The 130,967-nt window shown below is 36.2% G+C and overlaps 1 protein-coding gene and 1 long non-coding RNA gene across 9 annotated transcripts; one reads left to right on the top strand and one right to left on the bottom strand.

The window, feature by feature from the left end:
- Positions 1-16,364: 16,364 nt before the first annotated feature.
- LOC137228926 (platelet glycoprotein 4) lies at positions 16,365-98,999 on the bottom strand. 8 transcript variants are annotated; one of them, XM_067746064.1, is made up of 16 exons: positions 63,023-63,276; positions 61,785-61,933; positions 48,299-48,387; positions 47,606-47,814; positions 36,766-36,926; positions 32,508-32,655; positions 31,563-31,742; positions 30,029-30,120; positions 27,891-27,937; positions 24,681-24,750; positions 23,620-23,807; positions 22,479-22,597; positions 21,444-21,517; positions 20,816-20,870; positions 19,836-20,000; positions 16,365-17,294 (listed from the first exon to the last, which is right to left on the bottom strand). In XM_067746064.1, exons 4-15 carry the CDS (start codon positions 47,723-47,725, stop codon positions 19,836-19,838), a joined length of 1,419 nt encoding a protein of 472 aa, XP_067602165.1. In that variant the 5' UTR covers positions 47,726-47,814; positions 48,299-48,387; positions 61,785-61,933; positions 63,023-63,276; the 3' UTR covers positions 16,365-17,294. The 8 variants fall into 8 exon arrangements, with proteins under 8 accessions (XP_067602165.1, XP_067602164.1, XP_067602167.1 ...); XM_067746063.1 differs by lacking the exon at positions 61,785-61,933 and adding an exon at positions 53,204-53,335; XM_067746066.1 differs by lacking the exons at positions 61,785-61,933; positions 63,023-63,276 and adding an exon at positions 98,841-98,999.
- LOC137228928 (uncharacterized) lies at positions 97,730-103,702 on the top strand. Its single transcript, XR_010945410.1, has 2 exons — positions 97,730-97,914; positions 103,148-103,702. It is a non-coding gene; the product is annotated as an uncharacterized lncRNA (long non-coding RNA).
- Positions 103,703-130,967: the final 27,265 nt, after the last annotated feature.

The following is a 130,967-nucleotide window of genomic DNA, read 5'->3' as shown; positions in this document are numbered from 1 at the left end:
CTGCTTCAAAATTTTATATGTAACAGGAAATTTTTGTCATGACTGAGAAGTTAAGGTTCGGGTACTTTAGGGACCCACACAAATAATCTATTTGCATTTGGAGCTTGACGGCTGCCTGCTGAAGTTGAGGGTTGTCCTCATTTATTTCCATCCAAGCACTTTCTTAGGAGTAAAGAGGCTTCTTTTTTGAGCTAACATATGTCTTCTTTATCTTCCCTATATTGCACCCATTTATCTGGAGCTCTTGAACTATATAAAATATACATAATCCCTCCATCACTTAGCAGTCCTATTGAAAAGAAGTACTAAACATTTATTTATGTTGGCTTTCCCACATTGGAATTCTGTAAGTTACTACCCCATATATTTAATGGAAAAAACTGTGTTCCATTCTTATGTTTAGAAAATTGGATTAAAGGAATATTGGTGTCTTGGAACATATATCATGCTTATATGTTTAGTGACTCTCCAAGAGGGCTATTTAGTTTGCCATATTTCCCAAATATTTCCCCAGAGGACCAAATTTTCCCATATAGTATGTATTATTATATTCCAGAATTAGTGTTCTAAGGGATACCATTTAGTTAACATTACTACAGGATATCTCAATTCTCAAATACAAGGATCTTCAAGGTTTCCATATTATCAAACAGGTAGTATATAGGCTGTTGGTGGCTTCGAAGAGAACTCGAAAAACTTCCAGCTTTTGGGGGATCTTTTATTATTCAAAACTGGTTTTGTTTTCATGATAATATAACTTAACAAAATCTGCATGGCTTAACACAGGAACAGTTGATTTCTTTCTCATAACACATGCCTCACACTTGAGAGCTGGTGAGACTGTGCTCTACACAGTCACCCAGGAAGTCAAGCTGATGGGAGTCCACCATCTCATCTGCACGTGGTCAGGTGTAGCAGCAGCTGATAAGAACCTGAATGCTCTGCAGTGCTTCTGAGGAAGTATTCTGTGGCGCTTCCATCCATGGACAGTCAGCCAGAATTTATTGCATAACTGCTCCTAATTGTAGGGGTCTGACAGATGCAGGGGAGTGGACAAAATATTTGGGGCTACCACTGTATCTGCCACAGCTAATAGCACTCCTTAACTTCTTTTTATGAGCAAAATTGCCATGGTGTTAACCGATTGATGTCTCCTGAATGTCATGATAGAGTAATCTAAATATTGTACAATGGTGAATAGAGTTTGCCACAGAGTGACAATGTGTTGAAGGTAAAGGAAGAATAATCATTAGTAAGATATCCCACATGTAAGAGCAAGAGAAGAATTTCAGAAAGTTACAGCAGGGAATTAAAGGAATGTTTAGCATTCACTTAAAAATGGTAGCTGTGTAGTCCAGGAATGTGTTATATGGTACAAAAAGTTAATAAAACAATGCAGTTACTACCATGATCAGATGCTTAAGGTTAGCATGCCAGTGAAAGCCACAGAAGAGGGAGGGCAACTATTTCAAATACTGAGCACTTTATATGTACCTCTTTCTGCCCTAGGTGCTTTATATTCCTGCACAGATTAAGGGTATTATAGTGATTTTTCTTAAACGACCAGGAAATAAATTGTGTGAAGCAAGCAACATAGCAACATCCAGCAGTACTTTTGAAAAATACACTTTGTATTTGTAAGTAATTATTCTTAAGTGAAAGGAATCCATGGTCATAAAACTTTGGGAAACAGTGTTCAGTAAATTTTACCTCCTGGAATCTGAAAATTCAGATTTTTTTTTACCTCCTGGAATCTGAAAATTCAGATTTTTTTTTTACCTCCTGGAATCTGAAAATTCAGATAATATATGTGTATAACTGAATCACTTTGCTATACACATGAAACTAACATAACATTATAAGTCAACCATAAGTCAATTAAAAAGAACTTAAAAAATTTTTTTTCCTCTTGGAGATTTACAGCACATTAATCACTCTGAAAAGCCTCCCCAGAAGAAGTTAGTTTAATGTTATTAAACCCAAGTTTACCAAATTTTTTTATCATAGAGCTAAAAAGAGTAAAGAAAAATTAACCTATCACACACTGCTGGGCCTGGTGTAGAACTGAAAGAAGTAGTAGCCATGGGGCTTCTTGTTTTCCTACGTGTCTTGCTGGGTATGCCAAGAAGGAAAGGCGCTAACTGCTCGTTACATGAGCCTTTACTTGGGCTTATGTTTGCAGTGGTGAACCTGGAGGAATGATGTAATGTCTCGCTCCTGCCCCCAAACCATAAGAGGCCTTGCTTACTGCTTGCTCTCAAAGTGGTGGATCCCTGAACCTCAGTCTTCCTGAGCTGCAGTACAATCTCACGATGTGCACAGCATCCCTTTGACCTTGTTGCATCTCCCCTGTGAGACTTGAGGTCCAGGGGAACTGACGCGTGCTTTTTACTGAACTGTAATAAAGTCTTTTGCCAACATCTATGAACAATTTAGGCTAATTTATTAGCTTGTAAGTAGGATAACTTCAAATCCAGGATGTAACAGTACAAAGTGGTAATAATAAACTTTCAGCTCTTTCCATAAATTGATTAATTTGAATAATCTTTCCAGGGCTACTAATTTTGAAAGAGGAGAAGTATGAGTTACGAGATAATCAACTCACAGATGCTATGATCTACCAAAGTTACAAGGTCTTAATTAACATTTGAGTGCTTACTCTTTTATTCACTGTGGAAAGAACTTTATATGCATTAACTTGTTTAATCCTCTAAGCCACTGTATGATGGAGGTATCAGTACCTTCATTTTACAGATGAGGAAACTAAGACACAGAGGGCTTAATTATTTCATAAGGTCACACAGTAAGTTGTGGGCCTGGAATTCAAACCCCAGGCACCAGAACCAAATTTCTATCCATCACATTTAGAGAGAGGAGATATAGGAATTTTAAATTTATTCACAATAGAAACAAAGAACAATTGTCACAAAAAATAATAAAAACCCAATTAAAGAAGGATTTTTTTAAATATTAAAAACCTGAGTTTGCAAATGTCTACCCATAAAAAAAGCAAATCAAGATTTTATTGTCCAACAAGTGTAAAGAACACATGCGAAGAGAGCAAGTGAGTTTTGAGCTAGAAGGGAGGGCCTCACAAGTCAAGATACGGTTAATACTCCTTATTTAATCATTCAGATCGTATCAAGCAGAACAGCCCCATTCAGATGGTAACATGGGCCTCTAATCTCCAAAGTCCAGAGTTCATTGTTGGTGTGGCAAAGCAGTTCAGTCAGTTGAAGAATATCTATTTTGTGTAGCTCCAATTTTGCATAACATATACTTTACATAGCTGTGATAGCTTAGTATAATTGTAGTGTTATAGGAAACTCTCAGGTTAACCAAGCCACTCAAAATGATTACTCATGATACCAAGATTAAGCACCTTCAGCTACAGGGATGAACAAACTGTGGCACGTGGGCCAACTGTAGTCCACCCTCTGTTTTGTAAATTGATGTTCTTTGGAACACAGTCATACCCATTTGTTGGGTACCGTCTACGACTGCTTTGTGCTGCAACGACAGAGCTGAGTAGGGGCAACTGCTACAGAGGCCCTGTGAGCTGCAAAGCCTGCAATATTTCCTATCTGGTCCTTTACAGAAAAAGTTTGCTGATTTCTGTTTTAGTACCTTAAGCACATTTTCATCAGTGGTAAATATCTTTGTTTTGTTTTTAATTTTTATTGGAGTATAGTTGATTTACCATGTTGTGTTAGTTTCAGGTGTACAGCATAGTGAATCAGTTATACACATACTACATATATCCACTCTTTTTTAGATTCTTTCCCCAAATAGGCCAGTACAGAGAATTGAGTAGAGTTCCCTGTGCTATACAGTAGGTCGTTATTAGTTATCTATTTTATATATAGTAGTGTTTATGTGTTAATCCCAACCTCCTAATTTATCTCTCCCCAACCCTCTTAACTCCTGGTAACCGTAAGTTTGTTTTCTTCATCTGTAACTCTATTTCTGTTTTGTAGATAAGTTCATTTGTACCCTTTTTTTTAGATTCCACATATTAGCAATATCATATGATATTTAAATACCTTATTCAGCATGTATATCAAAGTGAGTGAAACATGGAGCTTTAATGTTTCGAAGTGAACCCTACTATCAATATACTCTGAACTTTGAGTGTTTTTGTTTGTATTTCTACAATGTGACAGTGAATTAAACTAGTTGACCATAAATATTTATTCCATTTAACAATGTTAGTGGTTAAAGCCAGACATCAAGTTGCCCATTTCATAGTTACCTTTAGGGATATTTTCCTTCCCCTAGGGATCCATGAATTTTCTCACTTAACTTTCTCATAATAGACCTTACTAAGTGTTCATGGCCTTTGGTCTACACAGATCTGGGCTGTTTAACTTTCTCAACCAGTTTCAGTCTTTCTCCACCAAATGATTTCAGGTAACTACTATCAAATAGATGTTGAAAGAAACTTATTTGCCATCTGTGCCTTATACTGCATACACTATTTGTAACTTTTTGTTTATTTAGCAAGCCTGTTGAACATTTTCTTCACATTTTGCATGCTAAATTATTCCAAATAAACAGACACTTGTTTTTGATCCCAACGTAAGAACTATAGAGTTGTGTAGAAAATTACCTTGAGGCAATAGTGTCCTCCAAGTACACGTCCCGGCACTCTCCCAGAGGTCTTAGAACAAAAAAATCTCAGAGAACTTTAGATGCTCGAATTCTATAATTTTAAAATCAATTTAAAATACACAGTGAGAAGTTAGGAGAGAGAGGTGGGGTAGGTTTACAAATGTAGGACAGGTTGCAAGCGGGGTGAAAGCCTCACTGTACCTGAATCCTGAGGTACATGATTCAGGAGCAAGGGAGTCCAAAATACAGAAGGTGCTTGGTGTCAAATGCTACCCTTGTTGTATTGGAGAGACACAAGGACAAGTATAGCCCCAGCTCTAGACAATTAGTGACCTGATGGACAGCATAGTTTTTGTTTCTGTTTTTTACTTGCTACTGACAGGGGACAAATGGGATATCTTTATGCCTCCTATAAATGTAATGTCTTACACATTGACTGACTCATGTATATTTGGTATTTCCACCCTTCTGTTTTCAGCAAATGCTCTACTTTATATCTAATGAGTCACACTAGCTTTTACACTTAGTTTCATCTGTCCTTGTTATTTGTTCTCTGATTAGCAGAGCTGAGTACACTTTTTAAAAAATTGTATAATTGACACACAGTCATCTCTCCATATCCAGGGGTTCCCCATCCACAGATTCAACCAAACTTGGAGTTTAGTCTGTGGTTGGTTGAATCTGGGAATGTGGATGGTCGACATGGAGGACCGATGGCCCTATGCCACTTTATATAAGGGACTTGAGCATCCCTGGATGTTGGTATCCGAGGAGGTCCTGGACCAATCCCCTGCAGATACCTAGGGATGACTGTGTCACATTACCTTAGTTTCAGGTGTACAACATAATGATTCGATGTTTTTATACACTGCACTGATCACCACAATAAGTAGAGTGAACAACTATCACTGTAAATAGTTACAATTTATTTCTTGTTATAAAGACTCTTGAGATGTACTGTCTCAGCAGCTTTCAAATGTGCAATAGAGTGTTACTAACTAGAGTCATCATGCTGTACAATACATGCCCAAGACTTACTTACTTTATAACTGGAGGTTTGTACTTTTTGATTCCCCTACTGACTTCACCTACCTCCACCCCTTGCCGCTGGCAACACCAATCTATTTTCTGTATTTATGACCTTGATTTTTCTTTTTTCTTTTGGATTCTGTGTATAAATGAGATCATACTGTGTTTGTATTTCTCTGTTTGACTTATTTCACTTAGCATAATGCCCTCAAGATTCGTTCATGTTGTCACAAATGGCAAGAATTCACTTTTCATGGTTGAATAATATTCCATTGTATGTCTGCTTGTCTATCTATCACAATTTCTCTATCCATCCATTTCTTAATCAACACTTAGGTTGTTTCGAGATCTTGGCTATTGTCAGTAATGCTGCAGCAATATGGGGAATGTATATATCTTTCAAAATTAGTGTTTTTGTTTTCTTCAAAAAATGCCCAGAAGTGTAATTGCTGGATCTTAAGGCATTTTTATTTTTAATTTTTTGAGGAACCTCCAGCTGTTTTTCCATGGTGGATGTTCCAATTTACATTTCCAACAACAGTGCACAATGGTTTCCTTTTCTCCATATCCTAGCCAAAACTTGTTATTTCTTGTCTTTTTGATAACAGCCATTCTAACAGGTGTGGTAAGATCTCAATGTGGTTTTGATTTGCATTTTCCTGATGATTAGTGATGTTGAGCATCTCTGAATGTACCTATTAGGCCATTTGTATCTCTTCTTTTGAAAAATATCTATTCAGATCTTCTGCCACTTTTGTAATAAGATTTTTTTTTCTTTTTTTTTTGCTATTCAGTGTTATGAGTTTTTTATTCTTTACATATTTCACATATTAACCCATTATCACATATATGATTTGCAAATATTTTCTCTTATTCCATAATTTGCCTTTTTATTTTATTGGTTTCCTTTGCTGTGCAGAAACTTTTGAGTTTGATGTAGTTCTATTTGCTCATTTTTACTTTTGTTGTAAAATTTGAAAAATTATCACCAAGATTGATGTCAAAGAGTTTACTGCATATCTTTGCTTCCAAGAGTTTTATGGTTTCAGGCCTAACATTCAAGTCTTTAATGCATGTTGAGTTAATTTTTGTGTATGGTGTAAGATAGTGGTCTAGTTTCATTCATTTGCATGTGGCTGTCCAGTTTTTGTAGCAACATTTGTTGTAGAGACTGTTCTTTCCCAATTGTATATTCTGAGCTACTTTCTTGTAAATTAATTGATCATATATGCATAGGTTTATTGCTGCACTCTCTTATTCTGTTCCATTAATATGTGTCTGTTTTACACTAATAACATCCTGTTTTGCTTTATATTACTTTGTAATATAGTTTGAAATCAGGGTGCATGATGCCTCCAGCTTTGCTCTTATTTCTCAAAATTGCTTTCGGTATTCAGGGTCTTTTATGGTTCAATAGAAATTTTAGGACGATTTGCTCTATTTCTGTGAAAAATACCTTTGGAAGAATCTGTAATTTGCTTGGGGTAGTATGGACATTTTTACAATATTAATTCTTCCAACTCATGAGCATGGAAGTTCTTTTTTTGTGACGTCTTCAATTTATTTCATCAGTGTCTCATATTTTTCAGTGTACAGGTCTTTCACCTCCTTGGTTAAATTATTCCTAGGTATTTGGTTCATCTTGATGGAATTGCAAATAGGATTGTTTTCTTAATTTCTCTTTCTGAGAGTTCTTTATTAGCATGCAGAAACACAACATTTTTGTATTTTGATTTTGTATCATGCCACTTTACTGAATTTATTTATTAGTTCCAACAGCTTTTTTAATAAAAGTCTTTAGGGTTTTTATACATAATATCATGTCATCTACAAACAGTGACAGTTTTACTTCTTAATTTCCAACTTAGATATCTTTCATTTCTTTTTCTTTTATGACTGCTATGGCCAGTGCTTCCAATACTATGTTGAATAAAAGTGGAGAGAGTAGACACTCTTGATCTTGGAGGAAATGCATTCAGCTTTTCACCATTGAGTATGATGATAGCTGTGGGTTTGTCATAAATGGCCTTTATTATATTGAGATACATTCCCTCTAACTTTGTTGAGAGTTTTTATCATAAATGGATGTTGAATTTTAAAATACTTTTTCTGTATCTATTGAGATGATCACATGATTTTTTAATCTTTCATTTTGTTAATTTGCTGTCTAACATGGATTGATTTGCACATGTTGAACCATCCTTGTGTCCTTGGAATAAATTCCACTTGATCATGGTGTATGATCCTTTTAAAGTGTTGTTGAATTTCATTTGCTAATATTTTGTTGAGATTTTTGTGTCTATGTTCACCAGGGATATTGACCTGTAATTTTTTTTCCTGTGACTTCCTTGTCTACTGTTGGTATCATGGTTTTACAGGCCTCATAAAGTGAGTTTGAAGTGTTTCCTCCTCTTCTGTTTTTTGAAAGAGTTCGAGAAGCATTGGTTTCAATTCTCTTTGAATGTTTAGTGGAAAACAACAATGAAGTTGTCAGGTCCTGAACTTCTGTTTGGTGAGAGGTTTTAGATCACTAATTCAATCTCTTTACAAGTAATTGATTTATTCAGGTTTTCTGTTTCTTCATGATTCAGTCTTGGTAGGTTGTATGTTTCCAGGAATTTATCCTTTTCTTCTAGGTTGTCAAATTTGTTGATGTGTATTTGTCAATAGTAGTCTCTTATGAACCTTAAACCTTTGTACTTCTGTGGTATCAGTTCTAATGTTTTCTCTTTCTCTTGTGATTTTATTTATTTGAGTCCTCTTTTTTCTTGGTGCATGTAGCTAGAAGTTTGTCAATTTTATTTCTCTTTTCAAAGAATCAGCGCTTAGTTTCGCTGATCTTTTCTACTGTCTTCTAGCCTCCATTTATTTCTGCTCTGTTTTTATTTCCTTCCTTCTGCTAACTTTAGACCTCATTTTTTTTTTCTTTTTCTAGTTCCTTGAAGTGTGAAGGTAGGTTGTTTGAGATTTTTCTTGTTTCTTGAGGTGGAATTTATCATTATGAACTCCCTCTTAAAACTGCTTTTGCTGCATCCAATAACTTTTGGTATTTTGTATTTCCATTCTCATTTGTCTCAAAATGTCTTTTGATTTCTCTTTTGTTTTACTTTCTGACCCATTGGCTATTCAGTAGCACAGTAGCATGTTGTGAAATTGGCACATATTTGTGAATTTTCCAGTTTTCTTCTTGAAATTGACCTCTAGATTCAGAGCATTGTGGTTGTAATAGTTGCTTGATATGATTTTAGTCTTTGTAAAGCTATTAAAACTTGTTATTTGGTTTAACATATAATCTATTCTGGAGATCCATGTGCACTTCAAAAGAATGTGAATTCTGTCGCTTTGGGATGGAATGGTGTATATATATCTCTTAAGTCCATCTGGCCTAATTTATCATTTAAGGCCAAAGTTTCCCTATTGATTTTCTGTCTGGATGATATATCCATTGATATAACTGGGGCATTAAAGTCTTCTTGTAGTATTGTATTCCTATTTCTCCCTTTAGGTCTGTTAATATTTGCTTTATATATTTTGTGCTCCTGTGTTGGGTACATAAATATGTACAAATGTTACATCCTTTTATTAGATTGACTCTTACCATTTTGCAATGCTCTCCTCTTTCTCTTATTACAGTCTTTGTTTAAAGTCTTTTTGTCTGATGTAAGTATAGCTACCCCAGCTTTCTTTTGGTTTCCATTTCCATGAAATATAATTTTCTATCCCTTAACTTTCAGTGTGTATGCGTTCTTACATCTGAAATGAGTCTTTTGTTGGCAGCAGATAGAGGCATCTTTAAAAAAAAGTCCATTCAGCCAATCTTTGTCTTTTGATTGGAGAATTTAATCCATTTACATTTAATGTAGTTATTGACATATGTGTTCTTATTACCATTTTGTTAATTGTTATTTGTCTGTTTTATAGTTTCTCTCTGTTCCTTTCTTCTCTTCCTTTTTGGTTTCATAACATTTTTTGTGGTGTGCTTAGATTCCTTTCTCTCTATCTTTTGTGCATCTATTACAGGTTTCTGCTTTGTGGTTCTCATGAATCTTATATATAATAATATTATAACATGCACATAAAGGCTTACATATAACAGCGCATTTATAACAGTCTATTAGTTCATAACTACTTAAGTTTGAATACATTTTAAAGCTCTACATTTTTACTCTCCCACATGTTTTATGTTTTTGATGTCAAATTTACATGTTTTTATGTTGTAAATCCCTTAAGTAATTATTGTAGTTAGTTGTTTTTACTACATTTTTTTTTTTTTTTTTTGGCAGTATGCGGGCCTCTCACTGTTGTGGCCTCTCCCATTGTGGACCACAGGCTCCGGACACGCAGGCTCAGCGGCCATGGCTCACGGGCCTAGCTGCTTCATGGCATGCGGGATCCTCCTGGACCGGGGCAGGAACCCATGTCCCCTGCATCGGCAGGCGGACTCTCAACCACTGCACCACCAGGTAAGCCCGTTTTTACTACTTTTGACTTTTAACCTTCATACTACCTTTAGTATATTTCGTTTTACCAGTGAGATTTATATTTTCTTATTTTTTTTGTTACTAATTAGAACCCTTTTTTCATTTTATAAAAAAACCCTTTAACGTTTCTTGTAAGGCTGGTTTAGTGGTAATTTATTCTTTTAGCTTTTTTAGCATCTATTTTCTTTTTTTCTGATTTTTACTTATTTTTTTATTGAAGTATAGTTGATTTACAATGTTTCAGGTGTACAGCAAAGTGATTTAATTATACACACACACACATATATTATTTTTTCAGATGCTTTGCCATTATAGTTTATTACAAGATATTGAATATAGTTCCCTGTGCTATAAACTAGGACCTTGTTGTTTATTTTATATATAGTAGTGCGTATCTGTTAATCCCAAATTCCCAGTTATTCCTCCGCCCTTTCCCCTTTGGTAATCATAAATTTGTTTTCTATGTCTGTGAGTCTATTTCTCTTTTGTAAATAAGTTCATTTGTATCTTTTTTTTAGATTCCCCATATAAGTAATATTGTATGACATTTGTTTTTGTCTGACTTACTTCTCTTAGTATGATAATCTCTAGGTCCATCCATTTTCCTTCAAATAGAATTATTTCATTCTTTTTGTATGGCTGAGTAATACTCCATTATAAATATATATATATATATATATATATATATATATATATATATATATTTCTGTAACATCTTACAGAAAAATCAAAATGAACTTTTTGGCCAACACAATACATATATATATACACACACACCACATCTTCTTTATCCATTCATCTGGCAATGGACATTTAGGTTGCTTCCATGCCTTGGCTATAGTAAATAGAACTGCTATGAACACTGGGGTGCATATATCTTTTCTAATTAGAGTTTTCATCTTTTCTTGATATATGTCCAAGAGTGGGAATGGTAACTCTAGTTTTAGTTTTAAAAGCAACCTCCAGACAGCTTTTCCATAGTGGCTGCACCAATTTACATTCCTACCAACAGTGTAGGATGGTTCCCTTTTCTCCACACCCTCTCCAATATTTCTTATTTGTAGACTTTTTGATGATGGCCATTCTACCTGGTGTGAGGTGGTGCCTCATTGTAGTTTTGATTTGCATTTCTCCAATAATTAATGATGTTTAACATCTTTTCATGTGGCTGTTGGTCATCTGTATGTCTTCTTTGGAGGAATGTCTATTTAGATCTCCCGCCCATTTTTAATTGGGTTATTTGTCTTTTAGATGTTAAACTGTATAAGTTATTTGTATAATTTGGAAATTAAGAGCTTGTCGGTTGCATCATTTGCATATTTTCTCCCAGTTCCTAGGTTTTTTCTTTTTATTTATGGTTTCTTTTGCTGTGCAAAAGCTTTTAAGTTTAATTAGGTCCCATTTGTTTATTTTTGCTTTTGTTTCCACTACTCTAGGAGACAGATCCAAAAACATATTGCTGCAATTTATGTGAAAGCATGTTGTGCCTATGTTTTCCTCTAGGCGCTTTATATTTTCCAGTCTTACATTTAGGTCTTTAATCCATTTTGAGTTTATTTTTGTATATGGTGTTAGAGAATGATGTAATTTCATTCTTTTACATGTAGCTGTTCAGTTTTCCTAGCACCACTTATTGAAGAGACTGTCTTTTCTCCATTGCATATTCTTGCCTCTGTTGTTGTAGATTATTTGACCATTTGGGGGTGGGTTTATTTCTGGGCTTCCTATCCTGTTCCATTGAGCTATGTGTCTGTTTTTGTGCCAGCACTATACTCTTTTGATTACTGTAGCTTCATATTACAGTGTAAAGTCAGGGCTTGTGATTCCCCAGCTCCATTCTTCTTAAGATTGTTTTGACTATTTGGGGTCTTTGGTTTTTCCATACAAATTTCAAAATTTTTGTTCCACTTCTGTGAAAAAGGCCACTGGTAATTTGATAGGGATTGCAATGAACCTGTAGATTGCCTTGGGTAGTATGATCATTTTAACAATACTGATTCTTCCAATCAAAAAACATGATATATCTTTGCATCTGTTTGTGTGGTATTCAGTTTCTTTCATCAGTGTTTATATTTTCTGAGTGCAGCTCTTTTGCCTCATTACGAAGTTTTATTCGTAGGTAGGTCACTCTTTTTGATGTGATGGTAAATGGGATTGTTTCTTTAATTTTTCTTCCTGATATTTCATTGTTAGTGTACAGAAATGCAACAGATTCCTATACATTAATTTTTATCCTGAAACTTTACTGAATTCATTGATGAGCTCTAGTAGTTTTCCAGTTGCATCGTTAGGATTTTCAAAGATGACTTTTCCAGGTAGAATATTCTTGGTTGAAAGTATTTTGTTTTCATTTCTGTTTTTGTTTTTTTCCAGCATTTTGAATGTATCATGCCTCCCCCTTCAGGCCTGCAAAATTTCTGCTGCAAATTCTGCTGGTAGTCATATGGAGTTTCTTCGTATAGACCAAGTTATTTCTCTCTTGCTGCTTTTAAGATTCTGTCCTCTTTTACTTTTGATTTTTTAATTATAATATCTCTTGATGTGGAAATCTTTGGGTTCGTCTTATTTTGCACTCTCTGTACTCCTGGAGCTGGATGTCTGTGTGCTTCCCCAAGTTAGGGAAGTTTTCAGCCATTATTCCTTTGAATAAGTTCTCTTTTCCTTCCTTTCTCTCTTCTCCTTCTAGGACCACTGTAATGAGAATGTTACTCCACTTGATGTTGTCTCATAATTCCGTTAAATTATCTTCACTTTTTCTCATTCTTTTTGATGTTCTGGTTGGGTGAGTTCTACTGCCTTGTCTTTGAGTTCATTGACTTTTTCTTTTGCTTCATCTGCTCTGATGTTAAACCCCTCTTAGTGTATTTTTCAGTCCAATTATTGTATTCTTCAGCTCTGTGACTTTTTTTCTACAAAGTATTTAATTTATTTTTTGGGAAGGGGCCTTCATTTTATTTTATTTTATTTATTTTTAACACCTTTATTGGGGTATAATTGCTTTACAATGGTGTGTTAGTTTCTGCTTTATAACAAAGTTAATCAGCTAAACATATATCCCCATATCTCCACCCTCTTGTGTCTCCCTCCCCCCCTCCCTATCCCACCCCTCTACATGGTCACAAAGCACCAAGCTGATCTCCCTGTGCTATGCAGCTGCTTCCCACTAGCTATCTATTTTACATTTGGTAGTATATATAAGTCCATGCCAATCTCTCACTTTGTCCCATCTTACCCTTCCCAGTCCCCGTGTCCTCAAGTGCATTCTCTGCATCTGCATCTTTATTCCTGTCCTGCCCCTAGGTTCTTCATAACCAACTTTTTTCTTTAGATTCCGTAAATATATATGTGTGTTAGCATATGGTATTTGTTTTCTTCTTTCTGACTTACTTCACTCTTTATGACAGACTCTGGGTCCATCCACCTCACTACAAATAACTCAATTTTGTTTCTATTTATGGCTGAGTAATATTCCATTATATATATGTGCCACATCTTCTTTATCCATTCATCTGTAGATGGACACTTAGGTTGCTTCCATGTCCCGGCTATTGTTAGTAGTGCTGAAATGAACATTATGGTACATGACTCTTTTTAAATTACGGTTTTCTCAGGGTATATGCCCAGTAGTGGGATTGCTGGGTCATGTGGTAGTTCTATTTTTAGTTTTTTAAGGAACCTCCATACTGTTCTCCATAGTGGCTGTATCAATTTACATTCCCACGAACACTGCAAGAGGGTTCCCTTGTCTCCACACCCTCTCCAGCATTTATTGTTTCTAGATTTTTTGATGATGGCCATTCTGACTGGTGTGAGGTGATACATCATTGTAGTTTTGATTTGCATTTCTCTAATGATTAGTGATGTTGAGCATCCTTTCATGTGTTTGTTGGCAATCTGTATATCTTCTTTGAAGAAATGTCTATTTAGGTCTTCTGCCCATTTTTGGATTGGGTTGTTTGTTTCTTTAATATTGAGCTGCATGAGCTGCTTGTAAATTTTGGAGATTAATCCTTTGTCAGTTGCTTCATTTGCAAATATTTTCTCCCATTCTGAGGGTTGTCTTTTGGTCTTGTTTATGGTTTCCTTTGTTGTGCAAAAAGTTTCATTAGGTCCCATTTGTTTATTTTTGTTTTTATTTCCATTTTTCTAGGTGGTGGGTCCAAAAGGATCTTGCTGTGATTGATGACATAGCGTGTTCGGCCTATGTTTTCCTCTAACAGTTTTACAGTGTCTGGTCTTACATTTAGGTCTTTAATCCATTTTGAGGTTTTTTTTGTGTATGGTGTTAGGGAGTGTTCTAATTTAATTCTTTTACATGTAGCTGTCCAGTTTTCCCAGCATCAATTATTGAAGAGACTGTCTTTTCTCCATTGTATATTCTTGCCTCCTTTATCAAAAATAAGGTGACCATATATACCCGGGTTTGTCTCTGGGCTTTCTGTCCTGTTCCATTGATCTATATTTCTGTTTTTGTGCCAGTACCATACTGTCTTGATTACTGTAGCTTTGTAGTATAGTCTGAAGTCCAGTGATTCTTTAAGTGGAGTTGTAGACGGGCCAGAAAAGGCAGATGAAGAGAGAGCAGCCACCGTGTCTCTAATACATAGAACTTCAACCAGAAACACTGAAGTAAGAGGTGGAACACACCTGCAACAAATTCCAGCTCCAAAGATAATTATTGTGTAGCTCAGACATTGATAATGGGTTAAGATTGACAGATTATTGCATATGTAAAAATCTAATGTATAGCTAGGTTTTTTTTTCCTGAAATGATACCCCCTTTACCTCTTTCTGAGAACTAAAAGCTTTATAGATTGTTCTCTTTCTTCATGTACTTGTCAGCAACAATAAGCCTCAACCCATTTTAAGATGCTGTAGACTCTCTAATTTATGTTAACCCGTTTGTAGATGCTATACATTTTCAAACTTAAGTTTTGAACACCAATAGTTTTGTGGTGATTAAACAATTTTGAATGAATATATGCCTGTCTAAAATATGGGGTAGTTTTTCTACAAAACAAATTCATCCTTGTGTACAATTACACTTTCTCTGGGGCAATCAGCAGGTCAACGTTTAATGCATTCCCAAAAAGTGCTCCACTCCCACCTCAGCATGTGCACATGGGCACACACACACATATCCAAACCCATTTTTCACATAAATAAATCTATCTCCCATTTTTTTAAAGCAAGTATTATACTTTCTACTGGGCATTTTTAATGTGTTTCACTTATCTCTGTGTATGGATTTTTTTCCTCTGCATAATTTATAGAATTCAGGGAAAATACGGTGAGGAATGATAATGATTAGAATATACATGTATTTAGTTGAACGGTACTAAAGACATATAAGTCAAAACTTTTTTACTGATACCCAAATACTATGGAGGTGCATTCCTTTATGAAGAGTTAAAATCTGAGTCACTGACTGGTTATGCAATTCTACCATGAGGTGGATATGTAATTTCTCAACCAATTCTTTTGAACAGTTTCTACTTTACATCGTTCAGCCCTACTTAGTTTAAGATTTAAAGAAGTATCCTTTATATTCCTCCTTGATCAACATGTCCACAAATACCCTAATGCAGCAAGAGTAGTCTCAAGTATCAGAAGAGGATGTTTAGGATCTCATCTGTCTATATCTTAGGGGGATACTTTTTTCTGTTGCCAATAAATGAGAGGACATTATTACATCAGTATGTTTTGAGTCGCTTCAGATTTTCAAAAGACCCTTCGGAACTGGTGGTATCTTGGTTTGGGGTTTTCAGTATTTACCCTGGCAGCTAACATGAGGAGATTAATTATTTTTGATTTTAGTATCTCAACAAACGAGTTACTAATAATTTATCCTAGAAACCTCTGTGTATAAAACACAAACAGAATGTGGTCCACCTTTCCTTTCTATGGGGAGCCTTTTTTAGGGGGCCTAGTGCTCTCTGCCATAAGTGAACCCCTGCTAACGAAAGGGGTTACGTAACATATCTTCTAATAAAAAGGAAAGATCCTTCATAGTCTAGACTTTAAGTACTACAACTCTAAAGCATGACCAAGTATCTTTTTATTTCCTTTTCCCCCAACTAGCTCAAAAAATTACCTAAGGAAAAAGTAGTCAAGGTTGAATTTAGAAATGTTTCAGAAGGAAATGTAGATGCATAAAGAATTAAAAATTCAGATAGAATGCATCAGTCAGAAAACTAGAGTAAATATTTTGTGACACAACAGGAACTAGGCAAAGCACAGGAATTTAAGGAAGAACATCTTTTAATGTTTGAAACCAGTCTTTCTGTGGTGACTATAAAAGCAAGAAATACTACAACAAATAACTATGAATGGACATTCTACTCTTTGTAATCTCCCACACAATAATTTCTTTATTATCATTTACATCTCTTAATACTAGCACAGCATTCTGAAGTTGCCAAGCATAAGTTGTATACAACTGAGTGAAAAGATCAAAATCTACTCAGATTTCCAAAAGAACTGCAGAACATGGAAAATGACAGTCCCAAAAATGTCCATTTGTATGATCATTGATAAAAATATACGCCCATATTGTTATAAACAGCATGGTTATAGTGCCTACTGATGCTGTACAAAGGATTCCATAGAGAAAGAAACTTAAGTAATGTATAATAAATGGCTCATAGGCCAGTCATTTAGTTTCCATTTTTAAACGTCTTTCAAAATGGCTCATGCTCATGAAATGCAATGTCCTGGCAGTCCTGGGGTCTGTGTATTGCAGGGACACTGATGAGGGTAGTGATGTTTTTCCCTTTGATGAGGACGACAAGAGTTCAGGGTCCAGGATTTGTTTAGAACATCCACCCCTTTTCTGAATTTAGCAAAAGGGAACCAATCAGTGAATCAGTACCAAATAAAAATAACTGGATCATGCTGAAGCCACATCTGTAGAAACTGAAATCCATTCCATTGTGAACATGTTGAATTTTAAAAGTTACTGCTTTTTGTTCAAAGTGTGGATTTTAATGACATCTTAATAATCCTTTAGAAACGTGCTGCTGCTCAGTGCAGAGAACAAAAGTGCCGCCAGTTCTTCAACTGTAAGATAAGGTGTGTTTTGCAAACATAAAGCATATTAAATCTTCATTTTGTAGGTCGATATTAAGAAAGGTCCTCATGTAGTTGGTGCATAAATGTCGACTCATTTGCTTCCTGGAAAGCAGAAGAAAGGTAAGTAAGTACTTACCAGAAAGTCGTGGAAAAATAAAACAGGTAATATTCAAATTCTAAATACTGAGGATGTCATGTTTTCTAGTAATTAGCCCAATTTCTCAAGCTGCAGAGAAAAATTCTCTGATGAACTTCATGGATAAGGCAATTATTTTCCCATTCCAGGATACATGGAAGGCTGCTTCCCAGTTCTCAAGAGCTGCGCGTGGCCAGATAAGGAGGGGTAGCTCGTTAAATCTGCTCTGGATGAGCATTTCCACTCTTTGCTGTCCCTTCAGACCATCCTCCATTTAGCGGTGTATATACTGCTACTTTCGAAAGGACTATTGGCTTACTCTCTTTGTGATGCATTGAGCAAAATCACACCTTAGCTCCACCATCTTTGCTTTACTCCCTCTTGTACATCCATCTCCTTATTTTTCAATTGTTTATAAATCTTCCCAGAGGCATAATTATTATAATATTCGAAACTGAAGCTTGTTTAAGGAAATCTATATCTGTGATTCTTCTAAACCTAGTAAATCAGGTAATCTACAGAGAACAGTGTTCTTCTCTATTTGTATAGAAAAGAAAACAGACATATCATTGTGTAAAGAGCAGTAACTTTTCCTTGTAACAGTCAAATGTTTAAGCCAAGTCAATATACTTGTTGATCAAGACACTCTAGAAAGTTTTCAATCTTTCACCTTAATTTAGCCACATAGAGACCCAAGATATTGGACATTGAGGGCTCATTAAGCACTGATGAAATAGATCATATAATTTTAATAATAGAGAATAGTATCAGAAAATTTTTACAACTACTATATACTTCATTTTGAAAAGCATATTCTCCCACTACAACAAGGTTTTGTTGTAAATTGGCTTTTCAGTGAATGATCTCTTCTATCTATTATATAAATGGTCATGTGAAGTAGTTTGTTTAATCATAACTCATTTGTTACTGGACTGATGACAGGTCTTAATGGTGATGCCGTATTTCCTTTATTTATTATAATGTGAATGTATTAAGTCAGCATTTGGAATACATTCTGTCCAAAATGATTGTAGGCAGAATTGTTCAGTCTTCTTTTCAGGGAATAAATATAGGCTGAAAACATCAGAACAAAAGATAGAGTTGCCTTCCTAGGCCCAAGCTCTCAATCTCACACACAAAAAATATTGGTCCCAAAATGCCACTTCATTTTTTTTAATGTTCAATTTGACTGATTCCCATTTTGAAAATGGATAATTTTGCAGTTAAAATTTACAATTTTCTGGAACGTCTCCAAAAGACAGAAGGATGATGATGGATCCATGGCGATTGGAAACTCATAAAATTTTATTAGGGATTAGTTGTGATATTCATGTAAAATATTTAGCATGATTTTGGCACATTAAGAAGGTCAGTAATTATCAGTGGCAGCTCCAGAATTTCTATATAAGACAGCTTACGGTCAACAACCTGATTGAAAGTAGAGTAAGAAGACTTGTTTTGAAATTGTAATTTTTCATAGTAAGTATATTGCTTTTATTTAGATTCCACATTTTTTTTTGATGTTCCCGGAAAGGAAGGGTGGATGGAAGCTATGGGTAAGTGGAAAATCACCCCCGCCCCCCCCTCAGGCCATACCAACGCCACGTATGATCATTAAAGAAAGGCTTCCATTTAGGAAAGATAGGGTCAGACATTCATTCCTCTATGTGCAAGGGGGCACAGGCACTAATGTCTAAAACACAGAGGCCTGAACCGTCTCTTCAGTTTTGCTAAAACTCCTATCTGTCCACATTTACCTGATTTTTCCTGTAAACTCTGAGTAATTTGGTTTTACTATGTTGAACATTTTTTGTCTCTATTTTCTTGTACTGTTGTATTCAGTTCTAGCTCCTGAATTGTAAGCTCCCAAATTGTAATCATTCATCAGGGCTTCCACATCATGATTTTGGACAGCATATCTATATGCAGCAACTCTGTTTTAATATGCTATCTTCATTTTAAAACAGCATATTTTTATCTTATCTATATCATTTATTGAGTTTTTAATTCTCATTAATTTTTAGCTTAGCTAATCTAAATTTTCCCTTTTATTTTCTTTTCCTTTGTAAATTTCAGTCTCCCCCTAATATCTACCATTTTCAGTTTCACATACCCTTTCCTAGTCAGAGAGATATTTAATTATTTGTGATTTTTTAAAATAACTAGCTAGAAATAATCAAGAAATAAAATTTAGTATATGTATAGCTTTTGTGCAACATTCTAACTTTTCAAAGGTGACAATTTCATAATTTAGCCCAGTCCTCCCAGAATAAAGATGAAATGTAGTGATCTGCTTAATATTAATAGGCCTTATTACTCATTCAGGCTTTGTTTATAATTTACATTAAGCATCTCAAAACTTCAAGGATGTGCTAAAAATGCTAGATGACTAGACATATCCAGAAATATTTGAAGCCTAGTTTATAACCTCTTTTTGATAAAATGAAAACAAGTAATATATAAACTAATGTTATTAAAGCCGTATATAATTTTTGTTATATACTTACTTAATTTACTCTCTTTGATCTGCATGCACAGTATGAAATCATAAAAAAAATAAACATCACCACACCAACACTGAGTAAGGTAATTTCTACCAGGCCAAGGAGGTTTATTTTTCCAGTCACTTGATTTCTGAACATTTCTGCCTTCTCATCACCAATGGTACCAGTCTGTAATCAAGTTAATAAATAACGTTATTTGGTTAGATTTGGGAACAAAATACTCAACTCTCCACTTAAGTGTATCACTTTTTTTTTGAAACACCGCATAGATGTTAGTCATCTTTATCTGTAAGACAAGCCAATGGAATTCCCTTTGCATGCATGTCAAAGAAGGCAATAAATGCCAAGGTAGAATATTTAGAGAGAGAAATATAATCTTCCTCCCTTGAAACATGTCAGCTAGCATTCTTCAATATACTGATTTCATTGATAAATACAATGGTTTTACTGGAATATTCTCCAGTTTTCTGAAGGTTGTTTCCTAGTGGCAGAGGAAAATGCCAAGGGTCAACAGTTTTCTTCCTCTAAAGGCTTATACAGTTCATTTCCTAATCCTGTGGCTAATCAGTTCCCTGATTTGTACTAAAATATCTTGTCAGGCACTAGATAGACTGCCTACATCTACTCTAACCTGGTTTTTATAAGTTTGGTTGGCTTTTATTAGCACTACAACATTCACATGGAGTTATTTGGAGTTACACGTTTACATGACTCTTTCCTAACATATGCATTATGACAGGAAAAATTGTTTAATAAACATTATGAAAATAACACTGAAATCTAACATAAGCGTGATACTTCTGTGTGATTTGGTACTCTCAAAATAATTATTATATAATTAATAATATATAAATCTCCCATATATGCAATGGAAACACAAGTTCAAATACTATATATGTGTATTCAGTTTTCAAACAGCAAAAACTTTTTCTATCTACCAAGAAGTTTACTGTTTTTAGTGACTAAGAAATAAAAATACTAACCTCATTAAGCCAAAGAATAGGCACAAAATAGTTCTGCTTCAGACCCTTTAATGCTCTGTAATAAACATTGAAAATAATTATGAATATATATAATAATATACTACCCATATATGACAGAAATGTTAATAATTATTAGTGAAAATAAATTTTCAGAAATTAGCTGCTCTTGAAACTTGGTTAAGTACCTTGATGTTTGTTCCCTGTAGTGAATCAATCATTTAAATTTTAATATGGCTGTTTCTCAGACATCTTTCACTCTTATAAATCTAATACACATTTCTAATTAGACTGACTTTTTCTAAGCACATGTTTTGTCCTTTCAAAAAATTATATGCAGGAAACTAAAATATGAATGCTAGAAACTATTCTCTTGAAAATATTTGGACAGCTAGCAAAATGAGCAGTGCCACAAATACTCATTCCAAAATATGTGTAAATACCATTACAATACACACTAGATATAATTCTAAATTACAAATGAAAGTTATAAGCATTTAGTAATCATTTAATGACGTAAAGCCAAATAGAAGGTGAAAGTTTTATTATTTCCACTTCCTGTCATAGATATACCCACATTCTTACAAGGAGGTAGTAAAAATCATAATGAAACTTTTTCCAAGGGACTCACTCAATTTTTCTTGCTGGCTTGACCAATATGTTGATCTGCAGCCGTTTTGCAAATCGTAAGGTAAATCCAGTTATCTAAAAAGAGAACAAACTAAAAAATTACCAACTTATTTTAAAAACTTTCTTTTATAATATCCAAAACTTATTTTTACTGTTATATAGAACCTAAGGTGAAACTGTTGTACTTAAAACTTGTGAAATTTATTAAAAAATTAATTGGACTTATTAAATATTACATACAAAACTGTCCATAATTACATTTTATGTGTATATGCCTGTATGTATACAGATGTATACACACATGCATATATATGTGCACGCGCGCACAATTTTTTGCCCAAACTACTGTCAAGGTTTTAGTTAGATTTTTGATTTTTATCTGAACTGGTTTTGGCGAATCAACAACAACAGTAGTGAAACGTAGAACTCATGTAGTCAGTTTAAATCCTGAACTATATATTGTCAAATATATATTCAGTCAGAATCCATGTATCATCCGTATAATTATAATGCTACTTCTGTCATTATTTAAACTGAAACATGACTACTAAAATCCTGGCATTTCATTTAACTGTTGACAAGGGAATATTAAAATAAAAGTTAAAACTGTTACATTATAGGAAATTTAGTAGATTTTTTTTTACACTAAGTATATCATAGATCTTGCCTCAAATGCACATATACCCATAAAACTTTTTAAATCCCTCATAGTCTAGGGTCCCTTCATGTAAGCAATACTTGCAGATAAGTATGAAAGAAGCATAAGAGAGTACCTTATACCAAATTGTTTTAAACTGATTAGAATCATTTCCATCATTGCTATTCCTGACCTTTGCTGAAAAACTAAAATTGAATTACCTTGACATTTCATAAGCAACAATAGGAAGAAATCAACATAATTTTCATTGAAATAAAAGTAATTATTTATCAAGATTGTGATACAATAAATATCAATAAATGTGACTGACAAAAGGAGAGAATTTAATTTTTCCTTCATTTTAAAAAAACAAATGAGATAAATAATGTATTTGCTTACAGGTTCAACATCTAAGTACGTGCTGTGTTCTTCTTCATTTGGACTTAAGCCTTCAATAGGTTGTGAAATATCAGGACTTGCATATAGAAAATGAGGAAGTGAAATATACACAGGTTTTCCTGAAAACAAGGTTTAAAAGACAATTGGGATAAATTGTTTTCCTCATTTCATATACCACTTAGGAAAGACTTCCTTGAAAATAAAGCTTTTTACGTTAGAAAGAGAAATGCATAAAGTTGGCTTTGAATACTAACTGGGGGATGAGGGTGAGGGAAAATTATTATATCTGATTGCTTTTTGATCAAAAATAAAATATAAATTTCTGCATCATTCTACTAACCATTCAGTTGATGCCTGTCGTTTATCCCTTAGGTGTTTATTTTCAATATGTAATGCTTAGCTGCTGAACGCAAAGTTACAACCATATACCTTCATGTTTCAGGCAGTAGTATGTCTATGGACTGAGAATTTATTTAAGAGGCTTTTGTTTCTTTATTCTCACCCATTCCAATATGAAGAAGGTGAGCAAAATAAGAAAGACTCCAAATTTCATGTTTGAATCAATTCTTGTCTCAGACACCCTGAAATATACTTATTTTAATTTACCATTTTCTAGGGTAGAAAAGGTTAGAAAAACGTCAGATGGGTAAGTTAGGATGCTCAGAATATTCTGGGAACTATTTTCATTTTACCCTAAATCTATAAGGAGCAACAGGGATTCTGCACAGCAAAGAAAACCATCAAAAAATGAAAAGGGTATCTATGGGATGGGAAAAAAATATTTGAAAAATGCATATCCCGTAAGTGATTAACATCCAAAATATATAAAAAATTCACACCACTCAAAAAAATAAATAACCCAATTAAAAAATGAGCAAAGGACCTGAAGAGACATTTTCCAAAGTAGCACTCGGAAATATCAGTAGGGCTTTACCTAATAATAACTAAGTTTTGCAACACTGAAACGATTGGGACCTTGACAGCGGTACAAAAATCAAAACAAAAATATCCTACCACCACCTTTACTTTCTGCCCTCATTGCTTTCACGCTTTAAATTTTTGCTGGAAAGGATTCCTGGGTGAAGTTTAAAGAAAACTACAAATTATGGCATGGATTGTGCCGTTGAGAACTTTTACTCACCGTCTTTGCATTTGCCAATATCTAGCACACCATATGAAGTACAATTTTTGGAGATAATTTTTTCTGTGCAGAAACAGTGATTGTCTGGATTTAGAACTGGAGATGCGAAAGCCAAGGATGGAAGACTAAATCTATACACAGGTATTCCTTTCAGATTAATTTCGGCTCCAAACACAGCATAGATTGACCTAAACACAGATAAAGATCTTCATTTATACTGAGGACATTTCTCAGAGTTTCCTTTATAGATTAAATATTTATATGACTCCCTCAAGTCCTCTATTTGTGCCCAAGTTAAATTAAAGAAAAATAAAATTTCAATCTTCTACAACTTAATCCTGGAGAGAAAGGCTGCTCACATGCTGGGGTGTGTGCATATAGGTTTTGATATATGTCTCCTACACTCCTGCATTTACCAAGTGTCCACCATAACCCCGGCAACATACCGGGACGCAATACATGTTTTCTAATCCCCTGTTAATTCTAGTTGAAGAAATGCTGCTCTTTTCAGTTTTACAGATAAGGAAAAATTCAGAGATATTAAATGCTTACCCACACCACAAGCGTTTAGAAACAGGGCTAGGATTCAAGGATATCCGTGTGTGTGTGCCAATGCTTTTGTAATAGCTGCTAGGCCCCATCAATTTGAAAAGATGCTATACTGTCTGTAGAGCACATTAACATAGCCCTGTGACTGTGGTATCATCCTCTTTGGACATCTTTACAAAGACTGAACATGCCTTTCTAGAGTTGACTGTTACTACACATACTACTAGTTTAGTAAAAGAATGAAAATATAGTTCTCGCTTAGAAATAACAAAGAAGAAAGTGATTTGCATTATGCAAAATATCCTCCTACATCTTTCAATTTTTTAAAGACTTATGAACACATTATGAATTCCATATTATATTTCTTCTTAATACATCAAGAAAAGACTTCCCTAAATGTACTTTATTTTTCTCAAATAACACGATTATTAAGTATGAGCTTCTTGGTCTGTGTTTTATCTCTTAGGTAAAGAACTGTGACTTCGAGAAATACATCAATGTCTTTGTCTTACCTGCAAATGTCAGAGGAGAAGAACTGCAATACCTGGGTCTTCTCAATGAAAGGTGGAAATGATGCTGCGTCTGTTTAAAAACCAAGCCAGTGGCAAGGGATTAGGTGTAATGTGTGTCCTAGACAAATCTAGAAATCTCGATTCCAGCAGGGTTAAGAGACATAAAATGCAGACTGTATATATAATATTAAAATTCTCCGGTAGCCACATTTTAAAAATGAAAAAAGTATCTGGTATATTTTATTTAACCCAATATATCCAAAATACCATTTTAAATACAATCAATATAAAAATTAACAAAAATCTCAAAATCCAGTGTGTACTGTATACTTACAGCACATTTCAGTTTGTACTAGCTGCATTTCAAGTGCCGAATTGTGGCATGTGCTAGCAGTTACCACATTGAACCAGTCTGTACACCGTACACAATCACTGGTATTCAATTTCATACTAAATTTTCCCACTCCTTAAAAATTAATGAAAGTTAAAAAACAATGGCAAAATCGCACGTTGTTAAAACTGTGATTGTGTGTTTTGAAATCCTCCACCTATCAGTAGAGTAGCACTTTTCTTACCTTGAGGTTCCGTTAGAACTCATTTTGGTAAATGTTGTTCTTACTTTTAGTAACGATTCATTCACCTATCCTAACGTCTGATTAATATTTTTTAAGTCACTTATTGAAGTTCTCTCACTAAACAGAATTTCATGCAAATGGTTGGAAAATGTACACATCAAAATAAAAAGGGCATTTGTTGAGTTTATTGAATCTCTCCTATGGTTATGACCCATGGCACACACTGGATATAAGCAGAAAAAATGAGATTATTCCCCCATTTGCTCCACAAATGAATATCACCAAAATGAGCCACCACTGAATGTGTCTGTTCAAAACAGTAAGACCTATCCTTCAACTATGAATACCACGCTCTTCTTCTGGTAACTGCACTAACCTTGTGATCTTATTACATTTCATTTATATTTTTATGATAAGTGAAATGTAACAGAAGATCTCAATGAACTTGATACTGCCATTGAGAGAATGTTGGGACAACTGCTGTCCCAACATCGTAGCCATAAAAGGAAAAGAATACCTTGAAAAGCTTTAAAAATGATCTGAAATATCATCGAAAATTGTGTCATAATGACACCAGCAATTACCATGGGCCATGACCATAAGATAGCTGATATTAGCAGGGCTCTTTTTTGTAATACATTCAACTGTAAATCAATATTTTCATTTTCTGTCTCTTTAAACTTACTGAAGAAGGTAGAAGAGGTACATCTAAATCATGATAAAAACCACCTTTGAACACTTTCCATTTCATTAGTCTCTTTTCCCTAGTGCCATAACTAAGAATCTCTCTCACAGGGATTCCATCAGAGTCCTCTGGCCTATTCAGTCTACCTTTGCTCCTAGTTTGTTTCACTGCTTTTTTATTCTTAGATACTTTTAGCTTCATGCCCGATACACATGTATTTATATTATAGTCATTAACGAACCCTCTAATTCCTTTATTTTTTTATTTTTTTGCGGTACGCGGGCCTCTCACTCTTGTGGCCTTTCCCGTTGCGGAGCACAAGCTCCAGACGCACAGGCTCAGCAGCCATGGCTCACGGGCCCAGCCGCTCTGCGGCATGTGGGATCTTCCCGGACCGGGGCACGAACCCATGTCCCCTGCCTTGGCAGGCGGACTCTCAACCACTGCGCCACCAGGGAAGCCCTCTAATTCCTCTTTTAAAACTTCTCTACTTCTCTGTTTTGGACAAAGTTTTTAAATATATTTTTAAGCCCATAAACAGTAGTTTACTAGAAGAAGCACAGTATATTTTTCTCTGTGTCTAAGGACTGAAGTTTATGCTTAAGAAATTACTAGAGTTAGTGGTATTGGGACACCTGACTATTTGCAGAAATGAACTGCTGAGAAAGGACCTCCTTACCGATCCCCATGACTCAAAGCACTACAAAGCAAACTCAACATTTGGTTTTGCTCTTTTCTTCTAGAAGAGTGTTAACAAAATTAAATAAACATGCAAAACTCAGCAATATGTTTGTGAAAATGAATATTCTGTTTCCTTTTTATTCCCTGCCTTTTACATAACTTTGTATTTAACATTTTTCATCTTCATTATATTACCTTTCTATAAAGCATTGTCTCACTGGCTTTGTAAACATTATACTCTGCTTCTGCTTCTTAGCAGCTGAAAGTTCACCTCTGATTTTAATTACCTCATGGGATTCGATTCCCATTGCTTTTCACAATCAATTCTTTTTTTTATGCTATTTTTACTTTTTTATTATTTTTTATTTATTTTTTTTGCGGTACACGGGCCTCTCACTGTTGTGGCCTCTCCCGTTGCGGAGCACAGGCTCCGAACGCGCAGGCTCAGCGGCCATGGCTCATGGGCCCTGCCACTCCGTGGCATGTGGGAATCTTCCCCCACCAGGGCACGAACCTGTGTCCCCTGCATTGGCAGGCGGATTCCCAACCACTGCGCCACCAGGGAAGCCCTACAATCTTAATTCTTAAAATAATAGGCATATGTGTACTTTGTTTTTTTTTAAGGAGAATAATAAGCTGGATCTACCACACACTAAATCTAAATTCATAGTACCTTCTTTCTTCACAACTCTAATTCAGAATGTGCATTTCTGCATACATTTTTCATGGTTAGTACACTTATAACCTTGTTTTGTTGCTGTTTTCTCTCTCATTTCTGATCACCTCATTCAAAAATCCGTGGCTCTGTCTTAACAGCTTCACTGATTCTACCTCATATTGAAACCTCAATTTGGATGCATGTTTTACTTTTGTACTTATCTTGATTTTTTAATTCTTTCAGTTTTAAACCATTATGTACACAGTACTTAACAAAAGATGCAGACAGTGACGACTACTCTAAAACTTTCTAACCCCTGACTTCTGTGGCCAGGGAGGGAGTTCAATTAAGTAAAGCTTTTATGAAGCAAACATTTCCCCAGGAATGCAGTAAAGGCTCATCTTCAATGGTTGATCTTCAGAAATCCCATCACATTAGACAGACATTTACTAAGCCTACGTAAGAACAGAGACTCTGAATTATGTTGCAGGGATACAAAGATAGGTAAACGCATACCCTCAAACTCCAGAACACTGTAGGTACCCTGGTGGATTTGTGGGAGAAAGGAGTTGGTTTCACTGTGATTATTACCACAAAACAAATGCCCTTACCTGTACCATTAATCATGTCACAATAACTTGGCCAATAGGAGAGATTCCTTAGGAATAAAAAAAAAAAAAGAAAATGATCAGTCTCATTTCAAGAGCACGTTTTCACATTACATTGTCTATTATGAGTCAGTACTCCTGCAAAAATCATATTGATTGGACTAGATGTATCAAATGCTAGGTTTAAGAAATGTTCTAAGTCATTTGGTCTATGTTTTGTTTGAAGTTTGCATCTTGTTGAGATAAGTGAAGCGCCTGATGCCATTAAGTGGCCAGATTATACAATAAAAGCTGCCAGAAGTTGGTAGTTAGAAACAACTTGGAACAGAGTTCTGCAAAAAGGAAATTGAGAAGCACTTATCAGAAATTTAGCTCTCTACTTAGGGGAAAGTTTTTTTTGTTTTGTGTGTTCAGCTGAATAGGAGGAAAATATTAACCAGATAACTGGTATAAACTCAGTATGAGGGAAGAGGGAAGTGTGGAGGAGGACAGAAAGAAGCAGATGTTTGATCAGTAGAGATTAGAAACATGTAGATAATCAATTTAAACTTTTCCTCTCTTTTACCTCTTACGTGAGTGGGCATTAAAGTAGGATGGAGTTTATTAATTTGTACTCTGGTATCTACATAAGATATATGTATCAACATATATATCTGGAAACAATAAAAACAACAGTAGTGATAGTTTCTCTGCACACTCAGCCACTTTTTGGTGATGGAAAGTGGGTTTTTCACACTCCCAACATACCATCCAATAAGATGTCAAGGCAAGCTGTTGATTCTTTGTTGTTGTTGTTGTTTTTAATTTAATTAATTTATTTTTATACAGCAGGTTCTTATTAGTTATCTGTTTTATACATATTAGTGTATATATGTCAATCCCAATCTCCCAATTCATCCAACCACCATCACCTCCACTGCTCCTGCTTTTTCAAACAGAGTAAACTTAATCATGCTCAGTCTTGCCATGGTCAGTTAAATTAACCTTGTCATAATCTTAAACTCATGGGAAATTCTTACTCCAATTTGGAGCATTTAGTAACACTCCTCAAAAACTCTCTGTAATATTGAAATAGAGGAAATGCTCACTTGCCTCAATATATAGTGATTTCCCCTAAAATGAGCATTTAGATGTGTTCATTTTCCTCCATTAGAATTTTCAACAAAAATACGTGACTATGAACTCTGTAGAAGAAAAAGGACTACACGAGTGTTTAACTGTTTTAAGCAACTTTTAGATAGGAATGCAGTGTGAGGTAATGTTTACTTAATAAAAATATTTCACCTCTTTTGATTTTGACTATTCTTTGTCAGAAAATCACTGACTTAAAAGTCATTTTAACTTTGAGGAGAAAAGGCTTTTCCCTTGATATTTATTGGGGTTCGTCCTATTTTAGACATATGATGAATAAATTAGGTGTACTCCAGATAAACAGGCACAAGCTAGGGGAAAGTAGGAAATCATGGCTATATGAACATATCTCATTCTACTACTGCTTCCCAGGAGGCATGCTCCTTATTTTCAAGTTTAATATGTCAGTTTTAGCACTTGAAATACTACTTCCCTTATTGCATTGATAAAGTTTTTAAAAGCTAAGTTACCAATATAGAAAATATTTCAAGAAAATTTTGAAGGGGAAAGTCATGAAAGTGTTGGCATGGATTCATTAAGCTTCCACCTTTATAGGCACATTTAGTCATGTCCTTGGAATGAACAATTTTTATTTGACATGCTCGGTTAAAATAAAAAAAGCAGAAAGATGTATTTTCCTACTTACTAGATGAGTTAATGTATTGATTTTCTTCCTTTTCATTTGTGGTTATGTAATTGTATGAGTGCACGATAACGCTGGTTATGCAGCAGAGATGGAAGTAGTTTCTTTAGATTTCTTTATGTAAGAGAACCTATGTATAAAGGTCAACCCTCAGTGGGTCTGACACTCAGCACCTATGCACTAGTGTGACCAGTCGTCACAACTAAAGGGTTAACGCCTGGCAGAACAGGAGTTTCTAGGGCTGAGATACAGGCAGGTCTGTTCCACAGGTTGGTGTCTATGCATTACCAGTTGTTAAATAAGTTTCTTGCCTGCCTTAGAGTACCTTAGTGACACACACACACACACACTTTGTGTGAATACTTACTTTTTGCCTTTATATGTGTCGATTATGGCAACTTTGCTTATGTCGTCCTTTCCGCTGAAAACTTTATAAACTCCATCTGCAGTATTGTTGTACTGAAAAGATACGTACAAGAAAAAATTACTTCTACAACAAGCCACATTTTCTAAGTTATAAAATATGTAATTAACTTACACATTTCTCAGTGGTTGTTCATAATTTTTTAATATGATTTGAAATATATATATGCAATAAAGTTTTTAAATTTTTGGTCTTTAACATTTTAAAAAGATATAATATAAAAGGTGCCTAGAAGTAAGCGCTAGATCCTCAGACAGAAGGAAACAAATAGCAAAGCTGACATCCCACTCTAGCACACTTTTCATAATTAAGCCAGAAAGGCCATCTTAATCACTACTCCTCTTTTATTGAGGTGAGGGGATAATGAACAGAACCTATGAGAACTGTGACAGATTTCTAGAAGTATTCTCAATGTTATGATCTTTAATAAGATAATAAGTGCTTACAAAATTTAAAGCAGAATTAGCCAAGGAAAGAATTAAGAATATTTGTGTTAAATAATAGTAACTGAATTTATTATCCCTTAAGGCTTTCTATATTCATATTTGATTGATCTATGAACTTGCAATCCTAAAAACCATCTAAAGTAAAATAACAACCACGAACTGGAGAATATAACTAATACGTCATATAGTGCCAAATGAAATCACCGTCATATTTTCAATGCAATAGTCACCTTGTCCTATTTATAATTCAAAACATTATGCTATAACTAAGTACATAACCAAGTTCACATTTTTCTTTATCTCCAAACTGCCATTTCATGACATTTGTAGATTCCTAGAAGTTCTTATCAACTAATTCTGTGAAAATATGACATTGCTGACTTATCAATCTGCTGTGCAATTTCTGGTGACTTTTAAATTTACATTGAAATAAATTCGTAACAGGTCTAGAAAAGGAAGAATGATATGATGAATACAATTAACAAAAATAAAAATATGGTATTAAACTTGATTTTTTTTTTTTTCGGTACGCGGGCCTCACTGTTGTGGCCTCTCCCGTTGCGGAGCACAGGCTCCGGACACGCAGGCTCAGTGGCCATGGCTCACAGGCCTAGCCGCTCTGCGGCATGTGGGATCTTCCCAGACCGGGGCATGAACCTGTGTCCCCTGCATCAGCAGGCGGACTCTCAACCTACTGCGCCACCAGGGAAGCCCCTAAACTTGATTTATCAGACAGGAAATCAAAACCAAAAACAATGCTCAAAGTCTTACCAGCTTATAACCTTATTTTTGACAATTGTATATTTATCTAAGAGTGGAAACTTGATTAAATGTGCTAAATTCAGATAAGTAAATTCTCCCAACTAGGAAAACTAAATCCATGTAGGTAGAGACTTTTTAAAAACTTAGAACATTTATTCCCATATCAGAAATAGGGTTAACACACTAAATGATAAAATTATGAATTGTCAGTGCCAGTATATTTATCCAATTAAAGTCTAACAGTATCAACATTCATACTTCGTACTCACAGGATAAAAAACACCAACTGTAGTGGGAATAGGGTATGGAACCAAACTCAAGAATGGATCCTTATAGCCCCACAATAGTTCTTTCAAAGTTCTCTTTTGAAACATAGAAGATTTTGACTTTTTGATAAGTGAATTGAGTACTCCTTGAATAAATACGTTTGGGTAGAGGTGGGGTGCAGCCTGCAAAAAAAAAATCACCGTTTAAGACACCAATTGTAGTATCAGATTTTAAACAAATAAATGGAAAATACTAGAACTAAGCTTGATAAAAGTTTTCAACTGTATCTTTAAAATGACTGCCAAATCTTGCCAAGACTAAAAGTGTATTTTTTCTTCATCTCTGAATGATTACATTTCTCTGCCTCAGTGTGAGCCACAGGAAGAAGACTGTCAAAGTTAAATCCTACTTTTTAAGAAATAAAATTTTATTTATTTATTTATTTTTGGCTGTGTTGGGTCTTTTTTGCCGCACGTGGGCTTTCTCTAGTTACAGAGAGCAGGGGCTAGTCTTCTTTGCTGTGTGCGGGCTTCTCATTGTGGTGGCTTCTCTTGTTGTGGAGTATGGGCTCTAGGCGCATGGGCTTCAGTAGTTGTGGCTCACAGGCTCAGCAGTTGTGGCATACAGGCTTAGTTGCTCCGTAGCATGTGGGATCTTCTCTGACCAGGACTCGAACCCGTGTCCCCTGCATTAGCAGGTGGATTATTAACTACTGCGCCACCAGGGAAGTCCTAAATAATACACTTTAAATAGTTTTCTAATTCAGTTGATTATTCTATAATCTTGTTATCTTTCCAAATGAGTGTAATTCAAAATAATGCCGTAAGAACACATTTTCATAAACATAACAAAATAAATGATATCTAATAGTAGTTCTAATCATGAGATTAATTACAGAGGATTCTAGAGTATTTCAAAACCAGTAATTTCGCTGTTTGTCTACTCACTGCTACAGCCAGATTGAGAACAGTGAAAGTGTCATTCTCGGTTCCAACTGATAGTGAGGGTTCAAAGATGGCACCGTTGGGCTGTAGGAAAGAGACCGTGTGGGTCTCAGAGTCATGGGTTATATTTTCCTTGGCTAGATAACGAACTCTGGAAAAAAAAAGTAAATAAAATTCAAAATAATTGTTGCAAGTGAACATTAAGTCTCAAATGCCGTTCATTCATGCAACAAATAATTTTTGAGTGCACAGACTATGTCAGAAATTAGGCTAAACAGGTGGGTTAAAATGATATATAAGCAAATGCTGAGTTTCTAGCAAATCAGAGAAGGTGGGGAGGGGTGGGTGGGGAGGTGTCTTAGAGGTGCAGAGCAGGGGAGAAGGAGTACGCGTTATTATAGGAGTTTACACAGTGTCTGTGGGAAAACACAGAACAGGTACAAACCCAGGCTTGGGATGGTTATGGGGGGGATAATGGACAAGATACAATTCCACACAAGTGGTCTGAATGACAAGGAGAAGTTTAGTTAGGTAAAATAGGGTAGAAAATAACATGTAGAAGATTAAGGAGTAAGAACATGGTGTAATTTTAGATACGCAAACTTTTCACTATGGTTGGTTTACAGAGTTAGAGTAAGGAGAGTGGTGGAAATAAAGCCACTAAAATAAACAAGATCTCAAACATAAAAGGGTTGTGTCCTGTACTCAGATATTTAGCTTTTTATCCTGAGGGTCGGGAGGAGACAGCAGAGAGGCTGAAGGAAAGGAACAGTAAAAGCACGTTTCCGTACATTAGAAAGAATGTTCAAAGTACACAGCCTTTCCAGTACTGGCTTTTTCATAATCTCTGGTATTTTAATCAGAATTAAAATAACTAATGAAATATAATTTCCACTTTAGAGACCATTCCCCTCCATCTCTGCCTCATGTATTGTATACTTACGAGTTCTAAGCTCCTGGCTCTAAAATCTCTAGGCAAAGTACCAACTACTTTTTAGGAATGTGGTGAAGGGTTATATATGGAAAAAAATCTTTTGCAAGTATAAGATATTTACTGAGATGCAATAAGGTAGACATTATTCATTGCTCTATTATATATCTGAATGTCTATTATGTGAGGTTCTAATAGTTATCTGTTGTTGTCTAACTAAGGTAAAGACTGAAAAAGCATGGGACTGAAATGGAAAAAATAAAATAAACCAAAAACACCTGACCTGATTTTAATCAGGTATAATAAAAATGTAAATTGCTATAACATAGGTAGTATGTGTGTTTTGTATCCCCAAGCAGTGTCTGGTACATGGTAAGTTCTTCGTAAATGTTTTTGAATGAATAAATTTATTGTTCACATTCTTTAAAAAGAGAATTCACAAAAAATTGAAATAGATTTTATTTCTAATGTAATTTCATCAAGCTTTATTATTTATTCTTCTTGGAGTACTGTAGACATGCAAAGAATATAAAAATCTGGAACATCTCCCTGGAGAGTCTATTACTAGTCAATTACTCTTTTCTATTAGATAACTGTATATTAAAATTAGATTACATATTAACTTTTAAAATGAAAATACTTTAATTTTCAGGATTATATATATATATGTGTATATATATATATAAAATAATTGAAATAGAAAAATAATTGTGACCCAAATTCTAGTTTACTTAGTTGTACTTACATTGTACCAGTAGATGGCACTGACTAACAGAAAAATCCTTTAAACTGAGGCCTGTGTTTAGTACGTACTTTTAAAAAGAGAACATGAATCACTAAAGTTTTTGTTTAAAAATTAGAATGTATACAGGTTTCAGAAAGTGTTGGTTAATAAGGCCAAAGGGAGGAATTTGCCTCCGATTTTGCTATGTACTCCCGCCAAAACAAAGTAATTAAAAAAAAAAAGATTGGATCTGAGAATATTCTGAAGGAGTTACCAGGTCTTCATAGAGATGGTGTAGGTTGGAACATATATAATTCAGATCTCTATCCAGGCAATTTTATGCTTTGACCCATGTCACATCTTGTCAAAGTTTCATCAAGCTCACTTTAGCAGCCGAAAGCCAAATAAGCCTGTGGTTTGAGGAGAGACATCCTCCTCCACTTAGAATTTCAACTGAGTTCAGGGTGTAATTGATGGGGAGGCAGGATCACCTCAACACGTGGAAGACTCTCAAACTATTAACTTTTTTGGAAAGGTAAATGTCATTTTCCCATCATTTAAGGCATCCAAGCAGACACTAAGGACCGTTTTGTTGACATCATGAGACAAGATGACTTGTAGTTAATCACAAATTCGTTTAACATTGTTATATAAATAGGAGTTTATTGTTTATGTACTTTAGCTGCAAATCCAACTTCTCTTCTCCAGGTAAATCAATTATATCTAACCCACCCCCTTTCATCCCTTCAAGAGCAAGGTTTAAGCCTCTAAGAATAAAATATGTATTAACTATCAACTATCAGAGCAGGACTAGGGCAGGATTCAATATTATGTTTATGTTTTCCACACCCCAATTAATACCTTTAAAAGTAAAAACATAACCCCTCCAAACAAACAAAAAATTAAAAACTGTGATGAGTTCCCAAATTCTAAGTATTCTCTTTTATCACATGTATTCGGTTCTCTCAGGGTATGATTTTTAATCAGTTATGCATAGATTCTTACTAGGTCATATGTGAATTCTACATTTTCATAGGTACACATCACAGCTAACAACAGTTTTTGGGCGAAGGTATTCATACAGCTTTTCATAACAACATAAGAACTATAAGACCATGAAAAAATAAAAATATTTTCCAAGGTGAGGTGTTGTTTTGTTTTGTTTTGTTTTCTGGGTTTTTTTTTTTTTTGTAACAATGAAAACCATGTCTTCTTTGACAGAGCTGTGAATAGTCACAGACCTGTGCCGGGAGACAGGAGACGTGGGGATAATTATTAGGACAGAATAGGCACCAAGGTGCTCTGCAGCTTACGTATCATGTGCTGCGGCAGCAGGCATCACCCTCCCAACTACTGTTATTTCATTATATTTGCGTGTGAGCTGTCAATCTAGAAATATATTAATGCACGGAAAGGAAAGAAATTATATAATCATAGACTATCTGAAACAGATAAGAAAGTAAAACTATGAATTAGAAGAAATCATTACAAATATGAAATTTTGTAATAATACTTGATCATGGCATATGAGTAGTTGTATTATTCTTGAGGAAAAACCACTCATGTGTATAACAAATGATACAGCAGGATTAGCTATCTTCACATATGGGCACCATAAATATATTCCTGATACCTGGATAAGGTTAGTGTTTTTAGCACCTCAATCTCCCCTTTTCCTACTTTGATAGTTAGAAAATACACATAGTCTATAATTTACATAGGAGAAAATGTACACAACTATCTAAGAGTTACCTGTTCGTAGGTTTGTGTGAACAGGGACAAATCATTTCACTTACCCTGGTATCAGTTTGTTTTTAAATTTACAAAATGAAAAGTTCTGGCTAATTATTTCCCCCTACTTCCAATAGGCTATGATTCTATTCCAAAGTATGTTAAGGCATGTAGATAAAGGTATAGCTTATTCAGTCTCAGTACTGAAGAAAACATAAGAATGAAACTACTGAATAAATACAAACACCCACATGACCTGGAAATTAGTTTGAATAGAAGTCCTTAGCAGGTATTGTAGTTAGGTAGAAACAGTTTAATGCTGCGGTTCTCAGAATTGAGTGTGTATTGCAGTCCCCCAGAGTACTTGTAAAACTCATTACTGGCGTCTAAACCAAGTGTCTCTGATTCATTTGGTCTAAGGTGGGGCCTGAGAATTCACATTTCTACTTAGTTCCCAGGAGATGCTGATGTGGCTGGTTCAGGAGCCACCCTTGGAGAACCACTCATATAACCTACACTTCCAATTTTAGGATTTCAAAGTGCTCTGGTTTTAAAATTGTGATAGATGGTTTTTTATTTAGCATGCATATTTTAGACTTGTTGAAAATATATGCCACAAGTGTAAAACTCCTGTAACTTCCTAAATGTAGGGCAGTTAATTGGTGCTGGTAAATTCATAATAAAATATATATTTCTTATCATCATTAAATCCTTAGATTAGGCTTTTGTATAGCAGAAACAGAATATTTCAATGTATGTTAATGGCAAGAAAATAATAAGTACATTTCAATACAATGGGAGTTGTCAAGTGGAAGCTTTTTCAGAAACACATATGGTCAAGGGAAGAGTGCCACTTTTTATGGGGACTCGCTCACCTGTACGTGTAAGGACCTCTTTGCTTAACTTTAATTTTGCTGCTGTTAACTGCCACCTCCTCTGGATTCTGCACATCAAAGATCCAAAACTGTCTGTAAACTGTTGTGCCTGTTTTAACCCAATTTTTAAAAGCAATTGTACCTTCTTCAAGGACAGTTTCCTATGAAAAAGAAAACAAGTTTGGGTTATTTCTTTGTAGTAAATACGGGCACTTGTGGGAGTTTAAAACCATTAATGAGTTAGTGAAAGAACCAAGCTCAAGTATCTTGTTTGTGAGAACCTCTGCAACCTGCCACAGGTTGCGGCAGAAATGTTTTCAACACATTTGATAGCAATCTCTTTTCGTCAACCCTTTACAAAGAGAATCAGTGTCTAATATTGCAGACCATGTCTGTCGATTGTAAGGCCAACCATTAGCAAGCTTTAGAGTGACCTTATGGCAACATTGCAACAGTTTATAACACAATTTATTAAGCTAATTAAAAGCTTTCCAAAAATTTATTATCATGTCGAATATTAACTTCTCTTCTGCCCTCAGTGAGATGGATTGAAGAGGCAAAACAGAAAAACTGAGAGAAAATTCTAGTGGTATTGGAAGCTTTTTCACTTTCTTCAAAAGTTGGATACTTCAGGGGAACATCACTTAATATCTTTTAAATTAAGAAAAACACAAATTTGACTTCTCCCCTTCAAAACCCTGCTAAATGAGGCTTTCCCAACTCTCAGTACATTTGCAGAAACCTGCTAGTACATGTTTCCAAAAATTACAAGTTTAATTCATTATTATTAGGTTAATACTTTTTTTAATAAAAGGATGAAATAAGGAAGTTTTCATGTTATCCTTTTGTGAAATCCATTAAAAATCTTTGATGATCCTTGTAATAAAGATGGACAGATAGGAAAAATACCAATGACAGAATCAGAAAACCCTACATTAGAAATCTCTCTTGTGCTTCAGGAGTTGGGACTGAGTAGAAAGTCACCAAACCCCTTGGGTCAATTTCAGTATCTGTAAAACGAGGGAATTATCATAGATGCGCTCCTGGATTCCTTCCAAGGCTTTCACTCTCTGGGCAGGAAGCCTCTGGAGCTCTAGTAGCTAACGCAGACAAAGGTGACTTTGTAGCAGGCAGTGTTTCCAAGTAAGCACCTTGGGAGGAATGCCCAGGTGTCAAGTTCCAACTTACCTTGCTGCCAGAGGAAGAGGAAGGAAAGTATTTCACACAAAATGAGCCTAATAAGACCTAGGAATACAGGGACAATCTGACTTCTTTGTTTCTGTCACCTGGAAGCATCAATTCATAGAATGATGGATCAGGAAAGGACATTGGACATTAGCACATTTTCTAGGAGAGCGTGCTGAGGCTCTGAGAAACCAGGTGTCTGGCTCAAGGGTAACTGAGGCAAATACCTAGAAGTAGAATCATGACGAGGATCCTAGTCTCTGACCCTTAGGCTGGTCCTCTTTTACACCGTGTTTTACTATTTTTTGTTCCTGTCACCTCTGCACTTAGTTGGTAGAAGTCAAGTTAAGTTTCATATCTTCAGGAAACTTTACTTATTACTTAGTGGAGAGAATAAGGGAATTCCTTAGAGAAGAACAGGACATCAGCTAAAATGCCTTTACAAAACCCTGTGCTGTTGCAATCATTGCTGTTGCAATGCAATTGGAGCTGCTAAAGCGATGTTAGATCTTCTTACTTTTTACAAGCAATTATCCTTGAAAATCTTTTTATTTGCTCCTAAAAAGTCTATTTCCATAGCAAGCTCAAAATTAAGACAAAATTGTGTACAGATAAAGTATTAATGCTATTCTTTTAAATGTAAAGGTGTTTACCCTAAATGATGGGGCTTTTGAAGCTGAAATCTATATGGAAGCTGAAAGCTCTGTTAATTTACCCATTTCAAGAGACTTTAGGAGGGGAAAACACACACGAACATACACACATACACATAATTACTCTCACCCTATAGAATGTTAAGGACTAATATATATAGTATCAATTGTTTATCATGTACCTCTCAAGGCACATACTTTATTTCAGTTCTTAATGAAAGGAACTCAGTAATGTACTTGGCAGGACAGAAAACTCCCTAACTCTGATGCTTGTACATTTCATATCAAAAGACATTGTAACTGATCATGCCTTTCTTCTAACGCCATGAATTACTTTGTCTTATTTGTTGACCTAGAGATTTTTTTTAATGGGGAAATTGAAACACAAAGAGTTGAAATGAATGCATTGAATTACTAGCTTTAGAATTAGGGTCATCTAACCCTATCCAGTTTTTAGAAATAGAAGTGGGTCCTAGAGAAGCAGATGTCTGATTCAATGTTGTATGACAATTTAGTAGTAGATAATGGAGAATCTGGCATTTCACTCCAATCTTGTGTGGTTTCCGTAACACCATGGTTTGTTCAGAGACACAGAGAAAAATACTGAAGCAGTCACAATAGGAATGAATTTCTTCTGATCCTAACATTATCAAATGTACTAAAAAGTTGTAGAGGCCTCTTTGACTACCAAGGCTAAATATATCATAAGTTCCTGTAAAAGGAGCAAAAGTTTTTATGTTCTTTGTGAATTTAGGAGGCCTTGATTTTAAGTTGACTTTGGACTCTCTCTACCCCATTTTGCAGATCTTTTACTAAATTTGAAGTACAAAGGTGATAATTATGTGTACAGAAAAAGTAATATAATTTAACATCCTCTCACTTGGCTAATATGTACATCAGTATCTGTCCCTGACTTTAAGTGTTCAGACTATCCAGTCCTAGTAATGAGTGGATACCAGCCTGATGACTGCCACATGACAGGGTCTCCAGCTGGGTTTAAAGCCACTTACCTTGAAACTTCTATTTTGCTACATTAATTTAAAGGTAGATATATGGGACTGTAATGCCCTCTATCTAGTCACCTGGTCACTTGATTATTGCTGTTACGGGAAAATAGTACTCATCAACTTTAGTGTAACTATTAAAATGTCCTTGATATCTTCCTATGCCTGAAGTATATAGAATACATATGTAGAAAATATATTGTCCCATTTCTCAGGGCTCTTACAGAGTACCAAGAGACGGAATCGTATATAGCAGATCTTTTTTTTTTTTTTGGCCATGTCACGTGGCACGCAGATCCCAGTTCCCTGACCAGGAATCAAACCTGCGCCTCCTGCAGTGGAAGCGCGCAGAGTCCTAACCACTGGACCACTGGGGAAGTCCAAGAGATTTTAATCTATGAGTAGATTTCCTTAGCCTACTCCCAGCCTGACCAAGTATATTGGCTTCTTCACTCAAAGCCTAGAGTGAAGTGGTTAACAATGAAATAGATGCTATGAGTTTGATTCCCAGTTTGGTCACATGCTAACCAATTAAACCTGGGCAGGTTATTTAATTTCTTTGTACCTCAGTTTCCTTATCTGTAAAATAGGGATACTAATAATAACATTAGATTGAACTATATGAAATTAGTATTTTTGAAAGTCAAAATAAGTGGAATATGGTGTAATTAAATATTTATCCTCATAGGTTATTGTAAGAATGAATAAATATGAGCACTCAGAACAGTGTTAGCACATTCAGTAAACATTGACTATTATTATTATACAAATATCCTCCACCCCTTAGAGGGAGAACTCTCATCTCACTTACTTTCCAGATTGCTTTAACTACTTCGTTCATAGGATTCCTATCTAAACCAGTCATCTGGCAAGAACTCATGTAAAATCCTGTGACACTACTTCTTCTATTTAATCACTCTTCTATTTATTCTCCATCCAGTGAAATCAAAACTTCCCTAGAAAGCAGAAACATACTGAAAAGAGTCTTTATCCTCTCCACTCACTATTTCAATTTGTTCTGTTTAGGACCAGTTACAAGCAGTCTTCCCATTTCAAAAAACATTCTCCTATGTGTGTACATGATGCATATGTGTGTGTGTGCGTGCTGAGAGAGAGAATGAATTAGAATATTACTACCAGTTGTGTTGAGAGTCAAAAAGTGGTTTTAGTCTCAGGTTATCAAGTCAACAGTTAAACCACAGAATAACATTTGGTGAAATGGATCAGATTTAATGTGTTTCTGAAACTCAGAAATCAGCTGTCAAGAATTTATGGAAGAACCTAAAATGGGAGATTTTGTATTTGGCATGAAAAGTAAACTATGTTGATATTAGTTGGGCTAGAGGAAGAAAATTACACATGCTGATCTGCTTTTTCTTAAAACATTTTAAAGTGATTTTATTATTGGAGCTAATATGCAAATATATGTGTTTAAACCATGTTATTCTGCTCTTTAAATTTATAATTTTAGAGTATTTCATGTTCTCATATATTATCATTAAATTTAACACAAATGCTACCATCTTTAACAACCTATACTTCTGGCACTTTTTTTTAGCTTTTTAGGTACTATAATAATGTAAAAACTATTTTATCATATCTGGAAATGCTCTAAGCATATATTATGAAATTAATTTTACTATTAAATATGTACTGTTGATTTGAAATTCTAGTCATTTTAATGAACATAAATAATTGTTATTTCAATTTATTTTATCTGGAAGCACTTTTTTGGCTACTGAAGGATCATTCTTTTCAAGAATGGGGGAAGGAAATGATGGTATAATTGAATGATGGTATAATTGAACATTAGTTTTTAATTGGAAATAAAGGTATCTTTAATTTCCTTCTTGGTGTTCTACAGTTAATATCATAGGGAAATTAAATTGAAATTATTTTAAATTGCCTGTTATATAATATTCACCAAACATATATCAAGTGACATTAACAGTGTCAAGTGATAAGTTGATCTTTGTAAATGGTGGCAGAACTTTGACCTTTTTCTGAAGTCCTCTGGTAATTTCTACTTTCCACATTCATGGCAGCTCATGCCATTGAGTTTTAGTGTGTCTAGCAAGAGTGCATAAACCTGCTGGGCCCACACAAATCTATTAGGAATCAAAGTCTAAAATACTGGTAAAAAAAGTTTCCAGTTATAATGCATAAAAAGCACAAAGTCCCTAAAAAATATCCCTTGGAAATAACGAGTAAAGAAATACATATATATATACATATACACACACACACATATACACATGAAGTAAAATGTATGGACTAGTTTAGGCCATTTCAAAGGCTGGTGTCTGGTGCCATCTTTTAGAACTGGAAGGCATGATAGAGTCCCAATTCTATATTTAAAACTTAGGTAACAACAGGATATGATTTTCTGATCTTTTTAAATTAAGCACTTCTTTTTTTTTATGGTGCTTGTATACAGGTAATAACTTTGCCAAGTTGCTACTAGTCCGTTAAATACAGCAAGTAATCTGCAATGAGTTTCAATTGTAGACAAAACTGACCAGTAGTAAAACTTGTATATATTTGTAAAATAACAGAATTAACCTAAGTGCTCTGAGTCAGTGGTAAGATACTTGGCTCTCTGAGATTACACATAATTCAAAGATTTGACTTATATTGCATGCCGAACAGATACATATGCCAATCTCATTTAAAAAATAATTTTTTAGGGCTTCCCTGGTGGCGCAGAGGTTGAGAGTCCGCCTGCCGATGCGGGGGACACGGGTTTGTGCCCCGGTCTGGGAAGATCCCACATGCCGCGGAGTGGCTGGGCCCGTGAGCTGTGGCCGCTGAGCCTGCGGGTCCGGAGCCTGTGCTCCGCAATGGGAGAGGCCACAGCGGTGAGAGGCCCGTGTACCGCAAAAAAAAAAAAAAAAAAAATTAATAATAATAATTTTTTAAACTAAATAAAAAAGAAACAGTTTTATTTAAATAAAGAAAAAGTCCCAGCATCTTTACATGATTCAAGTGGGCAAGATCATCATGGATATATGAACATCCGAGAGCAAACTCAGGCTTAGTCTTAAATGTACCACACAGCCCCTAACCATTGAAGGTATTCTGATGATGTCTTAGTCTGTGGATATTGAGCTGGGTTACAATGTAAATCAAAGATTGCAGATAACCCTCATTTCAAAAACAAGAAGGGAAAACACTCTATTTATTTATTTTATCCCTGCTTTGTTACCCTGCCCTAGTGAAATTATACTTTCAAAGTCATTACTGATGATGTTCTAACCATTATTTCCTTAATTTTCATCTGCCTGAGATCATTTTATTCTTTCCCTGAAAATTGGCTTCCTATTAACTTCCCCAAAAATGCACTCTATTGTTTTCATTGCTCCATATAAAATAATTTTACCCTTTTCTGTTTTTGTCTTCCTACCTACCTCAGAATGCACATATCCTATAGTAATTTCTCTGCCCTTTTGTCTCTATATTCAAATTCTCCTTAAGCAAATCTACTGTTTAGTTTTATCTGTATTCTCTATAATAATGATCAAATCTCTTGAGCTCTGACCTCTGAAATATACACTGATGTTCATATCAAATCGCTTATAAAATGTCTGTTTTTTATTCTTCTAAGGTATACAGTTCTATCAATAACAACTGGACATCTTGCAGTTTGTTCTTTTTACTCCTCTCTCTCCCTGTTTAGTCCCTCTATCCCATTGTATCCCATCACCCATCAGTTCTAGGTACTCCACCGCACTAAACCAGAGTGCCTTTTGTTATGTGCAGACTCTGCAAAGATCTTTCTAAAGGGAGTCTTAAATTCTCCTTGAAAGTGGTCATGTCCTACATAGCGCTTCCTGTTTTTGGTCTCCTCACTTTCCAGTACATTCTATTGTAGAATTATAGAGTACAAAACTGTGTAAATCATCTAGTCTCTCCCTTTAGATTGCCTAGGTATGGAAACTAACTCGTCCTCCTTTTGGCTAGGTGAGTTGGCAAGTTGATTTAGGGTCTTGTGACTGTAAAATGGGTAAAATAGTAGTACCTTCTCATAGATATTTCTGAAGATTAAATGAATTAGTATATATGCAGCTCTTAGTAGGACTAAATAAATGCTTTATTAGTATATAGTATGGTATATTAGTATGTATGGTATATAGCATATTAGTATATAGTATATTTGATATCAATCTCTGAATGCAGATTTTGTTATATCTAACACCTACCAGAAAACATAAACCATCTACTATTGCCTATCATTTCATTAATTAGTCTTCTAACTGATGTTCAAAGCTTCCTAAATCTTACCCCATGTTATTATTTTTCTAATTGTCTCTCCTGTTAATCCTATATTTTTGGCACATTTTTTAATATTCCTCCTTCCCTCGTCACAACATTTACTTGCATTTCCACAACTTTTCCCATAGTATTAAACAGTCCTTTGACACTTTTATTGGAGCCTTCTTTGGACTTTCAAAATTTTGTACTTCAAAATCCAATTCAAATCTCACCTTCTTCCTGAAGTTATTGAATACTCTGAGAAAGTTCTCTTTCTAAATAATATTTATTTTCTACAGTATATGCTTTAGAATTCAATTATAGAGTTTCACAGGTCTCTGTAGTTTTTACAATATGCTTTCCCCAGTTAAAACTTATATTTCTTGAGATAAATATTTATTTTATTCTCTCTTGGCCTCTATACAAAAGCAAATTTCTGATGTCTGAAAACTCTTATTTCCTCAGGATTAGCCATTGTGAAATTAGAGATAAACAGTAAACAATTAAAATAGATGCTGGCACCCCTCATGCCATCTAACAGGGTCTAAATGAATAATATTGTTGAATAATAAGAAAGAACAGATGACCACTATTAAGCTACAGATGATCAATTATGTATCAAAAAAGTCTTAGTCTAAAATGCTGTGCACTGGAAGATTATTGTCACTTTTCTATTCTGAAGATTTTTCCACAAAATAAGTTATAGTCTCTGTGTTAGAACTGATCCTATTCTCTCGCCCCAGAATATACAGAAGAGAAGAAAGTTTATAGAGCAGAAAGGGTGTTGAACAATGGCAATTCCCTCTCGCACTATTAGATTCTCCCCACCTCACCATCACCTGTCTGTCTCTATTGAACTGTATTAAAAATAGGGCTTCCCTCGTGGCACAGTGGTTAAGAATCCACCTGCCCATGTAGGGGACATGGGTTCGAGCCCTGGTCCAGGAAGATCCCACGTGCCGCAGAGCAGCTAAACCCGTGCGCCACAACTACTGAGCCTGTGCTCGAGAGCCCGCGAGCCACAACTACTGAAGCCGATGCGCCTAGAGCCCGTGCTCCACAGCAAGAGAAGCCACCACAATGAGAAGCCCGTGCACCGCAACGAAGTGTAGCCCCTGCTCACCACAGCTAGAGAAAGCCCACGTGCAGCAACAAAGACCCAATACAGCCAAAAATAAATAAATATATAAAATATAATAATAATAATATCAAGAAAACTGGGAATTCCAAGGAAGGAGATGGAATTTAATGTATATTTTCAGTTAAATGCATGAGGTTGAAATTTTTGCAGTCTGTTAGCAAGAGAAAGGATAGAAATGACTATACTGTTATTAAGCAAATATAGCATGCAAGTATAGAAACTGTACCTAAAAATGTCCTATTTTTTAAAAATCTGTTATACTAAGACAAGAGCTGTAATGGTACAGTGAGAAAAGTTTTTAAATTTAAAGACTAAGCATTTTAGCTAAACCAAAAAAACACTGGAAAATAGTAACTTCTTGTCCAGGGTAACTAGATTTGAAATTAAATCTTCATATTTATTTGTCAATTAGGTCAGTGCTTTAGTGAAATATAATTGTATATGTTTATACTCCTAGTAAGAGTAAGATGTTAAACATGGATGAATGGATGAGACAGATCAAGGTCTTAGCAGGAACAGAAACTTCAGTATGAGTTGGTAGTCTAGCCCATTTTCAGATTCAGTTCTTGTTGTTCTCCATGTGCACTGTGCTTACTAACGTCTAGACCGCTGACATCTGAATCAGGCTGAGAGCTGAGGCCAGCATTCAGATATGTTTTATTTGGCTAGCACTGTATTTTATTTATTTATTTACTTATTTATTTATTTTTAGTGAATGAAATAATACTTTATAATTTTGATTAAGAGGTAAAGGAATAGAGAACAATTGAATTTGAGATATTCGAGAGAATAATTTGGAAATTAATCTTTCAGTGTTTACTTTCAATGTTCATACAATGAACTAGGCTTCTATTCAGCCTCACTATACATGATATGATGCATCACATAACTTTGTGTAAGTTGCCACAAATACAGGATACCTAATATACAATGAATGAAAGAAATTTTGTCAGCAAGACTGCCCTCATAGCTCCATTTCACTTTATATTTGTTTTTCAGTTTTCTTAGATTTTCAATGTATTTATACACAAACTCATTTTGTCTATAGCATTGAAATAGTAAAAACAAACAAAAAAAAAACAAACCAAAAGAATCAAACTTTTTTTTTTTTTTTTTTTTTTTTGCAGTACACGAGCCTCTCACTGTTGTGGCCTCTCCCGTTGTGGAGCACGGGCTCCGGACGCGCAGGCTCCGCGGCATGTGGGATCTTCCCGGACCGGGGCACGAACCTGTGTCCCCTGCATTGGCAGGCGGACTCTCAACCACTGCTCCACCAGGGAAGCCCCAAACCTTTTAATAAGAATATCAAAATTTCATCTTTTTTTTTTCTTTCACATATGTACTTCATTTTTCATCAATGGTAAAAAAAAAAGCCTAACCTGCTTCACCTTGTAAGATTTTACAAAAAGGGTATATACTTCCAAACATATGTACAACAGATTTTTTTTTACACAATCAGAGGAACCAACAAAATATCCACAAATGTTGCATGCTAATTGCTCATCAACTAGCTCCACACACTTTTTCATGGTTTTGCTTCACTGTCTCCATCTTCTCTTTGTGTAAAAGCAGTGTAGCATTGTATTTTAAAAATGAACATACATGCCTTTGGGCAGAGCACACACTTTTAAATTCACAATAGTCCTTGTCTTGTTTTTACCTTGTTCTTGGTAGTTCCCCATTTTTTTTTTTTTTTTTTTTTAAACCTTGTCTCCAAACCCCTGAAGCCATTTGAATTTGCCATCCCTGATTTAGGACTTCAGCAGATCTACTTTCCTTTATTCTAGCCTTCCTTCTCTTTATCAATTAAAGTTGGTGAGTATGAAAGTGAATTAGAAGGAACTAGGGTGGGAGATAAATTCTAGTTTGTTGTACAAAGCCTATATATTAAGTCACTTTATTTTTAGTGACTTAACACATAGGTGACTAAATATATTTTAGTCACTTTTATTTTTAGTTTTGTTAAAACTATAGTCAACTTGTTACATATATACTAGGATATGTTCTAAATTACATTTCTGGAAGTATCTTCTAAAAGTCAATTATCAAACTTCATCAATAAGAAATGTTCGTAACACAATCATATATTATTACACATATCATATAGAGCAGTTTACCAAACAGAAATAATTTTTACCAGTTTTACCAAATATTCCTACATCAATATTAAACACAATTTTGTTTAAGTTATATATATATTAAATATGATTTTACTTTTCTCAACATTAATCAAACTGCACCTATTTTATAAATGTACCCTCACAAAATAACACTCATTTCTCATTCAAAAGCTTATCAGCATACTCTATTGACATAATTAAATGTAATTATTTCTACTTACCTGCATACCTATAATAGTTTTTTATCAGAAATTAAATATTTAGACCTAAGATGACAGTGCATTCATATAGAATATGAATGGTAGAATATACATCATACTGTGACCACTTCTCTATCATGTAGTTTCAGTAGTTCACAATCACGTTTGTGTTGGAGACACATTATTGCCAGTTACAATGAAATATCAAACAGCCACCCTAAGCCAAAAAGGGATGGAAGATAGAATGAATCAGGACAGCAAGAAATATTCTTGAAATTACTTGTACCTTTTTAATTGTCTTCTCAATAAGCATGTCTCCAACTGGCATTAGAATACCTCCAAACACAGCCAGGGCTGCACCAATGACAGCACCAGCGATGAGCCCACAGTTTCGATCGCAGCCCATTTTTCTTGTTCTGGGAAAAAACTAAGGTTCAGCACCTGCTTCCTTCAAACTCCCAGGTCTGATGAAGGTGGTTTCCAAGAGGTCTGGTTCTATCATTAGAAGGAGATCATAAAACAGAAGCATAAGTATCAAACAAAAAGATCAAAGTACAAGGAAAACACGCAACTGAAACAGATCATTCTGCCAGTTATAAACAGATGCTTTTTTTAAAAAAAAAATAAAACTTTCTAGGTCTTGTCCTTTCTTGATTTGACCTACCTACCAGTGGTAGAAGTAATAAATAATGTCACATAGAGCAGTTCTTCAAAGTTCTCCTCTTTAAAATTTTCTTTCTATGGATGATTAACATTCTGAAATCTTATCTAAGGAGAATATGCTTACTGTACTCTCGCCCTCTGCTTACCTTGCATCAGCCTGGGACACTTACGGGCATCTTCACCCTCTATCTGGCTTCTCCACCCCAACACAACCATCTGCACCCTAACTGGAGTTCTCCTGCAAACTGAATGTGGGTGGACTGATGTCTATCACATCTAAATGCTAAGCAAGTTTGGTGACAGATGTTTTCTTTACCTTTTTCACAAATAGAGAGATACGGATTTTACAGGAAATGATCTGATGAGTCTCAGAGGAATCAATTCTTGTAATCAATTGTAAGCTATCTGTTAAAACAAAAAAGCATGAGTAAATTGGGAAAATACATTGCCAGAAAATTAGCACTAGACTACTCCCTAATAACATCAAAATTATAATTATTAAAAGAAAATTCCACTTTCATCAATATTGAGTTCATGCCTGCATTCTTTCTTATAAACGGTGTTGAAAACACTGAAATATTTTAAAGAAGAGTACTTCATTTCTTTTTTTTTTAACATCTTTATTGGAACATAATTGCTTTACAATGGTGTGTTAGTTTCTGCTTTATAACAAAGTGAATCAGTTATACATATACACGTTCCCATATCTCTTCCCTCCTGCATCTTCCTCCCTCCCACCCTCCCTATCCCACCCCTCTAGGTGGTCACAAAGCACCGAGCTGATCTCCCTGTTTTATGCGGCTGCTTCCCACTAGCTATCCACTTTACGCTTGGTAGTGTATATATGTCCATGCCACTCTCTCACCTCGTCACAACCTCCCCCTCCCCCTCCCCATATCCTCAAGGAAGTCCATGCTCTAGTAGGTCTGTGTCTTTATTCCCGTCTTGCCCCTAGGTTCTTCATGACCTTTTTTTTTTTTCTTAGATTCCATATGTATGTCCATCGACAGATGAATGGATAAAGATGTGGCACATATATACAATGGAATATTACTCAGCCATAAAAAGAAACAAAATTTAGTCAATTTCTTTTTTAATAACTGATTTTTAGGTAGTCTAAAGGTGAAAAGACTTTAAAGAAAATATGTAGAGGATGTCTAGTTTCTGTGATAGTCATTGCTTTCTTGCTGGTCTCACATATATATTTTTTAACATATTCAAGGGCAATATTGTTCATTCTGTCATGGGCAACTGACTCATGCCAGTTCTGTTAAAAGCAACTAGATTGTGTCAATATGTATTTCACTTAGTCTTATCTTTGGAAGAAAACTCTTAGTGGAATAAGTAGATCCTATTGTAACAAGGTTAATAAGACTTTATTATTCAAATATTGAAAACATACTCATTTGAGCTATTTTGGTTGCAATCGCATTTTTTATAATGGGGTTGACCTGACATCAATAAACAGAATGTGCTTTGTAGCTTATAAACAAATATTCCCTACTTCAAAATGCCCCTGGCCAAGGAAAACAAAAATGCCAACAGAATGGAGGCTACAGACAAAAAAGAGGCACACATAATATTTTTCTCAACCTTGTAAGTAGAATAATAATTATATTTTGTTATGGTCTCAGATTTTCCCTCCATAGCTTTGTTGTGGTTGAAGTACCACTCTGATGATTTTATTAGTAGTTCTTTCCACTTGAGGAAACATTTAGTTTTTTTAAAATATTAATTGCATAGCTAAGAAAATAGTGTTAAGACTAATGTTAAGAAAATAAGACTTTTCCCCAAAATGGAAAAAGATGTTATAAAATTTTTTCATGGCAATTTATTTATTTTTCATCCTTTAGGATTTCCCTTTACCAATGCCTTATAGCTAGGATACTTCCACTGTAAATCAGGATGAGCAAACTGATTCACACTGAGGTCCTCATGGCTAAGAAGCTTGAATAGTCATGAGTGTCACATGTTTTTTTCCAATGTAAACAAAACACACAAGCCTAAACAAGTGATTTATTTTCCCTGTGGAATTTTATGTGTCCCTGAGCAAGTAGAGTCGGCTTTTTATTAATTGCTTGGGGGTGGAGGGGGAAGAATATACGCTACCTCCTATGGCTTTGGCCAGGATTGTCATAATGCAGTGGAACAAATTATTTAAATCTGATAATAATGACTAGATATTCACAAGTAGAATCTCCTTTGCAAAGGATAATTGTACAGCACCTTAAAATTTTTGTGAAGCATCATCCTTTTTTTTTTTTTTTTTTTTATTTTTGCAGTACGCGGGCCTCTCACTGTTGTGTCCTCTCCCGTTGCGGAGCACAGGCTCCAGATGCGCAGGCCCAGCGGCCATGGCTCACCGGCTCAGCCGCTCCGCGTAATGTGGGATCCTCCCGGACCGGGGCACGAACCCGTGTCCCCTGCATCGGCAGGCAGACTCTCAACCACTGCGCCACCAGGGAAGCCCTGAAACATCATCTTTTAAACGATCATTGTAATTGCTGAGTAGAGAATGTCACCCAGGTGTTCTGTATTGTATACAAGTGATCATATTCAGGGGAGCTTATCAAGTAATATTTTACTGAATGCCCATTTCATAGACCATTCCCCAGTTCAAAATCTGCAAGTTATACTTAAGGTAGTCATCAAAATACAGGGATCGAGCCTGCTGTAACTGAGAGACTGGAGAATAAACTGAAGCGTGATGGGCTACTCTCTTGCCAGCTGACCTTGGGCAAGTCACTTAATAGCTCTATTCCTCAGTTTCCTCATGTGTAAAATAAGATGCTAAGATGAGATCCCCAGTTTTTAATTTAGGCAGCTGAACTGGTTCTTCACTCAAATTCTTACATGGAAGACCAGGCAGAGTGACTTTGATTACAGCAGTGGCAGCAGTGGTGGGAACTCCAAGACCCTGATTCCCAACTTGGTCTCCCCACTCCCAACTAACACTATCCTACCCCATGTTTAGGAAACTTGAGGAGAATCTCTGTAGAAACAAATGGACTGCAATTCGTTAAAAAATTGGGACACGAAATCCCTAGAGTCAAATTCTAGTTTTGTTTCTATAACATCATGAATCTATTAAAAAATACAACTCAAAGATAAAATCATCTCTTTCCGAAAGATACTGTATTTTCTATATAAACACCACTAAAAATTATTCAATATTAATGTTATTTGCAATTCTGACAGATGGAATATAAAATGAGTTAAACATTACAATTCTATGGTTTCTGAGATGGACAGAGGTGTGTATTATTTGCCCCTTTCCAGATCTATGCCATCACCTAGTTAAGAATCTACCTGACCTTTCCCAGAATCATTCTCCTTTATTCAAGCAGCCCCACGGACTACAGGAAAGAGTTTCTGCAAGGGGCAAAGAGTCTCAAGAAAGTCCACTGGACGACCCAGGGGGCAACAGGTTATTCAATGCCTCTCTAAACATGAAAACTCATTATTATGACTTCCAAGGACCCTGAGCCCAGAGATGTGAAGTCATGGGCAGACCTGGGTACTGCCTAGGCTCTGTCTGCTTTGAATTTAAAACTGAAGTGAGATAGTATACACAGCCCACTGCTGTTGAGTCAAGTTCATCAGAAAACAAAAGTGTCAATAATTTTTTGGGTTGAATTGCATGGTTAGACAGTTCCTAGTCTGACACTGTCTGGATGATGCATAAGCAAAGATACAAGAGTTACTCTAACATTCCTGCATATGTGTACTGATATTTTCAACAGAAAAAGATTGAGTTTATCTAATTTTTCACATTTTCTATTGGCCGACATACTTTTGTTACCTTGATGTAAGTTTCCTTTTTTTTTTTTCTCTCTAAGAATAGGCAAGATATTTCACATGTGTAGTGTAGTCCTCCTTTATCAACGGCTTTGCTTTCCACAGTTTCACTTACCCATGGTCAAAAGTGGTCAGGTGAAGGTAACTGAACCTGTAGAAAGCAAAATCTTGGCTACAGGGGGACTACTTAGGGTTTGGTGCTATCTCTGGGTTCAGGCACCCAATGAGGGTCTTAGAAGGTATCCTCCACACCCGTGAATATGGGGGAACTACTTACTTGCATTCATTTATTATGCTTCAGTGCCCTGTCACCATAAGTTAAGTATTGCTATTATAATTATACTTTAACCTTATGCTTCATACTACAAAATTACAAATACAAGGTGACCCTTGAACAACGCAGAGGGGTTATGGACCCTGCGGGCAGTGGAAAATCCACATATAACTATACAGTCAGCCCTCCTTATCTGTAGTTCTGCATCTGTGGATCCAACCAACTACACACTGTGGATCAGGTAGTACTGTAGTATCTACTGAAAAAATTCTGTGTCAAAGTGGACCCACAAAGTTCAAACCTGTTCTGTTCAAGGGTCAACTGTAGTTTTATTCACCTGAAGCAAAGGAGGGACTAACAAATTAAGTAGGACATGAATTGAATACATAAAAGTTCAGGTTACTCAGGACATTCTATTCAAGAGCTTCATAAAAAAAGTGTAGTTATTCCCCACTCCCCTCTCACATGTAGCCATTTAGAGCACATAAAATTTGTGTTTTGCACACATGGTTTTCTCAGTAGTACAGCTTCTTACATAATAAAATTTATTTTACTTGCTAATATTAGATTAAGTTTTATTCTTTACTGTTATTTCTTCTTCATAATAAGACATTGAGGAGAGGACTGGCCGTGTGAACACAGCCTGCAGGGGGTTAGTGCACCACGGCTAGCCCGGAGGGAGTCCGGGAAAAGGCCTGGAGCTGCCGAAGAGGCAAGAGACTTTTCCTTCCCTCTTTGTTTCCGGGTGCAAGAGGAGAGGGGATTAAGAGCGCTGCTTAAAGGAGCTCCAGAGACGGGCGCAAGCCGCGGCTAACAGCGCGGACCCCAGAAACGGGCATGAGACGCTAAGGCTGCTGCTGCCGCCACCAAGAAGCCTGTGTGCGAGCACAGGTCACTATCCACACCCCCCTTCCGGGGAGCCTGTGCCGCCCGCCACTGCCAGGGTCCCAGTGCCAGGGACAACTTCCCCGGGAGAATGCACGGCGCGCCTCAGGCTGGTGCAACGTCACACCGGCCTCTGCCACCACAGGCTCGCCCCGCATCCATACCCCTCCCTCCCCCCGCCTGAGTGAGCCAGAGCCCCCGAATCAGCTGCTCCTTTAACCCCGTCCTGTCTGAGCAAAGAACACACGCCCTCCGGTGACCTACACGCAGAGGCGGGTCCAGATCCAAAGCTGAGCCCCGGGAGCTGAGAGAACAAAGAAGAGAAAGGGAAATCTCTCCCAGCAGCCTCAGGAGCAGCGGATTAAATCTCCACAATCAACTTGATGTGCCCTGCATCTGTGGAATACATGAATAGACAACGAATCATCCCAAATTGAGGAGGTGGACTTTGAGAGCAAGATTTATGATTTTTTCCCCTTTTCCTCTTTTTGTGAGTGTCTATGTGTATGCTTCTCTGTGAGATTTTGTCTGTACAGCATTGCTTTCACCTTTTGTCCTAGCGTTCTGTCCGTCCCTTTTTTTTTAACTTAAAAATTTTTTTTTTCTTAATAATTATTTTTTATTTTTATAACTTTATTTTATTTTATCTTACATTATTTTATTTTCTCTTCTTTCTTTCTTTTTCTTTCTTTCTACTTTTTCTCCCTTTTATTCTGAGCCGTGTGGATGAAAGGTTCTTGGCGCTGCAGCCAGGAGTCAGTGCTGTGCCTCTGAGGTGGGAGAGCCAACTTCAGGACACTGGTCCACAAGAGATCCCCCAGCTCCACATAATATCAAACGGCGAAAATTTCCCAGAGATCTCCACCTCAACACCAACACCCAGCTTCACTTAGTGACCAGCAAGCTACAGTGCTGGAAACCCTATTCCAAACAACTAGCAAAACAGGAACACAACCCCACCCATTAGCAGAGAGGCTGCCTAAAATCATAATAAGGCCACAGACACCCCAAAACACACCCCCAGACGTGGACCTGCCCACCAGAAAGAAAAGATCCAGCCTCATCCACCAGAACACAGGCACTAGTCCCCTCCACCAGGAAGCCTACACAACCCACTGAACCAACTTTAGCCACTGGGGACAGACACCAAAAACAACGGGAACTACGAACCTGCAGCCTGCGAAAAGGAGACCCCAAACACAGTCAGAGAAGCAAAATGAGAAGACAGAAAAACACACAGCAGATGAAGGAGCAAGATAAAAACCCACCAGACCTAACAAATGAAGAGGAAATAGGCAGTCTACCTGAAAAAGAATTCAGAATAATGATAGTAAAGATGATCCAAAATCTTGGAAATACAATAGAGAAAATGCAAGAAACATTTAACAAGGACCCAGAAGAACTAAAGATGAAATGAGCAACGATGAACAACACAATAAATGAAATTAAAAATACTCTAGATGGGATCAATAGCAGAATAACTGAGGCAGAAGAACGGATAAGTGACCTGGAAGAATAAATAGTGGAAATAACTACTGCAGATCAGAATAAAGAAAAAAGAATGAAAAGAACTGAGGACAGTCTCAGAGACCTCTGGGACAACATTAAATGCACCAACATTCGAAGTATAGGGGTCCCAGAAGAAGAAGAGAAAAAGAAAGGGACTGAGAAAATATTTGAAGAGATTATAGTTGAAAACGTACCTAATATGGGAAAGGAAATAGTTAATCAAGTCCAGGAAGCACAGAGAGTCCCATACAGGATAAATCCAAGGAGAAACACGGCAAAACACATATTAATCAAACTGTCAAAAATTAAATATAAAGAAAACATATTAAAAGCAGCAAGTGAAAAACAACAAATAACACACAAGGGAATCCCCATAAGGTTAACATCTGATCTTTCAGCAGAAACTCTGCAAGCCAGAAGGGACTGGCAGGACATATTTAAAGTGATGAAGGAGAAAAACCTGCAACCAAGATTACTCTACACAGCAAGGATCTCATTCGGATTTGATGGAGAAATTAAAACCTTTACAGACAAGCTAAAGCTGAGAGAGTTCAGCACCACCAAACCAGCCTTACATCAAATGCTAAAGGAACTTCTCTAGGCAAAAAACACAAGAGAAGGAAAAGACCTACAATAATGAACCCAAAACAATTAAGAAAATGGGAATAGGAACATACATATCGATAATTACCTTAAATGTAGATGGATTAAATGCTCCCACCAAAAGACACAGATTGGCTGAATGGATACAAAAACAAGACACATATATATGCTGTCGACAAGAGACCCACTTCAGACCTAGGGACACATACAGACTGAAAGTGAGGGGATGGAAAAAGATATTCCATGCAAATGGAAACCAAAAGAAAGCTGGAGTAGCAATTCTCATATCAGACACAATAGACTTTAAAATATAGACTATTACAAGAGACAAAGAAGGACACTACATGTGATCAAGGGATCGATCCAAGAAGAAGATATAACAATTGTAAATATTTATGCACCCAACATAGGAGCACCTCAATACATAAGGTAAATACTAACAACCATAAAAGGGGAAATTGACAGTAACACATTCATAGTAGGGGACTTTAACACCCCACTTTCACCAATGGACAGATCATCCAAAATGAAAATAAATAAGGAAACACAAGCTTTAAATGATACATTAAACAAGATGGACTTAATTGATATTTATAGGACATTCCATCCAAAAACAACAGAATACACATTTTTCTCAGGTGCTCATGGAACATTCTCCAGGATAGATCATATCTTGGGTCACAAATCAAGCCTTGGTAAATTTAAGAAAACTGAAATTGTATCAAGTATCTTTTCCAAGCACAACGCTATGAGACTAGATATCAATTACAGGAAAAGATCTGTAAAAAATACAAACACATGGAGGCTAAACAATAGACTACTTAATAACCAAGAGATCACTGAAGAAATCAAAGAGGAAGTCAAAAAGTACCTAGAAACAAATGACAATGGAGACACGACGACCCAAAACCTATGGGATGCAGCAAAAGCAGTTCTAAGAGGGAAGTTTATAGCAATGAAATCCTACCTTAAGAAACAAGAAACATCTCGAATAAACAACCTAACCTTGCACCTAAAGCAATTAGAGAAAGAAGAACAAAAAAACCCCAAAGTTAGCAGAAGGAAAGAAATCATAACGATCAGATCAGAAATAAATGAATAAGAAATGAAGGAAATGACAGCAAAGAACTATAAGAGTAAAAGCTGGTTCCTGGAGAAGATAAACAAAATGGATAAACCATTAGCCAGACTCATCAAGACAAAAAGGGAGAAGACTCAAATCAATAGAATTAGAAATGAAAAAGGGGAAGTAACAACTGACACTGCAGAAATACAAAAGATCATGAGAGATTACTACAAGCAACTCTATGCCAATAAAATGGACAACCTGCAAGAAGTGGACAAATTCTTAGAAATGCACAACCTGCCAAGAGTGAATCAGGAAGAAATAGAAAATATGAACAGACCAATCACAAGCACTGAAATTGAGACTGTGATTGAAAATTTTACAACAAACAAAAGCCCAGGACCAGATGGCTTCACAGGTGAATTCTATCAAACATTTAGAGAAGAGCTAACACCTATCCTTCTCAAACTCTTCCAAAATATAACAGAGGGAGGAACACTCCCAAACTCATTCTACGAGGCCACAGTCACCCTGATACCAAAACCAGACAAGGATGTCACAAAGAAAGAAAACTACAGGCCACTATCACTGATGAACATAGATGCAAAAATCCTCAACAAAATACTAGCAAACATAATCCAACAACACATTAAAAGGATCATACACCATGATCAAGTTGGGTTTATTCCAGGAATGCAAGGATTCTTCAATATACGCAAACTGAACAACGTGATACACCATATTAACAAACTGAAGGAGAAAAACCATATGATCATCTCAACAGATGCAGAGAAAGCTTTCGACAAAATTAAACACCCATTTATGATAAAAACCCTGCAGAAAGTAGGCACAGAGGGAACTTTCCTCAACATAATAAAGGCCATATATGACAAACCTACAGCCAACATCGTCCTCAATGGTGAAAAACTGAAAGAATTTCCACTAACATCAGGAACAAAACAAGGTTGCCCACTCTCACCACTCTTATTCAACATAGGTTTGGAAGTTTTAGCCACAGCAATCAGAGAAGAAAAGGAAAAAAAAGGAACCCAAATCAGAAAAGAAGAAGTAAAGCTGTCACTCTTTGCAGATGACATGATACTATACATAGAGAATCCTAAAGATGCTACCAGAAAACTACTAGAGCTAATCAATGAATTTGGTAAAGTTGCAGGATACAAAATTAATGCACAGAAATCTCTGGCATTCCTATACACTAATGATGAAAAATCTGAAAGTGAAACCAAGAAAACACTCCTTACCATTGCAACAAAAAGAATAAAATATCTAGGAATAAACCTAACTAAGGAGACCAAAGACCTATATGCAGAAAATTATAAGACACTGATGAAAGAAATTAAAGATGATACAAATAGATGGAGAGATATACCATGTTCTTGGATAGGAAGAATTAACATTGTGAAAATGACTCTACTACCCAAAGCAATCTACAGATTCAATGCAATCCCTATCAACCTACCACTGGCATTTTTCACAGAACTGGAACAAAAAATTTCACAATTTGTATGGAAACACAAAAGACCCCGAACAGCCAAAGCAATCTTGAGAACGAAAAACGGAGCTGGAGGTATCAGGCTCCCTGACTTCAGACTATACTGCAAAGCTACTGCAATCAAGATAGTATGGTACGGGCACAAAAACAGAAATATAGATCAATGGAGAAGGATGGAAAGCCCAATGATAAACCCACACACATATGGTCACCTTATCTTTGATAAAGGAGGCAGGAATGTACAGTGGAGAAGGGACAGCCTCTCCAATAAGTGGTGCTGGGAAAACTGGACGGGTACATGTAAAAGTATGAGATTAGAACACTCCCTAACTCCATACACAAAAAAACCTCAAAATGGATTAAAGACCTAAATGTAAGGCCAGAAACTATCAAACTCTTAGAGGAAAACATAGGCAGAACACTCTGTGACATAAATCACAGCAAGATCCTTTTTGACCCACCTCCTAGAGAAATGGAAATAAAAACAAAAATAAATGGGACTTAATGAAACTTAAAAGCTTTTGCACAGCAAAGGAAACCATAAACAAGACCAAAAGACAACCCTCAGAATGGGAGAAAATATTTGCAAATGAAGCAACCGACAAAGGATTAATCTCCAAATTTACAAGCAGCTCATGCAGCTCAATAACAAAACAACAAACAACCCAATCCAAAAATGGGCAGAAGACCTACATAGACATTTCTCCAAAGAAGATATACAGATTGCCAACAAACACATGAAAGAATGCTCCACATCATTAATCATTAGAGAAATGCAAATCAAAACTACAATGAGATATCATCTCACACTGGTCAGAATGGCCATCATCAAAAAACCTAGAAACAATAAATGATGGAGAGGGTGTGGAGAAAAGGGAACACTCTTGCACTGCTGGTGGGAACGTGAATTGGTACAGCCACTATGGAGAACAGTATGGAGGTTCCTTAAAAACCTGCAAATAGAACTACCATACGACCCAGCAAATCCACTCCTGGGCATATACCCTGAGAAAACCATAATTCGGAAAGAGTCATGTACCAAAATGTTCATTGCAGCTCTATTTACAATAGCCTGGAGATGGAAGCAACCTACATGTCCATCATTAGATGAATGGATAAAGAAGATGTGGCATATATATACAATGGAATATTACTCAACCATAAAAAGAAACGAAATTGAGGTGGATGGACCTAGAGTCTGTCATACAGAGTGAAGTAAGTCAGAAAGAGAAAGACAAATACCGTATGCTAACACATATATATGGAATCTAAGAAAAAATAACAATGTCATGAAGAACCTATGGGTAAGACAGGAATAAAGATACAGACCTACTAGAGAATGGACTTGAGGATATGGCGAGGGGGAAGGGTAAGCTGTGACAAAGTGAGAGAGTGGCATGCACATATACACACTACCAAACGTAGAATAGATAGCTGGTGGGAAGCAGCTGCATAGCACAGGGAGATCAGCTTGGTGCTTTGTGACCACCTCGAGGGGTGGGATACGGAGGGTGGGAGGGAGGGAGACACAAGAGGGAAGAGATATGGGAACACATGTATATGTATAACTGATTCACCTTGTTGTAAAGTGGAAACTAACACACCATTGTAAAGCAATTATACTCCAATAGAGATGTAGAAAAAGAAAGCACATTTTACTCAAACATAAACAAAAACTAAGATATTGATATCTGTAATAACTTCTTGCTTGCTTAAAGTACTTAAATTTGGAAAACAAAAAATAATCAAAGGTACAGGGAAGAAAACATATTTTTGAGACCAATAAGAAGAAGGAAGAGAAAATAAAAAGAAATGTTTTAAGATATCACTAATCCCATAACTTTCTTCAGTCTATATGGAGATCAGCTGTATCCTATCAGTTCACAGACATTAAGTCCTATTCCTTTTGTAGAATTCATGAGTATATGTACACGTGGCTGTTTCTTTTTTTGCTGTCATATCTACGAAATGTTTCCAGATGAACTTATGAGATTTATGCCATTCTACTATGTTGGAAACCTGGTGACAGGAATTGAGACTGAGCTATAAGAAGCGTCTCCATTAGTAGGTCAGAAAAATAAAGTTCCCAGAGAATCTGTAATTATTCCCATGTGCAGATAGAGCTGTGTTTCCTGGGAAACTCCACTCAGAAAAGGCATGGCCCAGAGGTACAGTTTCCTGGGATGTGAACTACGAAACTTTAACATTTTCAGATTATAAGAGTATGTACTTGTACCATAAATGAGTGCCAGGACCTGGATGACATTTTCTAACTCATGAGTGAGTTAGAAATTTCCTATTCTCTCCGTAAGTCTTCCTTCCACTTTTCCTTGGAATAGGAAACCAGATCACACACCTCTGTTTTCCACTAGACACACACTGTGATTCTTTTGATACACAGTCTTCCTCACCTAATAAATACAGTATCTGCCCACAAAATGCAGTTTTAGAGTTCTGGGGGTAATTAATTCAACAACAGGTTGAATATGAATGATGAAAATTAGCTTTCCAAATTAAGTTCCTATTCACACTCTTACTTTATATGATATCTAGGTGTGTTTAAAAAGCCATGATTCCCTAGCCATGAGGAAGATGCAGATTCACATCAAACTGGTTAAGTCAATCATTTAAATCTGGTTGTGTTTCATCATGTGGAAACAGAAGGGAATTAGACTAGTACTTATTTTACACGCAATCCCAACATATAAAGATAGTTAAAAGAATAGCTATTGTGGTCAAAGTTGGCAAGAACTGTGGCCCTTTCCCCTTTCCAGTCACATCTCATTTGGGCTCTGAGTCATCCCCACAGAACCCAACGGCTATGTGGAAAATATTTAAATAACCAGATTAGGAGATCTCCGACACCTTCTCTTATTCAAGTTACCATAATCCTTTTAATTTATATGGGCATTTCCATCCTATCAGAATATATGGAGCTAAACATACATAACAGAAAAAAGTTTATAGACATCTATAATACAAAACAATAATATACTTTACTAAATTATGCCTTTCAAGTATAACAAGTTAAAACTTGTTTTGGTGGTAGTCTTAGAAAATTAAAACAATAATTACATTGACTTCATTATTACACTAAATGTTCTTCTAGAAGCAAACCAACCTTTTTGGAGTAGTTTTTGGAGTACCTGAGTATAGAGATTACTATAGGTTTGAAATGATTCTCTTAGAGTCATGTCCGTTTAAATAGGATTATCTAGAGCCATTCTTTTGTTTGTTTGTTTGTTTTTGCGGTTGCGGGCCTCTCACTGTTGTAGCCTCTCCCGTTGGGGAGCACAGGCTCCGGACGCGCAGGCTCAGCGGCCATGGCTCACGGGCCCAGCCGCTCCGCGGCATGTGGGATCTTCCCGAACCGCGGCACGAACCCGCGTCCCCTGCATCGGCAGGCGGACTCTCAACCACTGCGCCACCAGGGAAGCCCTAGAGCCATTCTTGATTGTTGAGTCCTAGATAGAAATGCTATTATCTCTTTTTTCCCAGGCCAACTCTTACTGTAAACAGTAGAATACTATAAGATTTGCAATTATTCTGAGCTTTGAATTCAAATAATTAGGTTCAATTCACAGTCTAACATTATAGTTTTCTGTGGCTCAGTTTTCTCTAAAATGTGTATAAATACATCATATATGGTTTAAAATGTCAAATAAAATTCAATGAGGTAATGAATAAAAATTCCTATCATAGCACATGTTATGTTATTTGAAATATTATGGAATATTATTTTGAACAATAACCTAATAGTAAAATGTTATTGCAAATTGGCCAAGTATTATTTTTAAAAAATCTAATAAATGTGTATAAGTTACACAAAGAAGAATGATTATTTCCAAAACTCTTAGGTTACAGTAAAATCTGATGAAATCGTTTATTCTTATGTATACCAGGATTTAGAATATTATGCAAATGAAAAGGCAGCTTCTAGGTTAGACTAATGCTCCTTGAAACTTTCAGCCATGACTTGGGCCAGTGAATTAAAACACGTTTGGATTAAATCAGAAAATAGTTACAGAATCCATTCCTTCAGGAAGAAAAGAAAAATCCACAAGTATTTTTTGCTAACATTTTCTTAAAATTAAGCGTAGCAACTATAACTCCCAAAATAAATTCCAAAATTTTTAGTACACTCTGTCCAATACCTCTCCAGTTGTAATTATGTTATTCCTCCCAGCTTAACTTCTGATGAGTTTGTATTGGATTTATTGTTCCGGTCTCATAATGATTTTGGTAAATGAAAAAATTTCTATGTATTTTTCCTCTCATAAAATCCAGTCCACCACTGGACTCTCTACATAAGAAAATTTTTAAAAATTATTATTTTGGTTATTTTTTGAACGAATACTAAAAGCACTGTTTCTTTTCCTAATTTAAAACTACACAGTCAAGGACTGAAAAGTACATGAAAAGATTTCAAAAACATCTTTCAATATGTTACAATTCTAGAAACTGTTAGAAATTTACTCTAGAGAATTTATGCCATTTACAGTTATGTATGAATTCACTTACTATAAATTACTATAAATTAAAACTTTTAATTTCTCTAGAATGATTTGTCCTTTAAACTTTGTATCATCATTCAAGAAAATAATTTGCTGATATTTGTAATAAGCTTCCTAAATATCCAAAAACTTTAATTTTGTTTTTTTATTCTATTACCAAATTTTATATAATTTATAAACATTTATATAAATCAGAATCATTATTTGGAATTAATACAATTAACCATCCCCAGTAGCAATTACAATATCTTTGTTCATTTAAAAAAAATGCTTAATAAGAATATATCCAAAACATGCACTGCATTTAACCATGTAGACAAAGTCAGGTTCACTAAAAGTTGTGAAATTAAGATAGAAGATTAAACAAAATAATGACTCTCTAAAATAATAGGTAGTTAACAATTGCATATTAGAAAACATGTTGGCATAGAGTGGCAAGTCATTTATAAGAACTAATCCTACTATACTGGTTTTTATTTATGTTGATTTTCATTCATAATTTAAATTAAAAATCATGTATAAATAGCCTAAGTAGATAATGAAAGTTCTGCAATAATCAAATTGGATAGTACATCATTTTAAATATTAACAAATAAATATTTACAAATAAACATAAGATTTTAAACATCAAGAAACAAAATGTCATAGGCTGGTGGACAAGGTTTCAATATTTTTTTAAACATAAAAGGTAAGAAGATTGATAACTTAGAAAACAACACAAACCTATGTTTTAAAAAAAGCCTAATGACTTCAAGAAAACAGTTTCTGCTTGCTGTTGCTGTTCTATAACTTCTAATGGGTGTTTATATAGTAGTGTTATCTCCTATCATTTGGGAGATAGAAATCTTTTTATTTAAAAAAAAATCATTATGACTTACCTTTAAAAAGGCTAAGAAGGATTTTTCAATCAAATGCTCCAACATTTGAACAGTCAATTCTTAGTAGGACCAAATGGTATTCTGCAGAAAACCCTACACTGAAATCCCCATTATAAAAAGTGAGTTTAAATATGCTTTAAGAAAAAAAAAAAAGAGAGAGACAGACAGACAGACGTCAGATCCCAGTGAGTGTTCTGTTGCAAGAGTAATTAAAACAACAAACAAACAAACAAAAACCCCACACACATCCCACCACTGATACGGCTCCTACAGGTCTATTTTTATGTTCTGGTAAGGACCCATTACCTATATCTGAGATCCTCTGCAGTACTTTTTTTTTTTTCTTTTGGCCATTTTCCCATCCAAGTAAGTTAGAGGCCAGAGAGACAAAAGGAACTAACTTGTTGAGTGGCCTCTAATATACTCTTTTACTACAGAATCATTATTCCAGATGATAAACTGGGCCCAGGGGTGGAAAGTGTAGATTGGGCAGAATTATCAGAGTCTAACTTCCTGCTTGAAAACCTCATTTCATAAAGTTTAAACAAAATGCACTTTTCATAAATCTAAAGTGTGTTGAGCCTAATAATTGCGAAAACGACTGGAGACTCTGTCAATCAACAAGGATAACAAACAGACGTTTAAAAAAGGAAATAGCCTATTGTTCTAACTGGAAGTTCTTCACTATTTATTATTTTCTCTTAGTTTTATAGAAGTTTCATGAGCACAGCAAAATCCTTCTACGAAAACGCCCAAAATTAAATTTCTCTTAGATCTCTTCAGATAAAAAGACAACTGTTACATAACATTTAAATAATTCTACTATTTAGGATGACCTTTTAATATAAAAAAGCATATACTAAAGTTACTTTAAAAGAAAGTAATTATTTTAAAATCTAACCAAATCTTGCACTTTGGGAGGATAAAAAAGACCCTCAATATTAAAAATACATTTTTACAAAGAAATTCTCAGAAACATACAGGCAAAAATCAAAATCTTCAGAAGGTTAAACTGTCATCTATCAGACAGATCAGCTAAATAAATGCCTCTAAGTCAGCCTTGAAAAACAACAACCTAACAGTAATAGGCAGAAATACATTTAGTTCATCAGATTGTATTTAAACCAATCCTCATTGGATTGCTTGTGCTGTCACTTCTGGGCATGTGTTGGATCCTCTCATTTGCTAGCTGTGCAATACAACGGGAAAGGAATCCAAAGCACTTTTTTCCTCTAGCACTGCTTTCTTTCTCCAAGATATTTTTACAGACACATTTATTTAAAAATTAATAATAAGTTATAAAAGTCTTCAGATATATTAGAATTTTTAAAAAATATCTGATCATTTAATTACAATAAAGTAGAAATGGCCTTGTGTAATCTCATTATGATTGATGCTTTTCATTTAAAAAGAATAACTTACAGAGATTTCAGATAATTTAAAAAGATGATTCCCTTATAATTGTGACCTTTTAACTTTGTGGTATTAATAAAAAGGTAGTATAAAAGCTAATTTAATAATTATTTTGATTAAGAGTATCTATTTTATTGTATTTAAGCTACTTTGATACCTTTCCTTCTCAGCCTTCTCACAGATACACACACATACACACACCCTCCAGTGTGACAATTCAGAAAGAGTCCACCAACACAGGAGTTCAGATGCCATTTTAAACAGCATATCTTAAATATATTGAAAGGCTAGTTAAATTATTATTTTTTTAAATTTTGGTTGTGTCAGGTCTTGGTTACAGCATGCGGGATCTTTCATTGCAGTGTGTGGGCTCTTCGTTGTGGCGCATGGGCTCAGTAGTTGTGGCACGTGGGCTTAGTTGCCCCGCAGCATGTGGGATCTTAGTTCCCCGACCAGGGACTGAACCCACGTCACCTGCATTGGAAGGCGGATTCTTAACCACTGGACCACCAGGGAAGTCAAAGATAGTTAAATTATAATGAAAATTTGAACACTGTTAGAGAAAGATAATTCAGAAAAAATACGTGTAAAACAGATGCCTAAGCTGACACTGAACTTACTTGGATCACTATTTACTCAGTAGCCTAATGCCATCCAAATCCTCTCTCTCTGGAGAGGAAAATGTCACACCCTCCCATGAGCAGCCCAAAGAATCAAATTTACATTCCCAGAGGCAGCTGCTAAGTGTTCAATCCCATAGGCAACCGTTCTGAGTAGTTTAGCACACAACACCCAGGAAATCTAGAGCTAAGTAAAATCTGCAACCATATATCTATATTTTGAGCAAAATATTCACCTTGAACAAGGCAGAAAACTGCCGCACCCATTTCTGAGTAATGCGTGTTGGGGTTTTCATTTTAAAAATATAATGTATGTGCAATATTCTGAAGTGATATTTTTATATGAGGCTATATACCTTGCCTTCTGTAAATCCACTACAGCACTAGACAAAATTTAGTAGAATGAAAGATAAAACTGTCAATATGCTTAAGTCAGCTTAGGCACAGTGCTTTGGGAAGTCTTTTTTTTTCTGGAAGACCACTTAGAATTTGGAATCAGACAGACATCCATGACTTCTGATGTTACCATTGCTAGCTATATTGACTGGGGATTAGGAGTTAAATAACTACTTACTCCTATTTTCTTAATCAGAAAATGGAGAATGAAGTCTTCATTGAATTTGTTACAATATTGCTTCTGTTTTATGTTGTGGTTTTCTGGCCGCGAGGCATGTGGGATCTTATCTCCCTGACCAGGGATCAAACCCACACCCCCTGAATTGGAAGGTGAAGTCTTAACCACTGGACCACCAGGGAAGTTCCCATATAGTTTTGTTTACTGTGCTAGGACACTAGTAAATAGAAGAAAGTGAAATTTAAAAGTATGTACTTTTTTTGGCAGGGGGAGTTTTACCAAATTTCTGTTATACATTTACACAGCAATGTGTGAAAATGGCTGTCTCACACTTGTTTACACTAAACTTTGTTTTTAACAAGTACTTATTTTATCGGTAAATATTTAATTGAGTGAAGGTTCACCTATTTTCTTAAGCGTATTGGCATTTATATTTTTAAATATTTGTGATAATACCTTTGTTCATCTTTTTTATTCCCCTGTGGGTTTGTTTGTCCTTCCTTATTAGCTAGTAAGGCAATAGCCAGTCTTCTGACATTTGACAGTTTTTAAAACTTTTTTGACTATTTTAAACTTTATTTTTATTGCATTTTTAAATTACTGACAATTTCAATTTTTATGTCATTAACTTTCACAGCAATTCCTTTTAGGTATTGTGTCATGCTTTGAAAGTCTTTCTCCAAGAATATAAAAAATAATAAACTTTCTTCTAGCATTTGTATGGTTTCAAAAAATCCTTTAGAACAGTATTTCTAGATGAGCTGATTCATGGAATTTAACACTTGTGAAATAAAAGAGGAAGAGTAAAGTATGTTGAGTAATTATAAACATTGCAACATATGTGAGAAGCAGACAATGCAGGCATAGTAAGAGTTCTAGAAGAGGAATCACACAGCCCAAGTCCTGACTACAGCTCTTTTAATAATAATAGGTTTTGTGAACTGGGCAGCACACAGTCCTCATACTCATATTCCTGATTTCCTTTCTTGTCAAAGAGAATAACTACAGAGCCTACCTACAGCCTCAAGCTGAAGATCAAATCATATGCTGGATTTAAATTTAAAACGTAAAGATGTATGCAGATTCTATATAGTAGATAAAAATTTTTAAGTGATTCATTTTTTTTTACAGTCTAGCAAATGAAAAGAATTTTGGTATCATATGCTTTGCAATTCTATATTGTATGGGCAATCAAAGACCTATAAATTATGATGATGATAAGGTAACAGAGTTAACATGTATTGGGGGCTTACTGTCTGCCAGTTGTTGAAATAAGTGTTTCACATAAGTTATCTCATTGACCCACCACACCACCTTACTATTTTCTTTAGACAACTAGTTGAGGTCACCCAGCTAACATGTGCCAAAACAAGGATTAAAACCCTGAAAGACTGACTGAAGAGCCTATACTCTTTTCTGAAATAAAAAAAAATATATATAAATAAGTTCTTGATCAATACCTCATTTACGTATTCTTTTCAACACATTTGTTCAAATTGAATAACAATTATAAATAACCTCCTCTTAGAAAATGATATCTAAGTACAATAACCAAGGAATGAACAGTGAACATATTCTGTAAGTGGCAGTTAACAATTATTTTGAGATTAGCTAAAACAAAATTCATTCTGAAGACCTGTAACACATAACACTGTAAAGTATCTCAAAACATTAGTCACCAGTGTAAAACCATGAGGCAAAATTCGTCTTATCACTTTAATCCTTGGGCTAACTAACCATGAAGATCTATACACACACACATATTTATGCACATGCATACGGCACCTGACTGTGTGTGTTATATAAACAAATACCTAGTTTTTCAATTGCTGCCTTACATTTATGGAAGTATTAAACCAATGGCAGGTTCTACCTGCTTCATGTGGTGAGGAGGGCCTTCACATGCAGGAATAAAAGTAAATATATACGTACATAATTTTAAAAGAGAATATTAAATTCACAAGACATAGCAGTACACGGTAATGCCAGCGAAAGCTTGAGAGATTAAAATGGAAGTTTTTAATATCACGTTTAAAGGAGAAATTGAAAGGACATCATTAAAGGTAAAATGCAGAATATCAGGGTCATTAAAGTTTAGACTTAAGCTATGTCGTCTAATGAATAGAGCACACAATGAAAGTAAACTTACTGCATTAGTGATATAAAGTAAACTTCCCCATATGTCTCATAGAAGTCATGGTAGGAGCTGTGTGTAAAAGACAGATTAAAGAGAGAGCACCTCTGTATATGCGGATAGTCTCATGTGGGCTGGGCCAGATCAATATGTAAATTTCACAGGCCTTCTAAATATGTTGGCGGCACCTATCTTTACTTGAACTGTTTGCAAAACAGACTTAACTCTCTAAGGAGAGTGGGGAAAAGTCAACATTTAAGCAATACTATGAACCTTAAGGAAGTGTTAAGATCAGCATAGTTGTCAGGACAATTTGTCTTCATACATTAGAAAGGAAATTATTAGGGGGAAAAAACAGAAATCTTCAGGTAAAAGAATAACTAGACCTCAAAGCATGTTGTTATGAAATAATAAGAAAAAATCAATAATCAATTACAAAAATAAGCATTTAGCTAACCAAATACCAGAAAAAGGTTGAAAAAAATTATGTGAGCAATTAATTTATAATTTCACATGGCAGAAATATAAAATTCATTGAATTGAGGGTACAACAGAGTTTTGTGTTGAGAAATGTCATCTACACTATAAATAGTCCCTGAAGTGGGGTCTTAAAAAGGAAATCAATAAAATAATTTTAAGGGTTACAGAAATCAATTTACACATTCACATTAGCTGATGGCTTGATCAAGGTGATATGCTATAAAAGGCTAAGAAGCTTTCATTGTGATGAATGTATAAAACCAGAAAAGAAATCAGAGGGATAATGAGACTTAAAGTGATTTTGTTCCATGTAGTAAATAAACAGACATACTAACCATACTCTCTAGTCTGTCTTTTAAACAATTATATTGACATTTATGCCATCTGACAATCTGTTAAGTTCGGAGATACACAGCACTTGGGTGTCAAATTCCTGAAAGAGTTAAACTCACATACATGCATGCACAGGCATGCACACACACACACACACACACACACACACAGACACTTTTCCAGGGACATGGAAGCATACCTAATTAAATTCTTTTTTAAAGCTTAGAAATAAAATACTTTCTAAGAAGTATGTCACGTAACAGTAATTTATCTTAGAAATCACCACACAGGAAATGAGATATTTCTGATGTCTTTCTTTTTCTGTTTGTTTGCTTGAAAATGGAAAAGTTTGATCCTTCTGCCCTGACACTTTGAAGAAACATTTGGCACAAACCTTGCATTTGAGTGGCACAGCAGCTTCTGCTAGAAGCTTTAAAGAAATATTAAACAGCCTATCAAACCCTATAGTGAAATCAAATCATCATTTTCCAGGTTGGTTCTCAGTGGGCTTAAGGGAAGGATTTGCTTGTGGATAAGCCAGAGTTTTCTGTCTTCCAAGAAACCAAAGTGTTTGGTTTAGAGTTCTGCTTCTGAAATGAACTCCTCAGAAGAACTTGAAATAAATTCTTAAGATTTCCAAGAATCCATAAGGATTCAAAGTGGGAACATCCTGCTCTAAATGTATTTTTCAGTTTGAACAAAGTCTCGTGTAATAGTCTGTAAAAACAAAACAAAAACCTGTGTAACACACATACATACCCACATATAGAGTGTATGGGTGTGTGTGGCTATATATCTATCTAATATATCAAATAAAACTTCCAGAAGCAAATATTTTCCTGGAAATGTTATACATCATTTAAATTTCTTTCTATATATCTTATTTTCATGACTATATTCTATAAATCATAAACATTAAAATCCAAACAGAATAAAAGTGACAGACTACTATACTATCATGCATAAGGTAGATATCATAAAAATTCAGAATTCTAAAATATCAGAACCCTGCAACTGTTCTGCATGTTTCTCTGTGACAGTTGGTTATCTGCTTGAATGAAAGAAATGACAACTAGTCAGGGGTACAGTAAAACCTTCCCTTTAGTATCTGCACACTTAAACTTTGAATAATAGAGAAGTTCAATTTACCTATTAAACTTCATTTTAGCCCTAACATTTTTAGTAGCATCATTAAAGTTTGTTTCACATTAGGGGGCACTGACAATGGACTTGATAAAGGAATTTACCTTATGGTTAAGTAGAAAGAAATCTTCTATTCTGAAGTAGGTTTAAATAACATCAGCCGTGCCTTTATGCAAGTGTCTGTCATCCTCATCGTTCTCCAACAAGCGACCAAGGACTCAAATCATGTTCATTCTCACCATCCCCTTTCAGATTCTGGAAAGCTGCTCTTCTCTTTTCTCCGGAGGTTGTGACTTAAGTAAACAGTAGCAGGTTATGGAATCTGAATTGCTAGGGAATGTCACCCTAAATGACTCTACTGGTCCTCCTAGTTTTGCACTGGCTGATTAGTACATTTATCCTCAGAGATTGCTAACACAACTGTTTTCCTGGCTTTCAGGGCCCAGGGCCCTCAGTTGGGGTATTTAGCAAGCAAACTGTCTTACTCCACATTGCTTCCTGTTCATGGGTAAAGATACAAATGTGAATCGAGATGTTTATGTTATCCAAGTGCGTTTCAGTGTACTCTGTAGTACACCTTTTGTTAAGGACACAGGGCTTTCCTGTTGAGAGTGAATACGCTGAGATCCTCATTGTTTTCCCAATCTGTGTGTACAAGGCTTGGGGCACCATCCTCCATGTAGTCCAAGGACTAAAAACATTTTCTGGACATGATCCAAGACTGCTGCAGGCCTGTTTTTCCTTTCATTTTCTACAACTCCTCAGGGAAAACTGGATAATCACAGTAGGTTGAAGAAATGAGGACTACAGTGATTAATATCTGGAGGTGAAATAAGCCCATAAAAACATGGAAACCATACCATTTCATGCAACTCAAAATTAAAAACCACTAAATATTTCCCATGTTATAAATAAGTCTGTCCCAAAATATTATTTTTATAAGTTTCAGTATAGACTTCTCTCCTCCACAAGATTCCAGTTTTCATTTTTCCTTCTTTTCTTCCTTGGTTTACGTTGCATTTATCTGTCCTAGTTGATTTTTATGACATCTCATTTTTATCTTTCTAATAGTTTTTCAAAATTAAATGTGGTTTTAGGTATGTAAGTTTGAAATTGCATCCAAATTAACTTACTGCAATTATACTTACAAAATCACAGCTATTCCTAAGTTTGCAGAAACCATGAATTCTTTTGTTCCTTCACTTTTTTTTTTTCTTAAACATCTTTATTGGAGTACAATTGCTTTACAATTGTGTGTTGGCTTCTGCTTTATAACAAAGTGAATCAGTTATACATATACATAAGTTCCCATATCTCTTCCCTCTGCGTCTCCCTCCCTCCCACCCTCCCTATCCCACCCCTCTAGGTGGTCACAAAGCACTGAGCTGATCTCCCTGTGCTATGCGGCTGCTTCCCACTAGCCATCTACCTTACATTTGGTAGTGTATATATGTCCATGCCCCTCTCTCACTTTGTCACAGCTCACCCTTGCCCCTCCCCATATCCTCAAGTCCATTCTCTAGTAGGTCTGTATCTTTATTCCCGTCTTACCCTTAGGTTCTTCATGACCTTTTTAATTTTCTTTCTTAGATTCCATATATATGTGCTAGCATACGGTATTTGTTTTTGTCTTTCTGACTTACTTCAATCTGTATGACAGACTCTAGGTCCATCCACCTCATTACAAATAACTCAATTTCGTTTCTTTTTATGGCTGAGTAATATCCCATTGTATATATGTGCCACATATTCTTTATCCATTCATCTGTCGATGGACACTTAGGTTGCTTCCATCTCCTGGCTATTGTAAATAGAGCTGCAATGAACATTTTGGTACATGATTCTCTTTGAATTATGGTTTTCTCTGGGTATATGTCCAGTAGTTGGATTGCTGGGTCATATGATAGTTCTATCTGTAGTTTTTTAAGGAACCTCCATACTGTTCTCCATAGTGGCTGTATCAATTTACATTCCCACCAACAGTGCAAGAGTGTTCCCTTTTCTCCACACCCTCTCCAGCATTTATTGTTTCTAGATTTTTTGATGATGGCCATTCTGACCGGTGTGAGATGATTCCTTCACTCCTTTTATTGATACACTCACATTATCCACTTAATGGGTATTTCTGTTTTGAAAGACACCTACCTCCTGATGGCAGTTCAATACATAACCATGGGTTTCCAAATATTACCAAAAAATATTTTAGTTATAACTGAACCTTATTCTGCCACTTAACCTTTTAAGCTCATATTTATTTACCATCCTGTGTAGTAGAAAATATTTAAATTCTTCAAGCTATGAAACTAAAAAAAATAAAGATTAAACTAAATTTGTACTGTTTACTAAACTTTCTCTGGCTTATCTGCCATGTCATTTAGGTTAGGGAAAAAATGCTGTGGTGATTTGCCTTTTTAAGTCTTTTGGTGCCAATTAATTACAGGGAAAACCTTTTCTTTCTATAAAACATTCTATCATTGAAGATGTCACCTTTCAGGCAATCTTCCTCCAATCTTAGGTGAATAAAATTAAAATTGAAAATAGACAATATCTGTTTTTTGAAAAATTCCAACATGCATGTGTTAAGACATGTTTTAGGAGACTGGCTTCAATTTTTTAAAGATGAAACATAATGAATAAATATAACTAAATTCATCCATTTTGATTGACTAAGTCATAATCTCGATGGGACATTTCTACATGCTTAAGAATTTCCCAGAGGAAAGGAAGATAGTAATGTTTCTTCAAGAACTTATCCTCAGATCCTTAGTACATCCTGTGTAGTGAGAAGCAACTAGTGTTCCGGAAGCCACAAGCAGCTGACTTTGCTTTCAGAGATGCGCCTCAATACTGAGTACAGAAGGAAAGATTCAAAAGCTACCTCCAGGGCTTCCCTGGTGGCGCAGTGGTTCAGAGTCCGCCTGCCGATGCAGGGGACACGGGTTCGTGCCCCGGTTCGGGAAGATCCCACATGCCGCGGAGCGGCTGGGCCCGTGAGCCATGGCTACTGGGCCTGCGCGTCCAGAGCCTGTGCTCCGCAACGGGAGAGGCCACAACAGTGAGAGGCCCGCGTACCGCAAAAAAAAAAAAAAAAAAGATTCAGTAGCCCAAGTCAGGTATACAAGATGATGACTAAGTTTCCCTAACCTGAGGGTAAAATAAAATTGCAAAGTCACCTCTCTAGCAAGTCACAGTGACCACTTGCTGACTAGATCCATTCCAGGAATGCCCCAGTAGAAACTGCCTGTGACCTCTACTGGTTACTGTTGACTATAAGAGATGAGGGAGGATAGATTCTTCTTTCTCCACGACTGGGAAGACAACCACTCTGCCTTACAATCTTAATATAAGAGACTCCAAAACATATATAATAATATTCATTCTAAGTGCCTCTTCGGGTAAAAGTGGCCATCTATAATTTAACAGTCTTCCTGGGCATATATCTTCTTAAGAATAAAAGGTAGCCGCACATGAATTTGCCCTTTTAATATGGTGCTCTATTAAGATATTCCATCGTTGCACATATACAAGCATAGGTAAGTTGGAGGGTTTGGACAATTTCAAATATTTTTGAATGTCATCTTATCACTTAGTATTGTAGTTATTACTGACAAGATCATAGTAAAATTACAACACCTGACCAACTCCTTCCATTTTCTTTTAGACACAATTTCTTATCTAAAAGCTTGGGACAGGGTGCCTGAATGTCTATACCATCTCATATATTCTATTCCTTAAGAGAAGAGAAAAATGCACGTATAGCTTAAACTGGACAAGAACAAAGCAAAACTCAGAGCAAAGCAAGAGATTTTAGTGTTGCAGGCACTGGTCTTGAGTCCTACACTGTTAGGCTAGATAACTTCACAGTGATTATATAGGTGTAATTACCAGTTAGAAGTCCGATGAAAAAGTGCAAGGCCACCGATGTCAACGCACTTTCAAAATGCTGGTTGGAGGATACGGAATTAACACTGATGACTCTGGTTGTGTTTGCCTTAAGTGCTGGGTCAGGTCACCGCTGTACATCAATCAGCCCCACCTCCAAGTATCCAAGAATGGCTGTGGAACTTTGATTGACCCTCCAGTGAGGCAGTGGGATTCCTAAACCAAAGTAAACCCTGCAGCCTATATTTGCCAAGCTCTCCAGCTTGAAAATAAGCTGCTCTTCCCCCTGGTTCTTTCCTTAAAAAAAGAAACAATTACTCTGTGACATTTAAAAGAACACAGAAGCAACTCCTTCTCCAGGGATATCCCTACTTATTTTCTCATAGCAATTCCCTTGACTCTTTTCATCCTTCGTCTTTGTTTAGGACATTACAGTCTTCCTAGGAACCACATAACAACATGCACACTGGTCTTTAGGATAAGAAACAAAGCATCAGGGAATATTCTAGTTTGTGGAAAGCTGGAGATGCTAGGAACGTTGGGCACGGTCTTGCAAAATGAGCAAGTTCAAGTTTATGATAGTTATGACATTCTTTTGCCATGTAAGATTAGCAATATTTGGTGAGTATGCTATTATATTTGCAACTCATTAGAATAAAGAAACTAAGACAAAAATAAAGATATTCTAAAAGCAAATCAAGCCATTACAGTATATGCTACATTAGACAAAAAAAATGTATGATTTTCTCCATATCTCTTAAGGTAATAATTCTGTAAAGGTTAAAGTTGATGACATGCATCCTCATACACACACACACACACACACACACACACATACTCAATGAATATTCATGATGTGGTCACTGTGTGCCTAGAATCCTGTCACAAAGAAGAAGAAAGCATGATCCCTACAGGAAGGTTTTCTGTAATGAACTTCAAATACTTGCATATAAAATGCAATGAGGGAGTACTGAATACTTTTAATCTACCATCTCGAAATGGGCAGCTACCCTAGTTGTGAATATTCATTCTAGAACTGTTTACTTAGTGTGTAATCAAAATCTGTAATTTAGTTATCTTTATCTCCTAAAATCTGGAAATTTTCATAATAAATGTAACAATGAGGTTTTTACTGCTGGAATTAATGGTCTCAAAGATTTACGAATTGGCTAGAAATATTACTGGCCTAAGTCTCTACCCTTACATTATAGGCTATAAAAACCCACTAAGCCCAGTTCAGAAATGGCCCATTGTCCAGCTCTTGATTTCAGGGCATTCCTGGTTGCCTGACTGGGACTGGATGGTTAGCTGAATTCTGTAGTTAGTATGTTAAGTCTGTGCCTCTGAGGAATCTTCCATGCAAGAACTACTGGGATACTTAAAAGGACTGGGTGGGGACTTCACAGAGCACATGGAGCAGGTTGGGTTCCTGCTGGCTACTTAACTCCTTCCATCAGAAGCCAATTCTGAGAAGGTTTCTCTGTAGCTGTCTTTCGAAGAGATCTATAGCTCACCCTACCGTTGTTTATTGGAAGCTACCAATATTTACCAAGATAACCCAATAACAGCGTGTGCCCAAATTGGCTTGGATAGTTTAGCAACGCTTACCTTCAAGGAGGTCATAGTTTAGAGGTGTAGCTCAGACACAGAGGACAATTCTACATAAAGATTCCAGTGTAAACAGCCACAAGTCTCCAGGCTCACAGGACATTCACATTTACTCAGATATAAATAGCTGTGACTGTTAGTTCAAAGACCTTTTACCCACTTCCATGTATGACACATTTTTTCTCTCTCTCGTTTGTGACCTTTATGCTACAAAATGTGAAGGAATTTTAAGAATCATCTAGTCTTAATCACTTAGCAGATGAAGCTTCAGAGGTCTGGGGAAATGCTCTTTTCACACTGCCCTAGTGGCAGTTAAAAAAAAAAACTCCTCAGCTAGAATATTGCTCTCTTTTTCTCCTTTTCACATATCTTGTCCCAGGATCTGGCCTGATATTTGCTAATGTATTACTTTAGTTTTTTTGTGTATGTCATTGTACTCTGTTCTTCTTCAGCAGTGCTAGTCAGTTTAATATTAATTTCCTGGATAATTGGAATAATTTACAACTCTTCGATTCCCACACACTGTACCCTGTTACTAGAGTGAAGTTAGTTTTTTTAAATTATTCTGGTTCCAATGCTCTTTTGGCTTTTTAAATTTTACTTTGTTTTAAATACGTTTTTAAAATTATTTAAATTAAATTATTAAATATAAAAGTAGAATACTATTTCTTCTCCCTTATAAGGACAAGTTGAAAAGTTCTAAGAAAGGATAAGGGGGAGGACAAATATTTGTTAACATATTATCATGCTAAATGCTTCCATGTCATTATTTAAGTCTACAAAAAATTCTGTAGGGCTTCCCTGGTGGTGCAGTGGTTGAGAGTCCGCCTGCCAATGCAGGGGACACGGGTTCGTGCCCCGGTCCGGGAAGATCCCACATGCCGCGGAGCAGCTGGGCCCGTGAGCCGTGGCCGCTGGGCCTGCACATCTGGAGCCTGTGCTCCGCAACGGGAGAGGCCACAACAGTGAGAGGACCGCGTACAGCAAAAAAAAAAAAAAAATTCTATAATTAGGTATTGTTAACCACATTTTTACAGAGGGCATAACTGACAAAGAAAATTAGAAAAATTAGATAAATGCTAAGATTTCCAGGATTTGTATGAAATAGGTCACCTTGGGTTTATGTATTCAGGTGACAAGTAATATCAAAGATTAGTCAGAAGACATAAGGATGCATGGTCATGTAAGGCATTTTCTTGCCCATATCTAAATCCTTACCTTGTGTCAATATAAATCTCCCAGCAAATGCATTGTGCTATGCTACTGTGATGTTTCAGAATTATTTTCATTTTTTTCATATGCAGATTATAGTTAAAATAACTCATTTGTTCACAAAATTACTCAATTTAATAAACTATTCCTCCTTGTACTAGATATTTCTGGGTCCAGAAATTATGAAAATAAAATAAATAAAACTCTAGCTTCATGGAATGACAGATAGACATATAGAAAAATTATTATAAAATCAAACAATAGATGGTCTAATGGAAGGTTTATGGTACAGTGGAAAACCTACAGAGCGGGGAGGTTTTAGAAGGAGAGATGACAAACTTCTCAGAGAACCTGATATTCCAGCTTCTTCCTCAAGCATGAGTCAGAGAACAATTAACCATGTATTGGCTAACACAGAGAACACACTGGCTAACATAAAGGCAGAGAATATTTCTCCATCTTTTGAAGGATACAGGAGTTTCTACCAGAAGCCAGTGACTTCAAGGAAGAAAATGTGAAAAGTTGCTGTGGCAACATCAAAATATATAAGATTAGAGGAAATTCAATGCAAATGAATTGAGTGTCTGCTATGTCCAGGCACTGTTAGGGAAAAAAATGTAGTTTCACCTTAAAATTTAAAAGAAATTTGTATTAAACTACCAAAAGTTATAATCTTTTATTGCATAAAAACAGTACAAGTAAGAACTAAAAATTCTGCTTCAAAGCACAAAAATTTTACCGCATACGGAAAAAAGAAGAAAACCATACTGGATGCATTTTACAAGCATCTTTGTTATGTTACTATCTGGTGCCTATATAGATAAAGAAAGGCTCATTTAAATTTAGAAAATGAAAGCAAATATGTTGACTGTTATAAAAAAAAACCTACCAGTTTAATTTGAAAATGATGGAGATTAAAAGTAAAGGTGTATACATAACTTTGGAAGCACTTCAATGATTTTTAAATTGAAAACTAGTCAGACTAAATGTATCAACAGTAAGTGTTTAAGGTAGTTACAGATTTCTTTGCTGTATTAAGTAATGTAAATTTTAAAAAAGATCTTAGTATGTCTCTATGTCTCTTATTATAGATAAAACTTATCACCTTACTATGAATGTTAGGGATTAGAGAAAGCAAACATTCATACTCAGGGCTAAGGAAATAAGAAACCTGAGGTTGTATAAATACTAATTCACAATAAGATAGAAAATTAATAATGCATTCTTATTTAAAAAAAAATAAACCTGGGGGAAATTTATTTCCATTTGAAAGCACAGAGGAAAAATATTTTAAAATAAAAATTTCTTGCTTCTTCTATTTTTCACCATAAAACTTTCTGAAAATATGTAGAGCCTAGATTGTAGCACTATGTCATGGAAGTTGGCTATTTAGAAGTACTGCTTTTCCTCTAATCTCCTTTATTCCCCTCACTTTAAAAGTTTTTTCACAATCTCAGATCACTCATTTTAAAATGGGCTCTACAGGTACCACCCAATTATAATGCTTTCTGATTACATTCACTTCCAAACTCTACTAACCTTACCAGACTCAGAGGCAACATGAGGACAGCACACTCTCTCCATGTGTAACCCTCTCTCTGGCGTCTGTTAGGCAGTTTGTCTTGGAGTCTCTCCCTCTTCTCTATTGCTCAACTGGATTAAGCAAGAAGCAGCAGAGGTTTGCTCTTGCCTATCTAATAGGTAACTCCCAGAGTCCCTGGGGGCAGGGAGTGGACTCTTCTTGCCTTGAAATTCACTGAGCTTCAATGTCTAAACTCACAAATCAATGTTCAGGTACATGGGCAACCTCGTAGATTGAGACAACAGGTCAAATAATTATTTAAGTCTAACTGTAAATACAACCTAAATGGTATCTTGTGTCCTTTCCTCCTTTAGGCTAAGTGTAACCAAAGCTATTTCTGGCGAGTACTTTTAAAAGTCATTGAACTTATCTCCAGAATCTGTCTGGAGGGCAGTTGACACACTTGTTGCGTGTTGACTGACTTTTAAAATAACCACATCACCGTTTTTATTCCTTGGAATATCACTTGGCATTTAATGTGTGAAATGATAATCTTATTAGAAGCTCATTTTTTGAAAAACCCAAATTATGTCATGTTATACATACGGCTGACACTGAGGGTGCTTACCATAGGCCAGACGCCATTCTAAGGACTCTATATGGATTATCTAAATTAATCTTCATAAAAATGACTTGAAATAAGAATTACTGTTTTGCTAATATTACAACTGGCAAAAATACTAAAGCACTGAGAGGCAAAAGGACTGAGAGGTTAAGTAAACTGCTCAAGGTCAAAGAGTGCTGAGCTACTATGGTTGTATCAATTAGGATGCTTTTGTCTGCAAGTAACATAATACTCCAATAAAGTAGATCAGAACATAGTGGGAACTACTCTACTTGTCAAGTAATAAATATTAGGAAATAATTATCAGCTTCCAAAATGCTAGCTTTTCTCCAAAGCAGCCATTTTACAATATTGGGCTGTCATACCATCTTGATAATACAGTTATTCGCTCAAATTGCACATACATGTGTATGTATATGCAATCAATGCTAAACAAAGACCGTAGAAATGCCACCACCTCTCCTGTCACCTAGAGGGGTATATTTCTTTAAAGGGAGAAAAAAATTACATGTTAAGTTTTCAAAATCAAATCAAAGTTCAAAATAAAAATCAAGTCGAAGTTTCCATCACTCCCAGAAAACAGAATTGTCTATCCTGACAAAGGGAATGTGAAATATAAAATTAACTAATCTAAAACAAAGAAAAGTTATCATGGTTACCTGATAAACCATGAAAACCCATGGAAGGGTTTTCCATTTGTTTTGGCAAGAAAGAAACTTTGGGGATGGCTGTATATTACTGAAATGGAAATGAGTGTTATAGTCATAGACTCAGGTCTGCAAAAATGAAATTTCATTTTACCTCAAGCCTCCATTCTGCCTGATCCAGCATAATTTAGTCACTTTTAAGAAACTTTTCATTTTTGATATTTCTCAGTCATTTCAAGTTTAAAACTGTGTTATATTTTTCTCAATAGGTGCTATTTTCAGAGGAGGAGATGAGAACACAGAGCATGCCCTCTCTAAATTTGTGGCTATAACCTTCCCTCATCCTGGCCTTGAGCACTTTGCAGGTGATGGCTCTTTTTCTCAGCTGACCTGCACAAACGTCAAGGGTCTTAAGCTCAGTGTTGGGGTCCCAGGGGCTCCATAACACATAACTGCCTACACACCACACACAGCCCAGGATACTCCACTGCTCTGGTGCCATGACTGATGCAGTGTTTTCTGAGGCTTCTCTCTGAGCGACACTTCCACTCTGAGATCCTCACACTTGTGGGGTGAAAGGGGAGAAAGAACTTGCCTTCAGGAGTGAGTCTGCAGCGGGGCAGATCACAGCAGCTCTCTGGGATTTATTCACATCTAGGCTCCCACGTTCTCACTTCTATCCAAGCTTATGGCCATTTTATCTTTTTTAGGACAGTGTTGGAAAATAGCAGTTTCAAGTTGACCATAACTATTTTCCAAGTCTTCATTAAAACCAAATAGTAACATAATGTCAGTTCCTTGTCTCCACTAAAAGTCCTCCCTCAATTTGCTGCTTCATATCTTGCAGTTAAAAAAGAGAATGAAGTGGGAGGAACAAAACCATATGGATTAATACCTCACAATATCATTTTATCGTAGTATAAAAACTATAAATTCTGGGAAACAAACACATGATAGAAGTTTAGCTAAGAAAGAGATCAATGGGACTAAATTCCTAAGAATATGGTCACAGAACTCTTAGATCCTTAATCTTCCCTAGAAGATTAGTTAAATGTGAAAAAGTAGAAGGAAGTGGGATTCTCAGCCATAAAATTAGATAATCACATAAAGCATTTAGAAATGTAACTGGGATGTTTGAAAAAAGGCATGTGCACAAGCTAAGCCTGGTGTGCCATGAAGGTTCATATCTACAAGAAGGTGGGGTGTTTCTCTGGAGACTTGGAGTAAGAGATCTCTGGACCTAAGACCAGGAGGCCCAGCTAAGGGTATGAGAGAGATCAATGTTGAAATAAGTTTAAGTGAAAGTCCACATGCTGATTCCTCTTCCACTTTCACTTACAGAACTCTACCAAGCAAAAGATTCCATGATTCAAAAGTAGTGTTGATACTACTTTTTGTTTTTGTTTTTTTTACATCTTTATTGGAATATAATTGCTTTACAATGGTGTGTTGGTTTCTGCTTTGTAACAAAGTGAATCAGTTATACATATACATGTGTTCCCATATCTCTTCCCTCTTGCGTCTCCCTCTCTCCCACCCTCCCTATCCCACCCCTCCAGGCGGTCACAAAGCACCGAGCTGATCTCCCTGTGCTATGAAGCTGCTTCCCACTAGCTATCTATTTCACTTTGGTAGTGTATATATGTCCATGCCTCTCTCTCACTTTGTCACAGCTTACCCTTCCCCCTCCCCATATCCTCAAGTCCATTCTCTAGTTCTGTGTCTTTATTCCTGTCTTACCCCAAGGTTCTTCATGACATTTTTTTCCTTAAATTCCATATATATGTGTTATGGTATTTGTCTCTCTCTTTCTGACTTACTTCAACTGCATGACAGACTCTAGGTCTATCCACCTCATTACAAATAGCTCAACTTCATTTCTTTTTTATGGCTGAGTAATATTCCATTGTATATATGTGCCACATCGTCTTTATCCATTCATCTGTTGATGGACACTTAGGTTGCTTCCATGTCCTGGCTAATGTAAATTGAGATGCAATGAACATTTTGGTACATGACTCTTTTTGAATTATGGTTTTCTCAGGGTATATGCCCAGTAGTGGGATTGCTGGGTCATATGGTAGTTCTATTTGTAGTCTTTTAAGGAACCTCCATACTGCTCTCCATAGTGGCTGTACCAATTCACATTCCCACCAGCAGTGCAAGAGTGTTCCCTTTTCTCCACACCCTCTCCAGCATTTATTCTTTCTAGATTTTTTGATGATGGCCATTCTGACTGGTGTGAGATGATATCTCAAGGTTGCCCACTCTCACCACTCTTATTCAACATAGGTTTGGAAGTTTTAGCCATAGCAATCAGAGAAGAGAAGGAAATAAAAGGAATCCAAATCGGAAAAGAAGAAGTAAAGCTGTCACTGTTTGCAGATGACATGGTACTATACGTAGAGAATCCTAAAGATGCTACCAGAAAACTACTAGAGCTAATCAATGAATTTGGTAAAGTAGCAGGATACAAAATTAATGCACAGAAATCTCTGGCATTCCTATACACTAATGATGAAAAATCTGAAAGTGAAATCAAGAAAACACTCCCATTTACCACTGCAACAAAAAGAATAAAATACCTAGGAATAAACCTACCTAAAGAGACAAAAGACCTGTATGCAGAAAATTATAAGACACTGATGAAAGAAATTAAAGATGATCCAAATAGATGGAGAGATACACCATGTTCTTGGATAGGAAGAATCAACATTGTGAAAATGACTATACTACCCAAAGCAATCTACAGATTCAATGCAATCCCTGTCAAACTACCACTGGCATTTTTCACAGAACTAGAACAAAAAATTTCACAATTTGTATGGAAACACAAAAGACCCCGAACAGCCAAAGCAATCTTGAGATACTACTTCTTAGTGGAAGTGGGGAGTTCAGAGAGCATAATGAAATGGTCAGACCCTTATCTGATCACTCCAGAGCAGTACTGCCCCATGGAAGTGTGATACGAGCCTCATGCTAAATATTCTTTTGAAATGTCCAGTAGCCACATTGTAAGTATAAGTAAATAGGTAATATTAATTTTAATATTATGTATTACTTAGTCCAGTATCATAACTACTATCATTTCAATCCACATAAATTATTAATGAGATTTTTTTTCAGCACAAAGTCTTGAAGTTTGATCTTTACTTCACTCTTGGAGGACACGTCCATTGGGATTAAGTACATTTCAAGTTCTCAATAGCCACCAGTGGCTAGTGGCTAGTGGCTACCGTATTGGACAATGCAGCTCTAGATGAAATCTGTATTCATTTGGCCACAATCTTCAATATAAAGGGGCAATTAGCAGACATTTTAGGAATACTTCCGACTTGCGTGAAAAAAGTTAAAAACAAATAAGCAAACAATAAGGATGAATACAAGAAAAGGGAATAAAAAAACACTAAATATTTTTGTGATTAATATCTTCAGACAACGAAGAGATGATGTTACATCATGAAATCACGAAATCCTGAAACCCAGAGAAATAAAAGGCAGCAATCTGGAAATTTAAAACCATGATTGTAGAAATAATACAGTCAAAAGAGCAAGCAGTTGGAATATCTGAGTACAGAGGAGTCTCTGGAGCAGCGTTAGAGTAGCCGTAGAATAGATCCAACCTCCACATAACAGGGTTTCTGAGAAAACAAGATAAAACCAGACAGACAGTGGGGAAATACGACACCGTGCATGAATATTTTCTAGAATCAAAGGACATAAGTCTCCAGAGTGCAGGAAGCCACCCAACTACAGCACAGTGGATAAAAAGGGCCACAGGACGTGGTCTACCTGCCTGTCTTCACGTCACAAGTACCAAGAATAAACAGAAAATCTTAAAACCTTCTGGTGGGTTTGGGAGTAATGTCACATATAAATCAGAAAGACAACAGACAGTAGCACTGGGAGTTTAGAAGTCAAATGAGCAATCTCTTCAAAAATCTGCAACACTGATTTCCAACCGTTATTCTATGTGCAAACACATTTTCAAGAATGAGGATATAGACATTTTAATATATGCAAGGTCCTAAATTTTACTTCTCTTTTACTCTTTCTTAAGGAGCCCAAGAAATCCCAGAATATAAACTTTACCGAAACAAGGAAGTAAACGAAGAAATCGGAAGACGGGGGATTAAGGAAATAGCTAATCTGACAAATGAGGGGCAGAGGGAATTTCCAGGAAGAGCTGAAAGGAAGTTTCAGGGTAAGAAATATGTTACAGGTCGAGGGGAAAAAGAAAACCAAACAGTTAGTATTGGACCAGGAGGACAGAGGATTTAAGGATGCAATTATCACCAGGAAAACATAAATTGTACCAGAAAGAAAGCACTCTTTGTTTACTTCTTGGCTCTGCTGCTCAGAAAATTCATAATAATGATTTAAACAGTCAATAATATTAAAAAATAACTACACTGATTGGGTGGAAGATGGGAAGCATGTATATGGATGTGGTGGGTGGTGTGGTATTGTGTGTGATAACTATAAAAGTTAGATCCTTCTCTTCCACAGGAGGAAATTGTGTAAAGCAAAGCAATTTGTTTTTTTAAATCAAGGAGTAACACTTTAAGTATGTTATCTAGAAATAGTTCAGTGTCCTCCTTGGAAAAAAACATGGGGAATGGGAAAAATAGGGCAATTGTCTTTTTATTTTTCTTCAAGCTTTGAAATACTATTTGACCGTTTGTTTTTTTTTTTAATAACATTCATTTGACAACCACATACATTTTTGAACAAATTATATTTGAACTGAGCCATGCTTCCCAATCCTTTACTTTTTTTCCTATCTTGTGACTCTTATTTTCACTCTCTTGGCTTTGCTGTGGCTTCTTCATTTTCCTAAGAATTTCCCTGGAAACCTATGTTCTCAGGATACAGCTTTATTTTCTACTTTACTGAAAAGTTTGAGGCCATCTACTGTGTATCTCTTAACATCTCTCTAAAACACAGTACCTCCTTCACCCAGAAACTATAATCCCTCACCTGGAATCCTGAGCTCTTGTGAAGGTATTTTTGTGCATGGATAGTTCTTTAAATTCACGTTTCTGGTAGGGGATGGGTGCTGAAATTCCTGTAACGGCCATTTTGCTTACATCATTTCTGTTTAGTCTAAAAATGTTATTGAAGTCTTCACAAACAGTTGCTATATAATTCTATAGTCAGAAAGTCAACACCAAAAATGCAATTCTTTCTTTGGAATTTGGCCAAGATATTATTGCCAGTTGCTTACTAGCTCCCAGTCACCTGTCCTGTAAATCTAGAACACTTTCTCCTATTGAAATTATGTTCATTTGTCAATAATTTAAAAAAAAAAAGTACTTGGGAAACTTTAGTGTAATAGTATATACACAAAAGGAAGGAAATGGAAACACAGATTCACATAATAAATAATCAAATAAACCTAGCATTGGAAGATTCTTTATAGATCATCTGGTACAACTGCTTCATTTTAGCTAAGAGGCAGAGATAAGATGTTAGAAATTACTTTTTCAGTGTCACAGATAGTAAGAGAACAGAGACCAAGTTAATGTCTCCCAATTCTGAACGCTGAAAGGGGTATTAAAAATAATTAAATGATTTACTTTTCTGATGAGGAAACAAGAGTGTTCCCAATTGTTCATATATAGTTTGATTTAAAATCTTAACCATAAGATAATTTTGTAGCCATTTTACAGATGGGAAATCTGAGACACTGAGAGGTTACATAATTGATTCAAGGTCACAAAACTAATATGTGGTAGCTAACACTTGAACTCAAGTCTATCCAATGCCATGTAACCTCTAGTTTTTACATTTGGGAACTACTATCAGGAAAAACCACTGACGCTTCCTCACTAAGCCTTCATGGGAGAAACTATAAAAAGTAGAAGTAAACAGAATTCCAAGCTTTGGGTTAAAACAAAGGAAAGGTGTTCAGGAACTAATTTATCATCTGAACACTTACTGACCATCAACTATATATAGACTTTGAACTTGGCACTGAGACACTAAGATGAATAACATAGGGTCTTTAATAGATTGTGGTTTTGTTGAGAGAAGTTAGACTATAAAATAATGGAAGGGCTTCAGTGACAAAAGACATTTTCTAATCACACAGGAGGGAGAAAGGTCAGTACAAGCAGAAAGAACAGCATGCCTAAATTCAGAGGCGGGAGGGAATGACATATTTGGAAAATCATAAACCTTGATTTTTAGGGCAATAGCAAAAAGTGAGACAAATGGCTGAAGACCAGATTTGAAGCTCCTTGTATAATATTCCAAGGAGCTTGAACTTTATTCTGGGAGCAGAACAGAATCGTTAAGTAATTGTAATTAGGGAAAGGGACAGGATAAGTGTTTTCACTTTTAAAGGGTCCAATTAAAAGCAGTAAATTGGGATGAGAATCTACATAGAAGACTAATAAAATAATACTGGAAAGACATATAGCTCTGAACTAAGACTTGTGTTCAGTCTAATGAAGAGAAGGTGTCCACCTTCAGAGTTTGGATTAGTGGGAAAATGGGTGCAGTTTGTGGCGGCAGCCGTTGGAAAGAGGGCTGTAAAAATAAAACGCAAGCCCTTACAGCCATCATCATGAGTGGGAGAAATGCGCTTGCTAAGGGTTTTTGCTTTTTTTCCGATGGCACTCTGGAGCATAACAGCAGGGGTACAAACAGGCGAAGTAATGAAAACTGGCTAAAAACTGAAGTAACAGTCCTGGTACAAGCAGAGACAATACACTAAAGATCAAAGGAACTGAGGGACTTAGCACTTCTTTTATACCGGCTCTGGTTGAAGCGACAAACATAGTATCTGCTCTACAAACAGCAGACCAGATAACAAGAGCAAGCACAGACTTCAGTTGACATTAAGAAGTATTTAATCTCCTAATTTCTCAATTTCCCCACTTCACATTCCAGGCTGAGGTTTGTGGAATTAGGGCCGTGTTCGGCATCTTTTCCCCGAGTTTGGGGAAATATGCAGGGGGTGAGGAACAAAGGTCAGGAGATGGAGCGCTCTGATGCAAACGGCCACGGAACAGCAAGCAGGAGACATCGATCATTTGATTTACTTAGTCTAGGGTCAATAACTGGTCCTTGTCAGGAAGAAGATAAAATGATTATATGAAACTCCTTTTTGTTGAACATATTTATAATTTATCTTGTTTGGCCAGTAGGTGTGTAAAATGTAAATGCATTATGGCAGTTCAAAAAGGATAGGATGAGAGAGAAAGAGAATCTAAGCCTAAAGACAGAAAGAAAGGAGACTCTCCAAGAAATCATCTGGGTGGTTTTCGCAGATGAAAACGATTGTCACTGTTTGCCTCCAAGCCTGATATGCTCCGAGCAGCAAGGATTATATGTAAGCAAAAAAGAGAAAGCTGCCATTTTATTCTGGCTTAAGTCGTACGATGACTATTTTGAGAATATCTGTGATGTGTAAAGAACTTGCAGAAGCACACCATGTGCAGGAATATTTCAGGTAAGAAAACTGACTGACTCTAATCCTTTTGTTTTCATTTCAAATAGGTGCCTACTGCTGAAATGGGTACACAAAATACTCCTTTTGACAAAAAGCAGTAATAAATGTTCATCTGCAGCAAACTTCCAGACAGTAATATTAAAGAATATACATATCCAAAAGCACATTATACAAATCTGACCGCACATAAAATCGACTCCAAGAATAATAAGTTCCCAAGTAACCAATGGATATTTATTGGCATTATTCCCCTTGTATTACTGTTAACAAAGAATTCAATCAATTATCAGGATTCGGATGTAATCTAATTATTGAACCATTTAGATTTAAGGATCCAAAGTGCTGCCATTGGTTGTACGAGGCTTGAATAAACCCACCTCTAGGCCCATGACAGGCATCTGTAATCTTTAAAATGATTTAAACCTTGTTGTTTAATTAAAAGTTAAAATGTTTAACTGGAACTTTAACTTCTCAATTTCAGTTTCCCGTTCAGTAAATTATTATTTCTGGCTCCGTAAAATGTAGCTACATGTTTTACTCGAAAACAGGAAAGATGAAATAGAATCATACAAAAGAGTAAACCGTAAGGAGGAAGTGAAAAATGAGCATCTTTCTTTGTTTAGATCGTATCTTCAAGGGTAACTAAAGGGCAAAGTCCATGAAGTTCAATCAAGACATCTTCTCCTTATTAACAAGATAATATGATAAATAACGCAGAGCTGGAAAATAAATAGCTATTTCTTCTGTACTGCCTTAATTCTATTTTAAAACCAATCAAAAAAACTGAAAGATGAAGAAACTTAATTTTACTTATGGTACTGTAACCTCGAATTGATTATATAGCTCATGTTTAAAGAGAATATATGTGTAAGTCAAAGAAAGTGTTATATTTAACAATATTCTAAATACCTTAAATATTACATTATGGAAAGATGTTTTCTCATGCATGACTAAGCCTAGTTTATACAGACTCATCTCACCTCCTCCCCTCCTCAGAGCCCCACAGCACTGCCTCTACAGACCTATGACAAGTTACAAAGCAAATTATCAGCACAGGACATTTGTCAATGGTTCTACCTATTTTAAATCCACACATTACTTAAATATTGAATATTACTCAGTCATGAACTTGAATCACTCACAAGATGTTCTTTTCTTTAAGCAAAACTTATGGTAATGATAGTCTATTATGTAAGAGAAAAAGTAAGATTATCGCATTTATTTTAGGAGGCATCTAGAATGTCTAAGTAGAAAGTTTTTTAACCACATTTACATTAGTTTAACTTAGATGTATATTTCCGGAGATATGTTGATTTATGATCATTCCCAGCTCCAAGATTCTACAGTCTCTGATTATTAAGTTCTTTCTCTCTGTAGTAAGTGGAAAGACCCTCTAATTTCTTCACGAGTAACTTTCACTAAATAAAATTAAGATTTTATTCCATCTATTTCCTACCTGCCAATGGTATATATTTTCAGTTATATAACAAATCAGTGTTTATGGTATAAGTATGAAAAAATTAATCAATTCCCTAAGCAATTTGTATACTTTTATTATACCCAGATTAATCTTCTCTTGTGGTTCTTATTGGTCACCATCGTACTGCTAGCATAAGGGAATGAAATTTTGTATTAAAATACCCAATGTGTTGAGGATACCGTAGCACTTAGGGAGGAAATTACAAAGAAACTGTATGAAAATCTTATTGCCAAAGTAGTGGAAAGTGGATTTCATGGAAGTAGGTTTAATTACTGAAGTAGCAAAAAATTTTATCATGAGATAGAGAAAACAGCCCCTGACATCCAGGACCTGGCCTGGTGCTATCTGTTAGGTCTTGCTGTTTCTGGACACTGGCCTGGCACTCACAGCCTGGCCTTGGTATCCTCTTGTTGAACGTAAACAATTTCACAGAACATCGACGCTAAATGAGGGCACTCTATGATCATGAAGAATCAAGACAAAAACAAGACACTCTGTAATTGTGTCTGAATACAGACCAATCATGAACACTGTCTAAGCCACAGACACCACATGTCCCCCTTTCCTAGCTAATATGGGTCACCGCTGCTTCATCACCCAGCCAGTCTCCTCTTTCCTCTTCCTAGATAAGACTTATCAAGGCACCACATTGTAAAAATCACCCTGCTTCCTAACGACATTCAGTTCAGAGCAATGCTCTACTTCCTTAAACCCTCTCCCCAAATCACTCAACCGAAGTTCAAATTCTATAAGACATCCTTTCTAAACACCTCAGACCAAGTCACCATTGGTTCCATACGGTATACACTTCTCCCTCTTTGCAATAAGTAATGAATTCAACTTTTTCAACTCTAGGCATCTTTCTGGCAGTCCCTGGCTGAAAGGCATGTACAGTAATAAGGCAGCTAAAAAGCTTGACTCCTCATGCCAGCGTTATCAGGAGGCTCTGACATATTTGGTAGCATAATTGCCTAGAATTTTGGAACAGAGTAAATAGAACTTCAAAGAAGGAAAATTAGAAGATGAGATAGTGATGAGGAACGGGATAGATTATTATGGGGTTTGCAAAATGACACTGGACAAAGATTTTGAGGTAAAAGTAGCAGTTTCAAGTACGGAGTAGAAGATCCTGCTGAGATGAGGACCACGGGCCAGGGCACAGGGAAGGGCAGGTCATCAGCCGAAGGACCACGAAACATCAAAGAGCTTTATAACCCTGTTTCAAAAGTATCAATAGGGCTTCCCTGGTGGCGCAGTGGTTGAGGGTCCGCCTGCCGATGCAGGGGACACGGGTTTGTGACCCGGTCCGGGAGGATCCCACATGCCGCGGAGCGGCTGGGCCCATGAGCCATGGCCACTGAACCTGCGCATCTGGAGCCTGTGCTCTGCAACAAGAGGGGCCGCGATAGTGAGAGGCCCGTGCACCGTGATGAAGAGTGGCCCCCGCTTGCCGCAACTAGAGAAAGCCCTCGCACAGAAACGAAGACCCAACACAGCCATAAATAAATAAATAAACAAAACAAAAAAACACTTGATATTTAAAAAAATTTTTTTTAGGTAATCAGTGAGGTGGGGAGAACAGGGTACAAATGTAGATTAGGAAAACAATAAGAGTAATGATGACAATGATGATGAAGATAATTATAACAACAATGAGTTTCTTAAAAGCAGGCACTATGAGTACTGAGTTAAGCACTGTTGGGCTTCACCCCGCAGGCCTGCAAGCCCTGTGCTTGTCCAGCCTCAAGACTAGAGAAACAGCCTGGAGTCAGTGACAGAGACATCAGTGGTTCAGCGGATGAGGGATCTTTTTTTTTTTTTTTTTTAACATCTTTATTGGAGTATAATTGCTTTACAATGGTATGTTAGTTTCAGCTTCACAACAAAATGAATCAGTTATATATATACATATATTCCCATATCTCTTCCCGCTTGCGTCTCCCTCCCTCCCACCCTCCCTATCCCACCCCTCCAGGCGGTCACAAAGCACCGAGCTGATCTCCCTGTGCTATGCGGCTGCTTGGATGAGGGATCTTACATGTGTGAAGCAAGGTCCTGGAGTGACAGTGCGGCAGACAATGAGCAGGACACACAGCAGTCTTTGCTGGGTGCGGGGGGGTGGCACGGGAGGAAGGTTACCAGTTGACATCAGGTTGGGTCACTGGTTACCATGGAAACCAGCAGAGGAGCACATCCTTCACTTCCCCCTTTGATAAGCTATCTTGGTGGAGATGTTCTGATCCACAGATTAGAACAATCACTAGCTGGGGCCTGGGACAAGTTTGTAGGCGTTTATTGATTAGACTCAATGATTAACAGGGAAGGTCAGTCATGTGAGTAGGATGTAGGTGGGCAGGGACTGGTTGAGCAGTGGATGTACAGAGAGCAAGAGAACAGCCATCTTGCGTGGCCTGATCATACAAGCATTCTTGGTTATTCTCATGCACACCAATTTTTTGAGATCTACTGTGCCAAAATCTAATCTGATTTAAACAACTGTTAAAACTGAGCTGAGTGCCATGAGATACTACTTCTGACTCTCTAGTTTCCAGCACTCACTTGCTAGTCCTTATTTTCCCAGAGAAGGAAGAATTTAGACTCGGAACTCGCCTTACCCATCATAGTACATGTCCTTCCCTAATCTTACCTTGCCCTCAACCTCTCGCCTACATGGCAAGCACCTGCCAGGCAGTCACGCCTGCAACCTGAACCAACTTCTGATCTGGCTCCCTTCACAGCCAGATCACAACCCAGAAGAGAAGCAAACTCTGTCTGCAGTCTTTCTGCAATGATCTTTACTGGTTCTCATATTGGATCGTTTCCCCTATCAAACTCTTTTGCATTTTTGAAAATTTCAGATTACTTTTGAAGCTACTTTCCTAGAACAGTTTGAATCATTAACTTTGCTTTTCATTTATTTATGCTTTTATTCCTCCAATGACACTCGCACATGTGTCATTAACCTGTTGCCCTTGCAAGAGTAAAATAAAATAAATTCCTTAAGCATTCTTAGCCTGGACTTTTAATTGGGATAAAAATGAGAGAATCAAAACAACAAAAACCTGATATATTTTCCTGCAAGTAGCTCACAGCATGCCTAGGAAGACAGATTTGTAAACAGACAATTATAATACATTGTGACACCTACACGCAGGTGGGGAGAAGAACGGTGGGTCATGGAAGGATGTGAAAGGACAGCAAAGGGATCAAAGGCATACCCCCAAAATACAGATGCATAAGAAAACATAAAACTACGGAAATATAAATAGTTTGGTATGGCTTTGGTTCAATGTGCAAGTTTTAGAAAAGACAAGAAAGGACATTGGAGAGGTGGGCAGAAATGACATCATGAAACCCTAACACACATAATATACCACTGAGGGTTGTGCTTGAACACCTAGGAATTCATTCTCTCAGGAATTTCTCTTGAAAGCAATATAGAATCACTCAGGCATTTTAGGGAAGGAGTATATGATAAAAGTTGGATTTAGAAAGATGGCGGTGGTGTAACATGGAGAAGAGATTGGAGCTAAGGCATGAGAAAGTCTTTTGAAATAATCTAGGTAGGAAATGATATTGTCTGAATTCATGCAGTGGTTGAGGAAGAAGACATTGGGAAAGATTTCAGAGATATTTAGTAGAGATGAGGAGATATTTAGAAGGTAGCATGAACAGCTAACCTTTGGTGATTTACACTGCCTGTAGCAAAGAACAACTACTATACATACTGTGGTTTCCCAACAAGTAAGAAGTAGAGAAATCAAAATCTATTCATTGCCTGTTAGCAAATCTTAATGAGCTAGGTAGAGAGGTAAAAAATCAAAAATGGATTCTAGGTTTCAGGCTCGGAGTAACAAGATAAAAGGAAAGAATGGAGAGGAAATAAGAGATTTGGGTGGTGGGAGAGGATAGTTCTATCTAGCATTTTCACAAACTAGCTGCAGGACCCTGGGCCAGTATCTTAATCTCTGTGAGTCTGTTTACTCAGTCTTATGTGAGGGTAACACTGCCTATTTAAAATTATTGTGAGAATTAAATAATAATAGTTAACCCTTCTATAGCACTTGTGCAAGGCACTTGTGTAAGTATTTTACGTATAGTCACTTGTTTATTTTGAACTACTGAGCCATGAAGACGGTACTTTTATTATTCTTATTTAACAGCCAAGGAAGCAGAGACACAAAGAGGTTTACTATTTCGCCCAAGGTCACACAGCTGGTAAGTGGCAGATCCCAAGTTTCAAACCTTTTCAATCTAGCTGCGAGTGCATCTCAACCAATAATTTACACTGCCTCTCATTAAATACTAGGCATTTTGCATAATTATTATCAGAGTGCCCTGAGCCCACCAGTAGGTTATAATTAGCTCATATAATTTAATCCATCCTATTTGTTTAAAAGTATTTGCACAGTACATGCACGTGCACATATTTTACTGAACATTATAAGAGATTCAAGCAGAGGAAGAAACACACCACTCTTGGGTTTGTTTACAATTTAATTTTGAGCATAAAATGCACATCATGAATCAGAACAGAGTAACAAGGTTATGTGTTGAAAGAGGTTACAAACTTTCAGCTCCAGAGTAGGGCATCCATGTCTACAAACTTGACCAGCAGGCACATAAATGGATAAGTCTAAAGCCCAGGGAAGAGAATGGGGTCATGAAATGCAGATTTGGGTCTCTTCAACATCTAGGTTATAGGTTGAAACCATAAAAACTAGATGTTGGTGTTGATGGGAAGGGGGGACCTAGAAAAACTGCAGAAAGGGAAATGAGAATGACAATCCAATGGCTAGGCCAGGACACAAAAGCTCACTTCACTTCTACGGGCCTCAGCGTCCTCACTTATAAAAATGAGTGGATCTTGGTTTAAGACTGTGCCAAGAACTATTCCCACTTCCAATGTTTGCAGCTTTTTCCATGAACAAATGTGAACATCGGGAGACCTGCTAAAAGTTGACTTCTAGCCTTAAGCCGCAGAAAAAAGCCAAGCTTCATAGCTGCTGCTCTGCCATGGTAAATAATTATTAACCAAGTTTTCTCCTCACAAAAGCCCATTCAGATGGTTTCAATTGTTTTTCTTTATTCTACAGGATTGCAGCTTCAGAAATGCTCTTGCTGTTACTATGTACAGAGTTCCGCACGGGAGATGTGAGAGAGAAAACAAAATGGCATCTTTCAAACTCAGGAGGAATATTAATGGGGTAGAGAAGATAGTGGGAGTCATTATAGTAAGCTTCCTTTCTGCTTGCCTCTCAACATTAGAATTCACTTTTTTCCTTGCCTAATCCTGTTTTTCCTGACTTCGTCTGGTAAAACAGAACTTTGCTGAAATACTGTAATAGGACTGCAGTATAAGAATGCAAAACACAGAAGTTTGGCTAACTGGAGGCAAAGAAACTCTCAACGAGGTCTGGAAGGAACTCTGACCGGTGAATTGAGGAAAGAGAACAGATAATGATGTCTGCATCTCTACTACCCACTGGCTTCTACATCCACCCCAAGGGAGGGTTTTGGAGATATGTGTGATCAGGCTAGCAAAGAACAACTACTATACATACTGTGGTTTCCCAACAAGTAAGAAGTAGAGAAATCAAAATCTATTCGTTGCCTGTTAGCAAATCTTAAAGATGACCATTGGACCCAGAGTGCAACAACTGAGCAAAGAGCTCTTCTTTGGCTCTATCCAGAAACTTGGTACATGTAGTGAAGACACCTAAGAGACTGAACACACCAGCAAGCGCACCTAAGCTTTCCATGTAGATTGGGGAAAAGGACTAAAGCTTCAGTGGCATTAGCTGAGATGAATGAGCTTCACAGACTTGACTCACTGAGAAATTATCCCTGTCTGTGAGTTTACATACTTAGTGTAATATGAAATATAGAATGTTTCTGTGTTAAATTTTGTAATTAATTTTTTTTTTTTTGTGGTACGTGGGCCTCTCACTGTTGTGGCCTCTCCCGTTGCGGAGCACAGGCTCCAGACGCGCAGGCTCAGCGGCCATGGCTCACGGGCCCAGCCGCTCCGCGGCATGTGGGATCTTCCCAGACCAGGGCACGAACCCGCGTCCCCTGCATCGGCAGGCAGACTCTCAACCACTGCGCCACCAAGGAAGCCCTGTAATTAATTTTAATAGATGATTGCCCTATACACCCCCCTCCACCAATTGAAAAAAAAAAAAAAACAGACATTCTGGGAAAGGCGGGGTTGGTGCCAGTGATGGTGACTGTCCATGAAACTACCAACCTGAGAATTTCTCACTCAAAAAACTGCACACATCTATATATTACTTTAGAGTAGAGATTTATGTCAATTTGGATATTTTAAAAAGTGCTAAGTATAAGAGATGGGTAAAAAAACAAAGGTTTTAAATTATTTTAAATGACTAAAAATTCTTAAAATTCTATTCATAGACCTCATTGGAAGGTGAACATTTTGGGTTAGAAAAGATTTAGGCCTAGTTGACATATATACACTACTATGTATAAAATAGATAACTAATGAGAACCTACTGTTTAACACAGGGAACCATACTCAATGATCTCTGGGGACCTAACTAGGAAGGAAATCTAAAAAAGAATGACTATATGTATAAGTACAACTGATTCACTTTGCTGTACAGCAGAAACTAACACAACATTGTTAAAGCAACTATACGCCAGTAAAAATTAATTAAAAAAATGATTTAGGGCTTCCCTGGTGGTGCAGTGGTTGGGAGTCCGCCTGCCAATGCAGGGGACACGGGTTCGTGCCCCAGTCCGGGAGGATCCCACATGCCGTGGAGCGGCTGGGCCCGTGAGCCATGGCCGCTGAGCCTGCGCGTCCGGAGCCTGTGCTCCGCAACGGGAGAGGCCACAGTAGTGAGAGGCCCAAGTACCGCAAAAAAAAAAAAAAAAGATTTAGACCTATTTTTGAATAAATGGATACAATCTGTCTATTGAGTGCTTACTATGTGTCCGGCATTGGATATTTCTAAGTTACAAATGACTCCTGCCTTCATGGAGCTTACATCACAGCAGGAAGTATAGACTCTACCTAAGAGCAAAGTTCTGTAAACAGAGCCCTTATCACTGAGCATTGCCCTTATCACAGCTCATGTTCTCTTGCACTGTAATTGCCTGTCTAACCTGACTGCTTGGATGTGACTTTTGACCAAGCAGCTCTTAAAAGGATCGGGCTCATATCAACTAGAGGTTTCCATGCAAACTAGAGGTCTTCCCCCCTAACCAAGAGACTCAGCTACAATTTAGATTATATATGTTCCCCATTTCAGACAAAAATAGTTCAACCAGAAATAAATTTAGGAAGCTATGAAACCTAAGCCTTCATAGTCTACAGTGCAGTTAGTTTTTTCTGGAGGTATTTCCATGTGCTGTATGTTAGTTAATTAGAATTTTAAGAGTTAATTATGCATTTGGAAAGGCAATGGCGAGAAGCTAACTCTGCCCGGTATCTTCCTTCTACTCCTCCTCTACATATAGCATTATTTTTAAGTCACTTGTTTAGCCTATTTTCTTCAGGAGACTGACCGCTGCTTAAGGGGTCTGTTTGTGGGCAGTGGTGGGAAAGTATCCACAGAATTCAACTTACGTCTTCATCGTTTACTAACTTAACTTTTTCTTTTTTAATTTTCATCAAAAGGTTTCATTCCATATAAACAAAATGTAGAACCACCACCTGAAAAAAAAATCCTGGATCCTTATAAATGACCAGCACAGTAAGGTTTCTAATAATGTTCTCTGTAGCCTACAACATTGTCTGACACACAGTAAGTGCTCATAAATATTTTTCAACAAATGCATCAGTGAATAAGTGTATCTGAAAGATAGTGACTCCATTATCTATCCAACCAAAATAGCTTTTTGCTGTTTTAGGGTTCTGCCTTAAAGTAAGAATACTTGTAGAAAAGATCCCACTTATTAAAATGTATGCCTGCTCTGAGAAGACGTGTTTAGGGTCCATGCTTTGGGCTCACTGTACTGAATAACCTTTTATTACTTTATTTCTAAAGCTTCCTAGAGTGAGACACAAGAAAGACCCCTTACAATAGCATCTGTTACATTTCAAATAGAGTAATGATGAAGTTCCACATAGAACAAAGTGAGCCTCCAAATGAATTTCAGTAAGACTGCGTTCTCATGACTACTACTATCCCTTTTGATTTCCTAAAAATTAAAGTGGGAGAAATGTAAGATATAAGTTTGGAAGATTTAATAAGGAAAAAACCAACATTAAGAGAACAAACTGATCATTTTTAAAACTGTTCTCATTCCACTTTTAAACTTCACAAACACTGAAGGGTGAACAATGCTTTTCTATTATGAGCACACTCTGGAGACCTTGGTGACTGTAGCCAAGCTGTCTGCTATGTCCCCTCCAGAATGTTTGCCAGTTTTCTGTCATTTCCTCCTTCAGATGCTAGTGTTTGTGTGACAAAGGTCTCTGGGTATATTTCAAAACATCTTAAACTATTAACAGTGTACTATCAAGCACCGATTTAAAAGTGTTATTCTCCACACGACTAAATTTGTCAGAAGACACAAAGCAGAATTCACCTTACCCTTCTCCATAAAGAAATGGCTGGAAAGTTCATTGTGGAATCACTGGCATACCTACTAACTGCCCTTTGTAATGGAAAAAAGTTTCCAGTGGCTTAGCCAATACCTATACTTCAACATAAAACACACGAAACAGTAAAACTATTTACTGAACTATATTTCTCTTTTTATTCCCTGGGCACTTAAGCTAGCTTTAGACTATTTCCTTTTCCTGACAATTCATTGTTTGTGATTGAGAGAATCGTTTTGGATTAGGCATTATTTCTGATTCCAGGAACCTGATATGGAAATAGCATCCCTCCTCCACCAGCACCGCCCTGCTTCTTACTCCAGATCTTTTAGGTTGTAGTAAAGTGGTGACACACTTTCCAATTTTCATCCAAAAGCATCAAAACATATAAACAACTGACCAATAAAAAACACTTTTCATTTTAAAGCATTTCTTTTTCATTTCAAAATTTTATGAATTTTTTCCAAAGAATTCAACTGTGAAGCTTCGATTGTAAACACTATTAAATTCCTAAATTAGTAATCTCAATCAGCAATCTGTGCTAAAAGCAAAACTAGCCTTAGTCACATCAACAGCAATATATTACTCTGTATTTTTTCGCTCTAAGAAAAATATATTCTTCCATTTGATTGGTCCACTCTGCAGTCTTACTTGGTCTTTGCCACTAATTTGTTAGCACTTTAAAGCCTTTTGCTTTTTCCTTTTTCTTTTCTTTTCTTTTTTTTTTTCCTAACAATGATTCTTCTGAGTTCAGGAGCTAACCTTCTTTTCCCAGGTGAAAATCGTTTTATTATCTTCAGGTGTTGGTTTTCTTTCTGAAACTCTGGGAACAGTTCATTGCAAAGTCCTGACTGTCCTTTACAAAATGATCCTATTCCAAATAATTACAGTTTGTGTTGTACGTCATCTGAAAATATCTCTCCTTTCTCCTTGTCAGGATTGCAGGAGTCTCATATATTGCCCCACAAATCGCACTTCTATTACTTAGTCAGGTATACCTGAGAACAAGACGGGTTGCCTATTTCTCTTCATCTGATCCTGATCCTACCTGAGTTCTGAATTCTCTCACAGGAAGTGAACAAAAGTTAATACTTTTGTAAGTATCAGTCTAGAATGCTTTCCCCTGAATTCAGCACAGCTCCAAGAAACCATTCTCCAAAGAATAAAAAGAAATGACCTTCTTTAAAGGTAAAGAAACCTGTCCAATTCATTCTCAGACTTCGTAGCATAGAGAGTCAGAGGGGACTGCTTTTTATTTGTATCAGCACTTAATTTTGTCTCTAAATAAGTATATCCTTAAGTTTCCTGTCTGAGTAAGTCATTACTCTAGCATTCTTTGAAGTGTTTCCTGGTCTTATATGGCCATTGTATGAAACATACCATGTAACAAAAATTCTTCTATGTAACAAAATCCCCTCCCCTCAAATATCTGGTGCCCACAGTCAATACAATTTCTGTGATCACTAGTGATCAATAAGCTTATGTATGGAATGATTCTTTTTTCCTTCTAGGAGTCAGTTTGTAAAGAGGACTGAGTCTTTTAAATTATCAGTCTGGACAACACACCAAAAAACATTTTTAGCTCCCATGAACACAGGTCATTCAACTTCTAGTCTCATTTAAAACATGTTTTTCCAGTTTGGAAGCAAAAAATTGAACTGGTCAGAATTTTAGAGCATCCTTTTCAAAAGAGTAACATTTTTAAAAGAAGATGCACAGAAATTGAAATAAAATAAGAAATCAGTTTAGATTAGGACATGCCAGATCAACTAAGAGAATCTGAAGGAAGAAAAATTTCCACTAAAATTGTACTTTTTAAAATAATTAGTTCAAGTTTCTGATATTTTCTAAATAAAAGGTATGAAAATATGCAAATGGAATTTCATAGGATGAATTGAGAGACTAGTGGAAATGAAAAATTTGTGTTAAGTCTGTCCATTTAGTTGAAAGTTTATAACTCTGTTAAAAGAAGCATCATAAACTAAATTATTACACCAGTTAATGTTTATCTTCTTAAGGAGTTAGAAATAACAATTACTAATACTTACTAGATGATAGTCCATCAACTACAAAGACATTTATAGCCACACCCCTAAACAAATAATTGTGCTCACCAACTTCTAGAGGCGCTTGCTTGCCCAGAGGTAGGATCTTAAAACTGGCTTCAGAGTGACTGTTGTAGGAGGAGATGCAGAAAATAAACACATGATTTCCACAGCACAGCAGCTGAGAACTCAGAAATGAGGCTCAGGGTCCTGACGACTCCTCTGTATTTAAGGTTATCCTGACATGTGAAAGCCATTGACATCCTGAGACTTCCAGTGCTTCAGACGCATGCCTAAACCGAGATAAATATAGATCCCTGACACCTGAGCCAGATGAAATGAAAATTAACTTGAAAAAAAAAAATCTCACTCACTTTGTGCCTCAGGTGAGGAAAATAAAACCCTTAATCCTTTTCCTTTTAAAACCTGTTATGCCCCTTAACAGATAGCTGCTTTGCTTATGAAACATGGGAATTCAGATCATCAATCTTAAACAATCAATCTGCTTCCCTCTATGATTAGCATTTGCTGTGATAGGTTTGAATTTTCCTTGATGAAGTATGAAAAAAACATAATAGTGAATATTAAATATTTATTCAACATACTTTTGGGGGGAAATTTTGTAGATGAGTCCTTGAAACATGAATATCTATTTGGTAAACTTTCTAGTATTTTTTATCCTACATAGGTTAAGTAGTAATTTGGTCCATTTTGGTTTGCCTCAGTTAACAAGGCAGAAAGTGTCACGCATTGCCATCGTGCTTCGTTTTAAGTTAATCTTTTGGTATAGGTGTATAATGTAGTAGATTTAAATTGAATTTTGCTTAGTCCTGTTGGTAAGCATATGAATAAGGCTCTACCCTCAGCCTGAGCAGACTCCACGATTAAAGTTATTACCCTGAAGCTATAATGGCAAGATTTCTAACAATAAGTCACTTCCTGGGATTCATACATTAAGGATCTATAATAATACATTAGAACAAAGTGACTAGAGAAACTAGAAAAGTCATGCTGCTTTCCTGAGATTTTGAGGTATTAATTATTTTCAGTTAATACTGTCTTTACAGAATGGCATTAGAGAAAAATGATGGATTTGGGAGTTACCACTTTCTAAATGAACTGATCTTACCTACTGTATTATCTATCATCCCAGGAAAGAGAATGACTTTTTTCAAATTACCAAACCTTGTATTTTCATATCTTGATACTAGATCTCATGCACTGAGCACTGTCTACATGCTTGGTACTTTGCTAAATGAAATATTGTACAATCTCATTCTCTTTTCCTAATCCCCAAAAATCCTTTCAAATCAAGTTAATATTTTTAGGTCCAAATGTTTACAGAAAAGAAAACAAACTCAAAAGGATAAATATTGACAATGGACACATGGCTAATAAGTAGTTCATATGAGAGTCTAACTCATACAGTTTTGACTGAAAGCATGTTTCTTTCCCACCCTAAAATATAGTTATAGGTGAAAAAGGAATTTCATCCACACATTATCTGTCAGATTAACCATCCTATGAGTAATGAATGCCAAGGCTGCTTTAATTTTTTTCAAACAAAGTTAGGAAAAGTACAGAAATGGTCCCTATGGAGTATTGCTATGACACCAGGAAATCCCCAGAAGCATTATGTCCCTAACACAAGGAAAAGATCAAAGATCTGTAAGGCACAACCTTACTACCAGAGATATTTCTCATCTCTTGCATTTACTTTTCTCAACTTGTCCTTGTCAGTTTGCATAAACAGAGTTTGACCTACCAGAGCCTTGAGGGTCAGTCTCATGGCCCCTTCTCAGCCATTAATATCATGTTTGGCAGTCGGAGGGTGGATAACTGGCATAGGGGAGTGACATCCAGGTGGCAAGGAGTCAGCTGGTGAGGTCAGGAGATCAGAGAGATTTTGGCATGAGAGGGAAGGCCAGGTTCTCATCTATCACAGAACGTGACCCCTTTCTTTATAGGAAAAAAAATATGTTCTATATGTATAAAAAGTTTTGCTATTACTTGAGCTAGGAACTTGTTAAACAAAATGTTTTATCAAAGAGGTCAAAGGACAAACCACAAATTCTGCAAACTCAGGATCACACACACTTTCTGTGAATCACAATAAATATCATAGCATGCCCACACCTGACTCACCATTATCTTTGAATGTGGATTATGTCCTATAAATAAGAATAGGAAATGTGGAATATCCTTTCTATGAGTTATGTATTCATTATCATTAAATTTTTAATTCCCTGCTGGCATTGACTTCTGAAGCGTGGGTGGTGAGGGAGAGGGAAGAATAGTGGTGGATTGAGATAAAAAATAACTGGGCTTGGGCTTCCCTGGTGGCGCCGTGGTTCAGAGTCCGCCTGCCGATGCAGGGGACGCGGGTTTGTGCCCCGGTCCGGGAAGATCCCACGTGCCGCGGAGCGGCTGGGCCCGTGAGCCATGGCCGCTGAGCCTGTGCATCCGGAGCCTGTGCTCCGCACAGGGAGAGGCCACAGCAGTGAGAGGTCCGCGTACCGCAAAAAATAAAAATAAAAAAAAATAAAATAAAGTAACTGGGCTCTAGGGTAACTAACTCCGACAAGACCTCTGACCCTCTTCAACCAAAGAATCGGCATTCTTCAGCAACTATCTTCAAAATTCAACATTTCATCACAGGATGTTAATTAAACCTAGGACTTTTTCATCCCAAATTCGTTGCCTTTCAAGTGTTTATGAACCTAAAGTATTAAACTAGGCAAACTCAAAGCCTCTTCCGGTTTTTATTGCACGATGAGTACCATAAACTGTAAGGCATGAAAGTTGAACCAACAGTCCTGCTGCCAACAGCAGCTTTTGCCAGCTGTCGATAGTATGTTCTTCACAGGACATTATTGCGAAATGTCCCCTTTCTATGTGAAATTTTTTTCTCAGAACAGCAATCAAATGAATCCATCCCTACACTTAGCATCATGGTTACAGTGGCAGTAGTCACAATCATATTTTCTGTCCTTCCTTGCCCCAACCCCCAGATCCTCTTTCCCTGACGCCCTCAGGGCCCATCTCTCTTTCAGATATCTCTTCTCCATCTGACCAGCACCACCTAGGGCGCTTCATCAAATACTATTACCAGCAATGACTTCACCCCTAAGTACTATGTCCTGCGGAACATGTTTAGGCCTTTTCAATGAATAATATGATGCTTTTAAAAAATTCCCTTCAGGACTTCCCTGGTGGTGCAGTGGTTAAGAATCTGCCTGCCGATGCAGGGGACATGGGTTCAAGCCCTGGTCCGGGAAGATCCCACATGCTGCAGAGCAACTAAGCCCGTGCGCCACAGCTACTGAGCCTGCGCTCTAGAGCCCGCGATCCACAGCTACTGAGCCCACGTGCCACAACTACTGAAGCCCAAGCGCCTAGAGCCCATGCTCTGCAACAAAGAGAAGCCACCACAATGAGCAGCCCCCACTCGCCGCAACTAGAGAAAGCCCATGCACAGCAACGAAGACCCAAAGCAGCCAAAAAAAAAAAAAAAAAATTCCCTTCAGAAAAATTCAAGTTTTAAATCAGAGATTCACCCCATTGTTTATATTCCTGTCCACTGTATAAGTGTTAACAGCAATCTGTTCTTGAGTCCCTGGTTCTGTAACATAACAGGGAAGGAATGGTTGTGGCCTTAGGAGATTTTGGCATAAACCCCTGTACACACTTGAAAACAATGAGAATATTCACCAATATACTTTAACATGTGAACCTTGCTAACTTGTTTTTAGGAAAAACACATTTGAAAAACGCCCTTGGATTATCATCAGCTTGTGTAAAGTATATATTTAGGATCTGAAAGACATTTTCAGGACTAATTTTTCACTGATTCTAGTAACACACCCTTCTTTCTAGGTTTTTCTGTTTGTCTGTTAGCTTTCCCATGTTAGCATGGAATAAATAATTTCACTCAGACATTCTTTGTAAGGACCATTTTCTTGCAGAAAAGCTAGAGAAAAGTCTTTTTTTTTTAAAAATTGTGGTATAGTTGCTTTACAATATTGTGTTTAGTTTCTGCTGTACAACAAAGTGAATAAGCTATATGTACACATATATCCACTCCCTCTTGGACCTCCCACCTCCCCCGATCCCACCCATCTAGGTCACCACAGAGCACAGAGCTGAGCTCCCTGTGCTATATACCGCAGGTTCCCACTAGCTATCTGTTTTTCACATGGTAGTGTATGTATGTCAATTCCAATCTCCCAATTCATCCCACCACCCTTACCCCCCTCCATGTCCACACGTCCATTCTCTACGTCTGTGTCTCTATTCCTGCAAATAAGTTCATCTGTACCATTTTTCTAGATTCCACATATATGTGTTAATATACGATATTTGTTTTCCTCTTTCAGATTTACCTAATCTGTGACAAAGGAGAAAAGAATATACAATGGAGAAAAAGTCTTAATATTAATCTTCTCTGCTTACGTTGCTCTCCTCAAATCTATACATGTGTGAATGTCTTTATTCCAAACATCAGCTTGAGGTAAATGTTTTACCACCATTTCCTCTCAAAGCTGACTTTAGAGGCGAGTGCTGGCTTTATGTTTGTCATCCAAAGTAATGAGGATTGGGACTTCCCTGGTGGTGCAGTGGTTAAGAATCTGCCTGCCAATGCAGGGGACATGAGTTCAAGCCCTGGTCTGGGAAGATCCCACATGCCGCGAAGCAATTAAGCCCATGTGCCACAACTACTGAGCCTGTGCTCTGGATCCCGCGTGCCACAACTACTGAAGCCTGTGCACCTAGAGCCTGTGCTCCGCAACAAGAGAAGCCACCACAATGAGAAGCCTGCACACCGCAACGACGAGTAACCCCCACTCGAGGCAACTAGAGAAAGCCGACGTGCAACAACGAAGACCCAGCACAGCCAAAAATAAATAAATAATTTTTTTAAAAAAACAAAAGTAATGAGGATTGATGGAAATCTATACTAATAAAAATGATCTAATGGAGTGGTGCTCTTGTCTTTGACATCTAAAATTACTGCTCAGTTGTGTATCTTTATTTTTTTCTCCCTTCCAGTGTCATCTTCATTAGTTGTAAAAGCCTTACCAATAATTTGCAGTGTAAAGGATACTCTAATAAAAATTAATTAAAAATATAATTTGCAATGAAATATTATAGCTCCAAAGCAACATTCTTCCCTTCTAGGGTGGATGGTTGATCATTTAATCATTCATCCATCAAACAGCAAAACCCTTTGAGATTCTGTTTATGTGTATGGCATTGTGCTACTCCTTTGAGAAAAAATGGTGAATAAAGGGCCAAAGTTTGTCCTCTCAGTATCTTATTGTTTAGTGAAGGGAGACAAGCAGTATTTCACAAATCATAATGTATTATCATAAAGTGGGATAAATAATGAAGGAAAGTTTTATTGTGATAAGCTAAGCTAAAAGATCAGAGAGTTTTCCCTAATATACATATACATTTGAATGTATATATATGTGTGCATATATGTATATATACACTGTATTTGTTTATATATGTATATACACGTGCATGTATGTATACATCTATCTATTGCATGCATTTGTTTATATGTGCGTATGTGTGTATATGTCTATATGGATATATGCAGATATTGTTTATATATATGTATATAAATATACATATTATACAGGGAAGCCTATATATAGATATATTAGGGAATTCTCTCTGACCTCTCAGCTTATCACAGTGTAAATTCCTTCAAAAAATATCCTTGTTTATCTCAGTTTATTATAATATACTAAGATGTCTTAAATACTGCTTGTCTAAACAATAAGATACTTGAGAGCATTAACTTTGGCTCTTTATTTACCATTTAGTTCAACCATATATAAATACTGACATATAATATATTTATATGTATATCATATATATCATACACACACACACACACACACACAGAAATATCTAAAAATGAGTTGCTTTTAAGTGGCAAAGAATTAGGAAAGCATTCAAAGGTAGGGGTCCAGCAACTCTAAGGAGGCTGCCATGGTCAGGAAGGAGCATGGTAGAAGACCAATGTGACTGGATGAAAGAGGGCAGGGAAGAGTAATATGAGATGAGGCAGAAGAGCTGGGGAAGAACCAGATGTCATAGGGATTTGTAGGGATTTATCCTAAGAACAATGGGAAGCCTTTGAAAAATTTTAATCAAGAGAGATACATGATTGGATCTGAATAACATTTAAAAACAAGCTCTCTGATAGCTTCATGGTTAATGGACTAAAGAGAGGTAAGGATGGATGTGGGGAAACCATCAAGGCAACTATTACTGACTTTAATAGTAACGTCCTAAAATGATTGAAAAAAATGGAGAAAAAAACATGGATTTGTGAAATATTTAGAAGGTAAAATCAACGGAGTTTGCTGTTGTGGTATGTGAGGAAAGGGGAAAAAGAGTAATTGATAAACTGTTTAAATTGAAGCTATTCTAGAAATTATTCTACACCCTAACATGAACACTTATTCTTCAGTTAACATATGAGAACACATCTAGCTCAATGACTGGCATATTTCAGCTGGTGCTGAAACAACATTTCTTGAATGACAGATTATATAAATGAATGACTGAGTGGAACTGAGTACAATGTGAACAGGAGTGAACGCTTACTGCAATGTCAATTTATCTTTTTTGTTTGGGTTATCCTACCAAGCTTTCACAAGGAGAGTCACAGGGAGAGTCACAACACAAGTGACACCTTAGAGACTGGAAGTCCAGGGAGATGATTAATTCTCATGGAGGAAGGACTAAAGGAAACTGAATGAAACTAATACTAAAAGCAAAAAAATTTTAAGTGACTTAGAAATTGTGCAAGAGTCTTGCACACATCTGGCTCTGTGTATAAAGCTTGTAATCTAATGGAAACTTGAGTCCCCCTGGACCAGGAGCAAGTAACATCCACAGGACATAAAGTCCTTCTAGTACAACAAAACAACAGGCTGGTGGCCAATTATGGTAGCAACCAAGCAGATGTCCCACTGGTTTTTAAATCAGACACAGAGCTTTGGTTTTTTATAATTATTACTTACATGTTGTAGCACTTTCTGTTTATGAAATTTTGTTTTGATGTTATCACGTGATAATCAGCTAATAATCAGGCAGTTCTTATGTACTTTTTTGGTAAGCAATTGTACAAAACACTATCTAGTGTGCTGTAGCTCTGTTTTCTTTGGGAGAGACAGGGGAAGATTAAGTAGAAGGATACTGAGACCAATCAAAACGTACTAACAAAGCTCTAGAACCAAGATTTCCAGCCCTTAGATCATACTTCAAATAGGATTCCTCTATTTCTGCATAAATTCTTCATACCATGTTCTTGATTGTCCTTTCCCTGTCCATTTTTGTGTTCCCCTTGCTCTATCTGCATTCTCAAAATAGGTATCTTCTGTGTTCTAGTCCTATCCATTCTCTTCTTCCTGTACCTTCTCTTCCTGGGCAATGTATGCTACTCTATGGGCTCAATTTAGCACCTCTGCACAGTTAATCCCCAAATCTATTTTTTACCCCTAAATTCTACCCTAATAGTAAATTTACTTAGCATTTTTGAGAATTCTCTATACACCAGTAAAGTGTCTCTATTAACTCACTTTTTCAAAATTCTGGATATAAAACTAACATTTACCATTTTACACATTCAAATGAAAGTTTAGTAAAGTTAAATAACTTACTTCACTGTTACAGTGCTCCAAGTAGCCAGATTTGGGCCCAGATCTCCATGGCTCCAGGTCTTAAGCTCTTAAACACCGCGTTTTGATTGACTCACTGTGATATAACTGCACGTCAACCTTCCGTGCACATCTCTACCCTGCTGCCGTAAACACAACTCCCCTTTCCTACCTCTACATCTGTGTTCTTCATCTCTGTAAAATTACATCACCATACCTCCTGTTACCCAGCCTAAAACTGTTCCCCATACACCCAATCATCTTCCAATTCCTAACAACTCTAACCTCACCATATATTTTCCATTTGTCTCCTGTGTTTTGTTTTCACCGCCTCTACTTAAGTCAGGTTTCAATCACCACCTACCTTTAACCATTACCATGGTCTCCTGATCGATGTTTCTGCATGCAGAAATACTCCCCTCTCATTTATCCTTCTCACTGCTTTCAGGGTAATCTTTCTAAAACCCAAATTTGATTTTATGATTTATTTATTTAAAATAAAACATTAATAGTACCCATTTCCTAGAGAATGAACTTTAAACTCCTTAGACCAGCACAGAAGTTTCTCAACTATTATTCCTATTCCTGCATGAAGTCTATTCTTCAATGAAATATTCTCTGCATTTTTTCTTGCATTTTCCACTGCTTTAAATATTTCCTCTATCTAGAATTTTCAATTCTCTACCTAAATGTTACTCTCCAAATTCAATGATCCTTAACATGGTGTGGACACTGAAAGCTTTAAAAAACATAACATGTTCATTCTTCATCCCAGACAAATTGAACTGGAATTAATGGATACTTTCATGTTTAAAAATTACTGTTTGTGCTACTATTGGCCTATGTGGTTACTTTGTGCAAATGAAAGGAACCACTTCTTCAAAATACTTTGAAGTACCCTACAAGAAAATTGCCATTATATATGTACATATATTATATCATATATAATACATCACATATATATATATATCACGTATACAATGTGAATGACACCATTTAGTACTGTTCAGTGTATAATGAGTCTTACCATATTCAGCAGGAGTCTTCCTTTAAGCTCCTCCTCTCTGTGATTTCTTCTTCAATTCCCCTTAGCCAACAAAAGCTCTTCATGAACTGACCGCCCAGAGTGTTATATATGAGACTTTAATTCCCTGTAAGTTTAAATCTTATTTTATTATACTTAGCATACAAATTTATCTCTTTGATGGAATCGAGGGCTTATTCATTTAATTTAGTCCATAGTCTCTAAATACTAACCAATTGTTTAATAAATGGATGTCATATGAATCATAGTTTTAGATAGAAAGATCTCTGATTGGCAGATTTGGTCTTTTTTGTATTATACCTATTTCCAAAAGGTATTTAAAGCAACAATAAATGACAGAAAATTAATGAAGATGTGAGACAAATAAAAAAAATCGTGAAGGAGCGGAGATGAGTTTACCCAAAACCTTAGCTGAGGAACATTCGTTCACTCAAGCCCAAGCTTGGTGTCTCCTGGCAGCCATGACCACAAGGGTACTGTTATGTGTTTTAAAACTCTCATCATAAAAGAAAACTTAGCAGTCCTTCAGAAGGCATCAAATTTCTTCATGAACCAAATTTTAAGATAACTTGATTACTAGATCTTTAAAAGAGATATACATTAAAATGGACAGTGTCATCAAAGAGTTCTAACAAAAGGTTCAGAAGTAGAAAATATCTTCAAAGGTTCAGAATCTAAAAGACCTCATATGGTTGGCCATTGACTTCTCCTCCACCTTTATCTCTTACTATCTTCTACTTCATTCACTCTGCTCACACCACTCTGGCCTTTCTGGAACACGTCAAAACACATCCTACCTCTGGACCTTCCACCGGCTGTTCCCTTGACCTGAAACCCTCTTCTCCCAGATATTTGTGTGTTGGTTCTGTTCCCCCTCTTTATTCAGCTTCTCTGCTCACATGTTATCTCTCTAGTGTCCAATGTATTTAAAACAGCAATCTCTCATCATACTCTATCTTCTAACTCCACTTTGTTGCATTTATTATGCTACTTGATTTTATCATATATTTCTTTGGTATTTTAAAAATCTTTAATATATATTATATGAAGATGTAAAGCCCTTGGGGCCAGGGAATTTTCACTCTCTTGTTCACTGCCATATTCCACATTGCTTAAAAGAGTACCCAACATGTAGAAGGCATACCAGAAATATTTGCTGACTAGCTGAATAAACTATTTTTATATATTTATTTATGGCATTAACCTGCAACTAAAACGTTTAAGATTTAACATGGAACCCTTAATTCCATGAAAGAATTGCTGTGGGGAATGGAAAGTCTTTAGTCCCAGAAATAGCTTTCAGGTTATTTGTTTTGATATAAGAAACAATGGGAATTAATGCAACAAAAAAAAACAAAACAAAAAACCCTATCATATTAATTTTCTATTGCTTCATAACAAACTTAGTGGCTTAAAGCAACACCCATTTATTATCTCACAGTTCTGTATGTAGTTCGAGCATAGAGTGGCTGAATTCTCTTCTCACAGTTTCACACAGTTTCTGCTGGGCTACTTTCTCATTTGAGGCTTGAGGTCATCTTCTACACTCGTATGTTTGCTGGAGAAAGTGAGTTCCTTGTGGTTGTAGGACTGAGATTCCTGCTTCCTTGCTTACTGTTGACTAGGTGTTGTCCACAGCTACTAGAGGCTGCCTTCAGGTCCTAGCTATATGTGATCCTCTCAAAACATGGCAGATGACTACGTGAAAGCCAGCAGTAGAGTCTCTCATACTGCATAATTTTAAGACATACGTTCTTATTCTAATGAAACTTTTGATCCTAAAATTCCAGTCATTATAGATATATTTTGTTATTTGATAGTCAACATTTAAATGTAACTTCAATCCATTTCCTCTTTTTAGAACAGCATTCTCAGATATGTTTGTGGGAAATAATGGAGAAGAACAGAGAGAACTGAGACTTCTACTATCTCTTGGCCAATCCATAGATCTATCCAGCCAAATATAACAGAAGAAACTAGAATGGTGCTGCTGACTTTGAGGTTTAGGCATGAGAAAATTAAGAAGATTATCTGAGCTTATGAAAAATATCTAGGTGATAATATCTAATTCCCTCCCTTAATTAGATGAATGATTATTGTTTATTAGATAGAATTTTATAAATTTTTTATTTGTTACAATGTATTATAAAAGGTAGATGAGATGGAGGACTAAAAGATTAGTCTTAGTCTTTTAGTCCTCCATCTCATCTAGGAAAGTAATGGATGATATCAAAGAACAGTGGGAAAAAATGCAATTGAATTTGGATAAATGAGGATTACACAAAAGAAAGCTGGGAAGAAATACTAACTTCTAGGATTTGTGTCTTTCTCCTGAACATTTCAACACAGGTTGAAGCCATGTGTATACCACATGCAGGCTGAAACTACACTCAAACTAGAGCAAGAAAAGAATGGGATAAAAACTTTGCATAAGGACTACTGCATAGGTAGGTATATTACTGGAACTGCCATATCTATTATTTTTATAATTAACTTGTGCTCAAAGACTTTTGGTGGGATATCTTTCCTAAGGACCTATAGCTCATAAGTGGCAGTTTAAAAAATTCAAACCAGGTCTATCTGGCTTTACAATCAATTTCTTCTCTAACAAATCTTGCTCTTCCCTCCTCCTTCTAATTCATGTATTTATTCATCTACTGATTTATTTATATATCACATTTCTAAGTGAATATAAAGTATTAATTTGTTATATTCAATTTTTAATTATTTTTATTTATCAACTAACATTTCCAAACCTTTTCAGACCTGTGACCCATTTTCATAGTTATATCTATAGCCTGTCATGTTAAAAAATTTTATTCATTTTTAATGATATGAAGAGTCAGATTTCTAATTATATTAGGAAATTATTAAGGATTGTGTATTCTTTAATATAGCCATAATAGAAAACTAAATTTGATTTTTCCTACTAAAAAAGGAAATTTTACCTCCAAATAATTAATAAGAAGCTTAATTTGTTAATGCATAAAGTTTTAATGTATTGTATTTCAGTACCAAATATATAGTGAAAGATGACCTGAAATTTAACAATTTTTTGTCATCAAATATGGACAAAAACAACGTTTCCTTAATTGATATTTGACTTTTTGTATTTCATACTTTTTAAATATATCATACTATTTTTTATATTTATATTAATTATTTAATTTCTTAATTATGAGATAAGAAAGGAGGTTAGAGGCTGCTTTATGAAAACACTTCTACATCAATAACACTATTTGGACGTGTCTTGCTTTTGTACCTAACAAGTAAAAGATTAAATATATGTGACACATATATTTTCTTTGGTTACTGATCTTGAATTTCCAGACACAACTCTTTCTTCTTTATCGAAATGTGAATTGCCTGAATGCACTTTTCAAACCTGATAAAGATGGTGTTGGTGCAAATTTGCAGATATACAAACTTCCTTACTTCTACTTTCACCTCTGGTTTTCAATACCCTTAGGTCTCTCAATATCTTTAATCAATGATTTATAAAATAGTTTTAAAAATAAGAATAATGGTAGTTTAAAACTGAATAGAGTTTAAAGCTCTTCCTTTCAGCTGGCATTGTTCAGTTTTGATAAACTGAATGGGTATTCATTTGACAGTGTTTGAGACCTCAAACTTTTTTTTTCCTCTTTTAAGCAGTTATATTTCAATTTGATTTTAAAATTGAAATAGAAATGGACACATTTACCATCTTTATCATTGTTAATCCATGAATATTTTAAATCAGTGGTTGGAAAAACTGCTTTACAGTAATAGATAGGTAGCTAGTTTTACAATCATAGGATATGCATAACTAATTTGCTTTGAGACCTCAGAGAGAGATAAGGAAATGCAGAGATAGCACATTATGTTAAGCTTTGGAAAATGAGTAGGATTTGAACAAGTGGAAAAGGCGGAAAAAATGGCTTCTAGGTAGGGCACACAATGTTAAGAAAAATTCTGAGGTCCTTAAAGATGTGGGCTGTGTACAGAAAATAGACGGGCAATCAATTTGCCTGACGTTCTGCCAACTCAAGAAGTAGGAGATAATTTTTAAATGGGGAAAAAAAGGAAAAGAAAGTCTGTATGTTTGCTGATCACAGAAGCAGTTCAATGCTTGGCCAAAGTATCCATTCAGGGACTGTGGAGATATCAAAGATTTATGAAAGAAGTTGGTAGAATTTAATCTCTGTATTATCTTGGCTCATACATTCCCTTTGCTTTCCTTTTTTTTTTTCTTTGCTATTTTTAACTCCCATTATTCTCCTTGAAAATTATAAGTATCTCAGGACAGTAATAAAGAACATTAGAATGATATTCAAGATGCCTGTACTACCTTCTGGCCTGATATTGCTGTTATTATTATCCTAAATTTTGCAATCCATTACTCTCCATGATATTCTATTTCCTTAATCACATATTGGCATTCAAGTACCAAATTTCTGTTTTTTACCTTAGAACTCTAAGCATATAAATTGAATATTCTTTGCCACACCATTTCCTGAGTATCACCTACATACATGTAAAGAGTATTTTTATTTTAGTAAATAGTTTGTAACAACTTACTACTAGAGGGAGATAAGGGATAGCCAGGTCAAGTTTATGTACCTTATTACTGAGTTCAGGTCATATCACTGGTCCTGTCCATGATTCAGCTGGAGACTCAACAAGTAGCCAGAAATCAGTCATAACTATAAGGGTTTAAGAAACAGTTTTGCCATAAAGCCTAAAGACCTAATAATAATATTATATAAGAGGATGTTTTTATATTTTTGTATGAGGTAAAGTTCAAGTAACTGTTTAAAAATTACATAACATATCACAATAGTCTCTTTTATTAGATGATAATGAAAGCCTGTATGTTTGCTGATCATACTTGTTTATTATCGAATTTCGGCACTCCAGTAATACATTCCTGAAAGACGTGAGCTAAATTCAGTTTTAACTTTTGCCTGTTCATTTGTAGATAAGATACCTTTAAGGGTATATGACACCAATAACAGCTTTCTGTTCTTTATTTCATGTATCTCTGATGAGGTTTTTATTTTGCTTTTTTTCTAGAAGTTATTTGCTTTTTTTTATTTTTGCCTTTTCAAGTACAAATAGAGAGATTGACTAACTTATACACAGTACTCAAAGGACACTGTTGTCTACAATTGCTGATCGTGGTTAAAATGGCATAATGAAGCAGTGATCATTCTGCCGGAACGGAGGCCACATCAAATTATATTTGAAAGTGCACAGATATAAATGGGAAACTTTATGGAATGACTGTAGATTTACTACATGGCTGTTAGTCCAAAGAGACAAAATATAAAGGCCAAAGCATAGAAGACTAACTAGGTCATCTTTTGAGCAAAGGTCAAAGGTCTGAAAACTAAATGGATCCCCTGTAGCCATGGAACTGTGGAACCATTTTTTTGCGATCCTATCAGTTTTCTTAATGTATCCTTCCCATGATGGCTCATTCTGCTGTGCATTGGATGTGAATCACTAGTATGTTTTTTAACCCTGGATCCCTGCAACTTTTCCTTGGGTGACTTTTTGTCACCCAACATGACTCTGAAACCTGAGAATATTTTTTCTTTAATGTTCCCCTAAATAATATTTCAACAGCTAGCACAGAGAGTGGCAATACACTCAGTGGGGACCTACCATGCATTTTTCAGTGACTGAAGACACTAGAAGTTATTGAATATAAACTTTATGTGATACGCCTGATGTAACTGCCACAAACCTTCCAGCAGGCAGCTGCTAAGAAATTGTTGAACACGCAATAATGTAATTTCTTTCCTTTTACTTCCAGTTTAAATAGTCTGATTTGTGTGTGGGGTGGAGGTGGGGGGGGCAGTTAGGAGGTCTGAGGCCTTCATTGAGAACATAGGTTATTATTTCTGATGGAAAAAGAGCACAGCAGAAAGCAAAGAGAATTTGTGTGTGTGTGTGTGTGTGTGTGGTACGCGGGCCTCTCACTGCTGTGGCCTCTCGCACTGCGGAGCACAGGCTCCGGACGCGCAGGCCCAGCGGCCATGGCCCACGGGCCCAGCCTCTCCGTAGCATGTGGGATCTTCCGGACCGGGGCACGAACCCGTGTATCCTGCATCGCCAGGCGGACTCTCAACCACTGCGCCACCAGGGAAGCCCACCAAAGAGAATTTTGCTAAATCACTGCATCTAATCACTAGCATAGATTTCCATTCAGAATATGGGAGAAATTAGTCTGCATCACTGGCACCTGAACTCTGCTGCTCAGCTCAGACAGCCTGTGAAACTCAGACCTGTTGGCTCCTTTCCAACCTGTGTTCGACATTGCTCATTTCCAGTCTGTTTGCTCATTTCCAGTCTGTGTTCATGACATTGCTCACTTCCAGTCTGTTTCCTCATTTCTAGTCTGTGTTCATGACATTGCTCATTTCCAGTCTGTGTTCATGACGTTCTCTCATCCAGCTCTGAATACTTCTCTGATTTTAACTTTAAGCTTCATCACTGGATGTAGTGTTCATAGGTGCTTTGCCTGGAATATTGATCTCAGCTTTATCTTATGCTTTGCTTAGGCTCATGCCATTGGCAAATAGGGTTTCCCAGATTTCTGAGTGGGATACTTTCAATGAGGTCTTGGACCTTGGAAAAATCATTCTTCTTTCTCGACACTCAGATGGTGCTTCAAATGATCAGCTTGTGTACAGTTTGGGGGTTAAAAATGAAGTCTAGATAGGTCTCCTGAATTCATTTATCACCTATTAAAATGCATTTCAAAAGAGATATTTGAGTATTTAAAGTCGTTTTAAGAATCTGTTTATATACTGTGTATATGTCTATAAAGTTACTTGATAGCAAAATAAATCCAGTTTCCTCTGAGTTGTGAACTGGCATGTATGCAAAACAAACAAAATTTAATGACTCTTTTTCCCTAGTGACATGGTTCCTCATCACAGTTTCAATGAGACCTACTTTAAAAAAGAAAAAAAAAGATACTGTCTTGTCATTTTTTTCTTTTGGAAATATCCTGTTTCTAAATCTAATAGGTTCTTAAGAAATAACGTAGTTTTTTAGGCAAAAACATTATGTAACCACCACTGAATTTTATCTAATGAGATTAGATAAAATTCAGCACTCAACCATTCAACACATTTGAAAATCAAATGACAACCAGGTTGAGATTCACTTACATCTTCTGTGGAAGACTTTTGAAAAGCTGGGGAAAAAAACCTGGAATATATATTTTTAACTGCTATGTTTCTTTTATTGTCAAAGGAAACAAAAGTGCTTTTCACTAATGGGATCCCTTGAAAATTAAACAGTTCTGAATCAGGAGATCTGGGAGTGCTTATAAGGGGAGTACAGTTCTCCCCCTTCGAGATGTGTGAGCATAGGCTACTTACCCTCTCTAAATGTTAATTTTATCAACTGTAAAATGCAACAGAAAGATAATAACTTACAGGACCTGAGGAACTTGGTTTTTGTAGCAGCCAGTATAATCCTGAATGCCTTTTGATGGTGCATATATTCTATTTGATCACATGGAACAAAAGTTACATCAAAAGAAGCATAGTGAATGACATTGTCAGTATTTTGTTTTTCCCACTAAATGATATATAATATAAAATTTAATGACACAATGAGAACATTAAGCCATGGAAATAGTCATATTCTAAAAGAAAATTATTAAAAGTTTATCTGAATATTAAAGGAACCTAAGAAAGCAGATTGGAATGTTTCCCCGTAAGGTTTTTTTTTTCCTTCTACATTAAGATCACAGTTCAACAAGTTGTGAGAATGTTTTTTTTTTTTTTTTAGCTTCATCTGGTACATCCATACACTGTGCTTGCTTCCATTTTTTTCCTTCCTTTTCCACCATACTTTTCTCTTAGAGCTTCCTTCCTTGTCCCTGAGACACTATTCCAAGCTTCCAGCTCAAGGACTCTACGCTGTAATGTCTCTAAAACAACCTCGTGGAAGACGTATATTATAAGAAAAACAAGGGAAGCAACTAAGAAGCCCTACCCTGATCTAGAGGAAACATCTGGTCCCTAACATCAGTGATATGTTAAAAAAGAAATGCAGACCTGTAGAATTTTAAATGTAAGTTAACAACAATGACCACAACATAGAAACTGGTGAATTTAGCAGTTAAGATTCCAAGGCCTGTTGACCAAGATTTATATGACACCACTCCATCAAGGAAACTTAGAAACGATTAGAGACTGACAGTCTTTCATATAAAGACTTGACTGCACACAACTTCTTAAAGCAGAAAATCCTTGCGGTTTTTGATAGACAGAGGTAGCACAGTTAGGCCTGTGAGTCTTTCTCTAAACTTCTCTCTTCCTGTAAAGTTAAACATCAATTTCATACTCATCTGGTTCTCATACACAATATCTGAAAGTCACTTCTATTATGGTTTTCTTTGTCTTTTGACTTTCTCTTGAACTTTTCAAAAGTGGAAATAAGGGTATAACGACCTTGTATGACCATCCCCCAGCTTCAATGTTTATCACCATTTTGCCATTTGGACAGCAAATAATTTTGGATCTTCAGTCCTAAAGGCCTTGATGAAAACAAAGGGAAACATAGAAGACTCATACAAAATAAATGGTTATGTAAATACTGGGAGTTGGACCCCAAGTCAGAGATTAGATTAAAGTCACAAAGACCAAGGTCTGGGGTCACCAGGAAAAAACAGTTATGAACTGTATGTTGGTTTTGTACGCATGCCAATCCACAAGCCAGAAGCCACTGTAGATCTATTTCACAATAGTATGCTATAGTGTTAAGAAATCTGTAAGATCAGAGAGATGATATAAATCACTGAACCTAAAAATGTCAACTCTACTCTTCTTGATGATACCTCAAATGAGAGTTCTATTCCATTGCCTTAATGTCACCTAGGGGTTTGTCACATTGTAATACAAATTGCCTTGGAGGTTTGGTTCAGTTTTTTTTGCCAGCGTTAGTGAGTTTACCCTTGTTTAGCACAGAGCCTGTCACACTGAAAGCTTTCCATGAAAATTTACTGCACAAATTAGTTCAATGAGCCATGTAAGAATACGTGTTCCTGGGGACCAGAATAGGCAATTGAGAGATTAGTGTGCTACCAAGGTGACAAGAGCCATTAAAGGGAAGGCTTGCCATACTCTGAGGACAAAAGTCACCCACTTTACATCTTTGAGCCATGTCAGCACTGGCTCTATGAGTGAACTAGCGGAGCTCACCCGATGACATTAGCAAACCTTCCCACGCTCCAATGAGCATTATAGAAGCCCTAAGAACAAAAGGTGTATGTGACCAGTGCCGCTCCATCTTCCTTTTCTCCTACCTAAACCCAGCCTCCCTTCCCCATCTTTGAAAATCTTTCCAGACCATACAACTAAATCAGATTTCTAGATCCCCTTCCTCCTTTCCCATGATCAGGATTTCATTCCCAACTTCACAGGAAGAAACTGGAGAAAATCAGTAACTTGCACAGCAATCTAATCTGTAAGGAGCTTGCAAATATCCTGAGGAGAGTATCAACACTCATGTCACTTGTCTTGAATCACTGATCAAAACTTAGATATCCTCTAGAAACTATAAGAAGCATTTAGATATGGTACATAAAAATTAGAAAAGATATTATATCCCTACATTATGTGAGGTATCTCAGTGTAGGCCTTTGAATGATTTCATGGAGTCAATGAACATTACTGCCATCATCTAACTTTCCATTCATCATTCTATGAATTCAAAAACTTTCTTTTGCAGTTCTTTGAATAACTACCTCACAAACAGCATGACACATATGCTTTTCTATCATGGTTTCCCTCAGGAAGGACAGTTAGGTTATCTGTTCTGGTGGCTTAAAATTTTTTTTTAATGTATTTATACAACTGCAATGTAAGAGAATGATCAAGACGTATTATCAAAGCAACTTCGTTTTTCTTTCACCAAGAACCTAGGTCCTAGATAAACCTTCACATTATTTAGTTTATCAGTAGGCTTGATGTTTTTCTGTATTTATTATGAGATGTAAGAGTTTCCTTTTCAAGAAAAATTTTCACATTTAGTCAGGTAATAGAAACTTCCGGTAATTTTGCATCATGGCCTAAAAAATATGTTTTTAAAAGACACAAATGAAATATGTTCAGGGAATATTACTAATGTCTTCATTTGTTTGTTGCTGCTCCCAGCCATGTTATAAAACACAAATAAAGAAGAAGTTGCTTATGGCAATAATAAAGCCAAAAGGAATTCTATATAAACACCAGCTGGTTTTCCTTGGGGAAGAATTACATTTAGCTGAACATTTCGCTTCCCACGAGGCTGGACAAAATACTGTCAAGAAGCAGAGAAACTTTATGAGCCCCTCTATTCAAAGAGATTGTTTCTTCTGATGAACTCCTGGAGAATTTACTGTCAGTGACGCTCATTTCAAAATTAATGAATGCTGTTTTGTGTTATTAATTATCATTATCCACTAAATTAGAAGCCTCTGGAAGGACGTGATTGTGGCTTCATAGTCGTCACTGTGTCTAGAACATAGTGGATGCTCAATGATATTTTTGAATATATGGATTCATCAATACTTTAAGGGAATAATCAATTATCAATCAATACTTTGATTGAATCCTGATCATCTGTTCTATCAGAATCCTGCACAGTGAGTCTCCCTCATGTATAAAGATTTCCTATTGCACAATCAAGCAATTTTAAAGTTTAGTTTTAAGATCAAGCTAAACGATCCCTCCTCTTGGATCTCAGAATTCTCTCCAATGTCAAGCCATTCTTAGTGACTTCTTATGTTTGCACTTTGCAGAGTAAGGCTGAATTTTAAGAAAAACTCTTCTGATGACTTGTGACCATAAAATCCAGACTGGCGGACACATATACGTAAAGCAATTTATTCATGGTGAATGCGTATTAATAGTGCAAACTCAAGTCACATATGGCAGAGGAGGAAACTTAAATGCCTTCCTCAAGGTTCCACAGCTATGAGTGAACAACTCCATCACTAACTCCTGGTCTCTATACTACACTGAGTTTAGGTCTCAAGGTATAACTTATGACTGATGTTCCTTCAATGTGCAGTTTATAACCACTCTTTTACCACTCCTGCCCCTGCTGCTACACCCCACCTTAAAGCTACTTAGCAGTCACAGAACTAACTCATTAACCATCTCACTTAAGCCTCACGACGTCTCCTTTGAAAAGAACACTATAGTGCAGGTAATCTATGAGATGAGGAAACTATCCTATATATTAGCCAGACATTGCTCATTACCATTGCTATTAGAAGAGCCTCTCATCAGGTGTCAAAATCTACTTTGATAATAACATCCTTATGCTAGTAGTCAGTTCTTATTGTCTTTACCCTTACAACTACAGTTCTGGAACAGGAAATGAATTTTTAATGGATCACCCATGAGTCTATGTTTTCCAAACACTGTCACTTGGGTGATTTCCCAATACTCAGCTGCCCCAACCCACCTTCTTTTAAAACCAAGGACCACTTTTCCTCAGCTCTGAGCAAGAGCTATGAATCCTAGGCCCTTGAAGGTTAGATTGTGGGTTACATGGATTCTAAATTTGGCCTTGGACTTATCACTATATAAATTTGAAATTGAGATGTGTGAAGGGCCTGAAATCAGAATCAAGGGTGTTTTTTTGTCTTGTTTTGTTTTGTTTTACTATGCTCTATAGATATTTGCTATGATAATATCTAGGAATAGTGGTCAAAATGAACCATAATAACAGATATTTAGAACATCAGAAAATACTACAATCAGAAGAAAAAAATGAATCCAACAGATGCAAAGCCTAAATGAATGAGAACTAAGTTGTCATGATATGTATGACTATTTTATTTCTATCATTTCTTTCAAATCCTAATTAATAATACTGGATTTCTTAATTTTTTGATACTTTACAATAATTGATCATCATTAAGTGCTACTCTTAAGCAATAAGAAATAGGCTTTTCATTGGAAGAAAATATACAAAACCTTTAGAGTGGTCACCTTTAGTTAGTGGAACAAATAATAGATATATATGTTTTTCATTTTTAAGTATTTCCCTAATTACATTTAAGGAACATGCTCATCTTTAACACAAAAAAACCCCCAAAATATTAGTTTTAAAAAATAAAAAATATGAAAAACCAGTATGAAGGCTATGGTTTAAATATTTTTCCAAGGAAACGTCACTTTATGCTACCTGCCAGAATTACACTTATATTCTTAGTTTATGTAAGAGTCTAAGAAATAAAAATATAAATGTTTATTTACTTATAGTAGAATAAGAAATAGAACCAACAGTGCCTCATAAACAATATTCTATGGTTTTTTATAACTACTTTATGAGTATTAATTCAGTGTAAAATTAGTATTCATTCAGTTTGGGGAAGTTGATCATGCAAGTGAAGATTCCTTAAGGACTTTTACAAGAAATAGCATGTCAAATCACTTCATAGCCTGTGTACTCTTTTTTCTATCTTGTACCTTCTTCTCCAAAATCATCTACCTCCTCCAAGATATATACAGCTTTGGGAAAAAAAAAATCAGTTTTAAGTCCAAGAACTTTGATTGAAAGAGCTGGGAGAATGATCTAAGAACAATTGTCTTTCACCTGGGAGATCCTGTAAATAAAAAGGGAATACATTTCCTCCCTAGAGTTATCAAGCTGTAAATAAACAGAATGAGCTCAGATCCTAAATTATCTGACATCCAGACATCTCTTACATACCTGCTCCCAGAACATTTCTTTCTGTAATGTTAAAACTATTTCGAAAATCTTGGGTACAGTTAAGTGGTGACATTAAGGTTCCTGAGAGCAAAGTTTGAACAAGATGATTTGAAAAAATATCATCTCAAGGCTCTTTTACAGGAACATGTAGAGATGTTAGTGTCTTCACCAGGCACCCCTTACCACAATCATTTTCTAATCTTTACTGTATATAAAATTACAGTGTATTGGTTATCCATTTTTTGCCAAATATGCAAGAGTATTAGAAAACAATCACTTGAGGGTAAGCAGAAAACAATAGTGCCTAAAATGGGGAAAATGCGCTATGAAGTGAAATCCCTTTCCTTTCAGATTTTTAAAACAAATGACATTTCATAGATTGCATTCAAATACATTCTAAAACTTTTCTTATTTCTCCTATAATCCCTTGGAACAAAATCTGTAATAAATTTCAGAGAAAAATGAAGTACAAACAGTATTAGTGAGTGATCCCGGCCTCTACCATAGCTTTGTGTGTCCCAGTTATACTAGGGCGATCACAAGCTCTGTGCCACAAAAGGAAATGTCTATTTCTTGTCTTTGATCTTCGATCAAGTGGTCTAATAACTCTTCTCACAGTTAGATTCTGGATTTTATTTCAACCTTTCTCTATCAGTAAACTCTCTGACAGCATGGCTGCGGAAGAATCCGACAGCCTCCCCTGCTTCTAGTGCATTGTGGTAGCAGTTCTCTGGTTTTCTCCTTTCCCCTTTCACTCTGTCTTACTTCTTTGGCTTCCCCTGCTCACTTTGTTCCATGTCACAGTATCTGATTACATGATCCAGACACTTATGCAATGTGCTGGCACGCCTCCTAACGCCCTGGCACGTTGGCCAACATGCTTGTGGCAGAGATTATCATGGGAACCTCTGACTAGGTCTATTTAAAATATGATGAAACATATTCAATATCTAGGCCAAGGGGCAAAAGGTGCTTGGGAAATAGGGGGAAATGGAGATAAATGGAGAACATTACTGCAATAAGCGAAGTGAAAAAGAAATCGTACATTTATTCTAGAAACACTTATTTAGTACATTCTACATTCCAGGCATGGAAGATGCAATATATATATTCCAGGCCCTTAAGAAGTTCAAAGTCTGGTAAGGAAGACAGGAATAGTATATACTGTGGCTCCCTGGTTCTTGAATAATTGACTCCATAATTTTGTCTTCATAAATCCTTTTAGGGATTAGATTTTTTAACCACAAAAAGCGCTTTGAATGAACTAAAGTCCCCAAACTTGTTTTCTCCTAATTGGGCCTTGGGCAGCTGCTATGGCTATCCCCTGATACATTATTGTACTTAATATAAGAATATTGATTATCTATTTGCACCAGACACGAAGGTGCTTACATAGGCCACTTCATTTAGAAAACTTGATATTATCCACTGAATGCCATTCAAAGCCTAAATGAGTGTTTCTTGTGGCCTCTTGTGGTGGGGGTCAGTGTTAGATGCACACATGAGACAGCAAGGCTCAAGTCTGATATTTACCAGTCTGATCTCCCTTCCTCTTTGACATGTCCCATCGAGGAACTTATAGCTTCATGGGCATCCAAATGTTGTTTTTTTTTTTAATTTTTATTTATTTATTTTTGGCTGTATTGGGTCTTCGTTGCTGCATGCGGGCTTTCTCTAAGTTGCCGCGAGCGGGGGCTACTCTTCGTTGCGGTGCGTGGGCTTCTCATTGCAGTGGCTTCTCTCGTTGCGAAGCACGGGCTCTAGGTGCGCAGGCTTCAGCTGTCGTGGCACAAGGGCTTAGTAGTTGTGGCTCGCGGACTCTAGAGCACAGGATCAGTTCCTGTGGCGCAGGGGCTTAATTGCTCCGTGGCATGTGGGATCTTCCCGGACCAGGGCTTGACGGATTCCGCCGACCCTTGGCAGGCGGATTCTTAACCACTGCACCACTAGGGAAGCCCTCCAAATGGTTTATACTCTCTATTTTAACTCCGAATTATGTCATCAGCACTGAGTGTATCTAGAGTATTCTTATTCTTGGGCTTTTTTTTCTTTTTTATGATAAAAATTTTTTAAATGGGGATTGGTGCCTTCATCAGCATTACTGTGGAAACTGGGAAATATCTAAGTATCTAGACTTGACCATTACCCAGCATCTCTAGAATTGTTCTGATCCACCCAATCACACTATTCTGTCCATATTCTAACCTCGTTTGACTTGGTTCCTCAACTCCAAATTCTTTTCTTAAGAGCACTAGCCTTAATCTTTAGAGTCAGACACGCACAAATACCTTGTCCTTGTAAATCACCCTGGCTGATTTTTTGATATTTGCCCTCTGGCACCACGCACAGTGGTGTGAAAGACACTCTTAAAACTCTCTGCACTCTCCCTTCAGACCTGAGAAGCTGGGTCCTTGCGTGATCAGCCTTCCCACTTGGTCAGGAAACAAGATATTCTCTCTTTTCCTGCCCTTCTCAAAGAGGAAACACCCCCAAGAGCAACCGCGAGGAGTTTTTGCAAGCATACACAACTCTTTGTGGGAAAGAAGAACGTCAGGGTGAACCACACCCACCCAAGAAAACAACACTCAGCTGACACTGATGGAATAAAGCCATAATACTGTTTTGAGCAACGGATATTTTCAGGTAAGCTAGAGCGAGACCACTCTGCTCCTAAGCAATTTTGCACCATAACTTTTCATTCTTCTCTCACCCTTTAAAGTCTGATCCTCAAATGGGTGAGATAAAGAGGCCAAACTAACTTAATCTAGGAAAACATCAGCAGGAGATCGTGATACAGGTATGGCGGAAGAAAAGGGATGATTAGGAAGATGACATTGTATTGGTGGAGATAAGATTCAATGCTATAATTGCCAGTAATAAATATAAGCTTTATATAACTGCATTTAGGTCAGATGTGCTTATGTTTAGGACAAACACCCGTGAGAATAAGTGGGGCCCTAGAACCCTTCTAAGACTGAAACCCTGGGTGGGATGGAACTGGTGGTGGGAGAAGGAAGATTAAGAAAAGTGAGCTCCTGAAAGGGGTCGTCAAACATTATCCTGGCACCCAAGCTCACCTTCCTAGTTCTTGAGATGTCGACAGGCACTGTTTTGTGTACATGTCACACTCTGGGGTAACATCTCCATACAGGATGACGTGTACATGTTTCAGCTTTCTGGTGGTGGTAGAGATGGTGACTGTGATAATGGTATGTGGTCACACAGGAATGGGAAACAAGTGTTCTTTGAGAGGACACAAAGGTTTTCTAGTGGTACAAAGTGACTAGATAAATTATTGAGTTATGTATATGTGACTGACCTCCATTTTTTCCTTCCCTTATTTCTAAGCATATTGTTGCGCCATTTGAATGTTCTTACCATAAAGATTTCTGTAGAGCAGAAAATAGAACTCACTTGAAGTTAACTCCACGTTACAGCTTTTTAAGTGTTCAAACACATTTGAAGAGATTATGCTTGATATCATGGAGAAGAATTGACTTTGGTAGAGGGTGGATAGGCAGGACTCTAAAAGGCAAAAAAAAAAAAGAGGATTTTTCTCCATTTTCATTACCCCAGGGGGAGTGGTAGGATTTCAGTGGCTGTAAGCAGAGCCTGAGGAAGCATCTAGCATCTCCAGATCTCCCACTTTCCATAAAGGTTTTTTGTACCCAAAACATAACACAGAAACAACAGAGTCCCAGAAACCCAGGGTACCATGAAGACTTGGTCATTGGACATTTTAGTAATAATCAGTGAGAACAAAGTACATGAACAGCCTCTGAGGCTTTTATGCAGATTAACCTTCTAGAATTTATCCATGACCTTGACAGGAAGAAAGAGAATCTCCAAAGTCAACAAAGACTCAATTCTCCCAGTTGATTGGGTTCTCAAAGTTTATAAGAAGAAGGCATAGGTATATGACATATTTCTCACTCTTCAGCTTGTGGCTATTAAAGCCATATCCACTACAAACCATGCCTACAAATATTGAAGGTGATTTCCCCGAGCCCTATTTCTGATAACTCCTACCGTGTGGTTTGGTGATAAGAATTCACTAAGTGAACTTGCCAGGGAGTGATAGAACATTCACCAGTCACTCATAACTTAAATACTTCTGCTTTCTTACCCCTTTGAACTCAGTTCCTTTCCTTAGAGAAATAAAGGCTCCCGCTCACATTAGTCATTGGCTCTGCCTCTTGATGATGGGGTCCCAGCTCCTCAACTTCATGTTTCTAAGAAAAACTCCTCTTCTTTACCCTTTCCTGAATTTTACTATTTTCTTCCTTCTCTACCTTGTTCTGTTCTTTATACAATTTTTGAGAGCCTAATCTACTCTGCTGCCAGGATTTTCATTTACATATCTTGATTTATACCTACAGAGAACACTGTAAGTCTAATCTACCATTTCTCCAGTCTTTTCTAGTGTTTTGCTCTTGACTCAGTCTGATCTCCTTCATACTGACCTACAGCATATACTGTCTTCTTTTCTAAACTTGGAAACTACAACTAAACACCAACTCTTCCTAACATCCTCATACTGCCTATTACTCAGTGTGACATGAGGACGTTTTCAACTTAATTGGTGACTCTATAAAACCAAAACACTTTAAAGATATAAAAATAATGGTGGTATTTGTTTTTATTGATTTCCCCCTTTTTTCTTGTTTTGTTTATTTGTTTTAAAGCAAAGTGCATGCCCCTAATCATGTGTAGCCAATCACATCTATTTCTGCCTACTAATAAGCTCCTGATAGGGCTCAAATTGATTTAAATCACCAATGTTTTGTTATTTCTAAAAAAAATTTAAACGACATTAAAATGTTAGTGAACAGAAAATTAATGAATTGTAAAGGAATTCCTTTATGGCCCCTATTAACCATATTCATTGTCCCACCTTTGCAGTTTGGCTTCTACATTAAGTGAAATTTGAAGAACATAAAGTAGTTCAAGAGAAAGACCTAAAAATGACTAGAAGACTAGTGGTATAAAGAGAAGCAAAAAAAAAAAAAAAAGTTGGAATAAAGAACTAATATGAATATAGTACATAAGGCCACATAGTTGAGTGGAAACCATCAATGAACATATGATTTGTTAATCTAAAAAAACAAATAGATTTGTTTTATCTTAAACATTGGTAAGCAACACTATGAAGCATTGAACATGGTTTTTAAAATTGTTTTAGTTTTTTTTTTCATTTCAAAGAAAATCATCTACCTTAATAAATCATCACAATCCAATAGGCAAATAAACTCAAAGGTCAGCAAGAAAGGACGTTCTACTAGTTAACTATTGCCTGCACACTAAAACAATGTTCTTGAAACAGTTATTCAGAACTAAACCCATCTTCCAGTAATACTAAAATGTGACTGTATGTTTACTGATGACTCATCTACTCTTTTATGGAAAGCCAGTATTATTGATATGACATAAAATATATGGTATGACAAGAACAACAGCATTTTGGAGATCACGTACACCATTCTTTTCAGCTTACAAACAAAGCAAATGGAATACCCTAGGATTCAGTGACTTGCATAAATACATATTGTTATTTAATAGAGTTGGAGGTGTCCTCATTTCTAATATAGTGTCCAGTTGCTATGTAGGACACTGATAGATTCAAGGAGCGTATGTGGAATAGACAAAAAACCACAAACACTAGCAAGGTGACCATCATAAATAAAATTTGAATGCATTTAAAGGTTTTTAAATTTACTGTCATTTTTAAAATTATTCAAAGAGCTCATCAGCCTAGAAATGTCTTGAAGCCAATAATTTATTATAATTTTTAGACTTTCATAAAAATGTCATAGGGTGTAGCTTCCAAATAAGATTTGCCATTGAGTTCAGAAAATATTATTCTTTCTTTTTCTTTTTTTTTTTTTAACACCGTTATTTTTGCAAGCACTCTAGTCAGCACTGGGGATAAAATGGCAAGGCAGACATGTTTCCTGCTCTGTAATTGCTTGAAGACTAGTGGGGATCTGAAGCAATTAAACAAGCAATTAGAATCAAAGTAAAAACCTTTCTGTTTTATTTGAAATATAGTTAACTTACAGTATAATATTAGTTTCAGGTGTATAACATAGAGATTCAATATTTTTATAGGTTATACTCCATATAAATTAGTATAAAATGTTGGCTATACTCTCTGGGTTGTACATTACATGCTTATATTTTATTTATTTTAAACCTAGTAGTTTGTATCTCTTAATCCTCTTCACCTATCTTACCCCTCCCCTGCCTCCCCACTGGTAACCACTAGTTTGTTCTCTGTATCTGAGAGTCTGTTTGGTTTTATTATATTCATTTTTTGTTTTATATTTTAGATTCCACATATATGTTAAAGTATTCAGTATTTGTCTTTTTCTGTCTGACTTATTTCACTGAACATAATATCCCCCAGGTCCATCCATGTTGTTGCAAATGGCAAAATTTCATTCTTTTTATGGCTGAGTAATATTCCATTTTGTATATACACCACATCTTCTTTATCCACTCATCTGTTAATGGACACTTAGGTAGCTTCTATATCTTGGCTATTATAAATAATTCCACTATGAACACTCCAGTGCATATATCTTTTTCAATTAGTGTTTTCATTTTCTTCAAATATAACACAGGAGTGGAATTGCTGGATCATATGGTAGTTCTATTTTTAATTTTTTGAGGAACCTCCAAACTGATTTTGATAGTGGCTGTACCAATTTACATTCCCATCAGCAAAGTACTAGAGTTCCCTTTTCTCCACATCCTTGCCAACACTTGCTATTTCTTGTCTTTTTGACAATAGCTATTCTGACAGGCATGAGGTAATATCTCATTTTGGTTTCGATTTGCATTACCCTGATGATAAGTGATATTGAGCATCTTTTCATGTACCTGTTGACCATCTGTATGTCTTCTTTGGAAAAACGCCTATTCATGTCCTCTATCCAATTTTTAATCAAGTTGGTTTTTTTCCTTTTTTTGATATTGAATTGTATGAGCTCTTTATATATTTTGGGTATTAACCCCTTATTAGACATATCACTTGCAAATATCTCCTCCCATTCAGTAGGTTGCCTTTTTGTTTGGTTGATAGTTTCCTTCTCTGTGCAAAGCTTTTACATTTAATTAGGTCCCATTTGTTTATTTTTGTGTTTTGATCCAAAGAAATATTGCTAAGACCTTTGTCAAGGAGAATACTGCCTGTTTTCTTCTAGGAGTTTTATGGTTTCTGGTCTTACATTTACGTCTTTTATCCATTTTAAGTTGATTTTTTTATATGGTATGAGAAACTGTTCTAACTTTGATTTTTCATGTGTAGCTGTCCAGTTTTCCCATCACCACTTATTGAAGAGACTGTCTTTTCCCCATTGTAAATTTTTGCCTTGTTTGTTGTAGATTAAGTGACCATAAGTGCATGGGTTTATTTCTGGGCTCTCTATTCTGTTCATTGATCTACATGTCTGTTTTTGTGCCAGTCTCATGCTGTTTTGATTACTATGACTTTGTAGTATAGTCTGAAGTAAGGGAGTGTGATATCTCCAGCTTTGTTCATTTTTCTCAGGATTGTTTTGGCTATTCAAGGTCTTTTGTGGTTCCATACAAATTTTAGGATTATCTGTTCTAGTTCTGTGAAAAATGTCATAGGTATTTTGACAGGGATTGCGTTAAATCTGTTTTGGGTAGTACGGATTTTATCAATATTAATTCTTCCAATCCATGAACATGGATATCTTTCCATTTGTTTGTTCAATTTCCTTCAACAATCTTCAGTTTTCTTTATCAATATCTTATAGTTTTCAGAGTATAGGTCTTTCATCTCCTCTTTTCATCTCCTAAATTTATTCTTAGACATTTTATTTTTTTTATGTGGTTGTAAATAGGATTGTTTTATCTTTATGATAGTTTGTTTTTAGTGTGTAGAAATGCAAGAGATTTCTGTATATTAATCTTGTATTCTGCAACTTTACTGAATTCGTTTATTCTAATAGATTTTTCAGGGGGAGTCTTCAGGGTTTTCTATGCAGTATCATGTCAGCTGCAAATAGTGGCAATTTTATTTCTTCCTTTCCAATTTGGATGTGTTTTATTTCTCTATCTTGTCATATTGCTGTGGCTAGGACTTCCAATTCTATGTTAAATAGAAATTATGATAGTGGGCATCCTTGTCTTGTTCCTGATCTCACAATGTGAGATCCTTTTTGTGTTTGTTGAACTTGGTTTGCTAATATTTTGTGGACGATTTTTGTATCTATGTTCATCAGTGATATTAGCCTGTAACTTTCTTTTTTTGTAACGTCTTTGTCAGGTTTTGGTATCATTTAATGCTGACCTGGTAAAGTGACTTTTTAAGTGTTCCTTCCTCTTCAATTTTTTGGAGTAGTTTTAGAAGGATAATTATTAGTTCTTCTTTATATGTTTGGTAGAATTCCCCTGTGAAAGCATCTAGCCCTAGACTCCCAACAAAAAGTTTGGAGAATTTTGATTCCTGATTCCATTTCAATACTAATAATTAGTCTTCAGATGATCTATTTCTTCTTGACTCAGTCTTGGAAGACTGTATGTTTCTAGGAATTTATCCATTTCTTTCAGGTTGTCTAATTTGTCGGCATATAAGTGTTAGTGGTATAGTCTTATGATTGTTTATATTTCTGTGATATTGTTTGTAACTTTTTTTTAAATTAGTTTTGCTAGAGGTTTAACAATTTTGTTTATCTTTTCAGAAAACCAGTTCTTAGTTTCATTAATTTTTTTTTTGGTCTCTTTTATTTATTTCTGCTCTGATCTTCCTTTTACTGACTTTGGGGTTGGTTTGTTCTTATATTTTTAATTCCTTTACAAGGAAAAGTAGGTTGACATTTTTCTTATTTTTTGAGGTAGGCTGGTATCTCTCTTAGAACTGCTTTTTCTGCATCCCATAGATTTTGGAAGTTTGTGTTATTATTTTCATTTGTCTCAAGGTATTTTCTCATTTGCTCTTTGATTTCTACATTGACCCATTTGTATTTTAGTAGCAAATATTTAGTCTCCACATGTTTGTATTTTTCCCAATTTTCTTCCTGTAATTGATTTCTACTTTCATACTGTTGTGGTCAAAAAAAGATGCCTGATATAATTTCAGTCTTCTTAAATTTACTGAAACTTGTTTTGTGGCCTAGCATGAGATCCATCTGGGAGAATATTCAATATGCACTTGAAGAGAATGTACATTCTGATTCTGGATGGAATGTCCTGTAGAAATATTTTAAGTTCATCTGGTTTAACATATAAGTTCACATTTTCCTTACTGATTTTCTGTCCGAATGATCTATCTATTGACGGAAGTGGGTTTTAAAGTCACCTATTACTATTGTATTTCTGTCAATTTCTCACTTTATGTCTGTTAATATTTACTTTATATATTTAGGTGCTCTTATATCAGGTGCATATGTGTTTATGAATGTTATATCCTCTACATGGAGTGACCCCCTTTATTATTAAATAATGCCCTTCTTTGTCTTTTATTATAGACTTTGGTTTAAATCCTATTTTTTTTTAATAAATTTATTTTTGGCTGTGTTGGGTCTTCATTTCTGTGCGAGGGCTTTCTCCAGTTGTGGCGAGCAGAGGCCACTCTTCATCACGGTGCGCGGGCTTCTCACTGTCATGGCCTCTACCGTTGTGGAGCACAGGCTCCAGACGCGCAGGATCAGTAGTTGTGGCTCACGGGCTTAGTTGCTCCGCGGCATGTGGGATCTTCCCAGACCAGGGCTCGAACCCGTGTCTCCTGCATTGGCAGGCAGATTCTTAACCACTGCGCCACCAGAGAAGCCCCTAAATTCTACTTTTTTGATATGAGTACTGCTACAGCCAATTTCTTTTAGTTTTCACTTCCATGGAGTATCTTTTTCCATTCTCTCTCTTTCAGTCTTTGTCTTTAGCTCCTAAGTGAGTCTCTTGTGAGCAGCATATAGACCGGTCTTCTTTTCTTATCCAGTCAGCCACACTATGTCTCTTGATTGGGGCATTTAGTCCATTGACATTTAAAGTGATTACTGATAGTCAGGTACTTACTGTCATTTTGTTACTTGTTTTGTAGGTGTTTTTGTAGTTCTTCTCTGTTCTTTCCTTTCCTTCTTCTTTTAGGCTCATTTAGTCTCTCATTATGGTTTGATGCTTTTCTTTAGTGTTATGTTTGGGTTCCTTTCTTTTTAATTTTTGTGTATCTCTTGTAGGTTTTGGATTTGTAGTACCATGAAGTTCATATATGCTTACCTATAATTGTACCTATGTGTTTTAAACTGATAGTCATGTAAGTTCAAACACATTCTAAAAGATCTACATTTTTTACTCACCTCTCCCCCACGTTTTGTGTGTTTGATGCCATATTTTTACATTTTCATGTCTGTCCCTGAACCATTTATTGTAGTTATAGTTGACTTTATAATTTTTGTCTTTTATCCCCCATACTAGCTTATTTAAGTGATTAATCCACTGCCTTTACTATATATTTGCTATATATTGTACATTACTAAATATCTTCTCACCTCCTACTAGACTCCATTTGATTCATTCTTTACAGTCTTGTTTACAGAAGAGTGATTCTGCTAGTTCAGGTTATTCTCAGTGAGAGTTGCTTAGTATTTAGTTGTAGTTTTGATACGTTCACAGGAGGATGTAAGCTCAGAGTCTTCCTAGTCTACCGTCTTGACTCTGCCCCCTCTCAAAATAAAAATATTGTAAGTCCCTATTATTTGTCAGGCACTATCCTGAAAAAGCTGCTAGAAAAAGCTG

The sequence above is a fragment of the Pseudorca crassidens genome, chromosome 8 (genome assembly GCF_039906515.1).
Source record: "Pseudorca crassidens isolate mPseCra1 chromosome 8, mPseCra1.hap1, whole genome shotgun sequence".
NCBI lineage: Eukaryota > Metazoa > Chordata > Mammalia > Artiodactyla > Delphinidae > Pseudorca > Pseudorca crassidens.
The sequence above is the reverse complement of the archived record's forward strand: the minus strand, read 5'-3'. Positions and strand labels throughout refer to the sequence as shown.

Excerpts from the sequence above, each read along its gene's own strand:
- LOC137228926 (XM_067746066.1), bottom strand. The coding sequence starts at position 47,725 with ATGGGCTGCGATCGAAACTGTGGGCTCATCGCTGGTGCTGTCATTGGT. Across the intron at positions 31,743-32,507 it reads TTCTCAATCTGGCTGTAGCA|GCTGCACCCCACCTCTACCC; the intron begins GTGAGTAGACAA and ends TTTTTTTTGCAG. Across the intron at positions 20,001-20,815 it reads CTATTCTTTGGCTTAATGAG|ACTGGTACCATTGGTGATGA; the intron begins GTTAGTATTTTT and ends ACTTGATTACAG.